At 53.4% G+C, this 103,252-nt stretch overlaps 4 protein-coding genes and 1 long non-coding RNA gene across 30 annotated transcripts; 3 read left to right on the top strand and 2 right to left on the bottom strand.

Annotated features, from left to right (window-relative positions):
* Nucleotides 1-23,132: 23,132 nt before the first annotated feature.
* On the bottom strand, nt 23,133-37,350 carry TSKS (testis specific serine kinase substrate). Of its 13 annotated transcripts, none has more exons than XM_058707231.1 (11): nt 37,092-37,350; nt 36,509-36,734; nt 28,278-28,373; nt 27,990-28,073; nt 27,612-27,722; nt 26,784-27,046; nt 26,092-26,286; nt 25,485-25,658; nt 24,650-24,785; nt 23,447-23,614; nt 23,133-23,366 (listed from the first exon to the last, which is right to left on the bottom strand). In XM_058707231.1, exons 1-11 carry the CDS (start codon nt 37,259-37,261, stop codon nt 23,157-23,159), a joined length of 1,833 nt encoding a protein of 610 aa, XP_058563214.1. In that variant the 5' UTR covers nt 37,262-37,350; the 3' UTR covers nt 23,133-23,156. The 13 variants fall into 13 exon arrangements, with proteins under 13 accessions (XP_058563214.1, XP_058563218.1, XP_058563213.1 ...); XM_058707235.1 differs by having other exon boundaries at nt 27,612-27,680; XM_058707230.1 differs by having other exon boundaries at nt 23,133-23,313; nt 23,415-23,614; nt 26,784-27,070; nt 37,092-37,349.
* LOC131499316 (uncharacterized) lies at nt 28,281-30,820 on the top strand. Of its 2 annotated transcripts, none has more exons than XR_009255799.1 (3): nt 28,281-28,397; nt 29,070-29,218; nt 29,563-30,819. It is a non-coding gene; the product is annotated as an uncharacterized LOC131499316 (long non-coding RNA). The 2 variants fall into 2 exon arrangements; XR_009255801.1 differs by having other exon boundaries at nt 28,316-28,397; nt 28,759-29,218; nt 29,563-30,820.
* Nucleotides 37,351-41,952: 4,602 nt separating the features above from the next.
* AP2A1 (adaptor related protein complex 2 subunit alpha 1) lies at nt 41,953-72,115 on the top strand. Of its 2 annotated transcripts, XM_058709559.1 has the most exons (24): nt 41,953-42,158; nt 52,743-52,811; nt 52,946-53,088; nt 53,275-53,468; nt 59,845-59,974; nt 60,352-60,453; nt 61,862-61,970; nt 65,334-65,484; nt 65,802-65,970; nt 66,078-66,215; nt 66,409-66,591; nt 67,070-67,167; nt 67,392-67,623; nt 67,731-67,898; nt 67,996-68,159; nt 68,473-68,538; nt 68,885-68,941; nt 69,052-69,134; nt 69,267-69,346; nt 70,496-70,629; nt 70,729-70,845; nt 70,961-71,030; nt 71,229-71,363; nt 71,676-72,115. In XM_058709559.1, the coding sequence occupies exons 1-24, from the start codon at nt 42,092-42,094 to the stop codon at nt 71,751-71,753; spliced, it is 2,937 nt and encodes a 978-aa protein (XP_058565542.1). In that variant the 5' UTR covers nt 41,953-42,091; the 3' UTR covers nt 71,754-72,115. The 2 variants fall into 2 exon arrangements, with proteins under 2 accessions (XP_058565542.1, XP_058565543.1); XM_058709560.1 differs by lacking the exon at nt 68,473-68,538.
* On the bottom strand, nt 72,108-77,041 carry FUZ (fuzzy planar cell polarity protein). 4 transcript variants are annotated; one of them, XM_058709563.1, is made up of 11 exons: nt 76,853-77,041; nt 76,110-76,231; nt 75,773-75,857; nt 75,590-75,658; nt 75,287-75,391; nt 74,289-74,486; nt 74,058-74,153; nt 73,640-73,746; nt 73,498-73,562; nt 73,344-73,418; nt 72,108-72,377 (listed from the first exon to the last, which is right to left on the bottom strand). In XM_058709563.1, the coding sequence occupies exons 2-11, from the start codon at nt 76,190-76,192 to the stop codon at nt 72,151-72,153; spliced, it is 1,110 nt and encodes a 369-aa protein (XP_058565546.1). In that variant the 5' UTR covers nt 76,193-76,231; nt 76,853-77,041; the 3' UTR covers nt 72,108-72,150. The 4 variants fall into 4 exon arrangements, with proteins under 4 accessions (XP_058565546.1, XP_058565544.1, XP_058565547.1 ...); XM_058709561.1 differs by lacking the exon at nt 76,853-77,041 and adding an exon at nt 76,498-76,817; XM_058709564.1 differs by lacking the exon at nt 76,853-77,041 and adding an exon at nt 76,653-76,817.
* Nucleotides 77,042-85,152: 8,111 nt separating this feature from the next.
* MED25 (mediator complex subunit 25) lies at nt 85,153-102,079 on the top strand. Of its 9 annotated transcripts, none has more exons than XM_058706691.1 (18): nt 85,154-85,357; nt 85,454-85,499; nt 85,692-85,816; nt 92,954-93,052; nt 93,465-93,585; nt 93,861-94,023; nt 94,149-94,279; nt 94,573-94,660; nt 94,753-94,946; nt 95,366-95,494; nt 95,875-95,960; nt 96,039-96,096; nt 96,202-96,309; nt 96,431-96,619; nt 97,006-97,077; nt 97,210-97,428; nt 97,736-97,916; nt 100,243-102,079. In XM_058706691.1, the coding sequence occupies exons 1-18, from the start codon at nt 85,224-85,226 to the stop codon at nt 100,485-100,487; spliced, it is 2,388 nt and encodes a 795-aa protein (XP_058562674.1). In that variant the 5' UTR covers nt 85,154-85,223; the 3' UTR covers nt 100,488-102,079. The 9 variants fall into 9 exon arrangements, with proteins under 9 accessions (XP_058562675.1, XP_058562674.1, XP_058562673.1 ...); XM_058706690.1 differs by having other exon boundaries at nt 93,420-93,585; XM_058706693.1 differs by lacking the exon at nt 100,243-102,079 and adding an exon at nt 98,391-98,522 and having other exon boundaries at nt 93,420-93,585.
* The last annotated feature ends 1,173 nt before the right edge of the window (nt 102,080-103,252 follow it).

Below are 103,252 nucleotides of genomic sequence, written 5' to 3'. Positions count from 1 at the left end.
ACACAACCACAACCGGAAGCATACAAACGGCGCAAAAACATCCAACTCCAACCTCCGTCACCCGACCAAAACTGCCATCCAATCTCCGCCATACCCCAAACTTAAAATTGGCCCAGAGTTATGCTTTAAACACCGCACTCCTCGATCACACCGCTACTCGACCCCCAGTACCACTACGATGCCCGCCGGCTCAACTCAAGCCATGTCACCACCAACCCCGTCTGACCACACCAAGGCCCCAGTGATCCAGCCCACCAGTGCCATGATTCCTGTACTCCATGACGCCAAGCCCTGTGGTCTCCACCACACCAAGCGTAACAACACACAAGCCCAACAACAAATTAAAACCGTGCACAGCTTAACTGCCACCAACCCAAACCTTCAGACCCAACCCACTAACTCTGGTACTTTCAAAAATGTCGACAAGTGGGGCGCCTGGGTGGCTTGGTCGGTTAAGCGTCCGACTTCGGCTCAGGTCACGATCTCACAGTCCGTGAGTTCGAGCCCCGCGTCGGGCTCTGTGCTGACAGCTCAGAGCCTGGAGCCTGTTTCAGATTCTGTGTTTCCCTCTCTCTCTGCCCCTCCCCTGTTCATGCTCTGTCTCTCTCTGTCTCAAAGGTAAATAAACGTTAAAAAAAAAAATTAAAAAAAAAAAATGTCGACAAGTGGGGCACCTGCCCGGCTCAGTCAGTAGAGCGTGCGACTCTTGATCTTGGGATCGTGAATTCAAGCTCCATATTGGAGGTCAAGTTTACTTAATTAAAAAACATTTTTTTTCCACAAAGACTTCGACACGCTTCCCTCCACAAGGTGGACCTTAATCCTTCTCCCCTTGAGTATGGACTGGACTTAGTGACTCATTTTCCTAAAAGAATGTGGTAGAAGTGACTGACGTGAAAAATATCCTGGCTTCCTTCTTGCGCCCTCTCGGGATCACTTGCTCTGCGGGAAGCCGTCTGCCGTGTCATGGGGACATCCAAGCAGCCTATGGAGAGGCCCACATCATGAAGAACTGAGGCCTCCTGCCAACCACCAGGGAGGAACATGTGAGGGAATGATCTTTAAAGGAGAGCCTCCCACCCCATTCAGTCCTTCAGATGACTGCGGCCCAACTGACCTCTTAGATGTAACCTCATGAGAGACCCTGAGCCAGACTCCTGCCTTGCAGAGTTCCTGACTTTCAGAAACTGTGAGATAATAAATGTTTGCTGTTTTCAGCTGTCATGTTTTGTTGTTGTTGTTGTTTTAATAGACAGCAGTAGAAAAGTTATGCAAACTCCAGGTACCTCAGTTTCAACCCCATATCCCTAACTAAATCCCATTTTCTTTTTTTTTTTTTTTAGTTTTTTTTTTTTAACGTTTATTCATTTTTGAGACAGAGAGAGACAGCATGAACGGGGGAGGGTCAGAGAGAGGGAGACACAGAATCTAAAACAGGCTCCAGGCTCTGAGCTGTCAGCACAGAGCCCGACGCGGGGCTCGAACTCATGGACCGCGAGATCATGACCTGAGCCGAAGTCGGCCGCTTAACCGACTGAGCCACCCAGGCGCCCCTAAATCCCATTTTCAGATCCATCCCCATGGAGGACAGAGCCTGAGGTAACCCCCAATGATCTCCCATCCTTGAGGTCCACACCTTTGTGTAATCCCCTTGAATGTGGGTAGGCCCATGGCTTGCTTCCAACCAATATGACATTGCAAGGGTAATGGTGTATCACTCCCTTAATCTCTCCATGGGGTGAGGGATTGTCTTTTTTGGCTTGCAGTCATGTTGAGAAAGCCTCCTTACTAAAGAACTGCGGGTGGCTTCTAGAACCTGAGGGTCACCACCGCCAACATCCAGGAAAGCTCTGGGACCCTCAGTCATACAGCCAACAGAAAATGAATGGATTCCACCAACAGTCTAAGGAAGCTTGGAAGCGGCTCTCTCCCCAGTAGAGCCTCTGATGAAACCACAGCCCTGGTCAGTGCATGAGTTGTACCCTGGAGAGACCCTGGAATGGAGAATCTTTTATTTTGTTTTAAGATCTTACTAGGGGCACCTGGATGGCTCAATCGGTTAAGCAACTGACTCTTGATTTTGGCTCAGGTCATGATTTCACATTTCATGGGATCGACCTCTGTGACAGGCTCCTTGCTGGGCATGGGGCCTGCTCGGCATTCTCTCTCCCTCTCTCTCTCTCTCTTTCCTTCTGCCCCTCTCCCCTCCTTTCACTCTCTTGCTCTCTCGATCTAAAATAAAAATACAATAGGGGCGCCTGGGTGGCTCAGTCGGTTAAGCGTCTGACTTTGGCTTGGGTCATGATCTCGAGGCTTGTGAGTTCGGGCCCCACGTCGGGCTCTGTGCTGACAGCTCAGAGCCTGGAGCCTGTTTCGGATTCTGTGTCTCCCTCTCTCTCTGCCCCTCCCCCGCTCATGCTCTGTCTGTCTCTGTCTCTCCATAATAAATAAATGTTAAAAAAAATAAAAACAAAAATAAATTGAAATAAAAATAAAATAAAATAATACAATATAAATTAAAAAATAAAAATAAAACATATTTTATTTTATTATTTTATTTTATTTTATTATTTTATTTTTACATAATCTCTACAACCAGCAGGGCTCGAACTCACAACCCTGAGATCAAGAGTCACATGCTCCACCAACTGAGCCAGCCGGGTGCCCCTGCAGTGGAGAATCTAACAAAACTCTGCCTGGACTTGGGACCTATGGAAATTAATGGGATAATCAATGTGTGTTTTAAGCCTCTAAGCTTGGGGTACCTTCTCGTGCAGCAACAGAAAATGAACACAGTCCTCCGTTTCATCTCCCACTAAAACCATACCCCCTTCCTGTGAGGGAATAAATTCCGTTGTTTAAGTCACCCTGTTTCTGGCACTTTGTTATGGCAGCCTAAGAAAACCAACATAAAGGCCATTATTCAACCCACTGTACTGAGTTTTGATCATTGTTAGCCAAGAGGTTAACATTAGAAGCAGAGTGAAAAGTGCACAGGCACCCTCTGTACTACATTGTTTTTTTGTTTTTTGTTTTTTGTTTTGACGAGGCTCCACACCCAGCTCTGTCTGTCTGTCTCTGTCCAAAAGAAATAAACATTAAAAAAAATAATAAATAAAAATAAAACAGACTTTCTTGGGCACCCGGGTGGCTCAGTCGGTTGAGCGTCTGACTTTGGCTCAGGTCACGATCTCACAGTTTGTGAGTTCAAGCCCTGCATCAGGCTGGCTGCTGTCCGCACAGAGCCGGCTTCGGATCCTCTGTCTGCCTCTCTCTCTGCCCCTTCCTCCCTCCCTGTCTCAAAAATGAATGAATGTTAATTTTAAAAAATAGACTTTATTTGTATTTTATTATTATTTTTTTTTTAGTTTTTAAGGTTTATTCATTTTTCAGATACAGAGAGACCCAGCATGAGCGGGGGAGGGGCAGAGAGAGAGGAAGACACGGAATCCGAAGCGGGCCCAGAGCCCGACGTGGGGCGCGAACTCACGGACCGCGAGATCATGACCTGAGCTGAAGTCAGACGCTTAACCGACTGGCCCACCCAGGCGTCCCCAAAATAGCCTTTATTTTTTAGAGCAGTTTTAGGCTCACAGCAAAGGCACAAAGAGCTCCCATATACTCCCTGCCCCACTCCAGCCTCCCCATTCTCTCCATTCCCACCACCACCACCAGAGTGGGACATCGGCCACAGTTGCTGAACCTACACTGACAGCTCATTGTCACTTCAGTGATCTTCTGTAAGGCCAAAATTTTTTCAAAATAAAGTGACTTTTTTTTTTTTTTTTTTTTTTTTTTGAGAGAGAGATCTGTGTCTTTATCGGCAGAACAGGCATGAAAGCGGCTTGAATGGGCGCCCGGATGGTGCCATGGAGGCTTGTAGGTGATGGGGAGCTCGCCCAGCTAGTGGCCAGTCATCTCGGGCATGATCTCCAGCTGGTTGAAGGTCTTGCCCCTGCAGACACCCCCCGTGCTGCCTACCATCCCCGGCAGGACGATCGTGTCCCGGCAGGACGATCGTGTCCCGCAGGTGCTCCTAAACCACCTGGGGCGTCTCCAGGTGCGAGCCTCCCTCTGGGCCTTGCGCAGGCGCCCTAGCAGGGAGTGCGGCTTCCTGCGCAGACTCCGGTTTAGCCGCTGCTGGGCTCTGTGCTGCTGCCTCCGCTGCTCTGGTCACGTCTCCCCCCTGCCCGCCCCCCCCCCCCCCCCCCAGTGATGGAGGTCCACGCCAATGCAGGCGAACTTGAACTTGAAGAAGGTGCGCTTCTTCCGCTCCACTTCCGCCTCCTTGTCAGCTCTTCGCAAAGGTAAAATGACCATTTTACAAGTTATTGGAAGTGCGTGCTAAGGGGTTCTCGTGACAAGGCTAACAAGCGTGGATCGGAGAATCGCGAGACGAGCATAAATATTGTCAAAGAGGAATTCGTTCACGTAGGCATTCAATAAGCATTTGTTAAATGGCAAAAAATATATGTAATTGTTTTTAAAGTTCCATCTTTTTTTTCTTTTTTTTTTTTTTTTTTTGAGAGAGACCTCATAAGCAGGGGAGAGGGGCAGAGGGAGAGAGAGAATCTTAAGCAGGCTCCACCCTGAGTGCGGGCTCGAACCCACGCCCCTGGGATCATGACCTGAGCCAAAATCAAGAGCTGGTCGCTCAACCAACTGAGCCACCCAGGCGCCCCAAAGTTCCATCTTTGGGTTGTTTTTTTTTTTTTAATTTTGTATTTATTTTTGAGAGAGAGAGACAGTGCGAGCGGGGGAGAAACAGAGAGAGAGGGAGACACAGAATCTGAAGCAGGATCCAGGCTCGGAGCTGTCAGCACAGAGCCCGACGTGGGGCTCGAACCCACCAGCTGTGAAATCATGACCTGAGTTGAGGTAGGTCGCTTAATCGACTGAGCCTCCCAGGCGCCCGGAGAAATTATGTTAATTCTTTACGTGTAACAATGGCATTGTGGTCATGTTAAAAGAGAACGCTTGTCTTTAAGGAAATGCACACTGAAGTCTTTATGAACAAAACAATGCCATATGGATAAGCCTCCCAGTGGTCTGGTGGAGAGAGACATTGTATCAGTGTCTTTTGTGGCTATCACAAGTTGCCACAAAAACAGCACCTTAAATACCACTATCTTATTATCTGACATTCTGGAGGCCAGAAGACCATCATGGGTCTCACTGGGCTGAAATCAAGGCGTTGGCAGGGTTGAGTTCCTTCCTGGAGTCTCTCAGGGCGAATCCACATCATTGCCCTTCTCTAAGAAGCCTCTAAAAGCCTCCTACACTCCTAGGTTCCTGGATTCTTCTTCCCTCTTCATGGCCAGCGCTGATACATCCTCTGTGTTTTTCTTTTCTAGTCACATCTTCCTGTGACGGACTCCGGCCATCATCTTTCAGGTGTTAAGGACCCTGGCGGTTGTTGTGGGACCATGTGGAAAATCCAGGGGTAGCTCCCTATCCTAGGGGAAGGTCACTGGGCTGGGGCCTTCATCATATTATTTTACTTTTTATATGCTTCAAATTTCTTTTTTTTTTTTTTAATGTTTATTTATTTATTTTGAGAGAGAGAGAGAGAGCGAGCGAGCGTGCACAAGCAGGGGAGGGGCAGAGAGAAAGGGAGACAGAGAATCCCAAGCAGGTTCCGCACTATCAGTGCTGAGCCCGACACTGAGCTTGATCCCACAAACTGTGAGATCATGACCTGAGCTGAAGTCGGACGCCCAACCGGCTGAGCCACCCAGGCGCCCCCCCCCCCCCCCCCGTTATTCTTTACTTTTGATGAGGTACCACTCCCCATGCCCCAGGCTACCGGACTCGTAAAACTTTCACTGGTGCGGCAGGTCCGTGACGCTTTGTAGAGTTTATTTCCCACTCTCTGGAGGGCACGTGTCTCATCAATAAGTCCAGCAATACCTGCTGGTTCTTGCTCATCTAGTTTGATTAATGTGATATTATTGGTAGAGGGAGCTCAGATGGTGTTTTTGAGGAATATTTAAGCCAGGACTGTGAGCCACATATGTAATTAAGAGCTGTCAACATCCGGGCACCTGGGTGGCTCGATCAGTGAAGCGTCCGAGTCTTGATCTCAGCTCAGGTCGTGATCTCAACGGTTCGTGGGATGGAGCCCTGCATCAGGCTCTGCCCCGGGCAGCGAGGAGCCCGCTTGGGATTCTGTCTCTCCTTGTCCCTCTGCCCCTCCCCCCACAACCCCCCATGCATGTGTGGGCGCTCTCTCTCTCAAAATAAATAAACTTAAAAAAAAAAAAAAAGTTGTCAACATCCGTGTATCTGGGTTGGAAGACAATGTTGTTAAGACGTCAATACCGTGCAGAACGTTCTGCTGATTCAGTGCAATCCCAATGGCATTATTTGCAGAGATAGAAAAACTCTATTCTACTTTGGAAAACCAAAACAACCTTGAACAAGAACCGTGTTGGATATCTCACACTTCTTAATGTCAAAAGTGATTACAAAGCTACGGTAATCAAAGTACTGGCCAGAAATAAACCCTCCCTGTAGTCAAATGATGTTTGTGCCAAGACCACCCAGTAAGGAAAGGACAGTGTTTTCAACAAATGGTGTTGGGAAAAATGGGTATCCACATGCAAAAGACAAAATTGGACCCTTACCTTACCCCGTGTGCAAAAAGTAACTTGAAATGGATGAAAGACCGAAACGTAAGAGGCAAAACTATTAAAACTCTTTTTTTTTAAAGATTTACTTATTTAACTGATCTCCACCCCCAGTGTGGGCTCGAACTCATGACCCCAAGATCAAGAGTTGCATGCTCCACCAGCTGAGCCAGCCAGGCGCCCCCATTAAAACTCTTAAAACACAGGGCAAAAGCTTCACGACGTTGGGTTTGGCAACAACTTCTTGGGTATGATAGCAAAAGCACAGGCCACGAAATTAAAAATAGAGAAGATAAATATAAATTAAATAAAATAAGTAGTTAAAAAAAACCTTTCTGTGCATCAAAGGATACAGTCAACAGTGTGGAAAAACAACCCACAAACTGGAAGGATACATTTGCATGTCATAGATCCAATAATGAGTTAATATTGAGAACTCCTACAATTCCATAAGAACAAAAAACAAATGACCTTGTTCACAAATGAGCCAAGGACTTGAATAGATGTTTCTCCAGAGAAGACATACAAATGGCCAATAAGCACATGAAAAGATGTTCTTGGTGGTTGCCAGGAGCTGGGAGGAGGGAGGAATGAGAAATGTGGCAGTTTTGTTTCATAGGCACAGAGTTTCTGTTTGGCATAATGAAAAGTTCTGGAAATGGATTGTTGTGATGGTTACACAGCATTGTGAGTGTAATTAATACCACTAAATCATATACTTAGAGATGGTTAAAATGATAACGTTCATGCTATGTATATTTTAATGTTTATTTATTGTTGAACGAGAGAGAGAGAGAGAGAGCGAGTGGGGGAGGGGTGGAGAGAGAGGGAGACACAGAATCCGAAGCAGGTTCCAGGCTCTGAGCTGTCAGCATGGAGCCCCACGTGGGGGTCGAACCCCTGAACTGAGAGATCGTGACGTGAGCCGAAACCAAGAGTCGGACACTTAGGGGCGCCTGGGTGGCGCAGTCGGTTGGGCGTCCGACTTCAGCCAGGTCACGATCTCGCGGTCCGTGAGTTCGAGCCCCGCGTCAGGCTCTGGGCTGATGGCTCAGAGCCTGGAGCCTGTTTCCGATTCTGTGTCTCCCTCTCTCTGCCCCTCCCCCGTTCATGCTCTGTCTCTCTCTGTCCCAAAAATAAATAAACGTTGAAAAAAAAAAATTAAAAAAAAAAAAGAGTCGGACACTTAAACCGACTGAGCCACCCAGGCGCCCCTTCTTGAACTCAATCTAGAGCAGGCACAGCATCACTTCCACCTTGTCCTATTGGAGAATGCAAGTCACGAGACCCGATTGAAGGGACTTATGCCTACCCAGGGTGTGACCGCTGGGATCTATGGCTCATCGGGGCTCTGATGAGACAGACTACCATAGCAGCTCAGTTTGTGCATTCCTGTCAGGACCTGCTCCCTAGTCTCCACCTCCAGGAGAGTAGGGGGTCCCAGTGCCCCCCTCCCCCCAGGAGTGGATGCTTCAACAGTGTCCTCCTGAAAGATATTCCTGGAGGTATAGCCCAGGGCCCACTCCACCAACCCTTCCTGACACTTTTCATGTTTATTCCCTTATATTAAATCCTTCCTGCTTGGGTGCCTGGGTGGCGCAGTCAGTGAAGCCTCCAACTTCTCAGCTCAGGTCATGGTGTCATGGTTTGTGAGTTCCAGCCCCACCTCGGGCTCTGTGCTGACAGCTGGGAGCCCGGAGCCTGCTTCGGATTCTGTGTCTCCCTCTCTCTGCCCCTCCCCCACTTGCGCTCTGTCTGTCTGTCTCTCTGTCTCTCAAAAATAAATTTACAATTTTTTTAATTAAAAAAATTCCTTCCTGCTTAAAACAAGGAAAGCAGCTTCTGTTAGCTTCAGTTAAATTTTGACTAATAGGTAAATGTTGCCACAAGGGGTTACTTTCCGTGGTGAGGGAGTGTATTAGTGTTCTGGGCTCTTGTAACAAAGTGTCACACGTAGGGTGGCTTAAACAGCAGACATTGATTGCTTCACAGGTGGAGAGGCAAGGAGTCTGAGATCAGAGTGTCCACAGGATTGGTTCCTTCTGAGGCTGTGAGGATAAATCTGTTCCCAGCCTCTCTCCCAGCTTCTAGTGGTCTGCTGGCGATCTTTGGTGTTCCTTGTCTTGTAGAAGCATCACCCCGATCTCTACCCTTTTTTTTTTTTTTTTTTTTTTTTTTGGTAAGTTTACTTATTTGTTTTGAGAGAGAGAGCAAGTGGGAGAGGGGCAGAGAGAGTGAGAGAGAGAACCCCAAGCAGGCTCCGCGCTGTCAGCACAGAGCCTGACATGGGGCTCGATCCCCAAACCACGAGATCATGACCTGAGCTGAAATCAAGAGTCAGAGGCTTAACTGGCTGAGCCACCCAGGGCCCCTTGATCTCTACCCTTTTTAAATATAGTTTTAATGATTTTTTCTTTTAGTTTGTATTTTAATTATTTTAGTGTTTTATTTATTTACTTATTTACTTATTTTAATTTAACTTTATTTTTTAATTTACATCCAAGTTAGCATCTAGTGCAACGATGATTTCAGTAGATTCCTTAGTGCCCCTTCCCCATTTAGCCCATCCCCCCTCCCACAACCCCTCCAGTAACCCTCTGTTTGTTCTCCATATTTAAGAGTCTCTTCTGTTTTGTCCCCCTCCCTGTTTTTATATTATTTTCTGCTTCCCTTCCCTTGTGTTCATCTGTTCTGTGTCTTAAGGTCCTCATATGAGTGAAGTCATATGATATTTGTCTTTCTCTGACTAATTTCACTTAGCATAATACCCTCCAGTTCCATCCACGTAGTTGCAAATGAAGATTTCATTCTTTTTGATTGCCGAGGAATACTCCACTGTATGTGTATATATATATATATATATACACACTGTTCATCCATTGATGGACATTTGGGCTCTTTCCATACTTTGGCTATTGTTGATAAAGATAGCAGTGTAAAAATTTTTTATTTTTTCAACGGTTTTTTTTTTTTTTTTTAAATTTATTTTTGGGACAGAGAAAGACAGAGCATGAACGGGGGAGGGGCAGAGAGAGAGGGAGACACAGAATCGGAAACAGGCTCCAGGCTCCGAGCCATCAGCCCAGAGCCCGACGCGGGGCTCGAACTCACAGACCGCGAGATCGTGACCTGGCTGAAGTCGGACGCTTAACCGACTGCGCCACCCAGGCGCCCCTAAAAATTTTTTATTTTTAAAAAACATTAAAATTCTTTTTTTTTTCTTTGAGAGACAGAGTGCAAGGAGGGGAAGGGGCAGAGAGAGAGGGAGACAGAATCTGAAGCAGGGTCCAGACAGCTCAGAGCCAGATGAGGGGCTCAAACCCACAGACGACGAGCTCATGACCTGAGCCAAAGTCGGACGCTTAACCAACTGAGCCACCCAGGTGCCCCTAATTTTTAATGTTTTGTTTATTTTTGAGAGAAAGAGACAGAGTGTGAGTGGGGGAGGGGCAGAGAGAGAGAGGAAGACACAGAATCCGAAGCAGGGTCCAGGCACAGAGCGTGATGCAGGCTTGAACTCATGAACTGTAGGATCATGACCTGAGCCAAAGTCAGACACTTACCCGACTGAGCCACCCAGGGACCCCGCCCCCCATCTCTGCCTTTATGTTCCCATTCTCTCTGTGTCCCTCTGTGTCCCTAACCCTAACCCTGTGGTTGTACACTTGAACCCAAAACCCGGTAGTATAATAAAAAATGGTTGGTCTTTGCCCTTGATTCCTAGGGTAGGAGAAGAGGGGGGAAAAACCCTTTTTCCTCAAAGCGCTTATGTTCAGTGAGACAAAGGATAAAGGGTTTTAGGCAAGGGGTGGTCAGCTGTGGGAATGCAACCAGGAAATATATGCAGGGAACGAATGAAAGATAAGGATTGTCTTAGAAACATGGGTTTGCAGTCCCATCTGGGAGCCAACTTCCCATCTCCCCCGTGACCATTAAGCTCCCTGGGGAGGGGATTTACAGAAGTCCCTCATCTCTCAGAAATTTCTGCCTTTGGTCAAATAAAATAAGCTCCAAGAAGTCTTCTTTCTGTATCAGTTGATTCTCATTTGCCACCAGCTCAAAATCATCCTTATGTCAAAGTGGTATATTTTGGGGTGTCCTATTCTGATCCCCTTCATTGGCACAGAGCTTCTAAAAATTCCTTTAAAAAGAAGATCACTTGGAATCTCCCAGCTGATAAAAGTGTTTGGGGCATGTTAATGAGAGAGCTCTTGGCTGAGGGGCATCGGGGTACTTTCCAGAGGGGGGCTGGTCTCCAGAAGGACTAAGCCATGCTTAGATTGTTGGGACCTTCACCCGTACCCCCAGACCTCTGGGGACAGGAGAGGGGCTGGATATAAGAGTTCAGTCACCAATGGCCACTGATCTAATCAGTCATGCCCATGTAATGAAATCTCCATAAAAAGCCCTAAACAACATGGTTCGGAGATTTTCCGAGTTGGCAAAAACATCGAGGTGCCAGGAGGGTGGCGCGCCTTTAGAGGGCAGGGAAGCTTCAAACCTCTTCCCCATACTTTGCCCTATGCCTCTCATCCATCTGGTAGTTCCTGAGTTGTATCCTTTATAATAAACCAGTAATCGTAACTAAAGTCCTTTCCTGAGTTTTGTGAATTGTTCTAAATTATTTTACCCGAGAGTGCAGGGGTCATGGGAACTCCTGAATTTGTAGTTGGCTGGGCAAAAATGTGTGTAACCTGGGCACCCTATTTGCAGCCAGTGTCTGAAGCAGGGCAGTGTTGTGGAGCTGTAGGGAACCTTAAATCTGTGGGGTCTGGGTTACCACTGAACAGTTAACATCAAAATTGAACTGACTTGTTGAACACATAGTTGGTGACAGAGAATCAGAGAATTAATTGGTGTGGAAAAATATGATCTATTTGATGTCAAGGGAGGAAAACAACCTTCCAAACCTCAAAATAATATTTTGAATAATGTCACTATTCTTGATCGCTTTATGATAACATGTTTGTCAAATATTATTTATGAAGTTTTTTTATTTTTTATTTTTTCAAATGTTTATTTATTTTGAGGGTGGAGGGGCAGAGAGAAAAGGAAAGAGAGAATCCCAAGCAGGCTCCACACTGGCATCTCAGAATACGATGCAGGGCCACAACTCATAAACCATGAGACCATGACCTGAGCAGAAACCAAGAGTCCAAGAGTCAAATGCTTAACTGACTGAGCCACCCCGGCGCCCCCCTATCTTTCATTTTTAGAGAGTGCGCAAGCAAGAGAGAAGGGCAGAGGGAGAGAGAGAGAATCTTAAGCAGGCTTTACACTTGGGGCAGAGCCCTACCCAAGGCTCAATCCCAGGACCCTGTGATCACGACCTGAGCTGAAATTAAGAGTCAGACACTTATCTTGAAACAACTTACAGTTAAGGAAGCTCTGCTGAATGATTTGGTGGCCACTGAGGTGTGGATGTGGTTTTATGTCGGTGAGATCATAGGCAAGTGTGGCGTCATTGGCTAGGATGTTTGAAGACCAGTCTTTAACATCTGTCTGCATTTGGCTTGTTATTGGAGTGTTTTGGGACCAAGTGTGATCAGACCGGTATTTGAGTGAAATACGATAACGTATCAAAATCAATGTTTTTTCGATCAGACACTACATGGAAGGACCAAGGTTTCTCTTGATCATAAAAGGCGCTGTCTTTTGCTTTCATACATTAATACAGCTCTAAGTGCATGTATTTTGCTTAGCCTAAAATTGGAAAGGATATATGTGAGCATACCAACCTGGTATACACATTTGTGAGGATAATTTGAACCACAGATTAACATTCTAATTTGAGTGTTTGAAGTAGATGATGATTTATTTTATTTCCAGAATAGTCCAGGGAAAGACTTGGGAAAACTAGAACTTGCTTACAGTAGGAAAAATAGTAAGGCCACGTGCCCGACTGATATACTTAAATTGTGTTGGTAATATAAAGAACAAAATTTGGATGGTTTCTCTTTGCCAAAATCAGAGAGAGAACTTTTTTTTTTAATTTTTTTTTAACGTTTATTTATTTTTGAGACAGAGAGAGACAGAGCATGGACGGAGGAGGGGCAGAGAGAGGGAGACACAGAATCTGAAACAGGCTCCAGGCTCTGAGCTGTCAGCCCAGAGGCCGACGCGGGGCTCGAACCCACGGACCGCGAGATTGTGACCTGAGCTGAAGTCGGACGCTTCACCGACTGAGCCACCCAGGTGCCCCAGAGAGAGAACTTTTTGATAACACCTGTGCTTATAAATGCTGGAGTACTTGGTGATATGCAAAGTATCTTTGTGAGACATCTTTAACCGCAGGACGTGGCAAATGAGAGCCAGGACCTACATTTTTAATCTAATTTTGATGTGTGTTATATTATTTTTTTTTTAATTTTTTTTTTCAACGTTTTTTATTTATTTTTGGGACAGAGAGAGACAGAGCATGAACGGGGGAGGGGCAGAGAGAGAGGGAGACACAGAATCGGAAACAGGCTCCAGGCTCCGAGCCATCAGCCCAGAGCCTGACGCGGGGCTCGAACTCACGGACCGCGAGATCGTGACCTGGCTGAAGTCGGACGCTTAACCGACTGCGCCACCCAGGCGCCCCAATGTGTGTTATATTATTAATCTATTTGGTTTTATGGTTTTTTTTTTCAGTTTTATGATTTTTTAGACCCTATCTTTGCAAAAATAAGATACCCTGTGGATATTTAAATAGTTACGGTTTAGGGGCGCCTGGGTGGCTCCGTCAGTTAAGCATCATACTTCAGCTCAGGTCATGATCTCGCCGTTCTGAGTTTGAGACCCGCGTCGGGCTCTGTGTTGACAGCTCAGAGCCTGGGGCCTGCTTCGGATTCTGTGTCTCCCCCTCTCCCTCTGCCCCTCCCCCCCCCCTCTCTCTCTCTCTCTCAAAAATAAATAAACATCTAGAAAAATAAATGGTTATAATTTAGTATCAAAAAAAAAATGAAGTAAATAAAGTCTTTGCTTCTCTCATCCATGTCTTCAGAAGACCTTTAGAATAATTGGGTCAAATGCTTTGACAAATAATCTCATTGGAATTTTGATTGAATTTGCTTTAAACATCCATGACATAATTTGGAAAGAACATAAGCAAAACATTCAGACTAGCTATCCAGGAACACAATTAGTCCTTCATGCATTCAAGTACTCCTTTAAAAGCATATTTGGGCCTTAGGGATACGGAAATGGATTACTCATAGTCACTGGTCCTTGGCAAGCGATATTGCTAAATTTGCCAATTACCAAGCTATTATCTCTTGGCTTCAACTCCATTCCCAGTTCCGGGCTTTGCGAATCTGGGATCGCAACTCTGCAAACCACACTTCCGCTTTGCCCACGAGCTGTGTTGGGCTCTGCCAACAGGGGGCACCAAAGAGACTGTGGAGACCTGGAGGAAGCCGAAGGGACCTGGCTCCTTCCGGTTTGCCCTCTGCTCCTTTCTTGTCAGTTTCTTGTTCCCATTAGCATCGGCATTACCCAGCGCCGCTGAGGCAGTTCCTTCCTGGAGGAGCTGCTGAGCAGAGTTTGTAGGTTTTCCAAATCTTGGACACCCTCGGAGATGTCGGCACCGTTTCGCCACTATGCTTCCGGAAAAGGTCTCGTCCCTAGTTGTCCTCTGAACTCGGACATGCATGAACCAGCAGAGCAGAGCCCCCTCCTCATTATCTGAGCCTCATTGCCAGTGGACCCCTCATCCAAGCCTTCAGTTTCAATTTTTTTTTTTTTTTTTTTTTTGAGAGAGAGAGAGCACATGTGTATGAGTGGGAGGCGGGGAGCAGAGAGAGAGAGGGAGAGAGGGAGAGAAAGATCCCAAGCAGGCTCTGTGTCGTCAGCGTGGAGCCCGACGTGGGGCTCGATCCCATGAACCTGGAGATCATGACCTGAGCGGACATAGGTGCTTAACCAAGCGAGCCACCCAGGCGCCCTTCAGTTTCAATAATTCTAAACTTTCTCCTTTGTCTTTCCTGTCCCAGGGGCAGTAAATAGCTGCTCTCCATAGACACTATTGCCATGATACCCTAAGGTTCTCTTTTTGCCTTTCAGTTACCTAGTTACCAATCCTTTGTACCTAAATAACATTTATTTATATGGAATCATCTCTGTTACAATCACTGATGTGATTTCTGTCTCCTGAGTGTACCTTGACTGACACCAGTATTAGCAACACGAAGCAGATTCTTTTCTTTTTCTTTAGTTTTTTCTTTTTCTTTTTTTTTTCTTTTTCTTTTTTAACATTTATTTTAGAGAGAGAGAGAGACAGAGTGTGAGCAGGGGAGGGGCAGTGAGAGAGGGAGACACAGAATCCGAAGCAGGCTCCAGGCTCCGAGCTGTCAGCACAGAGCCCGACGCGGGGCTCGAACGCATGGACCATGAGATTATGATCCGAGCTGAAGCCCGACGCTTCACCGACTGAGCCACCCAGGCGCCCCTCTCTTTATTTCTTTTTGAGAAAGATACAGAGAGCAAGCAGGGGAGGGGCAGAGAGAGAAGGAGGGAGAATCCCAAGCAGGCTCCATGCTGTTAGTGCAAAGCCCGATGCGGGGCTCTAATGAACTAACGGACCTGTGAGATCAGGACCTGAGCGGAAATTAAGAGTCAGACACTTAACCGACTGAGCCACCTGGGTGTCCCAGGAAACAGATTCTCAAAGGTAGGGTTTGAAGGATGCTTTCAGTGTTTCTTAGGGGTTTAAAACAGTGATGAGCTCCTTGCCCCTGAGAAATGAGATGCTAGTGGTCCATTGTGTGCAGTGACATCATGGTTAATCATATATAAATATATGATTATGTTATATATATATATATATATATATATATATATATATATAATGTCTATTTATTTTTGAAAGAGAGAGCATCAGCAGTGGAGGGGGGAGAGAGAGGAAGACACAGAATCCGAAGCAGGCTCCAGGCTCCGAGCTGTCAGCGTAGAGCCCGATGCGGGGCTCGAACTCACGAACCGTGATCATGACCTGAGCCGAAGTTGGACACTTAACTGGCCGAGGCACCCAGGCGCCCCATGGTTAATCATATGTTGTCACTGATGGGGTTGACTGATGGGGTTCCAACTGGAGTGAGTGACTTGGGAGGTCAAAAGGCTGCCACAGCTGATCATTATTGTACAAATAATGGCCACATGAACGTTGGTATTCGGTGGCTTCTTCTGAGTGAGCCGACATGCTTACTGAGAGAACATTACAAGCTCAGGTCTTTAAACTCTCAGCTCCAGTCGCACTCAGAGAACCGGAGCACTTCTACGGAAGCCCTAATAAAGTTTTATATTTCTTGTAAACACAGGGCTAACACCGCTGGAAATCCAATGCAAACTGTAGTTGTGTGGGCTTCAGAATGACCTAGTCCGTTGAACTTAAAGCCTCACCAATCTCTAATATAAAGCTTTGGGCATTGAATGGGAAGGTGGGGTGGGATCCTGAGACTTACTTACAGTGGGGACATCTAATTGGATACAGATAAATCCGAGAATCTTGAACTTTCTCTGTCCTACTTTTCCATATAGGCTACCAACTAATTTCTTCACTCTCCTTTGCAGCAAAAGTCATCAAAAGAGTGACTTAGGGCACCTGGGGGGCACAGTCGGTTGAGCGTTCCACTCTTGGTCTCAGGTCAGGTCCTGATCTCAGGGTTGTGAATTCAAGGTCCATGTTGGGCTCTGCTCTGGACGTTAAGCCTACCGTAAGGGAAAAAAAAAAAAAAAAAAAAAAAAAAAGAGGGGCTCCTGGGTGGCTCAGTCAATTGAGCATCCGACTCTTAATTTTAGCTCAGGTCATGATCCCTTGGTCATGGGATCAAGCCCCACATCGGACTCTGCTGACAGCTCAGAGCCTGGAACCTGCTTCTGATTCTGTGTCTCCCTTTCTTTCTGCCCCTCCCCTGCTCATGCTCTGTCTCTCTCTGTCTCAAAAATAAATAAACATTAAAAAAAATTCATTTAAAAAAGATTCTTTTTCTTTCTTCCTTTGCCCACCTCCCTGCCTTGTGCTCCCTTTCTCCCTAACATAAAAAATAAAAATAAAAAAAGAGAGTGATCTATACCTATCTTCTCTAAATCTTTGCCTCCCATCCTCTCTCAAACATGGATTTCCCTGGGGCACCTGGCAGGCTCAGTCAGTGGAGCTTGCAAATCTGGATCTCAAGGTTGTGACTTTGAGTCCTACCTGGGGTATAGAGGTTACATAAAAATAACTTTAAAAATCTTTATTAAAAAAAAAAAAACCACCACATTTCCTCGGGGCACCTAAATGGCTCAGTTGGTAGAGCATGAGGCTCTTGATCTCGGGATTATGAGTTCAAGCCCCGTGTTGAGTGTAGAGATTACTTAAAGATAAAATCTTCTTAAATTAAAATCATGGGGCGCCTGGGTGGCTCGGTCGGTTAAGTGTCCAACTCTTGTTTTCGGCTCAGGTCATGATCTCATGATCTCATGGTTCAGGAGTTCGAGACCCACATAGGACTTTGTGCTGACAGCATGAAGCCTGCTTGGGATTCTCTCTCTCCCTCCCTCTCTCTCCCCTTCCCCCATTCAGTCTCTCTGTCTCTCTCTCAAAAATAAATAAACTTAAAATAAAAAAATAAAACATTAAAATCTTTTCTTAAAATTTTTTTTAAATGTTTTTATTTTATTTTTGAGAGAGAGAGAGAGAGAGAGCACAGCAGGAGAGGGGCACAGAGAGAGGGAGACACAGAATCCGAAGCAGGCCCCAGGCTCTGAGCCGCCGGCACAGAGCCCGATGCGAGGCTCGAGCTCACGAACCGTGAGATCATGACCTGAGACGAAGTTGGATGCTTAACCGACTGAGCCACCCAAGTGCCCCATAATTTTATTGATTTAATGCTTTTTAAAATTGATTTTGGAGAGGGGCGCCTGGGTGGCTCAGTCGGTTAAACGTCCGACTTCAGCTCAGGTCACGATCTCCCGGTCCGTGAGTTCGAGCCCCGCGTCGGGCTCTGGGCTGACAGCTCAGAGCCTGGAGCCTGCTTCCGATTCTGTGTCTCCCTCTCTCTCTGCCCCTTCCCCGTTCATGCTCTGTCTCTCTCTCTCTCTCTCTCTGTCTCAAAAATAAATAAAATTAAAAAAAAATTATTTTGGAGAGAGGATGAGTGGGGGAGGGGCAGCGAGAAAAAAGGACAGAGGATCCGAAGAGGACTCTGCACGACAGCAGTGAACCTGATGCTGGGCTTGAACTCACAGACTGTGAGATCTTCAGCTACTACCTCTGTGTCCATGGTTTCCAGGTTTCTGTAACCAGACCCTACATCTCTCCTTAACTCAAGTCTCAAGTGCCCCACTCGGTATCTCCTTCTGGATGTCTGATAAGCATTTTATTTATTTATTTTTTTAAAGTTTATTTATTTTTGAGACAGAGAGAGACAGAGCATGAACGGGGGAGGGTCAGAGAGAGAGGAAGACACAGAATCCGAAGCAGGCTCCAGGCTCTGAGCCGTCAGCACAGAGCCCGACGCGGGGCTTGAACTCACGGACCGCGAGATCTTGACCTGAGCTGAAGTCGGACGCTCAACCGACTGAGCCACCCAGGCGCCCTTCTAATAAGCATTTTAAACAACATTCACGCATCAGTTCTGAGCTTGTTTGACACCTGATCTGTTTCTTTACCGTTTTCATCATCTGTTCTGTAGCACAGGGGGTGACCCTGTAGGCTCTGTTCCCCGGCCCTCTGTGCCAAGCAGCTTTCCACTGGCTTCAACCAATGGGAGGCCCAGGCCGGAGATAGACTGACATGATAGACACAGGACATGTCCTGTACTCCCTCTCTGCTTCTCTGGAGGCGGCCAAAGCTCAGACTAGACAGACCTGCTTCCACCGGGTGACCTCAGTCCCTGGACATCGCCACCTCCTCTGTTTGTCCTTCCAGCCTAGGGGTGGTTGTGGCCTCGTGCTGATGCTAATCTGTGGTTTCATCCTCTTTTGGCCCCTTACGTCCTCGTCACCCATGCAACCAACGCCTACATCAAATGTTCAAAGTAGTTGCTATGTTCTTGGGGTCAAGAGTGGCTTCAGGAAACAGAGCCCCAAACAGGGATTCTGGGATCGGGTTGCTCACCTGTTTGAGCTTTCATGAAATCATGAAATGATATCTTTGCAGGTAGGAAAGCGGATTACAGCTATCCCGGAACACATGGTCTCTAGGAGGAATGTAGGAGGGGCTTGGGGGCAGACAGATATGTTTCAATAGGAACGGCTCTTTCACTCGGTAACTGTGTATCCTTGTGTAAATAACGCATCCTCTGTGGCCTTCTGTCTTCCTTTGTATCTTAGTTCTGGTGGAGAAAACAAAATACCATAGATCAGACAGCTTAGACAACAGACATCTATATCGCGAAGTTCTGGAGTCTGAGAAGTCCAAGATCAAAGCCGAAGATTTGGTGTCTGCCTCCTGGTTTGCAAATGGTGGCCTTCTTTCTGTGTCCTCATGTGGCGAGAGGGGCGAGAAAGAGAGAGAGAGAGCAGGAGAGGGAAGATGGGGGAGGGGAGGGAAAGGAAGGAATAGAAGGGAAGGGAGAGCAAGGGAGGGGATTGGGTCTCCTCTTAAAGGGCACTAATCCTGGGGTGCTGGCTGGCTCAGCTGGCAGAGCCTGCAACTTTTGACCTCAGGATCAAGTCCCACGTTGGGTGTAGAGATTGCTTAAAAGTAGAAGCTGGCGGCTCAGTCAGTGAAGTGCCTGACTCTTGATTTCGGCTCAGGTCCTGATCTCACGATCCGTGAGATCGAGCCCCACATTGGGCTCAGTGCTGACATCACGGAGCCTGTGTGGGATTCTCTCTCTCTCCCCCTCTTTCTCTGCCTCTCCCCCACTCGTGCTGTCTCTATCCCTCTCAAAATAAATAAAACTTAAAACAAAGTAGAATCATAAATACATAAATAAATAAGTAAATAAGTAAATAAAATACATAAATAAATAAGTAAGTAAGTAAATAAATAAACGAATCCCATCATGGGGTTCATACTTACGGCCTCATCTCGACCTCCTAGCGGCCCCCACTCCAAATGTGATCACATTGGGCATTAGGACTTCCACATATGGATTCTGGTGGAAATAAACATATAGTCTATAGCACTCTGTAAAATGAGAATAGTTATTCATTCTCTGAGGGGTCATTTATGTATTTACCGATTTATATTTTTATTTTGAGAGAGAGCACACACACACGATCAGGGAAGGAGAGACAGAGAGAATCCCAAGCAGGCTCCACGCTAAGCTCAACTGACTGAGCCACCGAGGCACCCCTCTCTGAGCATTTTTAGATCCCCCAGTTCCCATCATGTTGTGGGCCCAACATTTTATTTTGAGAGAGAGAGACACTATGAGCAGGGGAGGGGCAGAGAGAGGGAGAGAGAGAATCCTAAGCCAACGTAGGTCTCGAACTCATGAACTGTGAGATCATGACCTGAACCAAAATCAAGAGTTGGACGCTCAACCAACTGGGCCACCCAGGCGCCCCAAAAGAAGCCACTTTTAAAAATCTCACATCTACTAGCTTTTATCTATAAATCAATTGGGGAGAAGTAAATAGTATCTTAAAATTTTTGTCTTCATTTTTTAACCTTTTATCACTGGCATGCAGAAATAAATGTATTTTCTTGTGTTCACCTTTCGTTTAAGCTTCCTCGTTAAACATACTGATTTTAAGATTTTTTTTTCTTATTTTTTAAAGATTTTTTTAAATGATTTTTTAAAGTTTTTTCATTTATTATTTCAGAGAGAGACGGAATGAGGGTGAGCATGAGCAGGGGAGGGGCAGAGAGAAGGAGACACAGAATCCGAAGCAGGCTCCAGGCTCCAAGCTGTCAGCACAGAGCCCGATGCGGGGCTCGAACTCTCGAAGGGTGAAATCGTGACCTGAGCCAAAGTTGGAGGCTCAACCGACTGAGCCAGCCAGACTCTCCAAGTTTTCAGTAATCTCTAGACCCAATGTGGGGCTCAAACTCATCACTCTGAGATCAACAGTCACATGCTCCTCTGACTGATCCAACCAGGCACCCCTGAACTGACCTTAACTCTGCGGGTTTTTTTGTTTTTCTTTCTTTCTTTTTCTTTTTTTTTTTTTTAAGTAGGCTCCACGCCCAGTGTGGTGCTTGCCATGACCCTTAGGTCAAGGATGCTCAGGGCGCCTGGGTGGCTTAATCGGTTGAGTGTGACTTTGGCTCAGATCATGATGTCGCCATTCACGAGTTTGAGCCCACGCCCCACATCGGGCTCTGTGCTGACAGATCAGAGCCTGCGTCCCGCTTTTAGATTCTTTGTATCCCTCTCACTTTGCCCCAACCCTACTTGTGCCCTGTCTCAGAAATATTTAAAAAATAAAAAAAAGAGTGGATGCTCTGCCAACCGTGTCAGCCATGCATCCCAAAACTAATTTTTAATAATTTGTAGATAGATTCCTTTGGGTTCTCTGTGATTCTCTATGTGTGCAATTATATAGCATCTAGAAATAATGATAGTTTCCTTTATTCTCTATCTTTGTACTTCTTTCCTTATGTTATTGCAATGGTGTTAGAAGAATAGGAGACGAATGTTGGGTGTGCAGAAAGGGTAGTGATTGGGAGGGGACATGATGGGGGCTTCAGTGGGTGCTAGTCAGGTTCAGCTTATCTTGGTTGTGATTGGACACACAGGTCCATTTTATGATAATTTGTCATACACTTTTAATTTGTGAACTTTCCTGTTTATATTATCCTTCAATTAAAGGTTTAAAAATGGGATTACTATGGTGGTTTAAAATATGTCCACAAATTGACATGGTCTCCAGAATACATCTACAGGAGCGCCTGGCAGGTTCTGTCAGGGGAGCATGTGACTCGATCTCAGGGTTGTGAGCTTGAGCCCCCTGTTGTGTGTAGAATTTACTTAAAAAAAAATAAAGTGAAATATTTTTTAAAAACTTTAATGTTTATAATTTATTATTGAGAGAGAGAAACAGGAAGAGACAGAAAGAGAGAGAGAGACAGAGTGCAAGCAGGGGAGGGTAAGAGAGGGAGACACAGAATCTGAAGTAGGCTCCAGGCTCTGAGCTGTCAGCACAGAGCCCTATGTGGGGCTCGAACTCATGAACTGCAAGATCATGACCTGAGTCAAAGTTGGACACTTAACCGACTGAGCTACCCAGGTGCCCTGAAATCTTTTTTTTTTTAGTGTTTATTTTTGAGAGACAGAGACAGAGCATGAGTGGGAGAGGGGCAGAGAGAGAGACGCACACAGAACCCGAAACAGGCTCCAAGCTCTGAGCCATCAGCACAGAGCCCGACGTGGGGCTTGAACCCGCAAACTGTGAGATCATGACCTGAGCCGAAGTTGGATGCTTAACTGATTGAGCCACCCAGACGTCTCTAAAATGAAATCTTTAAAAAAATATGTCTGCAGATCCTTTGACATGATCCTTGAGTATGATCTGGACTCGGTGACTCAACTCTAATGCATATAAAAAGGGAAAATGACAGTTTGCAACTTCAGAGACGAGGTCATCAAAGGCCCTGTAGCTTCCTGCTTGTTCTTAGACTGCTTGCTCTAGGGACAGGTAGCCGTCGTGAGAAACTGAGCCACCCCCCCACCCACCCCCCCGCCGACAGACAACAAGGAACCGAGGCCTCCAAACGAGGCCACCTCATGGGGACCCTGAACCACAACCATCCAGCTATGCCACTCCTAGGTTCCTGACCCTCAGAAATTGTGTGAGACAATACATTTATTCTTATTTTTTTGCAGAAGACTTTATTTTTTTTTAATTTTTTTATTTATTTTTTAATATATGAAATTTATTGTCAAATTGGTTTCCATACAACACCCAGTGCTCATCCCAAAAGGTGCCCTCCTCGATACCCATCACCCACCCTCCCCTCCCTCCCACCAATAGGTTTATTCTTTTAAGCAGCTACGTTTGGGGAGGGGTAATTTTTTTACACAGTGGTAGACGATATAATGGTCTAGTTAAAAAAAAAAATCACTAGGGGCGCCTGGGTGGCGCAGTCGGTTAAGCGTCCGACTTCAGCCAGGTCACGATCTCGCGGTCCGTGAGTTCGAGCCCCGCGTCAGGCTCTGGGCTGATGGCTCGGAGCCTGGAGCCTGTTTCCGATTCTGTGTCTCCCTCTCTCTCTGCCCCTCCCCCGTTCATGCTCTGTCTCTCTCTGTCCCAAAAATAAATAAAAAATGTTGAAAAAAAATTAAAAAAAAAAATCACTGTAGGGGCTCCTGGCTGGCTGAGTCAGTACAGCATGTGACTCTTGATCTTATATGTTATATACATATATCATATAATTTTTTAAAAACCACTCTAAAAAGGTTTGGATCGACGGTCCCACACTGTACCACAGGTCCTTATTTCTACTCCCTATTTCCTTTCCAAAGAACTGTGCCATCATCATCAACTCTCTGGAAACCCCATTGGCTGAGGATCGAGTCACGGGGAGAGGCTCGTGCGCGGTGTGTGTGGGATTTACCAGCCCTCCTATGGTGCCAAAAAGGAGAGAGATTTCATGCCAGCATGAGAGGCCATTTATTGTTCAGGGGCTGGGCCCCCACGTTTTGGGGGAGCTCCCCCACCGCTTCCTCCCCCCGTCGTCCCTGTGGACCCCTCAAGTGGCAGGTTGCTGAGTTGATCGTGGAGGGAGCACATCTTCAGGTGTACGTAGTCCAGAGTGGCCACCTTCTCCCTGTAATAACAGAGAGTGGGGGGCTGGTGCTGATGAGGCCAGATGCCAGGGGGCTAGAGTGGAAGAAGAGGGTGACTCAGGCCCTTTCCCCAAGACCTCACCCTCCTCCCACGCCCTCAGCCTCCTTCCTCACTCCGGCTTCATCTTGTCGGTCAGCAGCAGGTTCTTGGCCCGCAAGGCTTCGTCTTGGGCCAGCCGAAGGGTGGAGCTTAGGGCCTCTGCCCTGACGTGTTTGGCCAAGGCCTGGCGCTCCAGCTCCTGGGGAGAGGAGTGTAGGCGCGGCTGGGCTTGCCAGACTGGGCTGGGGGTGGAGGGGGAGCGGGATCGCGGCGGGCAAGGGTCATGGGGCCCATGGGGTCCACGTTCCTCCCCCAGGGTTTCCCATCATGCCTCGGACCTGAGACTGACCCCGGCATCCCACAGTGGGCTTTCCATATCCCATCATGTGCCGAACCTGTGGCTGTCCCACTGTCTGTCCCCTAACGTACTGCCCTTCTGGGTCCCAGCAAGCACGCAACCAGCATCTAACATGTTGTCCCCTAATGCCCATGAACCATCGTGCATTTGATATGTGTCCAGGTCCCGGGATCCCATCACTGGTGAACTACATCCCCTAATTCGTAAGACCCCGCATCTCTATTAGACCAGCATCTCAGTTAAAATAATAATCCTCAGTCCTCTGGTTCCCTACATTCCACAACGTCCCAGGCCCCGTGTCCTCTCATGTATTAGTCCTATAGTCCTGCCACATCAGTGTCGTCTCACCCACTGCAGCTTGTGTCCCATCATACATTAGGCCAGTATCCCATAATACATTAGGTATGTATGTTTCAGGATGTACACAGGCCTCAAGTTCCATCAGCTAATAGGCTGGGGCCGGTGGTGCAATACCGCGTGACGAGCTGTAGTTCCATTTCCCATAATGCACTAGCTTACTGTGACTTGTATTCACTGGGTCCCCTGTCTGACCTCAATGATCCCATATTGCGTCTCTTGAGGTCTACAGAAAATCAGGCTTGTATTCCATGAAGCTGTAGACGAGCGTCCGTCTCCTGTGTCCCACCATGCATCAGATCCAATGTGTCATCCACTGCCTCGGGCCCAAGTCCATCAGCCCGGGTCCCATAATGACTGACCTGTGACTTACCACCCACCAGACTGCTTGCCTCTCCTCCCCACCCCGATGCGTCAGATCCACGTGTTCCCCCAACACCTGCCACGAATGGTGTTTAGTGCTTCCCATCCTGCCACACATCAACGGCATCCTTGTGTCCGGGGCTCCCCTCCCGCCCCCCTGACCGAAAAGTGGGGCATGATGGCCTGTGGTCCCTGGTACCAGAATCTTCTTGTGTAGCCTCTGGCAGCTGGGGCAGGCGGGAGCCAGGCCCCTCTGCTTCACCTCGTCCACTAGGGGGGTCAGTGCTCGCTCCAGTAGCTGCTGCAGGGACTCTGTGGACAGCTGCTGCCCCTGGCTGAGGGAGGGGCAGTCACTGGGTGTCAGAAGCCTAATACCAACTCCGTTCCCAGATGCCCCGTAGCCACCTGCCCGGCCCCCACTCAGATGGCGCTTCCGCCATGCACCCACGCACCCTTCCCACCGTGCACTGGGGCCGACCTACAGTGCCTCAGGTATCTTTTGATTTCCACAGTGTGGGTAATTCCCACAGTGCCCTGGGGGGTGCCCACTCCCAAAGGGTAGCAGACAGCCCTTAGTTCATGAAAAAAAGCCACATTTCCCATCATACACTAGTTAAACTTGAACCCGAATTGGGAGTCCCCCACTTCCTATTGCGGACCAACCCTGGTATCCCTCCGTTCTCCAATGCATCAAGGTCTCAACCTTTCTCACGATGCAGAGAAACCTGGCCTCCCACCAAGTACCACATCCCAACCTCCTCACAATGCACTGGAAATCCAGGATGCTCAAAATGTATCATATCTTGTGTTCCACGAGACACTGACTTCATCTTGTGGGAAGGGGAGAAATCTGGCTCCCATCACGCACAAGGACTAGCCTGTCCTAAAACGCATGGGGATACTCTCCCACCGTGAACTCCTCCCTATCCACTCCACCCCCTGCCAGAGTCTTGGCCAGTGCCCCATCTCCTTCAATGGTCTGTCCTCAACGTGACCCAGAATGCACCAGGCCCCGCCAGGCCCCATCCCCTTACCTGGCACAGCGGGCACAGGAGCCTTGGGGCGGCCGATCCAGGGTCATGGAGAGGTCAGACCCTCTTCGAGAGCTCCGAAATTGCCGCCCCAGCTCCTCCAGAATAGGTTTCATTGGGCCCAGCCCCTCCAGTTCGCTCCTCAGGGAAGCCACAGACACTGCAGATCGCTCCACCCTGAGGTGAGGGTAACCAGTGCTGCGAGGTAGCCTCTCCAACGGTTAAGTCCACTTCGCACTTCACCCATTAGCGCAGCCCCTCCGTTTGCATCTGGTCTGCGATACTCCGGCCCTGCCCCGCCCCTCTGCGCTCTGATTGGCCTTTCCTTTGTGTCTTAAGGTCCGAAATGCCCCTCCCTGTTCTCCAATTGGCTTTCCCTGTTCCTACTTGGCTCCGCCCCTTATCCTTTTAAGGCATGGACCACAACGCTTCTCTAATTGGCGCCGCCCCTCAGTCCTTATTATCTGTAGCAAGCCACCCCCTCTTTCTAATTAGAGCTTCCACGTGCCAGGCTAGGGGCTCGACCTCTAGGCCCCAGCTGATGGGTCCATCCCTGACCTTCAAGGCCCCGCCCCCTATTCCCTGGCCGCGCGCTCGCCCGGGCTCTTACAAGGTGCACAGCTCATCCGCCCGGCCCCGCAGCTCCTGTAGGCCCCGCGCGGTCTGCGCCTGCTCACGCTGCGCCCGCTCCCACTGGCCCAGGAAGCCGTCGAGCCTGCCGCCCAGGCCCCCGAGCAGCCGCAGGGCCTCCTGTACCGCCCCCTCCTCCTGATGCCACCGGGCAGTCAGCGAGGACACCTCCCTCCTGGAGAGGCAGAGGTAAGGGACCGGTCAGGGCTGAGGTTCGGACAGGTCTCCAACGCCCCCTCCCTGCCCATGGCTCTGGACCCACCCAGCTCCCAAATTCTCCTGTCCTGCCCATTTCTTGCAATCCTCTCACGTCCCTGTCCCCTTGTCGGGGGTCCTGGCCCTTCCCTTGTACTGCCCCCACCCCCCAGCCCCATGCCAGCTCCTCCAGACGCTGCGACCCTGAAGTTGGAGCCCCCCGAGGACCTGTCCCCTACCCAAACCCGCCCACCCTAGTTTCACCAGACGCGGACCTCCCTTCCGCCAACCCTATACTCAAAACTCAGCTCTTTGAAGTCCGGCCTTTCCAGCTCACCATCCCCAACACCCTCCCTCCTGGGCTCCTGGAGCTCCATCGCATAGGCCCTCGTCCCGCTCTGATCTTCGAGGCTCCACCCTCGGGCCCGCCCAAGTCAGGTCCTCGAGGTTTCACACCCTCGCGCCCTTCCCACTTGCCTCAGCTCCTCAAGGCCGGCAGAGACCTTCTGCAACTCCTGCTCGCTCACAACGGGGCCCTCCCCCGCCCGCGGCCCCATTCCCCAACCGCCTGAGGCCATGCTGCGCGGTCGCGGGGGTTCGTTGGGGCTCCCCGGAGGGCCAGAGGAGCCAGGGGGCTGGGCGGGGGGGCCCAGGCCCTGCCGAGAGAGGCCAGCCTCCAGCTTCTGCTGTAGCTCCTGCAGCTCGGCCTCCTGCCTCCGCGGTGTCTCGTTCTGCAGCTGCTGCTGGAGATAACGCAGCTTCTCCTGGGCGGGGAAGGAAGGCGGGGTGACACCGTCCGGCCGCTCGCCTCCCACGACCACCTCCACCTGCCAATCTGCCCAATGACTCCCCGAGATTGGAAAGTAAATGGATGGGGAAGAGAAGAGTGGGAAGCCCCGTTTCGAGTCTAGATGGACTCTCCATTGCTGTTGCCGGGGAGGACTGGCCCGTCTGAAATCCCGCTCGCTTTAACCTCCGAATGCTTGCCTCCACGTCCCCCTCCAGCCCTCCACCCCCACTCCGGTTCTCCGTGGGGCCAAATTCCAGCCCCTCCTGTCAGAACAAGTGAAGCTTTTCCAACACGGTGCTGGGAAATGAGTGAGAAATGGGGGCCGGACAGGCATTCCTGCTCAGAGTCGGACACGAGTCCCTCTCCAAGACCTGAACGCGAGTACGCATGGAGGAGCTTGAACGTGAACGTTGAAGGGGCGGGGGTGGCTGGGCAGGAAGCCCCACCTGAAGTCTACTTCAAGTACCTCGTGCGTCTGACCGTCTTCCTCAACCCCCCCCCCCCCCCCCCCTCACCTCCAGCAGGGCAGAGTTCTGCTTCAGGACGTTGGTTTTTATTTCAGCGTCTTCCACCGACTGGGTCACCTTCAGGCAGTTCTCCTGGGTCAGAACACCAGGGCAGGGGCCCTGCCTTCCCATTCCAGTTCCCGCCTCCCAACTCTTACCCTCGCTAGTTCCATAGAGGCTCCCACCCCTCCTCTGAAACACACCTGCTTCCTCCGGTCTGCCTGGTTCCCTGGGCTTCAGGGATGGCTTCCTCCGTAGACCCCCCGCTCCAAGGGCTAGTTTTCTCCACCCATCTCCTGTCCGTGACTCCATTCCCCCTCACGTTTCCACCTTCTTCCTACTTCCGCTCCCTTCTCCCCACCCTTCTCTTGCTCGGCTGCGGCTCACCTTGAGTTGACTGCAGTAGCCTTCTAGTTCGTCCGCCTCTTGCCGCCTTCTCTCTAGATTCTCGCTCAGCACAGAACACTCACTCTGGAGCCCGGAAGGGAAGAGAGGTTAGCCAGGGCCACGAGGATACCCCATGGGGAGGAGAGGCTGGGTCTGGGAAGGACCCTTTCCCTTCCCAGCCTCAAACTTCCCAAGCAGGGCTGTGGGGGCACTGAGTTGGAGGATAGCTCTAGGAGAGGAACTTGGCCGTGGAGGAAGAGGAGGTATGGGGGGGGGGGGTCCCCACACCTGCAGCGTCTGCACGTGCTGGTTAACCCTGGTGGTCTTTTCCTTCAAGCTGGTGATGGAGTCTTTGGCACGGACCAATCCACTGTTGACCCCACTCTGGGGAAGAATGGGAGAAGGCAGGTCAGTGGGTGTGTGGGAGCGAACCCCAACCCCAAGAAAAAGGTCTAGAACAGAGAGGAGGCTGGGTTTGCACCTCAATTTTGCCCTGCAATGGCTGTGTGACCTTGGGCCGGGGCTGTACCTCTTTGATTCTTGGTACTCCTGTTCCATGAAACCAGAGGGTGGGCTCATTTTCTGCTTGGTGAATGGGAAGGAAAAGAAGTGGGATCCGGAAGGGAGTGGGGGGGGGGAGGGGGTCAGGGGAGAACTCAGATCCATGGGAGATGGATGGTCTCAATTGAACCTTGAGAGAAATGCCCTTGGGGTCCACAGACATAAATAAGATGAACTATTAAAACACATGCTGTATTTTTCTCTCCAGGCACTGGAAAAAAATTTTAAGATAATCCACTTTCCAGATATAAGTGCTCACTAAGCACCATGCCACACACACACACACACACACACACACACACACACACACACATTTCCTTTTCAGTCCTCTAAGCCACACCTTTTGAGGCTTTTTGGCCCAATCTGCAAGTGAGGAAAATGAGGCTTAGAGATACAATCCCCCCTTGAATTCCCAGGTACACAGCGCGTGAGACGGCCTTGTCAGATTTTAAACCCAGAGCCTTTGTTTTAAACCATGACACCACATAGCCTCTGATCATCGCCACCTTATATCACCAGAAAATGCTTTAGGACTCATGCGAAGCAAACTGTGGCCCAAGAGGGACGCAGGTGGCAGGATCCACTGTCTGCTCTTCCACATTTTTAGACGACTTAGCGCGGCACACGACTGTCCAGGCAAAGACTACATTTCCCAGGCTCCCTTGCAGGTAGGTGTGGCCACACCACAAAGTTTCAGCCAATGGGATGTGAGTAGCAATAAGGTAAGCATTTTCTAAGTCCTGCCTTTCTTAAAGGAAGAGAGGGAAAACATCCCCCTTTCTCTCTTCTTGCTGGCTGGAGTTCAAAGTTGGTGGCTAAAGCCAGAGCAAACATCTTGACCACCAGTTGCAGGACACAACAAGATAGAGAAGGCTGAGTCCTCAGTACTGTGGAGCCGCTGTACTCAAATTCCAACCACTGACCATGACGGTGTCACATGATGTACATGTGAGAGAGAACATCTTCCATCGCGTTTAGCCTGTGCTATTTTGTGCCTTTTTGTTACTGGCAGCCACACTTGCGACTCTATAGCTGAACCTCCAGAACACGGAGGCTGTAACGCACTTCATTTGAAGAGCAAGCCTGCTACGCTTGTTGAGATTATTATGTGAGAGAGAAATAAAGTTACCTTGCCTAAGCCAGTTACTTTGGTGTCCTTCACAGTTGCTGGACTAGTACGCAAAGAGAAAAGGGAGAACAAATTTCCTCTATCGTAAGAAAAGGACAACATCACGTTCCTTGCATGATTGCTCTGGAGAAGAGGTGTGATGAGAAATATCGTATTGGGGCACCTGGGTGACTCAGTCGGTTGTGTCTGACTCTTGATTTCGGCTCAGGTCATGGCCCCAGGGGTGTGATTTCGGCTCAGGTCATGGCCCCAGGAGCCTTCATCAGGCTCCACATTCAGCGCGGAACCTGTCCAAGATTCTCTGTCTTTCTCTCTCTCCCTCTGCCCCTCTCCCCTGATCTCTCTCTCTCTCTCTCTCTCTCTCTCTCAAAATAAAAAAAGAAAAGAAAAAAGAAATATTGTATTAAGGTGACATAAGCAAAATGATGGATGTCCAAAATTCCACCCCTCCATAAAAACAATGAAAAAAACTGCCCAAACCTGTAAGAGTCAAGTCCTTGAGAAGGTGTAACCATTATAAATATATATGCACCAAACAGAGCTTTAAAATGCATGAAAGAAGGGACGCCTGGGTGACTCAGTCGGTTAAGCGTCTGACTTCGGCTCAGGTCAGGATCTCATGGTTCATGAGTTTGAGCCCTGCGTTGGGTTCTGTGCTTGACAGCTCAGAGCCTGGAGTCTGCCTCGGATTCTGTGTCTCCCTCTCTCTCTCTGCCCCTCCTCCGTTTGTTCTCTCTCTCTCTCTCTCTCAATAAAACATTAAAAAGAGTTTAAACTGTGTGAAACAAAACCTGACAGAATTGAAGGGAGAAATTGACAATTCAACAGCAATGGTTGGGGACTTCAGCCTCAGTATCACACTTTGAGTAAGGACAGCACAACCGGAGAGAAATCAACAAGGAGACAGAAGACCGGAAAACCACTATAAACCAGCCAGACCTAACAGACGTCTGACAGACAGCCCTCCACCCGGCAAGAGCAGAATACACATTCTTCTCAAGTGCCCATGAGACATTCTACCTCGGGTCCGGGATGGACCCTGTATTGAGTCAGAAAACAAGTCTCGATAAATGCAAAAGAAGCGAATCATACAAAGTATGCTTTCTGACCTCAGTGACCTCAGGAGAATGGAGAGTAGAAGTCGTTATTAGAGGGGCACTTGGCTGGTGCAGTCAGTAGAGTGTGTGAGTCTGGATCTCGGGGTTTTGAGTTTGAGCCCCGCGTGGGGTGTAGAGGGGTGTAGAGGTTACTTTAAAGTCCGAAGAAGATGAAGACAGAGACAGAGGAGCAAGAGGAGGGAGGAGGAGGAGGAGGAGGGAGGGTATGAAGAACTAGGACATCTGCATAGACCCATAAGAAGTAGAGAGATTGTGGCTCAGTCGGTTAAGCGTCCAGCTTCCCGCTCAGGTCATGATCTCCCAGTTCACGAGTTCGAGCCCCGCATTGGGCTGTGTCGCTGACAGCTCAGAACCTGGAGCCCGCTTCGGCTCTCTGCCCCTCCCCCACTTCTCCCTCTTTCCCTCCCCCCACTTGTGCTCGGTCTCTCAAAAATAAATAAATGTCAGAAAAAAAAATTTTTTAAATACAGTAAAACCTTGGTCTGCAAGCATAATTCGCGCAGGGAGACCTGCTTGTAATCCAAAGTGCCCGTATATCAAAGTGAATTTCAAGAACCATTGGCTCAGTTGTGATCACGTACCATTCAATGGCACGTACTACTCGTATTGCAAGACAGCACATTTATCAAGTATGAAATGTATTAGAAACGTTTGCTCGTCTTGTGGATCACACCCAGAACAAGCTACTCGCCATCCAAGGCTTTACTGTATGCCCATAAGTTCTTTGACACTTCTCTAAATGAGGAGACTTACCTGCCTCACTTGAGTGTCAGCTGGACTTAGTGACCCTCGTCGCTAGTAGAATAAGGCAGAAGTGATGGTGTGTGATTTAAGAGACTAGTTCACAAAAGGAACCTTGGCTTCCTGCTTGCCCTCGCTTGCTCTGGGGAGTCACTGCCATGTCACAAGCAGCCCCTTGTGGGGAGGCCCATGGGACAAGGAAATGAACCTCCAGCCAAGAGCCATATGAATGTGGATGTGCAAACTCCAGTCCTGGTCAGTCCTTCGGATGGCTGCAGCCCCTACTGACATTTTGACTCCAACCTTAAGAGAAACCCTGAGCCAGAACCACCCAGCTAAGCCACTCCAGGCTGGTTGTTCTAAGTTTGGGGATAATTTGTTTCACAGCAGTAGCTAACCAATACACAAAGTGATTTTTAAAAATTACTTATTTTGGGGGGCGCCTGGGGGGCTCAATTGGTTAAATGTCCGACTTTGGTGCCTGGGGGGCTCAACTGGTCAAAGATCCGACTTTGTGGTGGTTCACGAGTTCGAGCCCTGCGTCGGGCTCTGTGCCGACAACTCAGAGCCTGGGGCCTGCTTTGGATTCTGAGCCTCTCTCTCTCTGCCCCTCCCCACTCATACCCTCTCTCTGTCTCTCAAAAATAAATAAAACATTAAACAAATTTTTTAATTGTTTATTTTTTAGAGAGAGCGAGCAGGGGAGGGACAGAGGGAGGGGGGGACAGAAGATCTGAAGCGGGCTCTATGCTGACAGCGGAGAGCCCGATGCAGGGCTTGAACTCACAAACTGTGAGATCATGACCTGAGCCGAAGTTGGATGCTTAACCAAGTGAGCCACCCGGGCGCCCCTGATTATTTTTTTAATTTTTATTTATTTTGAGAGAGAGAGAGAGAGAGCGAGCGAGAGAGAGCGCTAGCTGAGGAGGGACAGACAGAGAGCACGAGAGAGAATCCCAAGCTGGCTGTGCACTGTCAGCACAGAGCCTGATGCGGGGCTCAATCTCACGAGCCGCCATATCACAACCTGAGCCGAAATCGAGAGTTGGACGCTTAACCGACTGAACCACTCAGGTGCCCCCAAAGTGATTATTTTTTAAACTGAAGACCCAGAAGGTCTTGGGTTTCCTGTAGCTGTTCTGGAAAATAAGGAAAGTAGGTGCTGGGGTCTACTCCGTTCTCCCACTTAATAGTTGTACGACCTCAGGGAGGGGACTCTTACCCCACCTGTCACATGGAGGTGAGGTTAATAGCTACCTTCCCAGGGCCGGTGGGAGGGGCGCAGGCTGGCCTGTGGTCAATACTTCTTTGAGAAGGGGCCATTTGGGTCCCTGGGGGTGAGTCTTAGCTTCACTGAGAGCAGATCTGGGGGTGGTGAAGACAGGGCCTGTCGCCCTTGGCTGAGAAGCGAATGGCCTGATGGGGAGGGGAGAGCCAGAGATGGGGACAAATCCCTCCTTGGCCACCCATAGGCTGCACCTTGGCCATCAACCCCCCCCCCCCCCCCACTCTGAGCCTGCTTTTCTTCCTTTGCCATAAAACAGGAATGATGCTACCTTGCTTAGATGGCAATGAGGAAGGATGGCCAAGGTGGTAAGGTCAGTAAGGCGAGCTCAATGACTAGTGTCACCATTGTTGAAAATAATGACAACAGGGCGGGAAGTACCAGGAAGGGGCTTAGCACCAAGACCTCACGTAACCCCCAGGAATTCTGCCCTGTCCATCTTTGCGTTGCTTCACCGACCTTCTCAGAAAGCAATCCCACCATCTCTGTTCCTTTCCTGGCCTCGTAATGGTGTCCTCGCTTAAGACAGGAGCCCAAAGCTTCTGCTTCGTGTTCTCCTGCTGTCCTCTGTCGGGTCTGGGACTTGTCATCTCAGCCGGGGGCCCCAGGCACCCAGTTTTCTTCCTTCCTCTCTCTGGGTCTCTGTCTCCCTCTCTCCTGGTCCCTGCTCTCCCCCTGCCCCAAATATCTGCCCCCCAATCTCTGTGGCCTCTGTCGCCCACCTCTGGATCTCTGTGCCCCCCCCACCAAGTTTCCCTCCCCCCACTCTGGTCTCTGTCCCCTTCTCTCTGGGTTTCCGCCACCTCCCCTCTGCCTGTCTCTAGCTTTCTCTCCTGTCGTAGCTCAGGTGCTGAATGCCAGGATGGGCTCTTGCTGTCCCCGCCCTACCGCTCCCGCCTGTGCCCCTGGATGTTGGCTGTCATTACTGTTTCCATCTCACAGAGAAGGAACCTCAAAGTCCTGGGAGGCTGATGCATCCACGCAGCCCCACCGCAGCCCGTGGCTGCTTCGGGCCTTGCTCTCAGCAGGGCTCTTTCCCGGCTGTCACAATCCCCCCGGGGACGGGATGTGACTCAGAAACACTTCTGGTGGGAGGCAGGCCTCTGCAGATGCTCCGAGAGGGAGGACACTGCTCTGGCTGGGGGAGATGTCTCTGGGGCCACCCGTCCCACTGGGACTCTCTCTGCCCTGTTCCCTTCTTTCCATCTGACCCTTCCATCCCGGGCCCTCGCCCAGCCTCCTGTCTGGCCTCCCTGCCTCCAGCCTCCGCCTTCCAGACATCCCCACACCAGGTGCAGAGGAGTCATCCAGGGAAAGAAGGGACCTTTGCATTCACACCACCTAATCCTGGCCCTGTCGCTTACAGGCTCTCCTACTTTGCTCAGGTCACTCCACCTCTCTGTTCCTCAGTTACTTGTGTTTCCATCTTTAAAAGAATTTTTTTTTTTAATTTTGTTTAATGTTTTCTTTATTCTTGAGAGAAAGAGAGACAGAGCATGAGCGAGGGAGGGACACAGCGAGAGAGGGACACAGAATCCGAAGCAGGCTCCAGGCTCCGAGCCGTCAGCACAGAGCCCGACGCGGGGCTCGAACCCGCGAACCGCAAGATCGTGACCTGAGCCGAAGTCGGACGCTCAACCGACTGAGCCCCCCCGGGCGCCCCTCATCTTTAAACCGGTAATTATACCAGTTCCCTGACAGAACTTCTTTTTTTTTTTTTTTTTTTTTAATTTTTTTTTTTAATTTTTTTTTTTCAACATTTTTTATTTATTTTTGGGACAGAGAGAGACAGAGCATGAACGGGGGAGGGTCAGAGAGAGAGGGAGACACAGAATCGGAAACAGGCTCCAGGCTCCGAGCCATCAGCCCAGAGCCTGACGCGGGGCTCAAACTCACGGACCGCGAGATCGTGACCTGGCTGAAGTCGGACGCTTAACCGACTGCGCCACCCAGGCGCCCCAATCCCTGACAGAACTTCTAAGAGAAGAAAACGAGATTCCCCACCACGGGGATGTGACACAGTGCCTGGCACATAGTAGGTGCTCAGTACATGGGAATGGATTCAGAACTCCTGAGCTGCTCCTCTCCCCTACCCAGGAACCTTCAATGGCTCCCCTCTGCCCTCAGGAGCACGCCCACAGTTCTCAGCCTGCGTGGCCTCTGCCCTCTCCACTCCAGCCTCGTCCCTCTCACCCCCCACACTCCAGCCCCAGAGACCTAACCCCCTCTCCCTGTCCGTTTGCACCTGCTGTTCCAGTCAGCTAGAACACCATTCTCTGTCTTCTGCTTGGGGAACACCTTCCTGATCTTCAAGATCCAGCTTCTGTGTTGCCTTTTCTGGAAAGCCTCCCCTGACCATGGCCGACTGGGCCAAGGCCACCCTCTTCAGGGCTCCCACAGTGACCTCTACTGTCCCCATCGATGCAGGGTGCGCCCCCCCCCAACTCCTGAGACCGTCTCCACTACTTATAAGCGGCGTGACCTATTTAACCTTTCTGAGGCCTCAATATCTTCCTCTGTGAAATGGGGATAAATAACAACAAGCAACACTGATTCTGAGCCCGCAGCCGTGCTAAACGTTTTACAGAACGGGCTCCACCTCTTTGTCATGACCACCTCGTGAAGCGGGCGTGGCTGCATCCAGAACGCTGTCTGGCTGTCCCTTTGCTGCTCCTACACCAGCGCCTGGCACATCATAGGCGTTCAAGACCTATGTGTTGAAAGAGCAAACTCCTGCATTTCCAGTTTTACAGATGAGGAAACTGAGGCTCTCAGAACATAGAAGGCGCTTAGGAAATGCTAGTGAGTCTTGTGAGCAACATTATGACCGTGGTTGTCATTCGTGTAATTCTCAGAGTCCGTATCAAGCCCAGTTCAGGGCCTGGCCCGGAGGAAGCCTGGCCGGGGTGGAGGGTGGCAGGGAAGTTAAAGGATCAAACTGTAGGAGCGACTCGGTGGGCTCCGTTGATTGAGGGTCCGACTCCTGACTTTGGCTCAGGTCATGATCTCGTGGTCCGTGAGTTCAAGCCCCGCATCAGGCTCCATGCTGACGATGCAGAGCCTGCTTGGGATTCTCTCCCTCCCTTTCTCTGCCCTCCTCCTACTCTCTCTCTGTCTCTCTCAAAAGAAATAAAAAGAGAGAAAAAGAAAAGATCAAACTGTAGCACTCTATGCTCTAGTCAGGAATTCTCTAAATCCCCCCTAGATCTCGCTCACCTCTCGGTTTTGCCCCAGATTTAGGTGATCCCCTCCGAGAACTCCTACTCAACCATCAAAGCCCGATTGCAACAGCCGCCTCCTCCAGGAAGCATTCTCTGATATTCCCAGCCTGGTTTGAAAGTTATCACCGCAGTCTGTCTCTGCCAGCTCCACCAGACCGGGGGGTCCCCGAGTTCAGAAACCTGGCCTAACTCCTACCTGGGACTCCAGCCTCACCCAGAACGTTTGGAAGCGAGTGAACGAACTAAGGAGACCAATTCCCTAGGCAACAGGCATCATTCACCCAGGATGGGGACTGATTCAGGGCTGGCTTCGTGGTTAGGGGAGGAGGAGGCGGTTCCTCTGGGCCTGGAGGATGACCAGCACTTTCTTCCTCCAAGTCAAGAAGAGCCCCCCGCCCCCCCTCCTCAGTATTTGTCTACCACCAGGGCGAAGACCCTAGCCTTCCCCAGCCAGGGCCCCTCACCAGTATCTCCGAGATGTCTGGGTCATCCGAAGCCCAGGGTAGGGTGGGGGAGGCAGGGGGCACCGGCAGTGCAAGAGGGCCACTGTCCTCTGTGGTTGAGTCTGTCCCTGAGGAGTCGGTGGGCTCCATCGCGGCCAGGTTGAGCAGTGACACATTGGTGCAGGCGGAGGACCTCTTGAGGTTCAGGCACCAGTGCATTGGCTTGTGGGACATCCGAGGCTCCACCCTGTGCAGGAGAAACGGGCAGGGGGCTCGAGATACAGCCCCAGTGGGTCCGGTGCCTCCTGCCTCCCTGTCTCCACACCGCCTGCCCTCTCTGACTGCAACCTTATCGTCCACTTTCTTCGTCCTCCTCCCTCTCTGCTGCCTGCTTTCTCCTTCCTCCTTCCACCCTCCCTCGCTCCATCCCCACGACCCTCTTCCTCTCTACCTCCCTCTGCCGCCACCACCGTCTGGCCTGGCCCTCGGTTGCCCCCTCCTCGTCTCCCCCTCCCCTTCCTCCAGCACCCACGGTGGCACTCGTGCTCTGTTGGAGGCAGTGCTGGGCGCTAGGACCGTCCCCGACAGGGTGCGACAAACCCACCCGTGGAACGACACGGCCTTCTTTTTCTTCGTGATCCCCTTGGCCGGGGTGCTCACCCCCCCAGGAGCCTCGGGGACCAGCTGGGAGTGGCTCTCGACCCCTGCTGGGGGGTCCCCGGCCTCATGGATCTCTTTGGATTGCCAGATTGTCTTGACCACCACGCTCGCCATGGCGTGGGGGGGGGGGGGGGGCCCTGCCCCCGGGGACTCCTTCCTCTGAGACTCGCCACCTACTCTGACCGCTGACCCTCAAAGCCCCTGTCCTCCCAGGACTGCCTCATAAAGGACCCAACCACTGGGCCCCAGTAAGGGGGGGGGGGTGCATAGGGGGAGGAGAAGGCACTGGCCAGTGTGTTCCCCCAGGGCGTCTCCCTGGACACTTCTGGCTCTACCAGATATGTTCCTTCCATTAGAACCACGACAGATTTCTCCATTCCAGTCCAGAACCTACAATGGACGGGCCCACTGGTCCTCGGGAGAGGTTCAGCTTCCCTTCCCCTGAGACTGTGGGTTCATCCGGCCCCTGCCCGCCCCCCTCCCCCCCCCCCCCCATGCACACTTGATTCTTCACGCAATACCCTGGATTCGTGGGGTACTCTGGGGTCTGGGTCCCTCTGCTTGTGTCCCGCTGCTGGGGGATCCAAGATTCTGGGGGGGGTGGGGGGGGGCTGTGCCGGGGCAGGCAGGGAACAGACAAAGAAACAAGAATATGGTTGGGGGACGCTGGGGGTAGAGGTGGAGCGTAGGAACGGGTCTGGAGGGTCGGAATGGCCAAGGGAAGCCAGTGTGGCTGAAGCCTTTATGCTGGGGAAGGACACAGCTGATAATTGTTGAAAGAAGCGCCCTGGTGTGTGCGGGGTGGACTGTGGGTGGCCAGGATGGAAGCGGGGACAGTCATAAGGTACGTCACTGCAAGTTTCCAGGTAAGGGATGATGACGGTGACAGTAGCCTGCACGGTGACCGACCGAGGTGGCTGACTTCAGATGTGCTCCGCCCTTGGCGTGAGGGGGAGGGACGGGGTCCTGGCAAGAGTGCCCAAGTGATTGATGGAGGGCCCCTTTGCCCAAATGGGAAGACTGAGGATGAGTCCAGTTTTTCTGGAGAAAATCAAGAGTTGGTTTGCAGAGGCCAAAGTCTTAGGAGCTATTGCTGGTTCAATCCATGAGATACTTGGCCTACTCCTGGGGTTTCTTCTTAATGAATAGGTCTGCCCAAAGCTCATTAGACCCCCAAATGTGGACCTGTTCAAAGTCTGGTCTTAAAACCTAACAGTGGGTTAGTTCTTGAGCCCCGGAGCCCCATAATTGTCTTGTTCAAACCAGCCCTATAATTCTTCCCTTCCCTTCCCTACCCTTCCCTTCCCTTCCCTCTCCTCTCCTCCCCTCCCTTTCCCCTCCCCTTCTTTCCCCTCCCCTCCCTTCCCCTTTCCTTCCTTCTTTCCTTCCTTCCTTCCTTCCTTCCTTCCTTAATTCTATAATTCCAAGTTCACAGGCACAACCAATGACTTTTAGCTACTGAGTGCCTGTAATGTGGTGAGTCTCAATCAATGTGTGCTCTAAGTAGAAAACACAGGATTTCAAAGACTCAGGAAAATTAGAGGCTCCTCGGTGGCTCAGTTGGTTGAGCATCCGACTCTTGATTTTGGCTCGGGTCATGATCCTAGGGTTGTGGGATCAAGTCTGGAGTTGGGCTCCGTGCTGAGCCTGGAGCCTGCTTGGGATCCTCTCTCTCTCTCCCTCTGCCCCTTTCCCACTTGCACATGTGCTCCCTGTCTCAAAACAAAAGCAAAGATTTAGGAAAATTAGAACGGTAAATATGTTCAGATGATAGTATTCGGGTATGTTGGCTTCAAAACAATAATTTAATTTTTTTAACGTTTATTTATTTTTGAGACAGAGAGAGACAGAGCATGGACAGGGAAGGGTCAGAGAGACAGGGAGACACAGAATCTGAAACAGGCTCCAGGCTCTGAGCCATCAGCACAGAGCCTGACGCGGGGCTTGAACTCACGAACCGCGAGATCATGACCTGAGCCGAAGTCGGACGCTTAACCAACTGAGCCACCCAGGCGCCCCCAATACATTATTAAAATTAATTTCACTTTTTTAACTAAAAAATGTAGCTCGAGTCAGTTGAAAATTATATATGTGGCTCCCACTGTGTTTCTATTTAATAAGTACTGCTCTAATTCAACAGGGGCCATGAGTTCCTGTGATTGGGGGGGGGGGGGGTCCAGGACTGCCCCCACACAGGATCAAACAATCCCAGGTTTTCCAGAAAGTTAAATCAGCCTTCCCGGTCTGACTCCCTATTAGAATCCAGAATGCCTTTGCTTTAGGGCCAGTCTTGAAAATTAAGTTTTGGTTACTTCATGGGCTCTAGGGTAGGGTATGTGTGGAGGGAGGACTGAGTACCCCCACCTATCTATATCAGGACCTAATTTCAGGACATTCTTCCCCCCCATACTGAGCCCAGAGTTAACTCCATCTGGCCTCAGGTGGCCCTGGGCAAAGGGTGGAAGGTGGTTGGGTGAAAGTGAGGTGGAGAGTTGAGGCAGGGAAGGCACACTTAGACACACTTTTCCTGTTCTTGGGACTCTCCGTGTTTCTCTTGTCCAAAAAGAGGACAAGTTCGAATCCTGTCACGAAGATGTATTTTTTTTTTAAAATTTTTTTTTTCAACGTTTATTTTATTTTTTGGGACAGAGAGAGACAGAGCATGAACGGGGGAGGGACAGAGAGAGAGGGAGACACAGAATCGGAAACAGGCTCCAGGCTCTGAGCCATCAGCCCAGAGCCCGACGCGGGGCTCGAACTCACGGACCGCGAGATCGTGACCTGGCTGAAGTCGGACGCCCAACCGACTGCGCCACCCAGGCGCCCCCGAAGATGTATTTTTAAAGATATTCTCCGGGAGAGAGTGTTTCCTCTTTTTTGAGTTTGTTAGTTTATTTTGAGAGCGGGGGAGGGGCAGAGAAAGGGAGAAAGAGAATTCCAAGCAGGCTCAGCCCTGTTGGTGCAGAGATGGAGGCAGGCAGGACTCGAACCCATGAAGGTCATGGGTCATGAGGTCATGACCTCAGCCAAAATCAAGAATCCAATGCTTGACCCACTCCTTCAGGGCTCCTTCAGTCCTTGCAACGCTTAATGTATCTTTCCATAAAAATGACTTTTTCCAACTCACATTCCTATTAGTTGTTCATTGTGGTTGTTTTTTAAGTTTATTTTTGAGAGAGAGCGAGAGAGAGAGAGAGAGAGAGAGAGAGAGCAAGGAAGGAGCAGAGAGAGAGAGAGAATCTCAAGCAGGCTCCACACTGTCAGCTTGGAGCCCTATGTGGGGTTAACCAAGAGTCAGAGGCTTAACCAACTGAGCCACCCAGGCGCCGCCCCTAATTGGTCCTCTACTCTCTGTTCTTTAGGGGCAAATAGCACCCCCAACCCATACTGGGAATGGACTTTCCTGGTCACTAAGACAGCTCAGCACGTCCTTCCTCCTAGAATCCAGAATGATTTTCCCAAGCCCCATTCCTGGAAACCCAGATGGACCAATCTGTGAAACGCTGCAGCCCGGCCAGCTCTTGTCCCGGTCCCTATCCCCCGGGGGTTCAGAGTGGAAGTTCACAGGATCCAGGACACTCCCTCAAGGCTCATTCCAAGAATACCAGACTTCTGAGATTAGACCAGTGTCGTGGAGTTTAGTTCCTGGAGGTGACAGAAATGGACTCTCTCAGTTCCCTTTACCCCAAATTTCTCAATAGCCCAGAGAATTGTAGTCCTTCCCCAAAATCAAAGTCAGTCAAAGAAGGGCTTGGGTGCCAAGGGGTGGTGGTTGGGCTAAACTAAGGAGATTCATCTATTCCTTCCTTTGAACCAGAGGTCTTCAGTACTAGATGCCATTCTTGCTCAGGAGGAGCTCCAAGTTTGGTGGAGAGATTCACAATGTGTAGAATGGCATTATGGTTGAAAAAAAAAAGAAAGGCATTGTATATGGGAAAGTGGTTAAAAGACAAAATATAGTTTAAATCCCCGCTCTACTCTTCTGAGCTGTGTGACCTTGGGCAAGTCACTCAACCTCTCTGGACGTCAGATTTAACGTATGCCTAACAGGACTAGACTTGAATTCGTATTTCCCCCGTTCTGAGAAATTTGGTTTCGACATCTAGGCCGCTAGACAAGGGAGGGGGAGGGGAAGACTTCCTGGAAGAAGATTTAAAGAGTCGGGGGTGGAAGAGAGGAGGGAGAAAGGGAATCGGGAACGCTTGCGCAGTAAACATCTCACAGTTGCTTGCCCCTCCCAACCACTTCTCTGCAGCAGGGAATTGCAGGCGGCCCTCCACCTATCCTAGTCCGGCTGAGTGACAACCCCCATTCACTTTCCTTCTCTACCTATCAACGCACTTCTCCCGCCCCCACAGCCGCCCAGTCGGGGGCGGGAATAGGACAGGCCTGACGAATCCGCGACGCCTGCGTGGGCGATCTACCTGCTCATTGGACATAGTCAACGTCAGTCCCGCCTCCCAGGCACACTCCCCCGCCTTCCTTCTAATCAATCCCTCCCTTCGCCGGATCCAATCAGCATCGGACCCGGCCGCTCGGAGGGGCAGGTCCTATAGCACGCAACCGAACTCCGCCCGTCTCTTGGGCAACGCCTCTTCATCCCCCCCTTCCTGCGAACGGAAATAGCGGGCCGCTGAGCCAATCGTAGCAGCGTGCCTTTGTCCAGCGGCCAATGAGAGAGGGAGCGAGGTGTGAGCCCGAGTCTGAGCGGCAGTAATCCGGGCCAATGGGAGACTGATAGCTCAGGACGACGGGCGCGAGGGGAGGGGCCGGAGGCGGAGCCGCGGCCTGCCAGCCCGCCCGCCAGCCAGCCCGCCCGCCCTCCCCCTCGGCCGGCTAGGCTCTTCGGCGCTGCTTGGGGTCCTTTCCTCCCGGTCCCCGCCTGCCAGCCCCCGCTGAGCTGTGCCCTGCCCGGCCAGGCCTGGAGCCGACACCACCGCCATCATGCCGGCCGTCTCCAAGGGCGATGGGATGCGGGGGCTCGCGGTGTTCATCTCCGACATCCGGAACTGTGAGAGCGCGGCCAGGGGACACTGGAGGGAGGGGGAGCGTGGAATTGAGGGACTCGGAGGTTACAGAGGGGCCCGGGCGTAGAAGCCTTTGCGTCGTAGAGGGGGAGAATAGAGAGGCCCCGGGGGGAACTTTAGGGTGGGGGGAATGGAGAGACTTAGGGTGTCATAGAGTGCCTCTTGAGGTGACGACACGGAGTGACTAGAGGCGTCCGGGAGGGTCTTAGAGGAGAGGAGGCTAGTAAGGTCCCAGGGCTGGGGACCCTAGAGGTGTTCCCTGGGAATGATAGAAAGGCTTGGGGAACCTATTAGCTACGGGCTTAGAGAAATCCCTGAGGTCGATAGAAAGAGAAGGAGGTGCACGAGTGGGGGGGGGGGGTCCCCTGTGCGGCGATAGAGTGGGAGAAGGCCAGAGGGGACCTGGAGGACGTGAAACACAGGAAGCATAATGGTGCCGGGCTTTGAGGGCCTGGATGAGGGGGTGTCATAGAGGGGAAGGGGCTAGGTAGGTCACTGAGGTTCCTGGCTAGTGCATAGAGAGGGCCTGAGAGTAATACAACGTCCCAGAGGGTTGGGGAGGAGAGATGGGAAGGTGGGGGACCATAGTGGGACTCTGGTGAGGGATAGGGGAGCTCCAGGATGGAGGATGGCTTAGTAGACATGGAGAGCAGTGGTGAGGAGACTAGAAGGGTCACTAAGGGGAAAAGAGGGATCTAGGAACACAGAGGAGAGGTGCTGCAGGTGGAGGGTGTTGGGAGAACCTGAGACAGGAAGCTGGGGGCCTGGAAAGAAGAGGACATTATAAAGTGGGGGCTTGGAGGATGTGTCAGAACCGGGTGAGCCCAGAGCTCAAAGAAGGGCCCAGGGAGCCTTGGGAATTTGCGGGGAGGAGATCTAGAAAGCTAAGTGTTGGAGGAAGCCTGGTTCCAGAGAGAGGTCCAGGGTCAGGGAGCAGGGCACTCCTGAATCTACAACCCTCTCCCGTCTGACCACCTCAATATGGGGACAGTGATCACCAGCAGGAAGGATCGTCGTGACGACGAGAGGCCTGGCGCCAAGTCAGCTCCCAACTCCTGGGAGTGGGTGTTGGTGTTTGGAGCTGCCAAGAGCTTCCGAGGCTGTATCTGCACGGGCTCTGGGGTCAGCCAGACCCGGGTCTGAGTTCGAGCGCTGTCACTCCCCGGCCATGTGACCTTGAACGGGGGACTTCACCTCTTGATTTCCTCATCTGTCAGCAGGGGCTGCTGATTGCACCTTCCTGATGAGGTGGTTGCGATAATGTGTGTGAGTGAGGCCTTTTGCACATTCCAGGCACTGGGCGGTCTTGGCTATTGTTTTTGTCACTTCGGTGGGTCTGAAGAGCGGCCTCTGTGATTACTGTAGAACTGAGGAGGTGTGAAAGGATCTGGCATGTCGGAGGTGAATGAGAGGGCTGGAGGCTGTTGGGTGTCAGGTGGAGGAGAGATGTTAATAGTTGTTACGGAAAGAGGTGAGTGAGGAGGGGTTGTGGATTAGGTGGGGGAGGGTGCTAGGAGTAGGTGTGTGTGGCCTCTGATGCCGGTCACGGATGTGACCCTCGGCGACTCATTTAACCTCTCTAAGGCTCAGTTTTGTCTTCAAGCCCCGCCGATGACAGCACCTTGCCTTCACTCATTCATTCATTTGACAGATCATTTTTCATTACCCCCTTTTGACACTGCCTGGGACTGGGCTCCACCAGTGAACAAGAGTCCCCGGCTTGGGAGCCCCCATGCCGTGAGGGAGATGGAGAATAAACACAGAACTACAGTAAATGATTCCAGGTCAGAGGGTGACTGGGAGGAGGAGCCGGGATTGAGATGGGGCTTGGAGGTGCACGTGAGTAGACTTTTGAGTGAAGCGAGAGCACAAGCCCTGCAGATTTTGGAGGCAAGGGGGGATCCAGGCAGAGGAATGGTGTGTTCAAAGGTCCTGGGGTTGCAGCGTGCTTAGTGTGTGTTCAGGTAAGAGCCGAAGGGGGAGAGGGCGGGAGATGAGGGCAGCCACGGATTGTGGAGGGCTTCGTGGGCCTCCGAGAGCGCTTTGGCCTTTCTCTGAATGAAACGAGAGCGGCAGGAAGGTTTAGAGGCAGGAGGGATGCGAGCTGCTTGATGTTTTAAAATAATTCCTCTGCCTCTGTGAAGAGAAGAGACTCGAGGTGGCGGCGGAAGCAGGGAGATGATTAGGGGCTGCTGCCGGCATCCGGGTGAGAGATGGTGTTGGCTTGACCCGGGGTGAGAAGTGGTTGGTCTGGGGACACGTTTTGGAGGATTTGCAGAGGGACTAGATGATGGAGGTGGGGAAGGAAAGAGAAAACAGGTCGGTGTCGCTGCAGGACCCCAGAAGGGGGAGACTCTGCCTCGGGGGCAGTGGAGGGAATTGAGCCAGATGGGTTGGGGCTAGAGAATCGGGGATTCCTCTGGTCCTTCGTCGTCTCGTCAAATAACTGTTGAATGGCCGGTGTGTTTCAAACCTTACCAAGGGCGCTGGGGACACAGTGGTGAGTAGGACAGATTGGTCTGTGTCCCTTGTGAATCTCCCAGTCCCATGAAGGAGACAGGTACTGCATGAAAATGGTGGCAGTCCTTCTCACAAACACATGTATATAGATGTTCATCGTAGGGCTATTCACCGTAGCCCAGGAGCGGAAACAAGACAACCCAAATGTCCATCGTCAGATGCATGGATATACAAAATGTGGTACCCCGCGCCATGGAATATTACTAAGCCATCAAAAAGAAGGACACATGCTACCACATGGATGAACCTTGAAAACCTCATTCTAAATTCTTTTTTTTTAATTTACTTATTTTATTATTTTCTTTAATGTTTATTCATTTATTTTTGAGAGAGAGAGAGAGAGAGAGTGTGAGCAGGGGAGGGGCAGAGAGAGGGAGACAGAGAATCTAAAGCAGGCTCCAGGCTCTGAGCTGCCAGCGCAGAGCTCGATGCAAGGCTCGAACTCCCGAACCGCGAGATCATGACCTGAGACGAAGTTGGATGCTTAACCGACTGAGCCACCCAGGCGCCCCTTGAAAACCTCATTCTAAGTGCAAGAAGACAGACACAGAAGGCCACATGTATGATTTCGTTTGTCTGAGGTGTCCAGACCAGGTGATGAAAACGTTCTGGAAATAGATCTTGGTGATTGTTGCACAAGACTGTGGATATACCAGAGACCACTGGCTTGCCCACTTTATGGTTGGGTGAATTGTATCTCAATTTTTAAAACTCTTTTTTAATGCTTATTTATTTTTAAGAGACAGAGACAGAATGTGAGGGGGGGAGGGCAGAGAGAGAGGGAAACGGAATCCAAAGCAGGCTCCAGGCTCTGAGCTGTCAGCACAGAGCCTGACATGGGGCTCGAACTCACCAGCTGTGAGATCCTGACCTGAACCGAAGTCAGACGCCCAACCGACTGAGCCACCCAGGCGCCCCTCAATTTTTTTTTTTTTTAAGTGGAAAAAACGTGTAGCTGTCCTAAGTCCGTGAAAGAGAGAGGGCCACCATGTCGAGAGAATGAAAGCTCTATCTGATTGCAGTGCTCAGACAACGTGGCATAGTTAGCCAGGCCAAGGGAGGCAGAGAAGAGCTGGGGAGGCAGAGGGACAACAGTGCAAAGGTCCTGGGGCCCAAGCGAGACTGAGCTAAGGCCTGTGTGGCTGATGCACAGAGGGACGGGATGGGATCTGATTGGGCAGGTGGGCAGAGGCCAAGTTGGTGTCTGTCCTGAGAACACTGGGGAGGGTTTCAAGCAGGAGTGAGGGAGCCGAAGGCCTGAGGGATGTGGATGAGCCAGGGCCCGGAGCCGAGCAGGTGGAGGAGGGAGAGGAGTGTTGAGCCATCCTGCTGGAGAGTCTGAAGGGCAGAGTGGAGTTCAGGGGGAAGGCTCTAGAAGGAGATGAAAGGCAGGCTTTGAGAAGGAGGGCAAGGAAGGGCAAATTCTGCTGATAAGAAGGGGAAAGGTTCGGGCTGGGCCTGGCCTGAGGGCTTCGTCCTGTGCTGTCTGGAGCGGGGATCTGCCTCCCAGTCACTTAATCTGCCTGGCAGCTTCCCGGGCCCAGGCTGGGGCTGCCCTCCCTCTAGGGCCCCAGCTACCACTAGGCCTGAGGAGAGTTTGCGAGTGAGTGATTAACAAAAGGGGGAGTGGTGCTGGGTTTCACAGTGCCCTGAGCTCCTCCATTGGGGTGCATCCTACTCCAAAGTGTGACCCATTCCATTTGTGGCATCTCCCCCAGCCCCTGGAGCACAGGCCCTGCTCTGATCCTTCCCAGGGTCCCCAGTTCTGCCCCCTGTGGGACCTGGCCCACGGGCGTCCTTGGGAGATGCTTACTGGTTGAATGAATAAGGAAATGAACGAATGAATGAACCAATCAATCTTTACCGGCAACCAGACGCTGCTCTAAGTAGCGGGACTACAACAGTGAACAGAAGTCCTCTCTCTCATATTCTATGGAAATATATATTCTCCTATTCTCATGCTCATATTCTAAGGGAGCACGGATTGGTACACGAGTAAATATAGAGTATTCAGGTGTATGGACAGGTAGCAGTGGGTGTTCGAGGAAATAAAGCAGAGAATGGGTATGGGGACAAGGTTAGGGATAGTGCTCTTATATAAGCTGGTCAGACAGTCTCTTGCTGAAAAGAGGACATTGGAGCAAAGAATCAAATTGGGTGGGTGAAATAGGCCTGCATAAATCTGGAGGAGGAAGTTCTTGGCACAGCCTGTGCAAAGGCCCTGAGGCAGGACTATGCTTGCGGTGTAGGAGGAATTCAAGGAGGAGGAGGAACAGGAAGAGGAGGCCGCGGCTGGCGGGAGGGCAGGAGTTGCGGTCCGAGAGCGAACTAGTGGGTCTGTAGGGCCTGGAGGATGACAGGACTTCACTGAGCCCCAGCCCCACCCACTTCTGTGTGCCATCTAGTACTCTTGGTCCACAATCTGCATTCAGCACCTTTCCCGTGTGGGGACTGTTGTGAACCCAGGGGATGCCCCCTGGGAGTGAAGCAGCCACACGTCCCTGCCCTCAGGTGCTGCATTCTGCCCAGAGGCTGAGGGTTGACAAATCGGTGTGTGCCCCCCTCACACGGCAGGCGGCCGCCCAGGGATGCTTTCGGCAGCTGCGTTCTTTTGCAGCCGGTTCTTCACGGAGAGTATTTCCTCTCGGGGGTGGCAATGCCTTTGATAGCACAGAGCACATCTGACCCAGCGAGCCGCGTACGCAAGCTTACATTTTCCAGTAGCCACGTTAAAAAAGTAAAACGAGTGGACGTTTAATGTCTTTTACTTAGAACGTCCGCCGTATTATTTGAACGCGTAATCGATATTTTAAAAAAATGTTCGCGAGACAGTTGATGTTCCTTTCTCAACCGGGCCACAGTTTCACTGGAAATACTTGTTCTGCATTAAGAGTTCGTACAACTTAGGGTCGAAAAAGCAGATTCACAAAGTACCTGAGTTGTTCCAAACGTACGTTGCAGTAACTGAATTGAGATTCGGGGTTTTTGGTTTTTGGGTTTTTAAATAATTTTTTTAACGTTTATTTATTTTAAGAGAGAGAGAGTGGGGGAGGGACAGGGAGAGAGGGAGAGAGAGAATCCCAGGTAGGCTCCACGTTGTCAGCGCAGAGCCGGCCATGGAGCTCGAACCCATGAACTGTGAAATCGTGACCTGAGCCAAAATCAAGAGTCGGATGCTTAACCGACTGAGCCACGCAGATGCCCTGAGATTCGATTCGATTTGATTTGATTTGATTTGATTTGATTTGATTGATTTATGTAATTATTTTCCCCTTTCTTTGAGACAGAGCCTGCACATGCGCGAGTGAGCGGGAGGGAAGGGCGGAGGGAGAGAGAATCCCAAGCAGGCTCCATGCCGAGCGCAGAGCCCAGCGCAGGGCTCTATCCCACGACCCTTAAAGAGTGTTTACAGAAAAAAATATATACGCACATACATATATTCTGTAAATATTTTTTAGGTAGTCCCTGTATGCTTCCTACAGTCTTTGCATAGGTGATTTCTTCCCCATAAAAATATATATTTAGGGTGCTGGGTGGTTCGGTCGGTCGAGTGTCCAACTCTTGATTTTGGCTCAGATCTTGATCTTACAGTTTGGTGAGTTTGAGCCCCATGTTGGGCTCCATGCTGGCAGCACAGAGCCTGCTTGAGATTCTTTCTCCCTCTCTCTGCCCCTCCCCCAGGCATATTCTCTCTTTCTCTCTCTCTCTCTCTCAAAGTAAATAATCTCAAAAATATGTATATTTATATATAATTTAATATGCAAATCTATTAATTTACATATGCATGTGTACATACACGGAGCTGGCATATGTATAAAAGAGCCCACAGGGGCCCCTGGGTGGCTCGGTTGGTAGGCGTCCGACTTCAGCTCGGGTCATGAACGGCGGTTCATGGGTTCGAGCCCCACGTCGGGCTCTGTGCTGACCGCTCGCTCAGAGCCCGGAGGCTGCTTCAGATGCTGTGTCTCCTCTCCCTGCCCCTCTCCCGCTCACGCTTTGTCTCGCTCTGTTTCTCAAAAATAAATAAATGTAAAAAAAAAAAAAAAGCCCACAGATATAAGTGTCAAGCTTGATGAACTTTTCCTGACTGAACACAGCTACGGAACGGGCCCCCCAGATGCAGAAACAACATCCTTAGCTCCCTGGCACCCTCCTCGTCAACGCTCCCAGCCCCGACCCCCTCCAAGGATGACCACGGCTCTGTCATCCAACACCATAGGTTAGTTTTGCCTGCTTCTCGAAGCTTTTTTTTTTTTTTTAAGTTTATTCATTTATTTTGAGAGAGAGAAAAAGTACGAGTTGGGGGGGAGGGGCAGAGAGAGAATGAGAGAGAAAATCCCGAGCCGGCTCTGTGCTGATAGCACAGAGCCCGATGGGGGGCCCGAACTCATGTACCGTGAGAGCGTGACCCGAGCCAAAACCAAGAGTCAGCAGCTTAACCCACTGAGCCACCCAGGTGGGCTTGAAGCTTTTCATAGAGGTTTAAACAAAGCCCAGAGAATGCTCTAGCCCCAAATTCAATTGCTGTTCAAATGTCCATCTATCTGCGACGACGTTTAAGCAGGCGGTTTGTAATATATGGTCCATTTATAAAACAGGACTTTTTGTTTTTTTTTTTTTTTTTTGGTCCTTACAGAATAGTTTTAAGGCAAGCACTTAAAACAGTTGTGGCCATCTAAAAAAAAAATAAAAAACAAAAAACAATAAAAAAAAAAGTAAAAATAAGGAGAACAGAGCGTGTACCTTGCACCCTTGCTGGGCGCTGTCCCCCACCCCCTGCCACCACCCTCACACAGGTTCTCCTCTCCTGTGAACTGCTCCTGAACCCTCCTCACCTTTCACTGCCCTCCTCAAATGTCCCCTCCTCGAGGCAGCCACCACCAAGGGCCCCAAGCGGCCTCTGTCCCTGCGCATCTCACTCAGGTGTGGGGACAGGGCTCATTGATCGCCTGCGCCCTATCAGGCCGGGAGCCCCTGGAGGCAAATCACAAGTGCAACGTCCGGGTGGGTCCTGGGTGCCCCGTGTCGCCGCGCCACTCAGGCCTGGCCCGTGGGGCTCAGGAACCGAGTAATTACTACATGAAGGATCAGATGGCCTCTGGGGCTACACAGGCCAGTTCCGGCTCATCACTGAGGAACTGACCCTTCATCGCCTGGGTCCCAGAGACCCTGTCCCACTGTCATCCCCAGGCCCTCCATCCCCTTCCTGAGGGCAGAGAGAGAGAGCACAAGCAGGAGCAGGGGAGGGGCAGAGACAGAGAGGGAGGCACAGAATCCGAAGCAGGCTCCAGGCTCCGAGCTGTCAGCACAGAGCACGACGTGGGGCTTGAACTCACAGACCGTGAGATCATGACCCGAGCTGGAAACAGACGTTTAACCCACTGAGCCACCCAGGCGCCCCAACATGCACTTCTTAAGTCCCTTATTCCTGTCTTCACGCCTCTTCTCAGGTCGGCACTTGGTGGGCCCTTGGAACACAGAGTTGCTACCCAGATCCTGGCCCTCCCCGCGAGGGGCTCCTCCTGTGGTCTGGGGGACAGGGGCAGACCCCGACACCCACAGCATGTGCTGTGCTCTGCTGGAGGTGACACAGGCAGTGTGGAGCCCAGAGGAGGCCCTGGAATAGCGCTGTCCCGCTGACATACAGTATGAGCCACGGGTGTGGTTTCCACTTTTCCCGTAGCCACGTTTTTTTGTAAAAGGAGAAAGAAACTGGCAAATTTAACTTTAATAATATGTTTACATAATCTGATACACCAAAATATTGTTATTTCAATATGTCTGGCATGGGTGTTTGTTTGTTTGTTTCTTTGTTTTAAGTATTTTTGAGGGGTGCCTGGGTGGCTCAGTTGGTTGAGCAACCGACTCTTGGTTTTGATCATGATCAAACTCAGGTCATGATCTCATGGTTCGTGAGTTTGAGCCCCGCGTCGGGCTCTGTGCTGACAGTGTGGAGCCTGCTTGGGATTCTCTCTCTCTCTCTCTCTCTCTCTCTCTCTCTCTCTGTCTCTCTCTCTTTCTCTCCCTTGTCCCCACTCCCCGCCTTTCTCTACTCCTCCCCCACTTGCACTCTCTGTCTTAAAAAATTTTTTATTTTTGAGATGGGGTGGGCAGAAAGTGAGGGGGACAGGATCCAGATTGGGCTCTGTGCTGACAGCAGAGAGCCCAATGTGGGACTCTAACTCACACACCGCAAGACCACGACCTGAACCGAATTCGGACACTCAGTTGACTGAGCCACCCAGGCGCCCCAATATATTTTTTAATTTTTTTAATGTTTATTTCTGAGAGAGAGACAGACAGACAGACAGACAGAACATGAGCAGGGGAGGGGCAGAGAGAGAGGGAGACAGAATCCGAAGCAGCTCCAGGCTCCGAGCTGTCAGCACAGAGCCCGACACAGGGCTCGAACTCATGAACTGTAAGATCACGACCCGAGCCGAAGTCGGACGCCCAACCGACTGAGCCACCCAGGCGCCCCAAGACTTTTATTTTTAATGGTGGAAACAAGTATAAAGCATTGGCTGTGGTTTTTTTTGTGTGTTTTTGTTTTTGTTTTCCAATGTATTTATTTATTTCAAGAGACAGGGAGAGAGAGAATCCCAAGCAGGCCCCGCGTTGTCAGCACAGAGCCCGAAGTGGGGCTCGAAGTCCTGAGCCGTGAGATCATGACCTGAGCCAAAATCAAGAGTTGGCCGCTTAACCGACTGGGCCACCCAGGTGCCCCAAGGCGTTGTCTTTAAAAAAGTGGTCAGAGAAGGGCTCTTGGAGGAGGTGACAAGAGCTGAGACCCAGCTGACAAGGAGCTAACAGGAGAGATGGGCCGGGCAAAGGGTGCAGCACACACAAGGCCCCTGAGAGAGGAGGGAACGTGGGAGGCCATGGGTGGAACACACAGTGAGGTGGTGAGGGGTGACGTTGGTGGGGTGGCCGGGGCAGGGCCACAGGGCTTGGTAGCCATGGGGTGGAGTCCCCCCAGCAGGAGGCCGGGAGGCCAGGAAGGAGGCCGCTGCAGTCATTCGGGTCTGGGTGCGGTGGTCGTGGCGGGGGTCCCGCTGTTCTGTAGGTCAAGCCAAAGGGATGTGGCGACGGCTTGAGTGAAATGCTAACGCATCCGGGTTTCTGTCTGGACAAGCCGAGTGAGCCTGTCGAGGACAAGATGGTGAAGTCTGGCTCCAGTGGGACTGGGGGACGTGGGGAGGGACGCAGCAGGCGGCAAGGGTGGCCGAGAGACCCGGTCACCGTCCAGCCGGATTGCCCTGATAGAGGAGGTGCCCGAACATCGAGGAGCACGGGGAGCACAGGACCTAGCCTCTGGGGTCAGGGAAAGTCCTCTAGACTCATCCCATCCACGGATCTTATCAGAAGAGTAGGAATGTCACAGACAAGTTGGGGAGAGGTTGGCAGCCGGGAAATGGAGGAAGTGGGTCTGTGGGGCGACAGGATGTATGGAGGGACAGGAAGGGAGTGGACGAGGTCAGCACCCACAAGTCTGGCCTTGTGACTGGGACGCAGTGGGACCTTCATGACGTTGGGAACCTGGGGGAGGAGCAGGTTTTCAGGAGATGCTGAGCTCAGTGGGGCTGGGGTAGGGTGAGAGTCCTTGGGGACAGTTAGAAGGCAGCCGAACTATTCATTCATTCATCCATCCATCCATCCATCCATCCATCATATATTTCTTGCCAGGCCAGTTCTGGGGGCTGGTGGTGGAAGCATAACCAGAGCTGTGGGTAGAGATAGGGGCTCCCAGGGTGAGTACAGTTCAGGGGGCACAGTGAGAGGAGGAAGGAGGGAGCAAGTCAAGGGTCACCCCAAGTTATGTGCCAGGCTTCTCCTCCGGGTTGTAAAGACCACTGAGCCATGATTCTCACCTCCGTGAAGCTCCCAGCTAGAGACGGGGCCCAGGCCTAACTTCAGCCCCAGGGCCCAAGGCCCCAGGGTGGCGAGAGTGTGCCCTTCCCGCAGGGAGGGGCCTTGCCAAGGAAAATGAGGACAGGGAGCTCAACTGTCTGCGACCCTCATCACCTGCTCTGCCTTCTCCTCCCCAGGTAAGAGCAAGGAGGCGGAGATTAAGAGAATCAATAAGGAACTGGCCAATATCCGCTCTAAGTTCAAAGGTAGGTCGGTGGCCTGGACTCCTAGGGCTGGGAGAGGGGCTGGAGGCCTGGGTCTGAGGGAGGAAGGGATTGGGGACTTGTAGGCATGATCCTTCCTCATTCTGCCTCCCCTTTCCTCCTTCCTCTGGCCCTAGGGGACAAAGCCTTGGACGGCTACAGTAAGAAAAAGTATGTGTGTAAACTGCTGTTCATCTTCCTGCTGGGGCATGACATTGACTTTGGGCACATGGAAGCTGTGAACCTGCTCAGCTCCAACAAGTACACGGAGAAGCAAATAGTGAGTCCGGGTGGGGAGGGGCTGGGAGCCTGGACTTCTGGGTCTGAGGGAGGAGGGAGCTGGGAGTCTGGATTCCTGGGTCTGAGGGAGGAGGGAACTAGGAGTACAGACCCCAGGATGGGAGGGTTGGGGTCTAGGACCAAGTAGCCACAAGGCTCTCAGCCCCCCACCTCCTCCCTCACCCAGGGTTACCTGTTCATCTCGGTTCTGGTAAACTCAAACTCTGAGCTGATCCGGCTCATCAATAACGCCATCAAGAATGACCTGGCCAGCCGTAACCCGACCTTCATGTGCCTGGCCCTGCATTGCATCGCCAACGTGGGCAGCCGGGAGATGGGCGAGGCCTTTGCCGCTGACATCCCACGCATCCTGGTGGCTGGGTGAGGCACTGGGGACCCAGGAGGGGTGGGGTTTGGGATGGAATAGATAAGGTCCAGCCAAGTTTGAGGGTCAGAGAGGCTGTGTCACCTGCCCAAGGTCTCCTAGCCAGGATGTGGGGGTAATGCCGGGCTTAGATCCTAGTGGCAGCCCCACGGTTCTCTCTCTTCATCTCACCAAGCCAACTCAATGGTGTGAAGCGACCTCCCCAACAAAGCCAGTGGGGTGTCTGTCTGATTAAGTGACCTTTAATAGCTAGCATAGAAGAGGTAGCAACCGGAAGTTATGTTGGTGACAGCCCTCCAGGACTTCTGCTTCTTCATTCATTCATTTAACAAACATCCGCCGAGCAGCTACTGTGCGCAAAGTGTCATGTTGATCGCAAGGGATACAGTCGTGACCAGAAATGGACACGGTCATCGCCCTCCCGGGCATTCATGGTCCAGAGTGGGAAATACACTTGGATTGAATAATTGCAGGATGAACCATATACTTCCTCTCGGAACCATGCTGTGGGGCACGGGAGCCCATAAGGACATTTAGTTGGGCACCTGACCTAGTCTGGGGGATGAGGGAGAGCTTCCCAGAGGAAGCGGCATCAGGCTGACACCTGGGCACGGAGGAGTGGTTGGCCGTGGAAGGGGGAAAGGCATGAGATGAGGGGCACTGGGGTAGGCCTGTGCGATCATCCTGAGGCTGGAGGTCACTCATCAAATGTTTTTTGAGGGCCTTCAATATGCTGGCACTGTTGTGGGTTTGGGGAGGCAGGAGGGAGAAGAGAGGACTGTTGTGCCCACCCTCAGGAAGCTTACATCTAGGGAGGGTACCCAAAGAGCAAATGCATACGTAAAAAAGTAAGATGAGTTCGGATAGTGATAAACGCTGTGAAGAAAACAAAAGTGGGTAGTGGGCAACAGGGGTAGTGGGGGCAGCAAGGGTGGTGGCGGAAGCTGCTTAAATAGACTCATCAGGGAGGGTCTGTCCAAGGAGCTGACGCAATTTGAGACCGGAATGGTGAGAAGATAGTTACTTTAAAATGTTGGAGAATGTCCAAAGCAAAAGGAGCAGCAAGTGCAAAGGCCCTGAGGCATGAGCTCTCTGCATTCAAGGAGCCAAGAGGTAGTCTCTGTAGCCGGAGTGCAGCGAACAAGAGAGAGAGGGGAGTTTGGATTTTATTCTAATTGAAATGGAAGGCAGTTGGTTTGTTTTAAGTAAGCACATGACACGATTGTCTTTGTAATTTTATTTTATTTTTTAACTTTTTTTAAGTTTGTTTATTTTTTAAAGGAGAGAGACACAGAGCATGAGCGGGGAAGGGGCAGGGAGAAAGAAGGAGACACAGAATCCGAAGCAGGCTCTAGGCTCCCAAGTTGTCAGCACAGAGTCCGACACGGGGCTTGAACCCACAAACTGCGAGATCGTGACCTGAGCCGAAGTTGGATGCTTCACCGACTGAGCCACCCAGGCGCCCCTGTAATTTTATTATTTTTTTAAGTTTATTCATTTTGAGAGAGACAGAGACAGTGCGAGTGGGGGAAGGGCAGAAAGAAGGAGAGAGAGAATCCCAAGCAGGTTCCGTGCTGCCAGCACAGAGCCTGACACAGGGCTCAAATACACGAAACCGTGAGATCATGACCTGAGCTGAAATCTTGAATCGGATGCTTAACCGACTGAGCCACCCAGGTGCCCCTGGCTTTGTATTTTTAAAAGATCACCCAGCTTGGTATGGGAGAAGGTACAAGGTGTATTTCTAGTAGCGTGGTGGACTAGATTCCTGACTGATGCTCTTGCTGAAACCCAACTATCAATGTTGGATAAAAGAAGAAAGGAAATATTCTTCAGCATATTCAGAGCTAGTGAGAAGACGAGGAGCATACAGGCCACAAGCTAAGAAGGGCCTGGCACCTGGGAAAATGAGCAGAGTGCCAAAGCCAGAGTTTGCTTGGAGGGTGAACCTAGATATTGGTTTTGGGGCCCTGCGGCCTCTGGGAACAGGATACAAAGCTTGTCTGAGGAGAAGCTCCAGAGGCCACACTTCAAAGTGAGGGTGACCTAGAAATAAATCCCCTCGGGGACTATCAGCAAAATTACCTGTTTCGAACCTTGGCACGGAGCAGCCCACACACTGGTTTTCAGCCTGATTTTCCCCTACCTGGCTGTCCACAAGTTCTGAAGCCAAACTTTAAAGTGCTTTAAGCTGGTAGTAGCTGAGGCCTGACATAAGCAAACCAGCCTTTTCTGGAGAAGCCCGCCTTCACCACAGATGAAGCTCCCAGTTAACATTAGTAACACACAATCAAAAATCACTAAACACAGGCGGTGCAACACCATGAGGGAGAACCAGCAGAAAGGAAGCTGAAAATAATAATCAAATTGGAATATTCACATATAAGGTAACATAAATATGTTTCATATGTTTCAGTAAATAAGAAAACAGTTGAAAAATGGAAGTGCAAGCAGACCTGAAAAAGAAATGGAGAGTATTATTTAAGTGGTCTGGTTTAGCAGCCGGGTAGACAGAGCCAACGCAGATTTAGTAAACAGGCAGTAGAAATGATGAAATTCACCAGCATGCAGCCCAGAGAAACGAAGAGGTGGAAAATTTAGAGAGAGAGGTTAAGAGTCATGGAAGATGGGGTGCTTGGATGGCTCAGTCGGTTAAGCGTCCAACTTTTTTTTTTTTTTTTTTAATTTTTTTTTCAACGTTTTTTATTTATTTTTGGGACAGAGAGAGACAGAGCATGAACAGGGGAGGTGCAGAGAGAGGGAGACACAGAATCGGAAACAGGCTCCAGGCTCCGAGCCATCAGCCCAGAGCCTGACGCGGGGCTCAAACTCACGGACCGCGAGATCGTGACCTGGCTGAAGTCGGACGCTTAACCGACTGCGCCACCCAGGCGCCCCAAGCGTCCAACTTTTGATTTCAACTCAGGTTGTGATCTCACGGTTCAGGAGTTCAAGCCCTGCATCTGGCTCTGCGCTAACAGTGGGGAGCCTGCTTGGGATTTTCTCTCTCTCTCTCTCTCTTTCTCTCTGCCCCTCCTCAGCTTGCTCTCTCTCTCTTTCAAAATAAACACATAAACATTAAAAAAAAAAAGAAAGAAAGAAAGAGTCATGGAAGATAGAGAAGGTCTAGCAATGCCATCTAGAGCTCTAGCAAGAGAGAAGGGAGAGAAGGTGACAGGGCCGTTGTTTGAATGAATGGGTAACGGCTGGGAATGTCCCAGAAACAGTGAAAGAGGCCAATCCTCGGAATCAAGCAGCTCAAGAAACCACAAGCAGAATTAGAGACTAGGGGCGGGGGGTGGTAGCGGGGAGACCACTGAGGTGTCTGTTGCCGTCCAGGTCAGAACTGCCGGGGGCTGGCTATGTTCGGGAAGTGACGCTGACGGGACGGGTTACGTGGGGGTAGGAAAGAGAGAGAGGATGAGGGTGAACAGGTGTGCGGATGACCCAAGACTGGGGAGGAGCAGGGACTCTAGAGGCAGGACCTGAGCCAGGTTTGGCCACGTGGGACGTGAGGTGCCTATTGGCCATCTGGGCCGAGATGTCAGGTGGGCGACTGGATGGCGGGGACTCGAGGCTGGAGAGCGAGTGTGGGAGAGCCGTGCACGGAGCAATAAAAATGGCACGCAGGCCACACACAGCCTCTCCACGGTTCAAGTCGCTACATTAGACAAAGGAAGAACATAAACGCGTGAAACTTATTCTAATATTTTAATTTAACCCAGTCACTCTAAAATATTTTCACGTTGACCTTGGATCAGCATGAAAATTATCCATGTGACCGTTCGTGTCATCACCACCTGTAAGTGTGATGCACGCACACGCACACACGTTGTGTTTCTGCTCGGGTTCTCCTCGCTTCCTGTGTCCAGCAGCCACACGTTGCTGGGGCCACCGTACGGGACAGCGCAGGATGGACAGTAATTAAAGCCACGGCCAGTTGAAGTGCCTCAGGGAAGACATGAGAGGGGACGAGGAGTGACCTAAGGCTAAGCCCCGGGGCAGCCCAGCCGGTCGAGGTCTGGCCAGGGAGATGGGGGGAGAATGTAGAACGGGCCATAGGGCGGGACTAGAAGAACCCTTCGCATCGGACGGACTGGTCAGTCGTGACAGATGCCGTTTTCGGTTTCTTTAAGATGAGGACAGGCAGGCACCATTGGCTTGGGTGAGACACAAATTGCCGGCTTCCCCAACGGGGAGAGCTTGGTGCCTGTGAGGGCCGAGAAGGAGGCCAGTGTGACAGACTCGTGAGCAGAGGCGATGTCCTAGTTGCCCGCCAGGGAATGGATGCTGGGGGCTTGCGCCGCGCCAGAGTCAGCGGCCAGGCCGGGGATGTCTGAGTGCTCGGCTGGTCTCTCTCGACTCCCGAAGCTTGGCCTTGGCGGTGACGGGAGCACAGGGGAATATATTTTTTTAGGTAGATTTTTTTTTTTTTAATTGAAGATCAAATCCACATCACACCCAGTTCACTGTTTCAACTATTTTAAAGCATGCAGTTCGGTGGGTTTTAGGATATTCACAATGTTGTGCAACCACGACCACTCTCTTAATTCCAGAACGTTTCTTTAACCCCGGGAAGAAGCCCCATACCTGTTAGCTGTCACTCCCCATTGCCTTTGCCCCTCGCTCCAGGCAGCCACTCATCTGCTTTCTGTTGTGCTGGATTTGCCCACTCCGGACATTTCAGATAAACAGAAGCGCCCAACACATGGCCTTTTGTGTCTGGCTTTTTTCACTTGGCATAATGTTTTCGTGGTTCCCCCGTGTTGTATGAAGCTGTGGTTCTTTCCTTTCTGTGGCCCAATAGTGATATTCGGCTGTATTCATCCATCAGAAAGTTTCCACCTTTTTTTTTTTTTTTTTTTTTTTTTGGGACTATTACAAATAATGTACACATACCTAGTGTGAACTTTGTTTTCAGTTGGTAGATGCCTGGGTGCAGGATTGCTGGGTCATGTAGTATCACAGCTTTTTAAAAAAAGAAGGGCGGGGGCCCCTGGATGGCTCAGTCGGTTGAGTGTCCGACTCTTGATTTCAGCTCAGGTGATCCCAGGGGTCTCGGGATCAAACCCCGCGTCGGGCTCCGAGCTGAGCCTGGAGGTTGCTTGGGATTCTCTCTCTCTCTCTCTGTCCCTCTGCCCTGCTCACGCATGTGCTCTCTCTCTCAAAAAAAAAAAAAAAAAAGAAAGAAAGAAAGAAAGGAAACAAAAGAAAAAGAAACAGTTACGGTAGAATTCCTTCCATATCCTTCACACCTGCTCCACTTTTCCCTACCTCCCTGTGCCCTGAATTTGATGGTCATAATTCCCACATGCCCCCTTGTCCTTTTATACCTGGGCACACACCCCTACATTATGCAGTTTTCAGCTTTACCTAACTAGTCGCACCGTCTGTCTTCACGTTAACCAAGGTGATAAATAGCCCTTATTCCTCCATTTGGTGTGCGGCTGGACGTTCCCTTCCCTGTATCTGGAGGTGATGGTAGAGGTCACCTCCCTCGAGAGCTCTGATGAGGGTTCCTGTGTAGAAACACCTAGAACAAAACATGGCCTGGGCTCAGGGCTCCTGACACATGGGCTGTAACAATGGTAAAACGGTCATTAATGGAGCACCACTGGGGCAGACCTTCTGCCAGTTTTGGTTTTAGTTTGACGACTGTCAGTCGGTGAACGTTCTCAAGCCATCACCCTGAACACGCGCGTGCGCCCTTCCCCAGGGTGGGTGTCCAGGAGCATATCGCCGGGCCTGGTCCGCGTCACTCCCAGGGGCACGCGGGCCAGGGGCGCCCAGCACTTGTCCCACCCCACCCCCACCCACTGTGCTCCTTTCCTGAGGGCCCGTCCCCATGTCTGCACCCCCGGCCCGGCCGGCATGCACACGTCTGCCTGTCTGATGGGAGCATACAGAGCTGCTCTGTCGCCGCAGTTCGTGTTTCTACTGCTCGTCCTGGGAGAGGTCTTTGCACCCGACCTTCGACTGGTGCAGGGACTTCCCTTGGTGCCCTCGGCCCGGGCTCTGGTTGAATCCTCTCCGGGAGAGCTGCACCTCGAGGCGGCCGCCCGGGCTCTCAGAACAGCTCCCGCGCCCCCTCTGTGCTCCAGGCCGCGCCAGCTGCTGGTCCACGGTGTCGTTTCTCCATCCCCCAGCCCATCAGAGAGGGTCAGCGGCTTGCCCCGGAGCCGCGCCCCACAAGTCAGGACCTCGAGCACACACATCTGGCCCCGGTTCCTCGGTTTGTCATAAGGAGGAGATGGACAGGGCGCCTGGGTGGCTCAGTCAGCAGAGCGTTTGACTTCGGCTCGGGTCATGGTCTTGTAGTTCTGTGCGGCTGGGGTCGCACTCACCTCCCCCCGCCAAACTGTGCCCCTGCAGGGACAGCATGGACAGCGTGAAACAGAGCGCGGCCCTGTGCCTGCTGCGACTCTACAAGGCCTCGCCTGACTTAGTGCCCATGGGCGAGTGGACGGCCCGCGTGGTGCACCTGCTCAACGACCAGCACATGGTGAGGCCCCCGCCCGCTCACCGGGAGACGCTTCTGCCTTGGACGCTCACGTAGAAGCCCAGGGAGTTCCGCCTCTGCCCTGATTCCCACCTGGACGCCCAGGGACCCCCACCTCTGTCCCTGCCTTTACTCAGGCACCTAGAGATCTTGGTCCAGTGTCCTTAGTACCTGTCACCCACCCAAGTGTCCAGAAACCCCCACGTCGATCCCTGATTACCCCCCCTGACTGCCCAGGGATCCCGTCCAGTGTCCCCCACACCCATCACCCACCCGGCCCTTGAGCCTCTGCTTTCAGATCCACAGCCTGGACACTTATCCCCAGTCTGACCCTTCCCACCGCCCCCCAGCCCTGACCTGCCATTTGTCTGTCTCTGCAGGGTGTGGTCACGGCTGCTGTCAGCCTCATCACCTGTCTCTGCAAGAAGAACCCGGACGACTTTAAGACCTGCATCTCTCTGGCCGTGTCTCGCCTGAGCCGGGTGGGTGTGGTCTTGGCGCTGGCTGCAGGGAGGTGGCCTTCCCTGGAGGCTCTCTGTCCCCTGGAGCCCCTCTCTCGTCCCCCTCCTTCTCCCGGAGCGGCAGCCCCACCCAGTGGTGATGAACTCAGGCTCTGAACTAGGTTCATCCTGGCTCGGCCACTTCCAGAGAGGCTTCGCCTCTCTGGGCCTCATGTCCCCAGTCTGTTCAATGGGGACACTCCCGGCGCCCACCTCACGGTGTAGCTGCTGTCAGTCCGTCTATATGGTGTTAGTATGAGCACCCGGGAGGTGAGAACAGCTCTCCGGATTCCCATCCCCCCCCCCCCCCCCCCCCCCGCCCTCCTGTCTCTTACTTTCTCCTACTTCTCTTTCTCCTACATCTCCCTTCCTCTCTTTCCTTCTGCTTCTCTTACCACCTTCGCCCATGTCCTGGGAACATGCCCTGAGGCCTCCTGTGGGGACACAGATGAGTCAGCCTGAGCCCTGTCCTGTTGGGGGGGGGGGGGAGGGGCACGCAGTAGGGCCGACAGTGTCCCAGATTTTCACAGGAGTGATCTGTGCTGTCACGGAGGTAGTGCAGGGCACTGTAGACCCCCAGAGGAGACACTTAACCCAGCCTGGCACTCTAGGAAGGCTTCCCGGGAGAGGTGATCCCTGAACTGAGACTTGGAGTGAATATGAACATTTCCTGGGCAGGTAAGGGGAGGCCTGGATTCTCAAGCAAAGAGAACAAACACACCAGCTCATTCAGTTGCTTTGTCATTCATTCACCATACATCCGAATACTCCTGTGTGCCAGGCTGGTCCGGGAGACACCTACAGTGACACTCGGGTCAGGGCACATACCATCATGGCAGTGGCACAGAGCATGGTGGGAATGCTTCCTGGAGGAGGGGTGAGCAGGAGTTTGCCATAAGGAAAAGTCCCACACCCTTCTACTAATTCCCCACCTATTCCCCGAGCCTTTCTTTCTTTCTTTCTTTTTTTTTAACGTTTGTTTATTTTTGCGAGAGAGAAGAAGCAGGGGAAGGGCAGGGGTGTGGGGGGGAGAGAATCCCAAGCAGGCGCCACGCTGTCAGCCCTTGGAGCAAGGAGCTCACGGGAGGGAATTGGATCGGCAGAGACTTCCTGCCCTGCAGACGGCGGCACTGTCAAAAACTCAACGGGCGCCATGCTAACTAATTCGGATGTAAATTTTTAAAAAATAAAAAATTAAATAAAAAAAAAAAAAATCGGCAAGCACCGCAGCTGAGGTCGTCCCTCGCAGCTGAGGTCGTCCCTCGCTGTGTGCCCCCTGGCTTCCTCCCTCCCCTCCCCGGGCCTCAGATTCCCGCGCCCCCTGGGGAAGGCAGTGTCACTCTGCCCCGCCCTTCCCTGTCCGGGCCTCACCCCCTCTTCCCGCCCCCAGATCGTCTCCTCGGCCTCCACCGACCTCCAGGACTATACCTACTACTTCGTCCCGGCGCCCTGGCTCTCGGTGAAGCTTCTGCGCCTGCTGCAGTGCTACCCGCCGCCAGGTACCGCCGAGCCCACCTGGCCGGGGATCTGGGGCCTCTGACCTGGCCGTGGCCGGGGGGGGGGGGGCGCAACCCAAAGAATCAGATCACGGCGTGTGTTGATCTGCCATGGGCTGGGGTCCCTGGGAAGCCACGCTTGTGCTCTAGCCCTGTAACGTAGGGGCTGTCGTCACACCCATTTTAGCGAGGGGGAGACCGAGGCTTGGGAAGGAGGGGGTCCTTGCCCAAGGTCACCCAGCAGATCAGGGGGTGATTCCAGGCAGTGCCGTCTGGATTAGCATAGCTCTGTCAGAGGTGTCCGTGACCTTGTTGCTCGAGGTCACGGCCATGGTGTGGATGAGGCGCCCGTAGCGAGCCAGGTAAGGCACCAGGGGTGTCTCCGTGCTCCCGACAGAGCCGGTGAGGGGGAGCCATCCCTGCAATATGCAAACAGGGAAACAGGTTTGGAGAGGCGACATCACCTTTCCAGGCCCAGGCCGTGACTCAGGGGCAGAGCCTGACAGCACCCTCTCGCTGCAAATCCCTCACTCCGCCATACGGGCCAGGGCTTCCCCTGAGCTCCCATATCCTCAGCTGTGTCACTTCACGGAGCAGTTTTGAGGGACCCTGTGCTGAGGTGCTCAGGACATAGTAGGTGACCGATAAGCCAGTTCCCTTAGGTTCGGCCAGGGTACCGAGCACCTGCTGTGGCCAGGGACCGATGTGCGGCCCTGCATCTTCACAGCCAACCGTGCGCATGAGCACATATCTGCGAACGCCTGGCCGTGTGTGCGAGTCTGCGCGTGTCTGCACATCTGTGTGCATACATGCACACGCTAATGGGCCGTATGACATACGTGGCACCAGCGGCCCCTCCCAGGCTGTGAAAGCCAGTGATGAATTTTATCGTGTGGTCCTGGGAAGGCCTCGGGCCCTTTCTGGGCCTCTTTCTCATCCTGGAAGGAAGAGCTCAGGCAGATCTCTAGGCTCCCTTCCATCCCAGGAGCCCTGCCTCATCATTTTGGGGTGTGCCCAGAGCATGCACCTCACCTACTCTCACCCTCTCTGCATTGTAGGCATTTCATCCATGACTCTGAGCAAATGGTGCGCAGAGAGACTGAGGGGCCATCTCCCGTTTACTTACAAGAAATTTTTTTTTTTAAGTTTATTCATTTGTCGTGAGAGAGAGACTGAGACAGCGTGAGTCAGGGGAGGGGTAGAGAGAGAGCAGCGCAGAGCCCGATGTGGAGCTTGAACTCACGAACCGTGAGATCATGACCTGAGCCGAAACCAAGAGTCGGACACTTAACCGACTGAGCCACCCAGGCGCCCCTATTTACAAGAAAGTTTTTTTTTTTGTTTTTTTTTTTTTAATTTTTTTTTTCAACGTTTTTTATTCATTTTTGGGACAGAGAGAGACAGAGCATGAACGGGGAAGGGGCAGAGAGAGAGGGAGACACAGAATCGGAAACAGGCTCCAGGCTCTGAGCCATCAGCCCAGAGCCTGACGCGGGGCTCGAACTCACGGACCGCGAGATCGTGACCTGGCTGAAGTCGGACGCTTAACCGACTGCGCCACCCAGGCGCCCCTACAAGAAAGTTTTTTAACGACGCATTATGAAAAAGTTTCCAGGATACAGACAAGTAGAGCGTCCCCGTCACCTGGACTTCACATTTTGCTGTACGCTTGCTCTTACTTTGCTAATTTTTTTCTTAAATATTTAAGTCAGTTACAGACATCATGATGTTTTTACCTTTAAGTATTTGTTATGCATTTCTACAAACTGTAGGCATTTTTATTCACAGCAGTAATTCTGTGGTCACACTTAAAGCTAACAGTGGCTCCCCAGTGGCCTCGAGGCCACCGCAGATTTCCCTAATTTTCCCCAACATAGCAATCACAGTCTGTTCAGACTAGGATCCAATCAAGATACAAGCCCTGAGGGAGGGCTGGCTGGCTCAGTCGGTGAAGCACGCGACTCTTGATCTCGGAGTTGTGCGTTCGAGCCCCACGCTGGGCATAGAGGTTACTTAAAAATTTAAACAGAAAAAAGAAAAAGAGACAAGTATCAAATTTAATTATTTCTCATAAATCTGTCTTAAATCTGTAAAGAATTGTCCCTTTATTCTGTGACCCTGGCTTTCACCCCAATTTTTTATTATGAAAAACTTCAAACATGAAGAGAACTTGTGAGAACAGTGCACACCTAAGCCCCGCCCCAGACCCAGCAGAGACCGTGAACACTGCTCTTCACGCCCTCGTTGGCTTTGTTCTCTCAAACACACGCTTGCTCGGTTACTTGATGTAAGTTGCACACATCACAACGCTCCCCTCCCCCAAGTCCACCCGTACACATCTCATAAGACCGAGAACACGGCGCAAAACCACGGTGCCCCTGGGAAGATTCAGGATCTCTTCACAGTGTCGACTGGCTGTCCAGGCACCATGCAAACCACCCTCGTCCACAGCTTTATTTGTGTGCCTTAAAGAAAAAAAAAAAATACAGTACAATCTAGGACCACGGCTTAAATTTCATGAGGTCTTTGTCCCTGTTTGTGGCCTGGAAATAGCCCCCCACCCCCCACCCCCTCGCTCCCTGTTTTTGAAGAAGCCGGGAGGGTTTTGCCTTGAAAGGGTGTCCCGCATTCTGGATTTGGCCATAGCTGCCTCGTGTCCTTTTTTTTGTTCCTCTGCCCCGTGAGCCGCCTGAGACATTTGGGCACAACAATTTTCGCTAGAACGCTTGACAGCTGGTCTTGTGTGTTTGCTTATTTAATTTTTGTTAATGTTTATTTATTTTTGAGAGAGAGAGCACAAGCTGGGAAGGGGCAGAGAGAGAGGGACAGGATCAAAAGCAGGCTCTGTGCTGACAGGGCAGTGACAGCCTGCTGTGGGACTTGAACTCACGAACCGTGAGATCTTGACCTGAGCCAAAGTCAGACGCATAACTGACTGAGCCACCCGGGTGCCCCTTGACGGCTGTTCTATCCACGTGGTGCTGCCTCGCATTCCACAGAATGGCAGTTATTGGTGTTTGTATGAACTTCTGGTCGGCGTCTGCCTGTCTCAGGTGCTCAGACCGCTCCTTGGGGAGACCCAGGTTTCACAGTGTCTCCCGGGATGGTTTCTGGAGACTTCTTTGTTCTGTGAGAAGCCTGAAGGGTGTCGGTGCTGCAGCAGGGGGAACTGAGGCTCACCGGGGTGGGTGTCAGCACAGAGCAGGACAAGAGCTCGGGTCTGGAGTCATGTCTTCTGCTGCCTTGCTGCCACAGAGACCCCAGGCCACGGCTGCAGGGCCCACACTTCCAGTGGAAGATGAGCGCCGTGGGGTGGCCCCTGCTGAGCCGACAGCTCAGCCCGGGACACGCCCTCCGTTTCCCCAGAGGATGCTGCCGTGAAGGGACGGCTGGTGGAGTGTCTGGAGACCGTGCTCAACAAGGCCCAGGAGCCGCCCAAGTCCAAGAAGGTCCAGCACTCCAACGCCAAGAACGCCATCCTCTTCGAGACCATTAGCCTCATCATCCACTACGACAGGTGCCTGCCTGGGGGCTGGGGCCCTAGACTCCTGCGTCCTAGGAGGACGGGTCTGGGGGTCGTGACTTCTATGTAAGAGGACGATGAAGCCATCCAGATTGGTGCGGGATCCCCTCCTGGAAAGCAGAATTCCCGAGTCTCTTCATGTGGGCCCGACGCCCAGATGTCTGCATCGCCAGAGGGGCCGTGACGGGGGTGGAGGGCGAGAGTTAAGATCCAGGTCCTGAGGGTGATGTGGGATGGGTCGGCTGGGCCCGGGTCCCCCGGCCTCTCATGTGCCCCCACCTCGCCCGTCTCTGTTGCGCTCTCGCTGGCAGTGAGCCCAACCTCCTGGTGCGAGCCTGCAACCAGCTGGGCCAGTTCCTGCAGCACCGGGAGACCAACCTCCGCTACCTGGCCCTGGAGAGCATGTGCACGCTGGCCAGCTCCGAGTTCTCCCACGAGGCGGTCAAGACCCACATCGACACGGTCATCAATGCCCTCAAGGTACGACACGTCGGAGCCGGCCTGGATCTCTGCTCCCGGGGAGAGGCGCGGGGCTCGGAGGCCGTAGCGGAGCCTGGACCATCCCCCCGCCTGCTCTCCTCCCTCAGACGGAGCGGGACGTCAGCGTGCGACAACGGGCGGCCGACCTCCTCTACGCCATGTGCGACCGGAGCAACGCCAAGCAGATCGTGTCGGAGATGCTTCGGTACCTGGAGACGGCCGACTACGCCATCCGCGAAGAGATCGTAAGTCCGGGGAGGAGCTGGGCGCCCGGATCCCGCGGGGGGGGGGGGGGGGGGGGGGGGCGCGGGGCTGAGGTTCGGGACTCCTGGGGTCTCCAGCCCGGGACGGCGGTGAGCCCGGGTGCGGTCATTCCACACTTTGCCCCGCGGGGGCGCGCGCGCGCACCCTCACCCGGCCTGCCTCCCTGGCCGGCAGGTCCTGAAGGTGGCCATCCTGGCGGAGAAGTACGCGGTAGACTACAGCTGGTACGTGGACACCATCCTCAACCTCATCCGCATCGCGGGCGACTACGTGAGTGAGGAGGTGTGGTACCGCGTGCTGCAGATCGTCACCAACCGCGACGACGTCCAGGGCTACGCGGCCAAGACCGTCTTCGAGGTCGGCACCCCCACCTCACCCGCACCCGCGGGACGCCGAGGCAGGGTCAGGACGGCCGGGGCCGAGGGACCGGGCCCGCCCGGGCCGCCGTCCTGCTTCGTCCTGCTCGGAGCAGTGCCCGGGCCACCGGCGGGCCCCGGGGGCCAGCGTGGGGGTCGGCGGGGTGTCGTGTGCGGGCCACCCGGCGTGTGTGTGGTCACTGACCTCCGGGTCCTGGCAGGTTCCCCCTCCCTCGGCCCCGAGAAAGGCGGGACGCATGCCATCCGAGATACCACCGGGGGGGGGGGGGGGGGGGGGGGGCAGTCACTTGACCGGTCTGTGCCTCAGTTTTCCTATTACACCCCACCCCCACACATAACACACACATCATAGCAGGGTGAGAGTCCCACAGGTTCATGGGAGTCCGGCGCCCCAAGCAACCCTGAGTCTGGGTGCCTGCTCGTCGCTGTCCTCACCCGCCCTGTCCCTGCCTTTGCAGGCGCTCCAGGCCCCAGCCTGCCACGAGAACATGGTGAAGGTCGGCGGCTACATCCTCGGGGAGTTTGGGAATCTGATTGCTGGGGACCCCCGCTCCAGGTGAGAGGAGGGGTGAGCACCCGGCACTTCGAGGAGTCCGGGGCTCGGGGGACCCAAAGAGTCCCAGGGTCGGTGGCGACGGGGCTCCCAGGAGCCTCTGGGACAGGGTGTCTTGCGATGGCCGCCGCCGGGGCGGCCTCTGCGGGGGGGGGGGGGGGGGGGGGGGGGCAGCAGGGCCCCGGGCGGGGAGGGGCGCACCTGCTGACGCGCCCCGCTCCCCGCAGCCCCCCGGTGCAGTTCTCTCTGCTGCACTCCAAGTTCCACCTGTGCAGCGTGGCCACGCGGGCCCTGCTGCTGTCCACCTACATCAAGTTCATCAACCTCTTCCCGGAGACCAAGGCCACCATCCAGGGCGTGCTGCGGGCGGGCTCCCAGCTGCGCAACGCTGACGTGGAGCTGCAGCAGCGCGCCGTCGAGTACCTCACGCTCAGCTCGGTGGCCAGCACGGACGTCCTGGTCAGAGCGCCGGCCCCCGCGCGCCCCTCCCGCACCCCTGAGCCTTGGCCGCCCTCTCCTCCGCCACCGAGCCGTCCCTGACCTGCCCTCGCCCTCCCACCCCACAGGCCACGGTGCTGGAGGAGATGCCGCCCTTCCCTGAGCGCGAGTCGTCCATCCTGGCCAAGCTGAAACGCAAGAAGGGCCCCGGGGCCGGCAGCGCCCTGGATGATGGCAGGAGGGACCCCAGCAGCAATGACGTCAACGGGGGCGTAGAGCCCACCCCGAGCACTGTGGTGAGTCCCTCGGCCAAAGGTGGGGGGGGGGGGGGGGGGCGGGGCGGGGCCTGCCGGGCACTGCCCGTTCTCACCTCCACCTGCACCTGCCCTGCAGTCAACGCCCTCGCCCTCCGCCGACCTCCTGGGGCTGCGGGCAGCCCCTCCCCCAGCCGCACCCCCAGCGACCTCGGGTGCAGGGAACCTCCTGGTGGACGTCTTCTCCGACGGCCCGGCTGCCCAGCCCAGCCTGGGGCCCACGCCCGAGGAGGCCTTCCTCAGGTACTACCTGCCTGGGCCCCAGGCCGCCCCTTTTCCTTCTGCCCCCTCACAGCCCTCTCCTCCCTCCCTGTCCCTGTGCCTCTGTCGCCCTGGCTGCCACTTCCCCGGGCCTCCTCTCTCCCTCTGGCCACTCTGTACTCTTGGCTGACCCTGGCCACACTGTGTCGTCCTTCCCCGTAGCCGTGTCTCAGCCTGCTTTTCCTTCTCTCTTTCCCTCCTCTCTCTTTCTGTCTCCGGCCCTCTGCTGCCTCTCTGGGATTGGCTGCCTGCCACGCCTGTCTTCTCTTGTCTGCTCTGGGATTGGATGGCCCAGCGAGCTGGAGCCGCCTGCCCCTGAGAGCCCCATGGCTTTGCTGGCTGACCCAGCTCCAGCTGCTGAGTAAGGGGTGGCCTCAGGGTTGGGGGGCAGATTTGCGGCCCCTGGGAGGAATAGGGGACTTCGAGCCCTTATCAAGGGGTTCCTGATGAGCTGCAGAGGCCGGGATTTGGAGGGGAGTGAAAGCCGGGGTCCTCTGATACGGGGGCAGGGGTGGGGGCACACACCAGTGTCCAGTTCCCATGAGAGACAGTCACCAGTCTGATTCTGGGGTCCTTTGGGGGGAATCTCGTTATGTGGATTCTGGGGTTCTGTCCTTTTGGGGGCTCCTGTCTCCCACCTTTAGCTCTGGGTCTTCTCCTCTAGCCCCCCAGCCTCTTCCCATCTCACTGCTTTCTCCGCCTTGCAGCCCAGGTCCTGAGGACATCGGCCCGCCCATCCCAGAAGCGGATGAGCTGCTGAATAAGTGAGTCAGGGGAGGGCTCAGGGAGGGGAGTGGGGACAGGTGGGGAGCACGGGGAAGGGCCTCGTCGACAGGCACTCCTGGCCTCCTGAGCTGCCCGCCACCCCACCCAGGTTCGTGTGCAAGAACAATGGGGTCCTGTTTGAGAACCAGCTGCTGCAGATTGGAGTCAAGTCCGAGTTCCGGCAGAACTTGGGTGTGTCTGGTGCTGGGGGCGGGGTGGTTGGGCTGTGGGGATGGGGTTTCGGTGACCCCTGGGCTTGGGTGGTACCTGGAGAGGAGGCTGAAGGACCTCAGCTGGAACCCTTCCCCTCCCCACCCTGCGCAGGCCGCATGTATCTGTTCTATGGCAACAAGACATCTGTGCAGTTCCAGAACTTCTCGCCCACTGTCGTCCACCCTGGCGACCTCCAGACTCATATCCTTCCGGCCTGGCCCAGCCCCCTCCCCTGAGCCTGGCCCCTCCAGGCCTGCCTTCCTGGCCACTGGGAAGCAGATGGACCCAGGTCCAGAGCCCTGTTCGGTCGTCTTACTTGAAAGCCTAAGCACCTGGTTACTTTGAGGCTTAGTGTCTGTAATACCGGGGCGGGCCTCTTCTCCCCAGGACAGCCTGCAGACAGGGAAGCGATGGGATAGGTATGCCTCAGCTTGTCTCTGTCAGGCCTCTTTGACCTCGTCCTCCAAGGAGCTCCACACCCATGGTTCCAGTACCTCCTGCGCCCAAGAGCCAGGCCTGGGGGTCTCGATGCTGACCAGAGCCCTCTTGTGTCACCTGAGCCCGTCACTTTGCCTCTGTGAGCCCTCCCGTCCCCTTCTCATAGTGTCGTTTTGAAGATCGGTGTCGTTGGAAAACTCTGGAAGGGTGGCTGGCATAAAGGAAAGGATCAGTCCCCTCTCCTTTCTCTGATAGTGGTATTCACGCCCATGAAACTACAGGGGTTAGACCCCAAAGCTATGAGGACCTTTTCAGTCCGTTGCCTCATGCATCGATGTTTCCAGAGAACTCCCGTAGGCTCAGCTCTGTGCTGGGCATGGGGGGGGGGGGAGGGGGGGGAAGGGCGAGAGACGCGTAAGACCCCATCCTTGCCAACTTGAAGGGAGACGTGGTAACGCTGCCGGTTTTTCTTGCACCTACCATGTGCCAGACACACTGATAAGTGCTTGTCCTGGATTATCTCATTGAATGCTGAGGACACTGTCCATTTTGCAGATGAGGCTTAGGAGGTAAAGTTGCTTGCCCATAGTCACCGAGGTGGTAAGATCCAGGATTCGAACTCAGGTCAGCCATCACAGCCCCGGAAGGGCTTCCAGCCCGGTAGGGTGCGACATGCCATAATGGAGGTCGCTGAGCCCATGGTAGAAAGCCAGAGTAGGCACCCAGGCGGTGGTCGGAGGTCTCACTTAGGAGGGACTTTGGGCCTTGTGGTAGGAGTCCGGGATGGCGGGACCAGCTCCTCAGAGGCCTGCAGGCTGGGGCCGCGGGGAAAGTTCAGGGCCATCAAGGGTTCATGGCCACGACCGCCGGGGCCGCCGCCTCTTTCCGGCTTCCTTGACCACAGGCGGGCACAGCTGGCGGTGCAGACCAAGCGCGTGGCCGCGCAGGTGGACGGCGGGGCGCAGGTGCAGCAGGTGCTCAACATCGAGTGTCTGCGGGACTTCCTGACGCCCCCGCTCCTATCCGTGCGCTTCCGGTGAGTCTGAGTCTGGCGGGGCACTGCCGAGCCAGCCGGCACGGTCTCCTGGGTGGGGGCGGGGCCTGATGGAGCCCTCCTTGCCACCCCTCCCTCTAGGTACGGGGGCGCCCCCCAGTCCCTCACCCTGAAGCTCCCCGTGACCATCAACAAGTTCTTCCAGCCCACGGAGATGGCGGCCCAGGACTTCTTCCAGCGCTGGAAGCAGCTGAGCCTGTGAGCAGCGGGGGGGCGGAGCCACAGCCACATCTGGGGAGGGGGTGGGGCCTTGACTTGACCTGACTTGACTTTGAACTGACCTGACTTTTACTTCCTTCCCCCCCCTCCCCAGCCCCCAACAGGAGGCTCAGAAAATCTTCAAAGCCAACCACCCCATGGATGCGGAAGTCACTAAGGCAAAAGTGAGTGACCACTGAGCAAGACAGGAGAGGGGCCCCTAATTCGGATCTGGGGAACCGTGCCCATTTTTCTGTGCCTCTGTTTTCCCCTCTGTAAAGCGGGGCCGGTTCCCACTGGCAAGGGTTTTGGGGAACTGGCTCACTACGGCCTGGTTGCTGCCGGATCGGCACCCTCTGATGGCTCCCCTTCTCTCGCCCCAGCTCTTGGGGTTTGGCTCTGCTCTCCTGGACAATGTGGACCCGAACCCCGAGAACTTCGTGGGGGCTGGAATCATCCAAACGAAAGCCCTGCAGGTGGGCTGTCTGCTCCGGCTGGAGCCCAATGCCCAGGCTCAGGTGAGTGGTGGTCTGGGAGGCGTCACCCCCTGCCTGGTTGTACGTTCTCTGTGTCCCTGTGTTCTCTATGCGCTGTCTTCCTCTCCCCTTCCCTCCTGATTTTCACCTCTCCGCATCTCCCCCCTTCTGGTTCTGGCTTTTGACCTTTCACCCTCTACCTCCTGTGTCGCTTCCCTTCCTGCCTCTCGTCCCTTCGATCACCTTTCTGATCCCTTTGCCCCTTTTCTCTTGTCTCCCTTATATCCTCCTCTCCCGGGCTCTCCGACCCCTCTGCCTCCTCCCTGAGTCCACACCATCATGTCCCCCACCCAGATGTACCGGCTGACCCTGCGCACGAGCAAGGAACCCGTCTCCCGTCACCTGTGTGAGCTGCTGGCCCAGCAGTTCTGAGCCCTGGACTCTGCCCCCGGGGATGTGGCCGGCGCTGGGCAGCCCCTAGGACTGAGGCAGCTTTGGTGGATGGGGCAGGGAGGGGACCTCCATTGGTGACAGGGAAGACCCCAGGGGTGGGGGGATGCCTGGGACCTTCCTCCGGCCTTTTGTATTTTTATTTTTGTTCATCTGCTGCTGTTTACATTCTGGGGGGTAAGGGGGAGCCCCCTCCCTCCCTTTCCCCCCTAAGCACAGAGGGGAGAGGGGCCAGGGAAGCGGGCGCCTCCTCCCCTCCCACCCCACCCCATCGTAGCCCCTCCCGCCCCCTCCCCGTCCAGGGGCTGTGTATTATTGTGAGCGAATAAACAGAGAGACGCTAACAGCAGTGTCTGCGTTCATGGCTCAGGCCGAGGGGTCAGAGGAGCGGGGTGAGAGCGTGGAGAGTGTGGGTGGCCAAGCTCCGCAGCCCATGGGTGGGGCTCTGGGCGGACACCAGCAGCAGCAACCGCCGTGGCCCCAGCTGCAGGGCCACCAGCCGCCATCCTGTGCCTGGCTCCTCGGGCCCAGACACCAGGTAGCAGGCTCTCGGCACCTGGGCCCTCTGGGCTGCATCCTCCACCTTGTCCTCTGGTGTCCCCGGCTCTGGAGGAAGGACAGGAAGGGCCAAGGTGACCAGTGGGGCCTGGGCAACTAGAACGCCAACCCGCAGGAGCGACGCCACATCCCGGGCCTAAATTCGACTCCTGATGGGTGGGGGCCTCATGGCTCCAGCCGGCTGTCCGTTGACTGAAGAAGGCCATGGAGTTCACCGCCCCCCCTTCTTCCCAGCCAGCCGACGCCCCCTCTTCCCTGGGGATACTGTGTGCAGCCCGGGACAAGCCGCTTAGCAATACAGACCACAGACACACAGGTCACCCCTACCCGGTACCAGGCATGGGGCTCCCTTCTAACCCTACCAAGGACCCCGCTCCACTTGACACGTGGGAAGTGGGGGGGGGGGGGGGGGAGGGCGGGGAGGGACAGTCCTCTGTCCCTCCCAAGTAGAGCCCTTTACCATCTTGCTACATTCATCGGGATCTTCACTGGGGTTGTAGAAGATCCAGTAGATCTTCTACTGGAAGATAGATCAGTAGATCTGTAGAATTATCCTAGGTCCCTTCCTTTGTCTCTGTAGGGCCTCGTGGGTTGCAAGACAACTTTCCCTTCCTAATCCAGGCTCCGCGGGGTGGGGCAAAAACTGCTGACAAAGCCTGTACTTTGAGCGATTCAGTGGTGCGTGTGGGTATGGGAACCAGGCTGCCTCTGTGTGAACGCCGGCTCTCTGCTGCTTATCAGCTGAGCCTCTGTTTCCTCATCTGTACTATGGGAATGAGGATATAACAGGCGATATCCCTCGCCTATGAGGATGAAGCGAATCATTAGGTACATGAGCCCTCGGCAAGAGATTCAGTGTCAGTGTTAACTACCAGGATTGCCCAGTAGATTCTGCAGTCTGGAGGCTGGGACCTCCCTGCCCCTCCCCATCAGTGTGGATGCCCCGTCCTCCCCGCTGTGATCTGAGACTCGCTGTCCCCGTAGTGTGCGAAGCAGGCACTTTCAGCCGCTGACCTGGTGGGAAGTGCGTGGCGGTGACCAACGAGTAGAAGGAGCGGAGGAGGCGCCTGCGCTGCTCAGGAGAAGGCTCTGGAGGGGGAAGAGAGACCAGGTGACCGAGAGTTCCTCCACGGCCCACGCCCCTCCTAGCCCCGCCCTCGCCAGTCACCTTGATCCCCAGAGGGCTCCACGGTGAAGAGGCAACGTTTCAGTTCCAGGTGGAGGAGGAGCAGCCTGCGAGAAAGGGGGTGTCACGGGCCGGGGAAGAGGGGATGAGGGCCCCCCAACCCACGCGCCCGACCAAACCCTACCCGAGGATGTCCACGTGCAGGGGGAAGCCAGCGGGCAGCGCTCGGGGTCCCAGCGGCACGCAGGTCCGCAGCGGGTCTAGCACTGGCTGCCACCAGCGGTCCAGAAGCTGAGGCAGGGCCGGTGGGCGAGATCAGGGGCGGGCACTAGGGGACGGGGCGTGGGCAGGGAAGAGAGGAGGGGCCCACGAGGGCGGAGGACAGAGGGGACCAAGGAGGGGATGAGAGCGAAAGAGGGACGGGGCTGGCGTGAAGGCGATTGGAACGCAGTCCACAGGAGGCGGGGCCTACAGGAGGGGCGGGGCTGACGGAGAGCGGGTCCAGTGCGGAGAGCGCGCCGGCCGGGCGAGGTGGTGAGGGCGGACAGGGGCCCGCGGCAGAGGGTGTAACGGGGGAAAAGCGGGGACACGCCCGGATTCACCTGTGGATCCAGCTGGCTGAGGGGAGGGCGCGGCCCGCAGAGCAGACACAGCTCCAAGCCCGGCAGCAGCGTCAGGGTCAGAAGCCGGTGCGGGACCTGAAGCGCGGCGCGGGGATGGGCCGGCCGGAGCCCCGCCCCTCCCCACCGAAGCCCCCCCCCCCCCCCCTCACGTCTCGGCCCCTTCGTCCCTTCTAGCTCGCCCACCGCAGGCGCAGAGCCCCCGCAACTCACCGTGGGACTCCCGTGTGGCAGGTACACCGGGTAGTCGCGAGCGGCCTGAGGCGGCAAGGACCCCACCAGCCAGGGGAGCAGCACAGCCTCCGGCGTCCCCAGCCGCCACCAGCTCTCTGTTGCTGCGACCACCCGGCCCGACACGACCAGGCTGCCAAAGGCCGTGCCTGCTGCCTCAGCGAACCCAGAGAGGGCTTCCTGGATAAGGCAGGCAGGCGGAGTCAGGAGTCAGGGGACACAAGCAGGGGCAGCGACGATTTTCCCAGGTGGGCCAGGGGTGTGAAGAAACTGGCATGCTCGCCTGCCTCACCCTCCCGGGGCCTGGGTTCCTTCCCCTTCGCATGCAGGTACCATCCCCAAGTCACATTGTAAAGTGAGATTAAACAGGTAACGTGCCTGCTCCCTGGCCTGACAACGTGCTACTTAAGCTACCGGTTACAACAGCCCAGTGGCGGCTTATTGAATCCTACTACGTGCCGAGTAGGCGCAATCGACAGCCTACTCCAGCTCAGAGAGGTCAGTCTGCCTGCCCAGAGTCCCTCTGCTGGGAGGCGGCCATGCCAGGTGACTCAACAAGAGCGTAGTTAAGGAAGGATAGATAGAGATCCACTGGCAAAAGGACCAGCATGTGCCAAAGCAAGGAAGTTGGGAAGCTGTTGGGATTCGTGGGACCCACGAGGCTGCTGGGCGAAGGCGGACTGTGGAGTTACGAGAGGTCGGGGTGAGCTCGTTGGTGGGTTTCAGATCCCACAGGTCCTCAAACACCAGGCTGAGGGCATGGAAGCTGGTCCTGGGGGCGATGAAAGCCACCGGAGGGCTGTGAGCTGGGGAGGGGTGGGGTCAGCCCTGGGTGTAGAAAGACCCTTCTGGGGCCAAGTGGGGGGTTGCAGTTGGCCCAGAGGATGGGAAGAGGTTGAGGCAAAGGCCCGGGGGGAAGAGGATCAGGACTAAGCCAGGGCCACATGACAGGTTCAAGGGTTCCCAGGCATCCTCAGTACCTGCAGGAGAGACACCTCTGGAGGAACCACACAGTCCACACACTGGGTCAGGTCCCCGATGCGCTCAGAGTCCCCCAGGAAACTGTCAACGAGGCGGTAACTGGCCTAGCAGAGGGGAGAAGGAAGGGGCTTAAGGACCCGGATGGCCCCCACATCTGCCGCCTCCCCTTCAGAAAACTAGCCCCGCAGAGCCTAGCTCTGGGGTCAGATGACCAGGCCGCCGCAGAGCCTGCTGGGAACTGTAGTTCCCAAATATCAGCGACGGGGCAAGCTAACTTCCATCCTCACGTCCTGAAGCCTCACCCTCAACTCCTTCTTCAGCCTCTCCACGTTGCGGATATTGGTCAGTTCTTCAAGCCCCACAAGAAGAACCTGGAAGAAGCAAATAAGAGAGGAGGGGCTGGGGATCTGGACTCCTGGTGTGGGGGAGGAGGATGCTGAGAACTCAGGTTCCTGGGTTCGGGGAAGAGGGCTAGGGAGTCTCACCATGGCCCCAAACACCATCTGGAGTAGTCTCTCCAGCCTCAGCTCCGAGGTGCCCTCCTCAGATGACAGAACAATGAGCGTGATGCTGTGAGAAAGGGGGCCAAGAAGCGAGAATGAGTCCAGGCCTCAGAAACAGGGCAGTGACTCGATCTTCTGCCGGCTACATCTTCTGCCAGCCAGCACAACCCGCTTCCCGGACAGAGAAACGCAGGGATCAGAGAGGGTAACTGGCTTGACACAGATTCCACAGCCAAGTAACCAGCTGGCCGTGGAGGCCATCTTCGACAGGGGCTATCATCCGGGCCCTGTGCCTGCCCCCAAGCTACCACGTGGAGACCTGTCATGGAAGTTTTTCCACACCACGGTCGTGTCCTGGGTCCTTGCAGAGCTCAGCTGCACCTCGAGATTCTGCCCAAACATGTGCACTCCATTGAGAGAGCCGATGACCGAGAACGGGAGCTGGGGAAAAGTTGGGGACATTAGACGGGAGCCCCCAAACCCCTCCACCTTGGGACCCAAGTGTCCGGGGCCCCAGCTCCCTCCTCTTTCTGGATCCCCTGGCCCCTCCTCTTCTGGGAACCAGGATTATTGGTCCATTCATTACACTCGTGGCCCCCTAACTAAACTCAACTCTGAAACTTCTCCAGACCCTACTCCCTTGCCGACCCAGAGTCCACGTGCCCAGCCCCCTTCTATTTTGGAGATCCAGGCGTCCAGGGCCCCACCTGCTGGCGGGCCGGGGCGCCGCCGCGGCTGCTTCTGCAGAACAAGGGGACTCCGCTGGAGGCCGCGAGGCAGAGCAGATGCACGGTGCCCTCCGTCCCCTCCTCGCCCATTCGGAACCCCCTCCGGTCCCCTCGTAGGGGCAGTCAGTGACCACCTTGGAACATGCCCATAGTCACGCCAAGTCGGCAGGCCGGTCGGCCATCCGAAGCCACCAGAGGGCGAGATGGGGAGCTGATTGGCAGAGAAGTAAATTCCCGCCTTCTCCATCCAACTCAAACCCACCCTCAGTCTCTATTCCAGCACCTCCCCCAAACCCTGTTAGGTTGTCTTCCGCCCCCGCCGGAAGTCACATACCCCTAACAAAGATGGCGCCTCTGGGGCTTGCAATGGTTCGTAGTTTCTCCCTGAAATAGTTCGGCTGACTCCATTTATTTAGAGAAGAGAATGAAGAGCCCGGCTTGAAGGTAGTGACGGCGCCCAGGCGTTGTCTAGCAAGCGTCAGGTAGGCTAGGATGTTTTACATTCTAAAGTGATAAACAGCTGTGCCCGACTCAAAGATGGTGACGGTGCCGGGGCGTTGCCTAGCAACCCCGCGTGGCGTCTAATTTCCAGGCTAAGACTGTATAGAACTGTGCCCCACTCAAAGATGGCCGCATGACGCATCTCGAGCAAAGCCGAGAAAAATACCATCTCCCCCTTCCCCCTCGCGGATGGTTTGGTCCGGCGAACGTTGCCTAGTAACCACCAAAGGAGAAGGTTGTTTTTGTTGTTGGAAAAAGAAAGACGAAATCCTTTATTTTCCAGAATTACATTTATTTTTCTAATAGATTTATACACGCTGGTGTAGCACGCCGAACGTGAAAATACCCCCCACTTTCCCGAGATACAAGGTTGACATTTAACACAAAATATTCACCCATTGTTGACAAATATGATCACTGTGCTAATGTCTTCAAACTTTTTTTTCTCCTCAGACCGCATAAATACGCCGTTTTTGTATAAATGTCTTTTGATAATCAACATTACGGATGTAAACAGATCGATTTAGCCAATCCTGTATTGACATACATCCGTTTCCTTCTTCTGTGTGTTTAAAGTAAACTGATAAAGTAGAATTTCATTTAGTTATGAATTTAATCAACTAGAACTTTTTTGCTTTGTAAGAACAGTGGCCTGTATGCGCCCAAATGTATTTGCAAAATATATAGTAATGTTAAAAAAACATTTGTTTCCTGAAAACCTGTTTTGCCTGCATTCTGGATTTGATGTTTAGTAGCTGATACGAAATATATTAAGAGGTTTATTCTCACACTAAATTACATCAAACTTCTAGAGGAATAAACATACATAAAATAATAAATGAAGTAAAATATCAGTTTCTCCCTGCCGTTCTATGAATTTTCTTCAGTCCATATTTATTTTTAAAAATTTTTAATGTTTATTTTTGAGAGAGAGAGGCAGAGCTTGAGTGGGGGAGGGGCAGAGAGAGAGGGAGACACAGAATCCAAAGAAGGCTCCAGACCCCAAGCTGTCAGCACAGAGCCCGATGCCGGGCTTGAACTCGTGAACCCTCAGGATCATGACCTGAGCTGAAGTCAGATGCTCAACCGACTGAACCATCCAGGCGCCCCAATCCATCCATATTTATTATGACTTCTGATTTATTTCTACAATCTTATTTTAATATTTCTTATTGTCCTGCTTTTTTAATGCTTTTATTCCTCCTTTCTTATCTTTTTCTGGATTCTTTTTTTGTTTGTTTCCTCAATACTTTTTTTCCCTCTCTTTTCTGGTTTCAGATTTATACACTCTAACTCTCTTTTATTTATTTATTTATTTTTTTTGTTACCCTTGAAATTTTGCCATACACATTTAGTTTAGCAAAAAGTTAAATAAGATCTTAAACATTCTCTCAAATAATACAAAAAGCATATAACACTTACTTCTGTTAAACTCCCTCCAGACTAACCAACTGTTTCCAGAATTGTAATTGTGACTTTTTTTGTCTTCATTGAATATTTTTCTTATTTTATGCAGACAATGATTATTTGGCTTTGTTGTTGTTGTTGTTTAATGTTTTTTTTTTTAACATTTATTTATTTTTATTTTTTTTTAATTTTTTTTTCAACGTTTTTTTATTTATTTTTGGGACAGAGAGAGACAGAGCATGAACGGGGGAGGGGCAGAGAGAGGGAGACACAGAATCGGAAACAGGCTCCAGGCTCCGAGCCATCAGCCCAGAGCCTGACGTGGGGCTCGAACTCACGGACCGCGAGATCGTGACCTGGCTGAAGTCGGACGCTTAACCGACTGCGCCACCCAGGCGCCCCTACATTTATTTATTTTTAAGAGACAGACAGATCACGAGTGGGGGGGGGGTGCAGAGAGAGAGGGAGACACAGAATCCAAAGCAAGCTCTGAGCTGTCAGCACAGAGCTCGACGTGGGGGCTCAAACCCATGGACCTCAAGATCAGGACCATAGCCAAAGTCAGACGCATCTGTTGGATGCTTAACCTTGGATGCTTAATCGACTGAGCCACCCAGGTGCCCCCAGGCAATGTTTCTTTGTAATTACATAAGTGTTGATAACTCATCTGCCCTCCTGTTTCCTTCTTGCCCCTCAAACTATCCTTTCAACATTATTTAAAATTTGCCTCCTTCCTGAAGTACAGCCTACTGGAAAACGGTTTCCTCACACTTCTGACACCAAATGTGTGGGTTTTCCACACCAGGCAATTCTCCAGTGCCCTGTGGTTACCAACTGGGTGTCTTACAAGTCAATTCAGTTCTGACTCTAACCACCTGGAGTCAGTGCAGACCCCAAAGGTCAAGGGCTCAGTCCCATGAGTCTGCCCCCACTTCGGACATCAATTGTGGAGCGCCCGAGCGGCTCAGTCAGTCAAGCGTCCCACTCTAGATTTCAGCTCAGGTCATGATCTCATGGTCATGATCTGAGATCAGCCTGGAGTTGTGCTCTGGTCATGGAGACTGCTTAAGATTCTGCTTAAGATTCTCTCTCTCTCTCTCTCTCTCTCTCTCTCTCTCTCTCTCAACAAACAAACACACAAACAGAACTACCAATGCAAGTAGTGGGTCCACAGGTTATCCATACTTCTGTCTGAATTGGCTACAAATTGGGGGTTCCACCTCTTCAGGTTTGATCATTTGCTACAATGACTCACAGAGCCCAGGGAAACACTTTACTTAGTATTACTGATTTATTGTAAAATGTATTATAAAGGATTGCAATGAACAGCCAGATGAAGAAGTACCTAGATGCAACCCAGAGGGTCCTGAGTACAGGAGATTCTGTCTCTATGGAGATTGGGGTGTATTATTCCCCCAACACAGGGATGCAACTCAGAGGTTCTCTGAACCCATGCCTTTTAGGGGTTTTTAAATGCAGATTTCAGGGGCACCTGGGTGGCTCAGACGGTTGAGCACCAGAGTTTAGTTCAGGTCATGATCTCACGGTTTGTGGGTTCGAGCCCCGCATTGGGCTCTGTGCTAACAGCTCAGAGCCTGGAGCCTTCTTGGGATTCTGTGTCTCCCTCTCTCTCTGCCCCTCCCCTGCTTGGGCTTTGTCTCTCTCTCTCTCTCCCTCTCTCTCTCTCTCAAAAATAAATAAACATTAAAAAAATTTTTAATTCAGATTCCATTAGGTAGGCAAGATGGATTAAATCATCGGGGCCATTGGTGATTAACTCAATCCCCAGCACTCTTCTCTTCCCCAGAGATCCCAGGGGTCTTAGAAGCTCTTGTGTGATGAACCAGTAGGAAACTGAGGCTACATGGGACAATAAAAGATGTTCCTACCTCCCCTTAGCACAGGAAATTACAAGGATTTTAGGAACTCTGGGCCAAGAAGCAGGACCAGGAGCAAACATATATTTCTTATTATACCATAATATCATATCTTTTAGAAAGTTTCTTGGAGTTGAATTCTGTTTTTATTGCCTGGAATGGTTTCCTCCCACCTTCATTATCATACGGTTCTGGAGTGATCGTTAATTTTTTTTGAGTCTTAACATCTACCACCTTCTTCTAGTTTCTATTTCTGCAGTTAAGAAGTTGGCTGTCATTCTACGTATAATTTCTTTGTGGAAATTTCTTTCACTCTGCGGGCTATTTAGGCTTCTCTTTCACTACAATGAGTCAAAGCGAGCAGGTTTTTTTAAAACATAATTTTACAGGGGCGCCTGGGTGGCTCAGTTGCTTAAGCGTCTGACTTTGGCTCAGGTCATGATCTCACCGCTGGGTTTGTGAGTTCGAAGCCTGCTTCAGATTCTGTGTCTCCCTCTCTCTCTGCCCCTCCCCCACTCACACACGCACACTCTCTCTCTGACATAAACATTACAAAAAAATTAATGTAACTTTATATTCTGTGCTTCCAGGATTCAAGAATTCATGTTTTGTTTTGTTTACACTAATTTTTTTAAAGTAATCTCTCTGCCCAACACGGGGCTCACACTCACAACCCTGAGATCAAGAGTCACATGCTCTACAGACTGAGCTGGCCAGGCACCCCGATTTTTTTTTTTTTTTAATTTCTCATCAGCTCTAGACAATGCACAGCAATAAATTCTTAAAAATGTTGTTTCTCCTTGGGGCGCCTGGGTGGCGCAGTCGGTTAAGCGTCCGACTTCAGCCAGGTCACGATCTCGCGGTCCGTGAGTTCGAGCCCCGCGTCAGGCTCTGGGCTGATGGCTCGGAGCCTGGAGCCTGTTTCCGATTCTGTGTCTCCCTCTCTCTCTGCCCCTCCCCCGTTCATGCTCTGTCTCTCTCTGTCCCAAAAATAAATAAAAAACGTTGAAAAAATTAAAAAAAAATAAAGTGTATTTATTTTGAGAGAGAGAGAGAGAGAGAGAGAGAGAGAGAGAGAGAGAGAGAAGATGAGCAGGGGAGGGGCAGAGAAAGAGGAGGACAGAGGATCCGGCGCGGGGCTTGAATTCATGACCCGTGAAATCATCACCTGAGCCAAAGTCGAGTTGAACGCTCAAGGGACTGAGCCACCCAGGCACCCCTTGGGTATTTTTTTTTTTTTTTAAGTTTATTCACTGAGCGAGCGAGCGAGAGAACAAGCAGGCTCCACACTGCCAGCACGGAGCCCGACGCGGGGCTCGAACCCACGAACCGTGAGATCACGACCTGAGCCGAAGTGGGATGCTTCGCCCACTGAGACCCCGCAGGGGCCTCCCAACTTAAGTTCTAAAGACTGTGACTTCCATCTGGCTTGCGTTCTCCCTCTTGCTGGTACTCTCTCCTGCTTGCTCTGATGCAGCCAGGGCTATGTTGTGACGCACCCAAAGCGGACCATGGACCCGAGCACAGTCTTGGGCTGACAGCCTGGGAGCAACTGAACCCCGCTCACGATTACAAGAGGGAGCCTGGAAGCAAGCTTCTCTAGTTCCGCCTTCGGACGATTTCCGTGCTGGCTGACGCTTTGATTACAGCCAGCGAGAGACCCAGATGGCGGGAGCCAGCTAAGCCACACCTGGATTCCTGATCTGCAGAAACCACGAAACAATCCGCGTGGTTTTAAGCTGCCGAGTTTTAGGGTAATTCGTCACCCAGCGTGAGAGAATTTAGACAACGTCCTTTGTTTCTCTCACCATTTTGCGCATCGTGGTACATTAGGAACCCAACCATTCGGGGACTTGGAGTCCCGGGATCTCACATCTGTTAACCGTTGTTCCCATGGACTCTAACTTACAGTCCTTGCCTCTGTGCTGGTGGCCTTTGACTCCGAACTCCTTACTTGATATTGAGCAGAGTGCCGTGCGGAGGATTTCCTTCTGCTTCTGCAGATTTGCAGGAGTGTTACCAGCCTGGAATTAGCTCAGCGGCCCTGGGAGGCCCTTGCTTAGATGGAGAAAAAGACTCCTTTTCCAATTCCCATCGAGCTTCAGGCTCTTGGTAATGCCTATGCAGCAGTAATATACTCTTCTTTTTTGTTAATTTTTGGCTCTCTGTCTTTTTTGGGAATGGGAGGGAGGGATTCTTTTCTTTTTTTTTTTTTTTTTAAGTTTAGTTATTTTGAGAGAGGAAAAAAAAAAGCGCGAGTTGGGGAGGGGCAGAGAGAGAATCCCAAGCAGGCTCCTCACTGTCAGTGCAGAGCCCGATACAGGCTCGAACTCATGAACCCTCAGATCAAGAGCTAAGCCAAAGTCAGAGGCTTAACTGACTGAGCCACCCAGGTGCCCTAGAAGGTGGGGGGAGGACGGTTAGGATTCTTGAAGAACCTCTCATGAGGTCTACCTCTTAAGAAACCACCAATGTTGCAAAAACAGTATTATAGCACCTAATCCATCATAATCCCAGAAGCTGAAGTCCAGGCTAAAATATCTAATTGTTTATTTATTTTTATCATTTGTAATATATGAATGGAAATGTTTAAAAAATAAGTTCGTACAGCTGATCATACATTCAGCTTATCTAAAGAAAGGTTTCCTTTTAGGGGCGCCTGGGTGGCTCAGTCGGTTGGGCGTCTGACTGTTGATTTCGGCTCAGGTCATGATCTCGCAGTTTGGAGGTTCAAGCTCTGAGTGGGCTGACAGCGTGGATCCTGCATGGGATTCTGTCTCTCCCTCTCTCTCTGCCCCTCCTCCCTCTCTGTCTCCCTCTCAAAATAAATAATAAATAAACTTAAAAGAAAAAAAAGAAAGGTTTCCTTTTAGTTGATAGGGCAGATTTTTAATTTTAGGAAGTATTTTAATCTTCTTACCTGTTGATCATTTTTCCTTTCTCCAATTTAATCTTCCTTACAATTCTATTAAAATCGAATTACACTGGCATACAAAAGATGGGAGCTGCTTTAGATGAAAAGAAATTTGAGAGATATAATGTCTAAATATGTGCTTGGTCTTTGGATTCTGACGCAAATAAAGCAAATGGAAAAGGACGTTTTGAGAGCATTGGGGAAATTTGTGGATTTACTAGTAAAAAATTTTTTTTTAGTGTTTATTTATTTTTGAGAGAGAGAGAGAGGCAGAGAGTGAGCAGGAGAGGGGCAGAGGGAAAGGGAGACACAGAATCCGAAGCAGGCTTCAGGCTCTGAGCCATCAGCACAGAGCCCGATGCGGGGCTCAAACCCACAAACCATGAGACCATGACCCGAGCCAAAGTTGGACACCTAACCAACTGAGCCACCCAGGCACCCCTTGATTGTGGATTTAGATGATACTAAGAAATGATTTTGTTTGGGGTGATAATGGCATAGTGGCTGTGTAAGAAAATGCCCGTGACTTCTTAGAGAGTTCTGCCAAGGCTGTAGAGGTAAAATGATAGGATGTTGGGGTTTTGCTTTAAAAGGCTTCAGCAAGGGGCGCCTGGGCTGGCTCAGCCAGAAGAACATGCATGCAACTCTTGATCTCGGGGTGGTGAGTTTTAATCCCATTTCAGGTGTAGAGATTACTTAAATGAAATTTTTAAAAAAAAGAGTCTTCAGTAAAGAAAATAAAAGCAAAAAGTGGTGGATAAGGTAAATGTGACAAAATGGTGATACAACTGTATGTAAGAGGAACGCGCCCTTTTATTCTGCAACACGTTGCCAAATTGCACTGGAGCAAATTGTGCTGATTTACACCCCCACTAGATTTTGAGCCCAAACTCTCCCACCCGCATGGACATTATTCTTTCCAACATTAATTAGCATGACAAAGGTAGAATGCTTTTTAATTGGTGAAGATAAGCAGTTTTCAGATGTTTATTCGCCAATTTTAATTGTTTTGTGTGGGGGAAGAGCCTTCTTACCATTAAAAAAAAAGTATTTGTATTTTCCTAAGTTTTTATTGATTAGTAAGATGTATTTGTGTAGTTTTTCAGCCAACATGTATGTTACAAATGACTTGCTCAGTTTATCATATTTTTTTTCCAACTTGGTTCATGGAGACTTTTGGACAAACTGATCAATATTTTATGTTTTCTGACTTTACTGTGATGATAAACTCTTTTTCCAGCCTCCAGGATTATACAGCGTGTTTCTTTATAACTTCAGCTATTTTTAAGGTTTCATTTGTTGCATCTACTTTTTTTTTTCTTTCGCATTTACATTTTTAATCCGCCTGGAATGTATTTATGTTTTAGGCCAGTTTCTGGCTGCTCTCCCAGAAAACAACAATCAGGGGTTGCCTAGCAACCGCCACTTGGGTCGGAATTCGGCTTGAGTGGGAAGAACAGCTTCATTTCCCTCCGAGTGGACGGCAGCCTTAAGCGTTGCCTAGTAACCCTATTTCTGAGGCTGTGATTGGAGCCTTCACGCGACCCTCCCCCTCCATCTCCTCCCGCCAGAAAAAAAAACTGAACTAGAAACCTAATCTCTCCGTTAGAAAACTAGGGCAGCGTACGCGTTGCATAGCAACCAGATCTTCTGACCCTCCCATTGAGACCAGAGTCGGAACTGGCGCCTCGCTCAAACATGGCGGCTGACGGTGCCTCTTTCAATACGTGCCACTCTCCACAGTCCTGACAATGATTCAATCTCCCCCGTCAGGCTCCTGAAGGGGTTCGCTATGCGCTTCATCTCGCTCGCGGTGGGTGCGGACGAGGATGGAGGTAGAACCAACGAGCCCCGCGTGCCCCGCACAAACATGGCCGCGGGCGCGTCCAGCCGCGCCGCTGAGACGTCCGGCGCCGGTGCACGCGCAGCGCAGGCGCACTTCCGCTCCTCCCGCAGAAGCTGCGGCGGCAGCGGCGGTGGCGGCGGTGGCGGCTGCTGCGCGGGGCATGGTCCCCGGGTCGGAGGGCCCGGCCCGCGCCGGGGGCCTCGTGGCTGACGTGGTGTTTGTGATCGAGGGCACAGCCAACCTGGGGCCTTACTTCGAAGGGCTGCGCAAGCACTACCTGCTTCCGGCCATCGAGTGAGTGCCGTTTCCGCGACTCCAACCCCGCCCTCCGACTTTAGTTCTCCACAGCCTCTTGGCTTGACCCCGACCTTTTACCTCCGACCCTCACAGGTACTTTAATGGTGGTCCTCCTGCTGAGACGGACTTCGGGGGAGACGTGAGTCTTGGGACTCCTGAGTCTGAGGGAGGAGGGCGCCGGGGACCGGACGCCTGAGTCTGAGGAAGGAGGGGGCCGGGGACCGGACCCCTGAGTCTGAGGGAGGAGGGCGCCGGGGCCCCGACTCCTGTGTCTGCGGGAGGTGGGGAGGTGGGGTCCCAGATGAAAAGTTTCTCTGTCCTCCTCTCCCAGTATGGGGGGACCCAGTACAGCCTCGTGGTGTTCAACACGGTGGACTGCGCTCCTGAGTCCTACGTACAGTGTCACGCTCCCACCAGCAGCGCCTATGAGTTTGTCACCTGGCTCGATGGCATTAAGTGAGCTTTTTCTTGTGCTTGGGGTGGGGAGGGGAGGGGACCCTGTGAGGGCCCATGAACCGATGGTGGCTTGCCTTGAGCTTCGGGAACCATCCCTTCACACAGGGTGGGTGAACGGTCGGGGAGGGAGTTTTGTCCCTAAGTCACTTCCGTGGTGGGTTCTGTGTGCTCAGCAGTTTTGCCATCCGGTTTGGGAGTAGAGCAACCTTCCCAGTTTAGGAGGCCTGCGGAGCGCCAGCGCCCACCTGTACCGTGTGATTCTCCGCGTGGTTTCTGCTGTGTCTCATCTGTACTCCCGTCTTCCTTTTTCAGAGGGCTACGTTGAAGCCTGAGTGCAAGGCGGGCGGGACTAGGCCACGATGTAGACCCCTCTGTGCTTTGGATGGGATTTTGAATGTTCGCATTACAGGCTTTTTCGGGTGCAGACAGCCTGGGGTCACATCACAGATAAACCACAACAGAACTCCGAGATCCAGGAGTCCCTGTTCCCTTTGTGCCTAATGTAGCTTATCTCCTATTTCTTTTTTCTTAATGTTTGTTTATTTTGAGAGAGAGAGAACGAGGAGGGGAGGGGCAGAGAGGGAGAGAGAATCTCAAGCAGGCTCCCCACTACCAGCACAGAGCCCGATGTCGGGCTCGAACTCACAAACCGTGAGATCATGACCTGAGCCGAAATCGAGTCAGAAGCCTCACCAACGGAGCCACCCAGAGGTCCCTCTCCTATTTCTCTAAAGGGAAGACGTTGATGGTACTTGTGTTATTTGCTTATCGTATTACTCTCCGTTGCGTGACAGGGTATTCCAGAACAGCGGCTTGAAACAATAAATGTTGACTATTTGATGCCATTTCTAGAAGTAAGGAATTCAGGAGTGGCTTAGCAGGATAGTTCTGGCTCAGGGTCTCATGAGGCTGCAGTCATCTGCAGGACCGGAGGAGCCATTTCAAGGTGGCTCACTGGGTGGCTGCGGCATGCGCTCCCAAAGTGGCAGCTGGCTTATCTCAGACTGAGCAAACACGACAGATCAAAGAGGAAGCTCTGAGGGTTTTTATGACCAAGTTTTGGAAGTCACACAGCATTACTTTTGGTCACGTTCTGTCCAGTTTAGAAGTCAGTCCCGTTCAGTGAGGGCGAGTGTGAAGGGAGGCGAATGCCAAGGGTATGAATACCAGGAGTGGGGGCCACTGAGGGACCTGGCTACCGTGACTTTGTAGGCATTCTCTGGGAATCACGTTGACTTGGTGACTACTTAAGACAGCACGTGGCACTTAAGTGCTTTGTTAGTTAGTGGTTGCTATTGTTTCGTGTGTCAGTTTCTTGGTTTGTGAATGGATACGGGTGATCCGTATCTCGGTGCTCCTGGGAGGATCCCAGGAGCTAATCTTTTTATTTTCTTACTTATTTTTTATTTTTGAGAGCGAGAGGGAGAGCGGGGTAGGGGCGGAGAGAGAAGGAGACACAGAATCTGAAGCGGGTTCCAGGCTCTGAGCTGTCAGTACGGAGCCCAACGCGGGGCTCGAACTCAGGAATGGTGAGATCGTGACCTGAGCTGAAGTTGGACACTTAACCGACCGACCGAGTCCCCCAGGGCGCTCCCCGGAGCTAATCTTCATACCGTGCCTTTGTGCTTCATACCTGAGCTTTGTGCCTCAGCCTGGCCCCAGCTCTGATCTGTAGTTAGAGTTCATTAAAGCGCACTGGCTCGTGGCTGCTGTTCTCTGCACACGTCCGTGCAGCAACTGTTTGCAGGGTGCCTGCTTTGTTCCAGGCTGTGTGTGCTGGACTGGGTGCTGCACGTTCACTGGGAAGTTGACACCCAAGTTTGATCCCTCATGGTCATCGGAGTTAGTGGTCCGGACAGAGCAGCATTTCTCAAGCTCAGTACCGTTGACACGTTAGGTCAAATCATTCATTGTCCTGTGCCCTGCAGGCTGTTCAGTAGCCTCCCTGGCTTCTAGCCACCAGATGCCAGTAGCCACTTCCCAAGCGGTGACCAAAAAATGTCTCCAGGCATTATCAAATGTCCCCTTGGGTCAGGGTCGGGGGGCAAAATCCACTCCAGCTGAGCACTGCTGAGATAGAATGTGGTGAGGCTTGAATAATGTGACACGGGGGTCCTTGAGGCCCAAGTTCATGTCTGATGTCGCTCAAGTCCCTAGCACCAAGCGCGGGGTCTGGCGCGAAGGAGGTCTAAGGAAAACCGTGCGGAAAGAGTGAATGCGTGAGTGAACGTGCAGAACACACGTAATGGTCCTTAATGATTCTTCCCGGTGAGCCGTGAGCTGCGGGACTCAACTCAGATGTCCCTTCCCTGATTCTGGCAAGCCGCCAGTTGCTCCCTCCCCTGTCCCGGCCCCACGCCTTTGGACTATGCGTGTCTAGGTCCCTGGTGTTCCCCTGCTTTTTGTTTCCAGCTGGGGCCTGGCACCCAGAAGGCCCCAGGAGACCATGACTGAGTAAATGAATGAGTGAAAGCCATGGAGAAGGTCATCCCCAAGAAACCGAGTCTTCTGGTGGGTGTTTAAGTGTCAGGAAAAGCAGTTAAACCCCCTTATTTAAAACTTTCCATGGTCGGGCGGGGAGGGGCACCTGGCTCAGTCGGAAGAGCATGTGACTCTTGATCTTGGGGTCGTGAGTTCAGGCCCCACGATGTGTGTGGAGACTACTTAAATAAGTAAAGACTGAAACGTTGAAAAAACCAAATAAATAAATAAATAGATAAATCTTTCCAAAGCATCTGGAAGAGAAGAGGGAAGTAGTTTCTGAGCACATTCAGCACATATCCATGCCTCCCCCTTAATCATCTTAGAAGACACTGTACTTTTAACCAAGTGAAAAAGCTTCGTATGCTGTGTGCTCACTGCGGAGTCCTCCCAGTCAGCTGATAAACATTTTAAGCCTTTATCTACTGTTCGCAGCGGTCATTGTTTTACCAAGTCCTATGTAACCATCTCACTCTGGTTTCTGTGACGTTTCCAGGAGGTCTGGCACAGAGATCACAAAGAGAGTCAGCGGGTTTTGTTCCCACTCGGAGAGGAAACCTTATCTTCTCCCAGAATGTCCGCAACTTAAGTTACAAAGCAGGCGATGTGACTTTTGAAACGTCCTTGCTTTGGGAGGATTTATTTCTGCTGTTCCATTTCCTTTCTTTCAAGAGAGGTGGGTTTTCCCCCCTCCTCCTCTGCAGCAAGCGACCCAGAATCCAAAGCAATAGAGGTAGAAAGAAAAGAGCCCTGAGCGTCTTCTCCCTAGCATCGTGACAGTCTGTTCGTGCATGCCCGCGTTCGTTCGTTCATGCAATGGATGTTTGTGGAGCAAACTGTCCTAGGCCGTGAGGAGTTGGGGACATGAGACAGGCCAGGTCCTGGCCCTCCAAGAGGGAGTGTTCACGTGGGGTGAGCAGCTGGGTGGGGCAAGCCTGGCTGCTGTTCGCATTCATTCATTCCGGCCAGTACCTCCAAGGACTTACTACCCCGTGAAAGCGGGCGGTGCAGACTCACGGTGTCACATCAGCAAGGGGCCTGGGAAGCAGTGCAAGTCAGCCCACCCGTGACACCAGGGCACTTGTATTTCACCTGATTTCATGGTTCGCATCGTTGAGGGGCTTGTGTGGAATGAAGGCTCGTCGTAAACCTTAGGGTGTTCAAAACCTGCCTTGCAAGTGGCCAGATTTTATTTCTGCCCCCTCCTCCCCCTCTCCGTTTTCCAGCATTTCTTGATTCCTGGGCAAAACATTCGTTACGTTATCTCTTTGAGCTGGTGACAGCTTACACTCAGGAAGGCAAAAAGCAGGTTTTAGAATCTTGAAGTGATTGGCCAATCACGCTTTCCCTCATAAATTACTTTTTAAGTCAAGACAAAGTTCACATAACAGAGGTGATTATTCAAAGAAACTTTTTAAATGGCTTATTTATTTTTGAGAGTATGCAAGCGGGGTAGGGGCAGCGAGAAGGAGACAGAGGATCGTAAGCGGACTCCATGCTGACAGCGGGGAGCCAGATGTGGGGCTCGAACCCACAAACTCTGAGATCGTGACCGGAGCCGAAGGCAGATGCTTAACCGACTGAGCCACCCAGGTGCCCCTGGGTGGCTATCTTTATTTTTTTTTTTCAATGTTTTTTTTAATTTATTTTTGGGACAGAGAGAGACAGAGCATGAACGGGGGAGGGGCAGAGAGAGAGAGGGAGACACAGAATCGGAAACAGGCTCCAGGCTCCGAGCCATCAGCCCAGAGCCTGACGCGGGGCTCGAACTCACGGACCGCGAGATCGTGACCTGGCTGAAGTCGGACGCTTAACCGACTGCGCCACCCAGGCGCCCCAGGGTGGCTGTCTTTAAATGAACAATTCAGTGGCATTTCGTAAGTTCACACAGTGCAGCCACCACCTCTGTCTGGTCCCCAAGCATTTCTGTGCCCCTAAAAGGAGCCCTGCACGCGGGGCAGCAGTTGCTCGTATCTCCACCCCCACTGCCTTCTGGCCAGGCCCAGCCCAGGGAACTTTTGGCTCAAAAAGGCCCGTGAAAATAGTGGTTTGATTTATTCAGGAACAGAGAGCGGTGGCAGGTTGGATGTAAGGCTGGTTCATTCATTGGGATCTGCTCCAACTCTGTGGTCTCGAAAGTTCCTTTGCAGAACAGAGTGTCAGTGGTAAGGAAGAGGAGGGCTGGGAGCTGGGCGGGGGGTGGGGTGGGGTGGGGTAAGGGGCAGTGCAGTGAAGGAAGGCTTCAGGCTCCGAGCGCACACGGCGTGGAGGGAGCAGAGGGCAGAAGCCTGAAACTGGAAAGAGTCGTGCAAGACCCCAGCTAAGGAGCAGGGGGCTCGAGCTGCCGTGGCTGTCGGCCTGGCTGCTGGTGCACCACTCACTGGTCCAGGAGGCATTTTCTGAGGCCCTGTGTGTCTTCAGACACCTTGGGCACATGCTGAGATGGTTCAGGCCACCTGGTCCACATCACTGAAGGCCGTCCTGGCTCTGGGTGTGCCACGGAGGGAAGCTTTGTTGGTCGCAGTATCCAGTGACGTGGGATATGATTGCGGGGTGCGGCGGCGCTAAAGTCAGGTGGCAGGTGAGTCAGTCTTCCTGGAGGAGGGGATTCTGGGCTGGAGGCAGAGGGGCCATAGGATAGATAAGCAGGGATTTTCCTCCCGGGCCAGAAGAGGGCTGGCATGTGGCCATGGGGCGGTGGGTAGCACAGGCAGAGGACTGGTTATGTGGCAGATTGCGGAGGCCAGGGACACGTGAGACATTCTGGAAGACGTACCCACAGAAGGATGGAGCAGGTAGTTGGGCAGAGTCCGGGGCACAGAGGGCCCCGGATGCCCAGGTAAGAGCTTGGCTTTATTCTGGCCCTAATGGACATGGTTGGATCGGTAGCTGTTTGTTTTCAATTTTTTTTAATTTTTTTTATTTTAAGTAAACTATGCCGCACATGGAGCTCGAACTCCAGCCCCAAGATCAAGCACTGCATCCTCTACTCATTGAGCCAGCCAGGCCCCCATGGCCATTCAGGCCATTCAGGCCCCCCCCCCCCCCCCATTTTAAAGAGAGAGGGAGAGAGAGCACCTGCGTGCACAGAGGAGGGGCAGAGGGAGAGAGAGAGAATCTTAAGCAGGTTCCACACTCAGTGCAGAGCCCGACACAGGACTCCGTCCCATGACCCTGGGATCATGACCTGAACCGAAACCGAGTTGGACTCTCAGGGTCACCTGGGTGGCTCAGTCGGTTTCAGTGTCTGCCTCTTGGTTTTGGCTCAGGTCTTGATCTCACAGTTTGTGAGTTTGAGCCCCAAGTTTGGGCTCTGTGCTGACAGTGCGGAGCCTGGTTGGGATTCTGTCTGTCTGCCCTCTCTTCTCTCTCTCTCTCAAAAATAAACATTAAAAAAAAAAAGAGTCTGACACTCAACTGAGCCATCCAGGTGTCCCCCCGACAGTTCGTTTTTAACTCATGTTTTCCAATGTCTCCCTCATGTCAGACTCGGGGGGGCGGGGGGGTGGTGGTAAGAGAGGACTCAGACGTGTGCATGTGTGGCCCCAGTGCAGGGGCCACACAATTCAAGGGGACAGAGCCCTCAAAGCTCCCAGAGAGGGGCCCTACCTGCACAAACGTTCCCTGTGGCAGAGTCAGCCTCACCGCCATGTGACCTGAAGAATCGTGACAACAGCCTCACACAGATAGAGGCTTTCCCTATGCTGTGCCCCATGGGGGATGGGCTCTGGTGACCTGTCTCCATGTCAGATGCAAGAGAAACCCAGGCCTGTGTATTAGTTTCCTGGGGCTGCCATAATGAAGCAGTAAAAACGGGTTGGCTTAGAGCCACAGAAAGGTAGTGACCCACAGTTCAGGAGCCAGAAGTCTGCGATCAGGGTTTGGGGCAGGGCCGTGCTCCCTCCGGAGCCTGTAGGGGAAGATCCTTCCTTGCCTCTTCCAGGGTCTGGTGTCCCCAGGCGGTCCTTGGCTTGTGATTGTGTGCCTCCAGTCTCCACATGGCATTCTCCCCATATTTCTGCGTTGTCTTTCCTCTGAGCATGTCTGTCTCCGTGTCTACGTTTGCCTGTTTTGACCATAAGGACGTGGGTCATACCGGATTAGGACCCACCCTTGGGCCTCAGCGTAGTCTGTAGCTTCTGTAGACGCCCTGTTTCCAAATAAGGGCGCATTCTGAGCTACTGGGGTTAGGGTTTCTGTATCTCTTGTGGAGGGGGACAGACACAGGTCAGGCTTCGATGCTGGGAGGACAGCGGAGGCCCCCATATTGGGCTGGTGGGGGGCATGGGCTGGGGCCAGGGCTGGCTTTAAAGAGGGAACAGATGGCCCAGAGGGGAGGTGTGCGGGGATGGGGACACAGTACGGGATCGTAGGCCTGGTGTCCGGGGCCTTTCCCCGTTCTGTCCTCTGACAGGGCCTCTTGCGAGAGGGCCGCCCTCACAGGAGATGACGGGCGGCCCCCGTCCTCACTCTCTGGGCCCGGCACTGTGTCAGCACCGGGGATAGAGCAGGGAGTGCAAGTGTCCCTGCCTGGTGGAGCGTGGAGAGGAGGGCGACACGCAGGTGCAGGCTCTGCAGGTGTGGCCTGGGGGGTGGCAGCCCTGGGGGCCGCCGGGCACCCCCACCCCCTGGGGCTGACGGCCTGGCCTCCTGCAGGTTCATGGGCGGGGGAGGCGAGACCTGCAGCCTCATCGCCGAAGGCCTCAGCACCGCCCTGCAGCTATTCGATGACTTCAAGAAGATGCGGGAGCAGATGTGAGTGTGGCCCGCATGTGGGGTCCACGTGGGGCCCAGGTGTCCCTTTCTACCTGGCTGGCTCAGTAACTCTGGCTCGTGACTCCGCCCACTGCCTCACCCTGGGGGAGCTGGTGGGCCCTGAGTGCTGAGCGCTGGGGGTGGCAGGCGGCAGGCGGGAGGTGGGAGGCGTCCCCTGGCCCGTGGCCGGTCTCAGTGTCCTCACTGGGAAGAGCAGCCTGCCGCGGGTCCGTCCCCTGCTTCCCCCGCCGGCCGGGCAACCTAGAGGGAGTCAGAAACCTCTCTGGGCCTCCGTGTTTTCAGCCGTAAAGTGGGGCTTTTACTCCCGACTCGCGGCTCTGCCGGTGCCGGGTCTGTCCCTTCTCAGGGCCCCCGTTCTTCCCGGCTCCACATCTTTCCTTATCCCTGGCAGTGGCCAGACACACCGCGTCTGCCTCCTCATCTGTAACTCGCCCCCTTACCTGCTGCCCGCCGTCGAGAGCACCACGTACTCTGGGTACACGACAGAGAGTCTCGTGCAGAAGATTGGGGAGGTGAGGACTCTTGAGTCTGACGGAGGGGCAGAGGCTGGAGTCCCAGAGCCGAGGGAGGAGAGCGCCAGGGCCCGGACTCCTGCGTCAGAGTGGCCAGCTCTGCTGACCCCTTTTGGAAGAGCTATAACCCAGAATGCCCTGGGGCAGCACCTCCAGGTCTCGTGGTCACTGGTCTCAGAGCCCGATGGGAATTTGGGTTTAGGGCCCAGCAGGTGCAGTTACCTGGGGGTTGGCCCCCGGGCCCCCACCCTGACCACTCATCCCTTCTCCTGCAGCAAGGGATCCACTTCTCCATCGTGTCTCCCCGGAAGCTGCCTGCCCTGAGGCTTCTGTTCGAGAAGGCGGCTCCCCCGGCCATGCTGGAGCCGCTGCAGCCACCGACAGATGTGAGCCAGGACCCCCGGCACATGGTGCTGGTGCGGGGGCTGGTGCTGCCGGGTGAGGCCCGGGTGCCGGTGGGACGGTGGGGGGCAGCCCCCCACCACGCTCCCTCTGACTTAGATTTCTCTCCCTTCTCTCGAACCCCTTCTCACGGGGCTTGGTCGTCCATCCTTCACTCTCAGTTGGGGGTGGCTCGGCCCCAGGCCCCCTCCAGCCAAAGCAGCCTGTGCCCCTGCCTCCAGCTCCACCCTCAGGCGCCTCGCTCTCAGCAGCCCCCCAGCAGCCTCTGCCCCCGGTCCCCCAGCAGTACCAGGTATGGATGTTGCCAGGAAGGGGACGTGTTCCTGGGGGCCTAGCGGGAGCTCTGGCCTCTCAGGAGAGACCTAGTAGGATGTTGGGGCTTGTGGGGTGATGGGAGTCTCCACGGGGACACCAGGGTGGGTGGGACTCTCGGGCCGGAGAGTCATGTCCCCGTGGCGTGATGGCAGCCGTGAGCTCCTGCTGCGTTGTAGCTGGCGTAGCTGTGCCTTGTGGGGGCACGGTGGCATGACCCCATGGGGCACCAAGACTGGGGGGCGTGGCCCTCATCACCTTCTCCCCACCCAGGTCCCTGGGAACCTGAGCGCAGCTCAGGTGGCTGCCCAGAATGCGGTGGAAGCCGCCAAGAACCAGAAGGCTGGGCTGGGCCCACGCTGTGAGTCCTGGGGCCGGGCTGCGGGGTGGGCTGGGGTCAGCCAGGCCTCTCTGCACAACGGTCCCCACCTCTTCTCTTGGTCTCTCCCACAGTCTCACCCATTAACCCTCTCCAGCAAGCTGCTCCAGGAGTGGGTCCCCCCTTCAGCCAGGCACCGGCCCCACCACTACCCCCGGGGCCCCCTGGCGCCCCCAAGCCACCCCCTGCTTCCCAGGCCAGCCTGGTCTCCACCGTGGCTCCCGGCCCGGGCCTGGCCCCGCCCGCACAACCTGGGGCACCGTCCATGGTAGGTGCTCGCACGCCTGCCCCACCGCCCTGCTCCTTCCAGCCGCTAACAGAGCAGAGGCCGAGCAGCTCGCCTTCCCGAGAAGGGTGTGAGGGCACATGGGTCTTGTTCTGAGTCTTCGGGTTCACGGGGCTTGTGCCACCGATGACCGAGACTGGAAGGTGTGGGGACGGAATCGTGGGTGGGGCTTTGGCTCCTGGAGGGGGAGAGCGGCTGAGGACGCTAAGGGATACCGGAGTCAGGGCATCATGGGCATTCAGTCCTCAAATCCTACAGAGGTTTATGGTCCTAGGGACCATCGAGTCCTTGAGAAAGGAACCTGCGTTCCGTTCTTCCCGCCGGTCTGTCTGTGCCTCCGGTTGTGCCTCCCGAGAGACCCTCTGACCCTACTCTGTTGTCCTCCCTCCCCCCTCTGGCAGGCGGGCACGGTGGCCCCAGGCGGGGTGAGCGGCCCTTCCCCAGCCCAGCTGGGGGCCCCGGCCCTCGGTGGGCAGCAGTCAGTCTCCAACAAACTCCTGGCCTGGAGCGGGGTCCTTGAGTGGCAGGAGGTGAGTAGCACGAGGAGCCAAGTGGCTTTCGTGGCCCGTTAGGACATGGGACTGGGCCGGGGGTCCCTATGGGGCCGTAGGACTTGTCCTGAGGAGAGAAGCCTGGGACTTTTCACTCAGGGTTTGGGACTAGGGAGGTAGTGAGAACTGTGTCGCAGGTGAAGAACCAAGAAGTCTTAGGTTCAGGGTCGGGACGGATTCAGGAGATCATGGCGTCCAGAGCTTGTGGGATTGGTGGTCTGGAGGAGGGGCCCAGGGCTCGTGGGACTTACACCAGGGGAGCCTATGTGCTCTGGGGCTCCCAGCCTATGGCAGGAGACGTTGAGGGGACTGGGGTTCGGGGCCCCTTGCGCCGTGACACGTGCCACTTTTCTGCTCAGAAGCCCAAACCCGCCTCGGTGGACGCCAACACCAAGCTGACGCGGTCGCTGCCGTGCCAGGTCTACGTGAATCACGGCGAGAACTTGTAGGTGCCTGTGGGGGTGGGGGCTGGGTGGCCCGGGGCGTGCGCCACCCTCCTGACACCTCTCCTGTGCGGCCCCAGGAAGACCGAGCAGTGGCCCCAGAAGCTCATCATGCAGCTCATCCCGCAGCAGCTGCTGGTGAGTGGCTCGTGAGAACGCCGCCGGCCCCTGCCCTCGTCCCTTCCCCGCCCCCCGCCGTTCCCTTCCCCACTCAGCGTGCCGGCTGGCCCGTGTCTCCCCCAGACCACCCTGGGCCCTTTGTTCCGGAACTCAAGGATGGTGCAGTTCCATTTCACCAACAAGGACCTGGAATCCCTGAAAGGCCTCTACCGGATCATGGGCAACGGCTTTGTGAGTCCGCGTCTGGGCGGGACCCGGGCACCTGTAGGGCTTCTAGAACCTGGTGGGGCGAGGGGCCACCTCCTCCTGCTCCTCCTTGTGGGGAGGTGACTGCTTCATCGTCCTCCGCCAGGCCGGCTGCGTGCACTTCCCCCACACGGCGCCCTGCGAGGTGCGCGTGCTCATGCTCCTGTACTCGTCCAAGAAGAAGATCTTCATGGGCCTCATCCCCTACGACCAGAGCGGCTTCGTCAACGGCATCCGGCAGGTCATTACCAACCACAAGCAGGTCCAGCAGCAGAAGCTGGAACAGCAGCGCGGGGTGAGTGACCCTGGCCCCCGGCACCCCCCCCCCCCCCCCCCACGGCTGCCTGCCCCCGCTGAGCGTCCGGCCAGACCCCCGGCATCCCTCCTGGGCTCCACTGCCAGTGCCCACTGTTCTCCAAGACATGGCCGCCTGAGTTCAGTTCCATCCCCACGGTTTCTTGTGATCTTTGTACCATTTTCCGTGTCTGTGTCAAATCTCTGAGACCGCCCCCTCTTGGGGACTGGGGAAAGTAAGGTTTAGTTCCCAGACCACCCACTCCCAAAGAACGTTCCTAGCTCCTCACAGGTTCCCCTTCAGGGCTCACCATGCTCCTCCCCACCCCAGATGCGGGACCCCCCACTCCCACCCCCAGTCACTGACCTGCTCCCTGTCCCACACAGATGGGGGCACAGCAGGCACCCCCCGGGCTGGGCCCCATTCTGGAGGACCAGGCGAGACCCTCACAGAATCTGGTGAGGAGAGGGCTGATGGGGTCAGGGCCAGGGAGGGGAGACCCCAAAGGACACTGTCATTTTGACCTGACCTCGGAGGCCAAGGAGTGTGGGGACTCTGCCTCGTCCCTCACCCCCATCTCTTCCCACCAGCTCCAGCTCCGCCCACCACAGCCCCAGCCTCAGGGCACCGTGGGGGCCTCTGCGGCCTCAGGACAGCCCCAGCCCCAGGGTGCTGCCCAGGCCCCCCCGGGCGCCCCCCAAGGCCCTCCTGGAGCAGCCCCCGGCCCCCCCCCTCCTGGACCCATCCTTCGGCCTCAGAACCCTGGGGCCAACCCCCAACTGCGGAGTCTTCTCCTCAACCCACCGCCGGTGAGATTTAGGGGTGGGGGGCAGATGGGAGCCACAGGGCCTGGGCCCCGGGCCCTGATGTTTCTGGTCCTTTTGTTTGGGAGGAAGGAGGTTGGCTATGATCAGAGGGTATGAACAGGCCCCAGGCAGGCTGGCTCTTCTGTGTGTCTTACATGGGCTTCTTTTAAGATTCCTTTGAAGAAAGACCACCCCTGACCCCCAACCACTGGATGAGATGTTCTCTGGGCAACTTCTGTGCTAGAGGCTGCTTGGTGGGGCGGGGGGCTCTCTGTTGGGGTCTTCTGAGCCACTTTCTTTGATCTCCCAGCCCCAGACTGGCGTGCCCCCACCCCAAGCCTCCCTCCACCATCTCCAGCCACCAGGGGCTCCTGCACTGCTGCCCCCCCCACACCAGGGCCTGGGGCAACCCCAGCTGGGGCCCCCCCTCCTGCACCCACCACCCGCCCAGTCCTGGCCCGCACAGCTTCCCCCAAGAGCTCCGTTGCCAGGTAAGGAGGTCCCTGGGGAGGGCAGGGGTCTGGACCAGGTATCCCAGCAGCCCCTGGCTAGAGCCTCAAGACCAAGGGCTCCTGGGAAGTGAAGTCCTGGATTCAAGAATGGAAGCTGGTTCCCCTTGGTTCTTGGGAGGCTCTGAGGGCTTCTGGAGAATACAGCCCAGGGGATCAAGACCTAGTGGGACAAGAGCTCTTTCCGTGATTCCTTTCCTGCGTGTCCTGGGGCTGAAGGGAAGCATAGTCTTAGGGCCAGAGAAGTAGTTGGGGGGATGGCCTTGTAAAGGCTCATGGGAATCAGTACATTTGTGCCCTGACGGGGCCAGAAGGTGCCTCTGATGGGTCCCCCTGGGGCTTCCTAGAAAAGTCATTACCTTGGGCTCCTAGAGGAAGAGGGAGGAAGCAGGCCCAGGGCCCTTCAGGGCCCCAGGGACTACTGGGAGATGCAGTCCCTTCCCCACTGCCCCCCAGGTCAGATGCTGCTGAGCGGGGGTCCCCGGGGCCCGGTTCCTCAGCCGGGCCTGCAGCCCAGCGTCATGGAGGACGACATCCTCATGGATCTCATCTGAATCCCCGACACCCAATAAAGTTCCTTTTAACACACGCCCCGGCTCCCGTCACTGACGTCCCCCAGGACTGGGCAGGAGGACACCTGGGGGGAGACCTCTCTGTCCTTGATCTCGCTTCAGCAGATGTCCCTGAGGTTCCGGGCTGGTGACGCCAGGGCCTCAGCAGTGAGTCAGGCAGTCTGGTGCAGCCTGGTGCAGCCTGGCTTGGGGGGGACACGGAGGCAGGCAGGCACAGCTCACAGGACTGCGTGCCCTCGTGGAGGTAGGGCGGGGACTGTGTGGGCCCGGAAGAGGCCTCTGAGCTGGCCGGGCTCAGCAGTCTTGGGAGAGAAGCAGGAGTCAACGAGGCTGGGGAGGAAGGAGGCCAATGGTGATCGAGGTGCGGGGACAGTGGGAATGAACGCACGAAAGCAGGAGAAAGCTTGGGATGTTCAGAGACACGAGTCCGGCCTGAGGAAGGAAGGGCCTAGAGAGGTGGGCAGGTGCCGGGTTGGGAGGAGGCCCAGGCTCCACATGGGGTGACTCGAGGTTTGTCTTGGGGACTCAGAAGAGCCACAGGAGGCCACATGCAGGGAGCAGGCCGGGGTCAGGCCACTGTGAGAAAGGGCCTCTGGGTCGTGGAGTGTGACAGGGCAATCAATACCAGGCCAGGAACGCAGGGAGGAGGCTAGGGTAGTGGCCTCAGGGGGAGAGAGGCCAGTGGAGGGGCTGGGACTGAGTCAGAGGGCCAGCAGGGTGAGTCTGGGGACTGGCATGCCATGTGAAGGAAGTAGGGGTGAAGGGGTGGTGGAGTGGGCTTCTGGCCCGGGGGTGCCGTTAGATGGGGGAACCTCCCTGAGTGAGGGAAGCGGGAGGAACCAGTAGTGAGTGCTGACTGGTCCAGGGAATGTCCAAGGCACAGGTGACGTGTTGGGAGTTCAGGATGTGTTCTTAGGGGACGGTGTATGTTTGATTGTTGAAGCCACAGGAGCGGACAGGGTCACATATGAGGAGAGGGCCAGCCCTGGGTCCCAGTTAGAGCCTGACCTCCCAGGGCTTTAGACGGGGTGGATGGTGCCTGTCCCGGAGAGGGAAAACGTGGCAGGGTACAGGTTTGGAATGTGGTGAGGCAAGAGCCCTAAAGAGCGTCCTCAGGCGCCCAGGGGCAGCTGGGTACAGACACGATCTGGAGTACAAGGGTGGCCCAGCATGGAGGCAGAGAGTTCACAGCCTGTTGTCAGACTCTAGACTAGCGTTGCTCAGAACGTGGTCCGTGCCTGGACCACCAGCATCCGTGTGGTTTGGGACGCTGGTGAACATCAGATTCCTGGGCCCTGTCCTAGGAGAGAGGTTGCGATCTGGTGGCCCGTGGGCCACTCTGCAGATGAGTTTTGTTTGGCCTTCCCTGTGTTAGCATACGTAGCATTTTTTTCCTAACGAGTTAGTTGTAAAAATCGGGATAATTCACACACACACACACACACACACTCAAACACACACACACACTCACACATAATCTACCGCCTTGGCTCCTCTTGACAAGTCAGAAGTTCTGGCACCTCGGGCCCGCCCTCCTGCCTAGCAACAATGGGCTGGAGCTGCCCCCATCAATGGGGCGTGTGCTCTCTGGTTCGCCACAGTCCCCACCACTCCTGTTTGGCTCCCACCGCGAGGCAGAGGGTCATTCGTTGCCTTTGGGCTTACGCTGTGGTTGTTCCCGGGGTAGTGATCAGAGGAGAGTGAAACCTTTCTTGTACCCATGTCTCTATCAAAAGTGGCAAAACGAAAGAGAGACCGAGAGGGCCACGTGTTTCGAGAAAAATGGGAGCGAGCCTATTTCTTTGTGGAAGTGAAGAGTATGCCTATGTGCTTAATATGCAAAAAAATCGTATCTGTGTTGAAAGAATACAACCTGAGACGTCATTATGAATCCAAGCACAGTAAGAGCTTCGACCAGTACACAGAACAGACGCGAGACGCGATACTCAATGAACTGAAAAAGGGCCTCAAACGTCAGTAGGGTTTGCTTCGGAAAGAAAGCAGGTCATAGACGTGGCGTGGCCGCGAGACGCAGTTCCAGAGTAGCGAGAAAAGAACTTCCCCGGGCATTATAAACTCCACAGACGGCGAGTTTATAAAGGAGCGGGATGACGCATCCCGGACAGAAACACACGCCAGTCGAGACTGTCACTTCAGCCAAATGGACATTTGTGTCGCGCCGTGAGTCAAAGATAAACCAGAGGATTTCCAAGTCTGGTCGCTTGAAAGAGTCCGATCATTTGTGGCCTTTTCTGTCGTCGCTCACGAACTATTACTGCCAGCCGGTTAGCTTTATTTATTTGTGGTGTTGAGGATTTTGACGTGACCGAAGAAACCTGTGACACGGTGCCGAGGCAGGCCCGGCACTGGGAGCTGAGCTATTTTTTATGTACCGAGAGAAATGACGAGCCTCACATAGACTGGCGAGAATTCCTAAGCGCGGCGGCAGACAGGTGCGGTAACCTAATGACCTGTGTCCCGGGGAGGGGGTGGGCATTGTCAGGACTCCTCAGTCCCAGGGGGCAACATCTGGCCAGGACGCAAGCCGGCTCGTTGCCTCAATTGCCAGGAATCGAGTCGCGTTCGGAAAGTACCCGGAACACACCGTGGACGTCCTCGACACGACACCTGACCTTTAACCGTGGGCAGGTTGAATGTGAACTTGATTGATGTATTTTCCAGAAGCACTGTGACCTGGTCGTCACGTGATGGTATGGAAGGAACCTGAACAGTTGAAATCTGACCCCTCGGTTCCTTTCCAATGAGGCAAAGGCCACACCCCCTGAAAAGGTCGGTCAAAGACTTCCGGTGGAGGTCACAACCCCTCTGAACACTGTTTCTCTGCAAAGACGTTCACAAACAGCTACTTGAATGTATGATCGTGTTTGCCCCGTCCCGGCAAAGATGGGGAAGCCATCGGCAAGGAGTATTTCTCCTTTGCCACGGTTGGGTTTCCAGAAGCGAAAGACACGGCCTGGACCGCATTCACCCAGACTGTGGGCTTCAAGACCAAATTCCCCTAAAGGCTCTCTGCATCCAGACTTTGTGAAAAGGAACTAACACTGTCTGGTTGGCCTTTGCGGGTTGCTGTCGATCGTGTGAATGCAGACCCGAGCAGTTGCTGAACCACAGTGCAATAGGGTGCTGGTTTCCTAGATGTGATTCTGGTGAAGATCACAGCCGTACAACTCTCCCCAGTAGTTGTTTTGAGTCTCTGTGTCTGGAAGTACCCACGCCTGCGAACAGCTGTTTTCCGTTACAAAACTGAATCAAGCGAAACACCGTTCCCAGTTCAGGATTCAGGGTTGAATTCTAAACTGCCCGTCCCGTCCCACCGTGACATCCAAAGGCCTGACGTTGACCTCTCGGTGCGGAAGGGATGATGTCCGCCTTTGGCGTCAAATCAAAGGAGCAAAGAAGTAACGAAAGAGGAAATTTTAATAATTAAATATTTCTATTTTTCAATCTGTATTTTTTCAATTTTGAATTTGAAATATGAACGCCAGTATCACACATGTTTGTATTGTGTTCCGTGCATTCGCCATCGTTCAGTAAAGATACAATTTGATGATATTTCTGGCCGTCGACTTTTGTCATGCCTGGCTAGTTCACTCATTTATGTGGCCCGCCTGGCCCCCGTAGGCATTTGAGTTGACCGTCCTGCCCTGGCTCTGCTGAGTGAAATCTGGGGGAGGGAGGGAGGCTGGGAATCGGCCACCTTTGAACGAGCTCCCTGGGTGACTGTCCTGCAGACGAAAGGCGGAGTGGGAGACGCCGGTGGTAGTTGAAGGGCGAGCGGGTGACGTTTCCCAGGCAGCGTGTGTAGCAGGGGCTTTTGAAAACTCAGATGGCTTCAGGGACCAGGCAGGTGATGGAAATGCGTGAAGCGGACGGGTGGAAGACAATAGGGAGTGACGGGGACCGTGGCGAACTTGTCGAGTGCTTGCCCCACCTAACGGCACTCAAATTGCAACCAAAAACACTGTGAGGACCAAACAAAACCCGCTTGTGGGTCTGACGAGGCCACCGGGCCGCCATTTTGTGACCTCTGGAAGGAGGGGAAGACACGGGGACAAGGACAGCCCTGGGACAGAACCACACGTCAGGTTGGGCAGGGGGCCAGGAGGCAGGAGGACGAGGCGAGTGTCGTGGCAGCAGTGTTTCCAGGAGGGCGCGATCGCCACGTTGGCTGCAGAGAGACCAGGAGGGAGCAGCCGGCGCTGTTTCCACCTGGCCGAATAGCCCCACAGGTTGGGGTCCGGGAGAAACTGATCGAAGAGAAACGTTTCCGGTCGCTCGTTTGTCCGTGTCTGGCCAGCGAGGGCCTCTCGACCTCAACACCCGAGGACGCGAGCCAAAGGGACCGTCCTGGCGTATTCACGGGTGCGTGTTCCCCAGGTGAGGCAGAGGAAAGGCCAGGGTTACTAGAATGTCCCGAGAGAGAACGTTTAGACACCTAGGGCTCACCTGCTCACCTCACGGTCCGTACGGGGAAAGACGGTCGGCTAAGTGCTTAAGCGCCCTAGAACCAGCCATCACCAGTAACGAGTCTTTGGGGAAAGGTTTTCTCTGAGCGCAGGGTAGTATCGAGACTACTTTGTGGAAGGAAATGGTGGAAAACCGTAGAGTAACAGGGTCTAAACGCCAGCTCTTGCACCGATGAGCTCTGTGGCTTTGGGTAGGTCCCCACGCCTCTCTGAGCCTCAGTTTTCCCTTTGTCAAATAGCGGCTTCCCCACAGGATCGA

The sequence above is a fragment of the Neofelis nebulosa genome, chromosome 17 (assembly GCF_028018385.1).
Source record: "Neofelis nebulosa isolate mNeoNeb1 chromosome 17, mNeoNeb1.pri, whole genome shotgun sequence".
Lineage (NCBI taxonomy): Eukaryota > Metazoa > Chordata > Mammalia > Carnivora > Felidae > Neofelis > Neofelis nebulosa.
This window is presented reverse-complemented; position numbering and strand designations above follow the sequence as displayed.

Excerpts from the sequence above, each read along its gene's own strand:
- TSKS (XM_058707229.1), bottom strand. The coding sequence starts at position 37,261 with ATGGCGAGCGTGGTGGTCAAGACAATCTGGCAATCCAAAGAGATCCAT. Across the intron at positions 27,723-27,989 it reads GCTACTGCAGTCAACTCAAG|GGCCCCTGCCCTGGTGTTCT; the intron begins GTGAGCCGCAGC and ends ATGGGAAGGCAG. Across the intron at positions 27,071-27,611 it reads AGAACTCTGCCCTGCTGGAG|GAGAAGCTGCGTTATCTCCA; the intron begins GTGAGGGGGGGG and ends TTCCCCGCCCAG.
- AP2A1 (XM_058709559.1), top strand. The coding sequence starts at position 42,092 with ATGCCGGCCGTCTCCAAGGGCGATGGGATGCGGGGGCTCGCGGTGTTC. Across the intron at positions 61,971-65,333 it reads GCAGTGCTACCCGCCGCCAG|AGGATGCTGCCGTGAAGGGA; the intron begins GTACCGCCGAGC and ends CCGTTTCCCCAG. Across the intron at positions 69,347-70,495 it reads CTGTCGTCCACCCTGGCGAC|AGGCGGGCACAGCTGGCGGT; the intron begins CTCCAGACTCAT and ends TTCCTTGACCAC.
- FUZ (XM_058709561.1), bottom strand. The coding sequence starts at position 76,608 with ATGGGCGAGGAGGGGACGGAGGGCACCGTGCATCTGCTCTGCCTCGCG. Across the intron at positions 76,232-76,497 it reads GCGCCCCGGCCCGCCAGCAG|CTCCCGTTCTCGGTCATCGG; the intron begins GTGGGGCCCTGG and ends ACTTTTCCCCAG. Across the intron at positions 73,563-73,639 it reads CTGCACGTGGACATCCTCGG|GCTGCTCCTCCTCCACCTGG; the intron begins GTAGGGTTTGGT and ends CCTTTCTCGCAG.
- MED25 (XM_058706690.1), top strand. The coding sequence starts at position 85,224 with ATGGTCCCCGGGTCGGAGGGCCCGGCCCGCGCCGGGGGCCTCGTGGCT. Across the intron at positions 94,024-94,148 it reads GCGGGGGCTGGTGCTGCCGG|TTGGGGGTGGCTCGGCCCCA; the intron begins GTGAGGCCCGGG and ends CTTCACTCTCAG. Across the intron at positions 97,429-97,735 it reads TTCTCCTCAACCCACCGCCG|CCCCAGACTGGCGTGCCCCC; the intron begins GTGAGATTTAGG and ends TTGATCTCCCAG.